At 39.9% G+C, this 144,179-nt stretch overlaps 1 protein-coding gene across 2 annotated transcripts; it reads right to left on the bottom strand.

Moving 5' to 3' along the window:
• Positions 1 to 54,897: 54,897 nt before the first annotated feature.
• PROS1 (protein S) lies at positions 54,898 to 139,728 on the bottom strand. 2 transcript variants are annotated; one of them, XM_035282834.3, is made up of 15 exons: positions 139,505 to 139,728; positions 109,575 to 109,732; positions 106,600 to 106,624; positions 94,651 to 94,737; positions 86,750 to 86,872; positions 86,515 to 86,646; positions 82,285 to 82,410; positions 78,959 to 79,080; positions 77,039 to 77,154; positions 73,440 to 73,629; positions 67,203 to 67,370; positions 65,398 to 65,566; positions 61,810 to 61,961; positions 59,277 to 59,502; positions 54,898 to 56,160 (listed from the first exon to the last, which is right to left on the bottom strand). In XM_035282834.3, the coding sequence occupies exons 1-15, from the start codon at positions 139,578 to 139,580 to the stop codon at positions 56,000 to 56,002; spliced, it is 2,031 nt and encodes a 676-aa protein (XP_035138725.3). In that variant the 5' UTR covers positions 139,581 to 139,728; the 3' UTR covers positions 54,898 to 55,999. The 2 variants fall into 2 exon arrangements, with proteins under 2 accessions (XP_035138725.3, XP_035138726.3); XM_035282835.3 differs by lacking the exon at positions 86,750 to 86,872.
• Between the last annotated feature and the right edge of the window lie 4,451 nt (positions 139,729 to 144,179).

The raw sequence follows: 144,179 nt of genomic DNA, 5'->3' as shown, positions 1-144,179 counted from the left end.
GTATAAAATTCCTCTGCTTACATACTTGTGTCTAAGCTGAAATTCAGCCACTCACTGTATAAAATTCCTCTGCCTTACATACTTGTGTCTAAGCTGAAATTCAGCCACTCACTGTATAAAATTCCTCTGCTTACATACTTGTGTCTAAGCTGAAATTCAGCCACTCACTGTATAAAATTCCTCTGCTTACATACTTGTGTCTAAGCTGAAATTCAGCCACTCACTGTATAAAATTCCTCTGCCTTACATACTTGTGTCTAAGCTGAAATTCAGCCACTCACTGTATAAAATTCCTCTGCCTTACATACTTGTGTCTAAGCTGAAATTCAGCCACTCACTGTATAAAATTCCTCTGCTTACATACTTGTGTCTTACTCTACTGTGTTTATCAGAAGGCATGAAATAAATCTTTGAAATGTGTTCTAATATACTATTGTACAATGACTAAAAATATAAAGCTAAATCCCTTTCTTCTACATCGTGGTGAATTGGCCACTATTCTGCTTTCACAAGCATTTTCTTTTAAGCCTCCATTTTATAAAAAGTTGATGGTAGTGTCTCCACAGGAAAAAAGAAACTTGTAAATAGAGTTGAAATTATAGTCAGAGTGGAAAGGCTACCCAGCGGGGATTAGAGGGTCAGAAAATGAAGGCGATGTGCTGCTCTGAGTATCACACAGAGGTGAGGACGCAAGAACTCATCATTTTAATATTTTGGGAGAACTATCAAAGACAAATATCCTGAAAACAGAAGAAAAATGCTGTTGTTAAATAGCAAAATATTAAATCATTTCATACAACATTTGTGTGTATATATATAAGGAACAATAAATTGTATCAGACTGTGTCCCAGAATTAGATTGATCGGCAAATAAATTCAATTTTGTGCAGGTAGATATAAGCTATAAATTTGATTTATAATAATGTTTATCTATATTTACTTATTTCTCCTTCACATTGAAATTGTGATTTTTAAAGTTTCTGTATTTACAGGATAAGCAGAATAATTCCATATCTAAAGTATGATTTATTTTCCTCCCCTCATTGAGGAAATGAACTAATTCCCATGAATTATTAAGCCTCATTTACAGTTTCATTATCTCTGTTTATTCAGATGCCATTCAATTGTCAACTTTATGGTGACTACAAGACACAAGCTAGCAAGAAAGTTTCTCATTTTGATACCAAGAGGTCATTAGGATTGGCAGGTTAATGTTTATCAAATTACTCTGAACACTCAATTGTATGGTTCTTCATTAGCACAAGGGATTATCTGGAAAGCCACGCTAACAGCAGTGAACAGCCTGGTAAAACAAGAATCATCTGCTCTTAGGAATTAAGTAATGATATATAATTAATGGAAAGGAATAATAATTAGTGAACACATAGTACTTACACAATAATCAGCTGACACTTTAAAAATAATTAACTTTCCTAATGACCATTTTCAACAAAATTAATGTAGTTTGCGTGAGTAGCTGTGACAACAAAAATAGTGACAGCTCCTCATTACATCACGGCCGGAGAGGGTGGAAAGGATTCATCGGGGGCAAACCTTCATGTTTTTCATGACGATTCTCTTCGTGGTTCTTTTGCTGAACAAGAATAATTCCCCTTCAGGAAATTTAGCTTTGGTTGAATTTCAGTAATAAAAAATATAGGCATTCATATTTATCATACATATATATGACATAAATACATACATATTTATGGTAACCATGTTTAAATGCCATTTATTACAGAGTAATTTTAAACTATTTTAGTATCATCTTTGATACTTTTTCTTTCCTTCTTACATTCAGTCACCAGTTTGTATGTTTTTTCCTCTCTATACCTGTTTTAACATTTCCACTGCACTTGCTCTCATCACTAAGTATTTCCTCTCCTCTAGGTATCTTGCTTCCATTTTTAACTTCTACATTTCATCTTAAACATAATTTAAAATATTTTTTCCCTAAAACCTGATTTTAGAACTAGGTCCAAGCCTACTCAAAAAATATCAAACTTTCCATCAGCTGAGAAATGAAGACCAAACACAACAGCCTGATACTCCATACGCTCAAAATCCAACCCAGCTTCTTTCTCAGATCTTACTTCACTCTTCTAGTCCTGTGTTTTAAATCGTCCTTGAATGAATGAAGGGCCCCCCCAATTTTCCCAAAGTTAGTAATTCAGAAATCCAGTGACAACACAATGACCAGATTCAAAATACCCTAAATCCAGCAACTGTAATAATCTTCCAATCTATGCTGACCTTCCTCATTAAGAAGAGTAGTCAGATAAATAACTAGTTACTAGTTAGTATCAGAAAGAGAATTAAGTCCTGGTCAGGAAAACAATGAGGTAAATCTTCTCCCTGCTGTGACTCCGCCTGCCTCTAAGTGGTCTACAGTGATTGCCCACTCTGTCTAGGACAGTGAGAACATGCTGTGTAAATTTTTCTCTCTTTCATCCTTGACTGTTAAACGTTTCCTCAGGGTCACGCCAGTTGGGTGGCCCTGGACTCGGCCATCTCAGACTCCTATATATTGTTCCTCGCAGAACATCTGTCGGGAGTCTTTTTGCAACAAGACATTTTGCTAGACTAAAATGGGAAAAAAAGATAATGTGAGAGACTAACTCAACCCACAACATTGTCCTAAAAGCTACTAGGGGGTTTTGTTGCAGTAAGAGAAGGATTACATTCAGAAGGGATGGGTCTCCTGAGAATGTAAGGACAAAGACAAGGAGTTCATCATCATGCAGCGTTTAAGAGATATTTAGTCCAAATGCCGTATCTTACAAACAAGTTCCAAAAGTATTGAGTAACTCAGATGATATTCTACAGAGAGCCAGTGTATGGTCTATAATTAGAAAAAAATGAGTATTCTCATTACTAGCTGGTCCACATTTTCCACTACTCCATGCTTTTAATCAGGGGTCTCCAAAATGGAGTGCATGCAACCCAGGATGTAAGTAAACCTAAGCTCTGTACTGAGTGTACAATACGTCAGCATTCCTAATTATCTGTAATTTTTATATTTAAAAAAGAAAAAGAATTAAGTAATTAAGTTTTATAAGATTTTAATAGATAGATTGACACTAGGGTATCCGTTAGGGCAGTATACGTGCCATATACTCATGTAACCCACAGTATTCAGGGCGTCCTGAGGGAAGAGGGAACATGCGCAGTTAGCAGAAGTGGGACAGAGGTCACCTCATTTGTGTATCTGCTTTCATCTTAGTGATGTCACAGTTAACCTTTGCACCAAAAAGTGGCTTCATGGTTTTACAGTTTTAACTAACAAGTGAATTTACAAGTTAAATTATACAGTTTCTTCTAAATCCCCCTAAAATAGGCAAGTGGCTTAGAGTAACTCTTCCAATTAAAGTAAGGACTGAAAATAACAAAAGCAGTGTAAGTACCAGTGAGCAAAAAGAACACCAGGGTTTACACTATTATTAATTCTAGCAGGAGAGCCTCCCTGGCCACCCTGATTATTTACACACTAGCTATGCTGGCCACACTTGATACAATCGATGAAAGTCTAATCAGATCTGAGGAGAAATTAACAAAAACTAAATAAAACTATCCTGAAGACTATTAAAACTATGAACAGCTATCCATTGCGAATAACAAAAAACCTCACTCTAAATGTATATTGTGCCTTGAGATACTGGTTTGTATAACAACAGGCAGAACAAAAAAACTGGAGACAAAATGAATATCTCATCAATAGAAGAATAGATAAGCAAATTCTGGCATTTTATATAATAGAATACTAGTCTGCAATTAAAAATGTATTATGAATGCAGTAAACATGAGTAAACCTCCAAAATACTACTTTGAGAGGATGAAGCTAAACTGAAAAAGAAAAAGAGACATGACTTCGTTAGTTTGAATTTCAAGTTGAAATGTTATCATAATGGAAGTTGGAATAATGGTTCCTAAAGGCAGGAAAACTGCAGGAAGGGACCCAAGAGGACTTCGGAGGATGATGAAAACATCCTATGTCCCGTTTTAGGTATTGGTTACACACGTGCCTGCATTTATCAAAATTTATTAAATGGTACATTTTAGGTCTATACATTTCAGTGTGTATAAAATTTACCTCAAGAAAAAAACTCCTGAAAACACATTTAAATAAATACCATGAGGTGGAATTTGTTGTAGTTTTATCAGAGGCCCCCATGTTCCAGCTCCTTTTATATGATATTATAATTTCCATTCATATCCTCCTCCCAAGTAGTAAGCTTCTTGGAGGTGGACACTGTGACTTATTCTGCCTCCCACAAACTACCCCTGGCACTGGCTCAAGGCAGGTGTTGTCGAACAAATCAAAGAGGCACTAAATTTTTATGTACTCGCTGTTTAATATCCTTTTAATTAGTGAGTGGTTCTCCGCAATAACTCCAGGAGGAAACTTCTCATTGTTCCTAGAACAACAGTAAATAAATTTTTCCAGGTCCCTGAAAGCACCTTAGATTTTAAATCAGTGGATTTTGCGTCCCAATTCCAGATGGATGGGCTTATTCCTACCTACAGGGCCTTAAGTAAATCAGTCAGTCTCTAGAGACCCATTTTCTCATCTATGTAAATGGAGATATTAAGACTCAACAGAAAAGATATTAAGGATTATAAGTGATACAAAAAAGTGCTATCTCCCAGTATGATGCATGTAATAAGCATACAATAAATGGTGGCCTTATTCCCACATCCTATACACGAGTGCATTTCTGCGGTCATCATCAGAATAATGCAGCTTACTGCTTTTCTCAAAATTTAAACTGTATGCAGGTGGCCAGAGAGGTTCAATAATTAACCTCCTGTTCTTGCATAATTTAGAGTTGCTGCGCCACCTCTCCCCAGGCCTCTGTTTTTAATTTGGTGTGACTAGGTAAGTGGGAATGTTAAGCCCCACACCTTCTGTGGCTTGTGTGTCAAAACCCCCTTTTAAACCTGCTAGAAACTTCCTCCCAGAGCATCCTGCAACGCTATCAGGATGTGACAACTGAATCAGACAGCTCTCTGTAGAATTTGGTTTTATGCGACTGCTGAAATACCTAAGAAGCTTCTCCCTTTCCACTTACTGTTTTACTGCTGATCTTACCCAAAAATGTAGTGTCAGTGTTTCCTGCTAACTGCCTCATAACATATTCCATTAAAACAGCAAAAATTGCTGGGAGGAAAGCCAACAGTTTACATTTGCTCTGTTCCCTATGAGTATCTTGTTAAAAAAAAATAGGCCATGTTTTTATTTATAGTAATAAAACTGAACTCTAAACTTGGAGAAGGTTTCTCTAGACACAATCCGTGAGCTATCATCTGAAATTCACAAGTCTCCGACAAGCCCTGGTTTGCAGACTTCAGGCATTTTGCAGCTAAAGCTGCAGATCGCAGATATAATGAGCCCTGAAACTTTAGCTTTTATGAAACAATACCTACCAATTCCTTTATGGACAATACACACACGTTTAACGTGTGTATGATTTCAAGAAAAAAAGGAATGAAATTGGAAACTAGTCTCTTGATAAGAAAATATTTCTGTTTTAGTTCCATTCCCACCATATTTTCTCACTAATTTAAATAAGAAAAGTAATTTAATTAACTGATCTAAGAAAGATTAAGAAAGATGACATTTACTTAAGGGAAAATGGTATTTTTATTGGAGACTAAAGGGAAATCCATGTAATCTCGGAAGGCTGCCAAACTCAGAGTATCCTTTGAAGGAAAGTGGCAGAGTGGCCCTTCCCTGTGTAGAGTGCTTGCAAATGTATATTGAGTGAAACCAACTTCAGTCCTTTGGCCACACCTGAATGCAGCAATTATCAGTGCACTAGTCAAAAACAGTCGCATTGGAGAAGGAGAAAAGAGAGGCCAGCCATCTCTGAAGGACTTGGGCCTGAAATTCTATCCAATAAAGTTGCTCCATCTTGAAAGATGATAAACTAAACCAATCAAATTATCTTACTATTAAAAAATATAAATGTTAAGTGAATATATGGCCTATTAGATACTACGTAATAGTTAATGGTTTCGAATCTCCAAAAGGGGTAGTGTAGCCCGATCTTGGAACTTTGAACCCTGTATTTCTGTATACACTTAATAAGCTCCCTTTCCACAGGTAATTCTTGTGCGTTTCTTTTCTGCATTATTAAAAAGCTTGACTAATATAATAATACCAGTGCTAGGGATACTGTATTTATTTTTGCATGTTTAAAATAGTAATATTTAAATATAAAACCTTATCATTGACATTATAGATCGTATTTCTTGCAAATTTCCTTACCACCGCTAAGATGTTTAAAGGGAATACAATTTGAAGGAACAAGAGGAATTAATTTAGCCAAGCAGTTGCCTGTGAACATTGTCTAATTGAGAGAAGAATCCTAATTGCAAATAAATAAATGACCTAGTTGACTACACTAAACTTCCATTTTCCTCAGGCTGTGCACAGGTGTAAAGCAGAGCCTTTAAAATAAAAGGTTGGCAAATGCCAAGTTGAAAACAAAATCATCCCCAATTCAAACCACAGATCAATTCCAGTTATTACTGATGTTCCACCAGCGAAAGCAGATAACCAGAAATAAGAAAAGTGCAAATGCTGTGCAGGCAAAATGTATAGCCAAGCCTTTAAATTAGACTTTCAGCTCCATACAGCTGTGTGAACGGTAGCGCACATCACTCCAAGACCTGAGGCAGGTGCAATCAGATACAGAGGGGTTCTTGTCTTGGCCTGGCTGATCTTTATTTCTCTCATAATTTTACTTTCTCAGTAATGTAAGCCCTGACACAGTTCACACAAATGTCTTATGCTTCCCTATAATATATACTACCCTTTTATAATGTGATTATAATTCTATCATGAAAAGATTCTATTCTTTACCTATAATTGGTTTTAGCGACAAGCCATGTTATCATTCTATTTCTGTGAGGGACACATGGCTTCACACATTCCGGTTATCAGTGAAACTCAGCATCTTCCTGTGTTTTGGTCTTGTCTTTCTGATATTAGGCCTCCTTTTCTTCAGTGATTTGGAGACATGGTTTTGCTATGCTATTCCATTCATTAGTACTTCACCTTCTGTACACCTGGCCTTTAAATGTTTAAGGAGTCTCTTTGTCCCTGTGTTAGCATATTCGAAACCGAATAAAAAGAGCTACCTGAGAGTGAGTAACTCATGAAAAGAGGTTTAACCAACTCACGGTTCCACAGGCTTAACAGGAAGCATGACTGGGAGGCCTGAGGAAACTTACAATGACTTGGCAGAAGGTGAAGGGGAGGGGAGGACCTTCTTCACATGGTGGCGGGAGAGACAGAAAGAGAGAAGGGGAGGTGCCACGAGGACCTTCTTCACATGGTGGCAGGAGAGAGAGAGAAGGGGAGGTGCCACGAGGACCTTCTTCACATGGTGGCAGGAGAAAGGGAGAAGGGGAGGTGCCATGAGGACCTTCTTCACATGGTGGCAGGAAAGAGAGAGAGAGGGAGAGAAGGGGAGGTGCCATGAGGACCTTCTTCACATGGTGGCAGGAGAGAGAGAGAGAGAGAGAAGGGGAGGTGCCATGAGGACCTTCTTCACATGGTGGCAGGAGAGAGAGAGAGAGAGAGAGAAGGGGAGGTGCCATGAGGACCTTCTTCACATGGTGGCAGGAAAGAGAGAGAGAGAGAGGAGAGAAGGGGAGGTGCCACGAGGACCTTCTTCACATGGTGGCAGGAGAGAGAGAGAGAGAGGGAGAGAAGGGGAGGTGCCACAAGGACCTTCTTCACATGGTGGCAGGAGAGAGAGAGAGAGAAGGGGAGGTGCCATGAGGACCTTCTTCACATGGTGGCAGGAGAGAGAGAGAAGGGGAGGTGCCACGAGGACCTTCTTCACATGGTGCCAGGAAAGAGAGAGAGAGAAGGGGAGGTGCCACGAGGACCTTCTTCACATGGTGGCAGGAGAGAGAGAGAGAGAAGGGGAGGTGCCATGAGGACCTTCTTCACATGGTGGCAGGAGAGAGAGAGAAGGGGAGGTGCCATGAGGACCTTCTTCACATGGTGGCAGGAAAGAGAGAGAGAGAGGGAGAGAAGGGGAGGTGCCACGAGGACCTTCTTCACATGGTGGCAGGAGGGAGAGAGAGAGAGAGAGAGAAGGGGAGGTGCCATGAGGACCTTCTTCACATGGTGGCAGGAAAGAGAGAGAGAGAGGGAGAGAAGGGGAGGTGCCACAAGGACCTTCTTCACATGGTGGCAGGAGGGAGAGAGAGAGAAGGGGAGGTGCCACGAGGACCTTCTTCACATGGTGGCAGGAGAGAGAGAGAGAGAGAAGGGGAGGTGCCACGAGGACCTTCTTCACATGGTGGCAGGAGAGAGAGAGAGAGAGGGAGAGAAGGGGAGGTGCCACAAGGACCTTCTTCACATGGTGGCAGGAGAGAGAGAGAGAGAGAAGGGGAGGTGCCATGAGGACCTTCTTCACATGGTGGCAGGAGAGAGAGAGAAGGGGAGGTGCCATGAGGACCTTCTTCACATGGTGGCAGAAAAGAGAGAGAGAGAGAAGGGGAGGTGCCACGAGGACCTTCTTCACATGGTGGCAGGAGAGAGAGAGAGAGAGACGGGGAGGTGCCTTTTAAACCATCAAGTCTCGTGAGAACAGCGTCAGAGAAATCCGCCCCCATGATTCAATCACCTCCCACCAAGCCCCTCCTCCAATTCGACAGGCAATTTGGATGGGGACACAAATCCAAACCATATCAGTCCCACATTTTTTTGCCTGGTGACTCCAAACCGGACTTCTCAGTTAACATGCAGCCTTCCCTTTGTCCTGCTCCCCTCCCTATCTTCAATCACCGCCAGTCTTTTTCTCCTTTTGATTATTCTAACCTCTGTGTCTATGTTTGCTACACTTTGATTGAAGCGGTTGATTTTGTGGTATTGGTCTATTCAAGTAACTAAGTAAACTTAGGTGTCAGAAAAGATTCAAATTTATCAGAGGAGTAGCAGAAGGCAAGGGTCGAAGTCTAATTGCGAAAGAGAATACTGTGTTTAAACAGTAATCAGCTTTTCTTGAGGTGAACATTATGAATTATTTAAAGGCACCAACATAGAATGTGGCCTACTGTTAGACTGCACATTTTAAAGCAAGCTCTAGAAAAGTCGGCTCACCTCTTCCCAAAATGGCAAACAAATTTTGAGTGAACATAATTATTCTTTGTCAACCCACCACTTTTTATCAGAAGGGAATTTAATTCAGTTTGACTCACTGGACATTTACCTGAGTTGTATGAGTGCTAGTCAGCTGTGCTAAATATTATGAGAGAGCAATGATTCCAATGTAAACAGGGTTCTTCCCTACACGAAAGGAGACAACTCGTGCAAGCCTGCAACTCGACTCCAGATACAAAGCATTCTAGTGACTCTGCAAATGTAAAGTACACGATCCTTTCATGAAGCAGCAGACACTGGATTTTAAGTCTAGATAATGAAAGGTTTTGTATAAATGCATCCTGAACGTTTCCTGAACTCCTTCGTGGCGAGAGACACAGTAAGAAGTCTAACTCCAGAGCAGTGTATACAGGAGGCACCTGGTAGTCCTTGTATCTCACACACATCATCTAAGGAAGAAGGTGTCTTTTCTAACACTTAGGCCATGAAATGAGATAAAACTAAACTTAAAAAGTTTGCTCCTGAAATTCAGAGTTAAAGATGCACTGGGCTGGGTGTGGTGTCTCACACCTATAATCCCAGCACCTTGGAAGGCCAAGGTGGGTGGATCACCTGAGGTCGGGAGCTTGACAGCAGCAGCCTGCCTAGCATGGTAAAACTCTGTTTATACAAAAAATACAAAAATTAGCCAGGTTTGAGGGTGCACACTTGTAATCCCAGCCACTCAGGAGGCTGAGATAGGAGACTCTCTTGAACCCAGAACTCTCTTGAACTCCAGCCTGGGCCACAGAGTAAGACTCCATCTCAGGGAAAAAAAAAAAAAGATGCCCTGGCATTTCCTGATCCAAATGCAACACTACAGCATCATCAAGAAGATTCCTTTTATTGAGTATACTTTAAATATACTAATATAATTTTTAAAAAGAAGAGGAAAAACTTCTGTCTACCTGAGAGTTTCACTTTCCTTGTATCGCTGAGTTCTTAGATCCTTTAAGTTTTAACCCTGCTTTACATAAAACTCTATGTCTCTGCAGAAGTGCAATTTTTCAGCATTTTCTGCTGTAATTGCTATTTGTCTAAGCAAAAGAATAAATCTAGTTTATCCCTTTGGCCTTGCATCTCATCAGAAAAATGTAACTTTTTCTAAAAAATGTAAAAAATGTAAAACTTCAGCCTAAATTATTCTCTTAAAATATATTTTTTATTTGAACAAAAATTACATTTCTTAAGCATGTTTCAAATAATTATTTCAAAGCTGTTTAACAACTCAAAATGCGAAAAGGAAACAATTTTCTGTTTGCTATAAGGACCCTTATCTAAAAAACTAAGGCCAACAACTCAGCAACATCTTATACCAACCTATTCTAAACAGTTTGGCAATACACTGGTACAATTTGAAACGGAATGCATAAAACTCTTCTTAATAAATTAATGATTTTATCTACATCACTGGCAAAAAAAAAAGTATATAGAAATTAGGACATTATGTCATTCTCAGGAATAACTCATTAAAATAGAACTAAGTATAAAAAAAGAGCCAATACAGAAAAAAAACAAAGGAAACATAACAAGGAAATTTAAGATTTGTGAGTTTTATTTCCATTTAGAAAAAAAAAGTGAATACAGACTTCAGGCATCCAGCTTCTTCAAATGAATTAAATTTGACTAAAGCATGAGAAGTGAACTAACCAAACATGAAAGGAAGAGATAGCAGGTGACAGAAATACTTCTGCCTAAAATTCTTATTTTCCCTTTGATACAAACCCTGCTCCTCCACTGCATGTCTGTTTAATTTTGTCATTCTTATCTATGAGTAAGGAGTCAAATGAAACAGGGAAAAAGTCTACCAAAAACCTTCTCCTTAGCCAAATTTAAGAAGGAAATGTACAGGATCTGGGAACTAGGGGGAGGAAGACATGAATGGAATGGTAGCTGGATTCAAAGAGACCCAGTCGGCCTTTTTGATCATCTCTAGTAATGACGAAAATCAGCCACTGCTGGGCCTGCAAAGCCTCTAGACCTGCTGGGTAGCCATCTGAGTATTGAACTAAATGACCCTCCATGATTTTCAAATGCTGTCATAGATCAATTGCGTCTTAGCATTTGCACAGCTGGTTATTTGGTTAAATGTGGGCAATTCCCCAAGTCCTCATTCTATTTTGGAATGTATCTGTTCATTTAAAACACACTGCAATGTGCTGCCTTGGGTAGTGTATTGGGACCAGGGGAATTAGATCAGCAATGCTGTGCTCCCACAATCAAAACATTCCCCCTGGAGAGATGGTTTCACTGGTCAAGCCATAAGTGCATACTATCTGATAACAGATTTTTTTTAAACTGAGAAGCTATTCAGATTAGTCAGAGAATAAAAAGCTTTTGAAAAAAGAAAAAGAAAAAAAAAGACCAGATGGCAAAAGTAACCCCCAAACGATGTATAATCCAAAATAAAATCTATCAATGTTGCCTGAGTTTTAATACAATTTAAAAACAGTTGAGTCACGAAATGCCAGAAAAATTGTCCACACATTCTGAAATCATTCAGCAGGCCAGATTATAAGGCTTGTTTGTTACCAGAGACTGTTCATTTGCGGCATTTCATGTCTGTCAGAGAGCTTTCACTTTCTTTATTTTAAAAATGTATATTCTTTATTGCTATTATGTGGGAATTTCTTCCTGCCATTCAGAGAAGAAAACAGAAAGCAATCTGCTCTTCCTCCCTTAGAAAGGAAAAGCAGTGAGGTTAAAGCTTTTCAATCCACTGAGCCCTCCATTGCTGCCCCTGACAATGGGCCTCAGGACTTTCCTGCTGGCGTTATTGAAGAGCTTCCTCCCTGGTCCCGGTTTATAATTTTTCTCCCAAGGTAATGGTTGTAAAGTCTTCTTCCTAACCTGCTTGAGCTTCAGAGCTTTTGTTTGAAGAAAAATGGCTAAATAGTGCATTTGTTTAGTTATTCTTAAAGAGACACTAGATGACATTAATACCCAATCTGTCAGTGTCGCCTTCTGTGAATGGGAGTCCTTTAAGTATCTAACTCAGAAGGTTTTTTAACAAGTAAGAGCTAGGCCAGGTGTGGTGGCTCAGGCCTCTAATCCTAGCATTTTGGGAGGCTGAGGAGGATGAATCACCTGAGGTCAGGAGTTCGAGACTAGCCTGGCCAACATGGTGAAATTAGTCTCTACTAATAACACAAAAAAATTAGCTGGGCATGGTGGTGCACACCTGTAATCTCAGCTATTTTGGAGGCTGAGGCAGGAGAATTGGTTGAACCCAGGAGGCAGAGGTTGCAGTAAGCCAAGATCGTGCCATTGCTCTCCAGCCTGGGTGACAAGGGCGAAACTGCACCTCAAAGAAGAGCTAATGCAGGTAAGGTACATGACAGCACGTGGCAGTTAGCACATGTTCCATGCCTGTTCTTATCTTTAGGGGGGCACCTTATTATCAGATGCCCTCCTAAAATACAAAGAGGCACTTGAAAAATCTTCAAAGAAATCTGTAGCTTGATATGTAAAGGCAGGAAGAGAAAAAAGAAGAGAGAAGATACAAAAACACCAAAGGTAAAAGACACTTTACTCTATTCTGCTTTAATTCGTGGCACCATGTCTGCCTCATGTTCTACCCAGGAGTTAAGAGAAATTGAGCTGCTTCTTCGTCACGTCTTGTATTTCCTTTGTAGAACATTTGATCTATTTTCAATACGGACTACAAAAATACTCAGTTTCTGAACGCAGTGGTTCACACCATGGTATTTTTATTCGTTTGTGTTTTGAAACAATAAATAGCAAGTACAAAGAAGGAATGGGAGGTGGTCATCGAGGGTAGGTCAAGTAATAAAAATGCTTACAGAATTGACAAGACTGCCCCTAAAATCACTCCAAAAAGCAATCCAAAATGGACAAACTATGTGCATACATGAGGCTGTTGTATTTTTAGGTGCTTCCAAATTTATTCTTTGAAAAGTGACTTAAAATGAAGATGTATGTGGTTGCATGATTATGAAGTTAAGAAAAATCTAAGTCAAAGAAACTCTCCCTAGAATCGTCTCATTATTATTGTTCTTCCAGGTTTCTAGGAAGGTCTCAAAATTAAAGTTGTGTTTCCTTTGCAAAAAAAGCAAGGAAGAAATAGACAGCAGAGAAGCTGGAACCAACCCCAAGGGGTTAATGAGGGTGTAAGAGGCGGAAGGTAGGCAGGGCTAGGTAGTGCTACAGCTGGGGATCATTAATAGCAATCAAGGGCCACTATAAACAAATCAGCAGGAAGTATAGAGGATCTACATTTTCCTGGCTTGGTAGCAGGAGCCATCTGGACAGAAGAAATTTGGCTTAAAATCCTCATCAGGGAACTTGGGTTTTTTGGTGTTTTGTGTTTTTTTTAAACCACTCCAGCATAGTAGGTCACTGAAGTAAACAAATGGAGCATGGTTATGCTCTAACGGATTAAAGGACTATCACAAGCATAAAACCCACAATGGATTATGACTAACTTAACACTAAACTATAAGAAAGATTTTACAGCGAGGGAAAAGTGGGCATAGTTTTAAGAGCAGCTGGGGAAAATTAAACAAAGAAAGGAGAGAAAACAGGGGAAAAGTTATTGGTTTATAATATATATATTATCTTCTCCAGAGTTTAAAAAAGACATCATTGGCTGTTTAATAGCATTTGAGTCGGCAGAACTGGTGACTGTGATGAAATGTGTTTGAAAAGAGCATGCCGGCAGTGCGGGGTGGGGAGCAGCTGATGACGATAAAGGAAAGGAGTCTGGGGAAGCAGAGGCTGAAAGGCCAAACGGTGGGTTTTTGCAAGACCTTTAATTCTGACTCTACACTCACAGCCCTCCACCGTTTCTACCCTGCTTCCAAACGTTTACCACTCACAGCAGACACCTAATCTTTTAGTCCTTTCCAGCTTGGCATTTGATTTACTGCGATATGACCCCCTCTGTTCCTATCCATAGCAGGTAACATCTTGCTGTCAAGGGGATGGATGGGCTGGTCTCCAGGATCCAAAGGGATTCTCCATCCCTGAATCAGCAGTCTCTCTGAACTTCCTGGTCTCTTTTCACATTGTCAATTCTTTAGAAAGGTGACTCTTTCTAACACTGAATCTAGTTAAAATATCGACTTCAGAATTTGATTAATTAATTCAAGAACTAATGCAAAGTCAGGAGCCTACCTTTACGATGACTTGAAGTTTTCTATTTCTGATGACTATGGAAGACTGGATGTTAAAAAGTTGCTATGAGATACCCTCACTATCAGTTTCAGTTGGCTAATTCAATCCTACAGGACTCCAGAGATGTTGGGATACCTCATGGAGTTGAGCTCAAACCGCCGAAAATGGCTACCAGATTTGGCATTCACGTTAAGGTCTCAACGCACAGCACTGTGTTGTGGAGTGAAGAGTGAGGCTTGGATGGAATAGAATCTCTGTCCTACCATTCAGCAGCTGCATAATTAGGCAAGACGCATAATCTCTATGAGATTCAGTTTTCTCATTTGCAAAACAGAAAAAATAGTAGCTACCTCACAGTTTGGAGGATTTAGTATGTTAACATGTGCAAAGTCCTTAGCCCGGTGCGCAGCTTAAAGAACGCGCTCAAAAAGCAGAATTCAGTTTGGGTCGGGCACGGTGGCTCACACCTGTAATCCCAGCGTTTTGGGAGGCCGAGGCAGGCAGATCTCCAGAGGTCGGGAGTTGGAGACCAGCCTGGTTAACATGGTGAAACCCCATCTCTACTAAAAATACAAAAGATTAGCCGGGCATGGTGGCACTCGTCTGTAATCCCAGCTACCAGGGAGGCTGAGGCAGGAGAAACGCTTGAAACTAGGAGGCAGAGGGTGCAGTGAGCCAGGATTGCACCACTGTACCCCAGTTTGGGTGACAGAGTGAGACTCTGTCTCAAAAAGAAAAAAAAAAGAAAAAGTCAATTTGTATTATTTCTAGTAATTTCTTTTGAAAAAGTGTTATGACTTCCCTTTATTTTAGCAGACTCACACGTGACTTGCACCCAGTTGTGAAATTATATTTTGCTGTGAATCTCTACTTTGTGATTATTGTTGTTCAAGTGCATTATGTGCCCACAGTTCCCGTCAAATCAAGGTAAAGCTAATTTCTGGGATTTTTCTGTCCTGGGCAGCAATTATAATTTGCTTGGAATATAGTTAATTATAAGTCATCAAATCCATTTCCCTATGGTGCTATTGCAGACCACCTACCTAAATATTGTGTCAGCTGATTTATTTATCTATTCCTCAGAATAAAAATAAAGAAAGCCAAAAAGAAAAGAAAGCCATATGACAAGAAATATTATTTTCTTATCCAAGGTGCTTACAGGCTAATGCATGTACATTTCTAATACACTGACACTCAATTTACAGTGACGATTTCAAATACCATAAAGGTTCTCACTAATTCTATGCCTTCCAGGAATTCTTAGTTTAGCCTTACACGGGAGAAATTTACATTCAGCATAGACTACACTCAAAGAAGGAAAAATGTAGCCATTTGTTCAGACATGACAATCTTTTTTTTTTAAATCGGTAAATTAGCCAACATTTATAGAATACTTAGATGTGCCAACACACTGTTAGGGAGTAAGAATACGATAGTGAACAAAATCCTTCGCTCTCATGGAGCTTAAATTATGGTGTGGAAGATAGAAAACTAATTAATCCATCATATATGTGATGTGTTAGATTGTAAACAGCTCTAAGGAGAAAAAGTAGGAGGGAGGACATGAAGTGTGGAGATGGAAGATTGAGATGTTAATGTTGGTTGGGGTGTCTCGATGTGAAACTGAGTTTTAGTAAAAAACCTGAAAACACAAAGGAGCTTACTCTGCTGAGAGCCAAGGACAAAGCCTTTCAGAGAGAAGGGGTAGCAAGAGCCAAGTCACTGAGTCAGCAGTATGTTTGAGGAAGAGCAAGGAGGAATATGACTTGCATGGAGAGGAGGAAGAGACTAACAGAAAGATGAGAGAAAAGAATTATGAGACAGAGCATTTAGAGCCTTTTCTTTGTATCTCCTTTGAATCAAAAATAAATATTGTCAAGAAAATAGTGCACAGTTTAATCGTCCTACAAAATATGGGCTCCAGATTAAGATACCCAAATAGGATGTTTCAAAGGAGGAAATAATCTATTGGCTAGTCACACCAGAACTCTGTATTTGCTAGACATTAAGTATAGTGGGTCTTCCGTATACATCATCTTTGACTTAATTTAACACCGAAGAAACATAGAGAAGAAAATATGATCATTGAATTCTTCTTTCCTTATCTCCTAAGACAAATCACAGTGTTAATCATTTGGTAATTCACCTTTAGTTTAAAATTATGGTAGAGGTCAAGACGATTCGTAACAAAGGGCTGGTCTCAAGCACTGCCCAGTTAAAAGAACAGTTTACACACCATCGTTAAAGAGTCTAAATCTGTAATGCTCAGTGAAGAAGATTCCTTCAGAAACTCCCTGAATTCGCTGTAGGTAAAAATCATTAACAGCAGGGAATAGACAGGTCTGGAAAAGAATCTAATTCTTTTACAGCTTTAAGACCCAAAAAAAAAAAAAACACTGTTCAACTGAGACAGAACTGTGAGTCAACCAAACTTATTTTATGTCTAAATGTATTTGTGCATAGATCATATACATGCCTATACATACATGATATCTATTCATATTCATACATTACATATATATTCTACTGACAAATTCTATGGTTTGTACATACACACTCTACCCCAGTAGCTGCTTTGTACGAAACTTCCTTTCACGACCAAACTACAGTTAACCCTTTCTCTTCTCCGCCTAATGACTCACTTGACTTTAGCTTTCTAAGTCTTAACATAGCTTTCCATAACATTTTTTATTAATAAAACCTATTTTAATGTATATTCCATTTGAATTCGTGATCTCTCCCTAGGTTTCAATGCCTGTTCCTCTTTTTTCACTCTTTTTTCCAAAAATTCTCCTCATCGGCCTACAATATCAACGTTCCCTGTCTTCCCCCTTCCTCCTTGAAGCTTTCCTTAGTCCCCTCTTCCCACCCCTCCCTCCCAACTGCAGCACGAAATCCCTTCTTTCCGCTTCTATCCTGTTCTCAAGATTATGAGCTAAATCCAGCCTTCCCCACATATTATCCATTTTAAGTGCTTTGCTAATTTATTATTTTTAAATAGAGTCAAAGCTTGCAGACTTTACAGTGTCAACTTATTTAATCTTCACAAACAGTCTATAAGGTAAGTATATTCCGAGTGCCATTTCTCAGGGAACGAAACTGAGGTGCACATTGGTTAATTGCTAAAGGTCACACATTAGTGACCGGAAGAGCTGGAATTTGAATAGAGACACGACAACCCCAGAATTCATGCTCTTAGCCAGTTCATTAAACTGCTCCTTTATGTTCAGTGTTTGTTATTTTGTTTACATTTTTAAGGCCCTCACATCTGTGTTGTCTGTTCTAGTATACTAAATATTCTATTGTTACAAAGGCAATGCCAGGTTAAATCAAACTATTTATGAATTTTTAAACTTTTATTAATCATTAGAAGTTGATACATTCAGGGGCTAACTAAATTGGACAGTGCCATACAAGCTGCTAATACATTAGGGAAAAAAGAGACGGGAGAGATGAGAGAAACATGATGAAGCCATATAAATAATATATTTGCTGAGATTTTTCTTCAAGAAATTAATCATCTCCTTTCAAAGTTGCCTACTGCTACATACCATTGCTGGAAGATTAATATTCTGGTACCTTCAAATGGATCTCTTGCTTTGTCAGAGGTATTTGTGGGTTTTGGGTGTTTTTAAAACATTAAAACAGTACCCCAAATTTTAAAAGTGTGTTGCTGTTTACAGTATGCTTATACATACATTATTTCACTAAACTATATCAGCAATGACTTCTTCCTTCTTCCTGACATAAAGTAAATAAAAGTGACATAAACATGAGACTGAATTTCTTAGAAAAACTTTTATTTTTAGAAAACGAAAGCAATTCCTCATGATATATACACATCTTCTTTTTAATAAGGACTGGAATTCTATCTTAACCAGTAAAATTCATGTTACCATTGCAGGAGCATTAATTTTGTGTCAGTTTCTACTAAACAGTAATCAAGACAGAGAAACAAAAAAGGTTTGAAAGCCAACATCCATCCCCACCCAGAATGGTAAGGGATGTGGTGTAGCTGTGTCCCCACCCAAATCTCACCTTGAATTGTAATAATCCCCATGTGTCAAGAGCAGGACCACGTAGAGATAATGGAATCACCGGGGCATTTTCCCCCATGCTGTTCTGGTGATGGTGAATGAGTTCTCACAAGATCTGATTATTATTTGTCAAACTTAAAAATTAAATTTGAAAAGAATCATTTTATTAATGTATAAAGTTCTTTTCAGTTAATTTATTATTAATAGCTAATGAAAATAAGTAGACGACCTCCTATCTGTTATTATTTGCTCCTATTTCAGAGAAAATATGTTTAACAAAATGATTGCAGATAAATTAATTGTGAAAATGAGTTTACTTTGTATATATTATACCTTCTTGGATTCCTATTATTTGGAGAAAAGTTTTATATTTTTGTCTTTATATTTGATACTTTAAAGACACTGTTACACTGAGTTTGGAACAAAAGCAATAACTTAGATTCCTGCTTGTCAGCAAATAAACAGCAGATGAAGTTAAGAGCTTGATTAAGGAAAAGATCATTAGTACTATTCTTTATTCTGCAACCAATGGTTTCACAATTAACAGGAAATAGGCCAGTCGTTTCTCCAATATAGACGTTTTTAGAGGAATTCTTACGATGTGATTGCCAAGAATAGATTTCTATGTCTGCCTAATGTACACTGAAGAAACAATACATTTTCAAAGTAAACCAATCAATTTCTTCAGAGGCTCTCCTTTAGAAGGATAAAACAAAATACTCAACCAAGGATTCTAAGACACTTAAAGAATGTTTCAAAGTGTAAGTTACAAAAACCCATAAAGAAAATAAGCACCAAGTGCCATCTCAAAACTGAAAAACAGTTATTGTTTTCTGAGTTTGAGACTAAGTCGTTAGATAGGATACATACCAAGCTTTATGTCTGAGAGTTTTCCTTTTACAGGACGGGAATTACTTAGGAAATTTTTAACACCCAACAATACAAATAGCTCACAATTATATGTAAGACAAATCCACACTGTGGAATCAATCACTGCTGTATAAAAAGCTCAGGTAAAGCTAAGATCATGTTAATTCACAATCTCAGTCAGATTGATGGTTGAGGTCTACAATGCCATCACTGTAGTTGTTTTTCAACTGTTTCTTTATTATTATTATTATTATTATTTTGCTTTCTTCCCCCCAAATCAGACCCTCATACTGGCTAGTTGAATTAAAAACTTGTCATAGAGACATCTGTAAATGATACTGTACCCAATGGCTATGACCAGACTCCAAATCTGATTATGTGTAAACTGATAAGTAAAACAGAAAAAGTGCCAAACTTAAATAACATGGTGAACAGTAAGTGGATTAAGTGGATATTATATTTTAAATGTACCAAAATTTAACAGGCACATAAAGCAAATGCAGTATTTTCCTTTGCATCTCACACTGGTCATTACCGACAGCATGCAACAATTGAGTTTAAACATTTCAAAACTGTGGGCATGTTTTTCTCCGCGTAAATTCATCATCGATGACACCACACGGCTCCATTAATGAAGGAGCTAGGCCCTGCCAGGATATTAACATGAATCGAGAAGACAGTTCCTCGTCACCAACCAGCGCCTGCTCATATTCTTGCTCCTCTGGGCTTAGCACAAAAACTTTTCTCATCATTCAGATTTTTTTCTAGTTGGAAACATTTTCCAGGATTCTATTTTTGCTCAAATGCTTGAGGAGTCGTGAGTTCTGTCCTGGCCTTTTGGTTAGCAGTCTCTTTCATGCCTGCATAGATCACTGACAGGAAATTAGCAAGGATTGCAAATGCCAGTATTCTTCAAGCTGTGTCTCAGCTGCAGGAAAAGCATGCACTCAACCACATCAACTAAGATTTGCAAGGTGGTGTTGGGTAATCGCAAAGAGCACAAACTCTGGAGCAGAGTGCCTGAGATCAAGTCAGTCCCTGTCTTGTCACTGTCACCTTGGCCAACTTAACCCTTCTGTCTCTATGTTGCCTCATTGCTAAAGGAGGATAAGTATAAGGTTATTCTTAAGATTAAATGAGTTAATATGTATAACCATTAAAAATATATGCTCATCATGATGATTATATTTCATAATTTATAGTTACTCAGAGGAAATTTTGATCGTATAACACTATAACTGTTTGCTCTATTCCCAACAGCAGACATACCTGATTTACCTATGCTCCTGGTTCTTAAAATTGGCTTCACATTGGCATCACCTGGGCAAATTTTAGAAATACTCATAACTGGTGTAGGCTGCAAAGCAGGCATGAGGTTTGTTATTTGAATGTGCAGCCAAGTTTAAGAACCACTGATCTATTTCCCTTCTTACCTAGATGAATTACCTCTAGAAAATATAGTCAGAGTGAAGTTGCAGATAGCTTATGCTAATTCCCGAAGTCCTCTGTGCCCTCTAATTGTTATCTCAGTTTATTCCTACTGCTGTAACAATGTACCACAGACTGGGTACTTCATAAACAACAGAAATTTGTTTCTCACAGTTCTCGAGTCTGGGAAGTCCAAGATCAAGACAGTAGCAAATTGGGTGTCTGGTGAAGGCTCGCTCTCTGCTTCCAAGATGGTGCCTTGTTCCTGGGTCCTCACATGGTGGAAGGCAGACAGGCAAAAGGAGGGCCTAGATAGTCTCCTTCAGCCCTTTTATCAGGGCATTAATCCCATTTATGAGGGTCGACCTCCTCATGACCTGAGCGCCACCAAAAACCCCCCTTGTGATATTATCACTTTGGGGTTTAAGTTCTAACACATGAATTTTGAAGAGACACATACAGTCAAACCATAGTAAGTGTTTTTAATCTTTACTGTGCTTAGGAATTATGGGGAGGACCTGTTAAAACAAGGATTGCAAGCCACAGCCACAGTTTCTGAATTAGTAGGTCTAGAATAAAACCCAAAGATTGCCATTTCTAACAAGTTCCCATGAAATATTCATATCACTGGTCCAGATGACCAAAAGTGGAGACAGATGGGCCCACAGTTACCACCATATTGTCCATATCTTTGGTATGACCTGTATTAGGGCACTCCAGAGAAACAGAGTCAACAGAATATATGTAGATTAGATAGATAGATAGATAGACAGATCTATAGTTAGGTATATCAATATAGTTCTGTATCTCTCTATAGATATATCAATTTAGAACTGTATCTGTATATATTCTGTGTCTATGTATATAATATATAGGTAGATCTATATAATAGGTGTATATATATGTGTGTGTACACATATGCGTGTGTATATATACATGTATATACACATGTATACTTTTATGTACACATGTATATACACATGTGTATATATATGTACATGTACACACACAGAGAGAGAGAGGGAGAGAGGAGAGAAATTTATTTTAAGATTTATTTTAAGAAATTGGCTCAAACGATTACAGTGGCTTGGTAAGTCTGAAGTTTTCAGGGTAGGCCACAGTCTGGAGACCCGGGAAGGACTGCAGCTCAAAGGCAATCTGCTGGCAGACTCCCTTCTTGCTTATGAGAGATCAATCTTTGTTCTATTAAGGTCTTCAGCTCATTGAATGACACCCACATGCATTATGGAGGGCAATCTGCCTTACTCAAAGTCTACCAATTTAAATGTTAATCCCTTCCCAAAAACATATTCACAGCAACATCCAGAATGTTTAACCAAATATCTGGGCATCATGGCCCAGCCAAATTAATACAATAAATTAGACATCACATGGCCTCATCTGTCTAATTTGAATCCAATTAGATTAGTGTTGAATCCAATATAAAAAAGAGATAACCTTTCTTCTTCAAATGTCTCTGTTACTATAAATTCATATTGAAAAAGTGAAGATGAATTGGTGTTGGTAGAAACAGTAAGAAAAACTGAATGCTTCAAAGTGATGGAGTTTGGCCATAATCAGTGACAAAGTTGTCAGTGTATTCAGTGACTCAACAGGAACACTTTTCTAAATAAAATTTTGAGATAGTTAGGAACAAATAGACACAAGATTAACTCTAGGTACAATTATGAAGCCGACATTTCTTCCTTTTTCCAGCGACTCATCTACATAGGTGATAGGGTGCCGGCACTGTCTCAAGCCCTTAAGCCTTCTGGGTTTTCCCATTGTCATTCTTCATCAAAACATATCTGTCTTGTGTCTGATTACAAAGGTTCTTCATCTCCGCTCTACATTTAATAACGAATCAGACTAAAGTGTTAATAGGTCAAGAGGTGCAGAGATAATTCGCTGACATTGACTGATGGTTATGGGACGTACCAAAGTCCTCCCAACATGATTTTTCCAAAGAGCTGCAAACGGACAGCACAACCGAGCACATGAAGAACTTATTTCCTCACACCGGGGTTGCTTGCAGTGCTTAGAACTGGTAGGAGAGCTTTTTCAAAACATATGCTGTGTCACTGTGCACACAGGATGCATTACTGTTCCCAGCGATGGGATTTTCCGGATAATTTAAATACAACCCCTTTCCCTCCTACCGGTGATTCTCAGTCCTGATTGCATATTAAAATTGCCTTCTGAGATTTTATTATGTACAGATGCCAAGGCTTCTCCTAATCCAATTAAGCAAGAACCTCTATGACAGCTGGGGAATCCATGTGTTTTAAATGTTCCCCAGGTCATTCTAATATGCAGCTGAGGTCAGGAACCACTGCCTCATATTGGGGGGGAAAAAAGCATAAATCATAAGGTCACTGAGTTTGTGAGGAAAATGGAACATACAATTTACCATAAAATAAATAGAACGTTTTACTGTATCAATTTTACAAAATGAAGTTAGAAACGTCACACTTTTAGCCAAATGAAGTTAGAAACAGCCTAAAGTAAGAGGAGGCTTTGAGAAAACACAAATCGGTAGATCCCACCAAGCACTTTCTAACTTTTCTCAACGTTATGACTGACATTCGCTGACATACGGCTTATTTCTTCAGGGGGACTACAAGTATGCAGCATAGCAAGTTCTTGGGCATAATAACACTGTTTTTAAACAAAATAATGATTAAAAATACAGTTCTTTCTTTTATTTGGCTTTTTGTTTGCTATTCTGAAAAGCTGGAAAGAAAAATGCCCTGCAGACATTCTGAAGTTTCCTTGCAACATTTGACCAGCTAGAGGAGGGACTACGTCCTAAAGTAATTGCAGAATCTGCACAGCTCCCGCCCAGAATGGAGCTTGGTATTTATTCATTGGCTGATGGAGGATGAATTGCTTTACATGTGTATTTCCATTTCTAAGGTATTTTAATTATATAATTTTTAAATACGTATATTGAAATAACGTACATATATATTTGAATACTTTGATTTTAGAAAAGCAACTTAAATCTTCAGAGAACATTTATTTACGATGGCAAATGTTTGTCAGTGTCAAAGAGGTAAATCTGAAAGAGAGCAATGAACTGATGCCATACAGAGTAAAAAACATTAGGGAACTGCTATTCCCCAAATAGTTTAGATTTTAGGTTTAAGAAAATTTTAGATATCTAGAAAAAAATTAGTTGTTATTCATTTCAAAAAAAAAAATCCTTATTCCAAAGAGGCGCTCTACTAATAAACAAAATAATGCGAGTTTGAAACTGTGAGTAGAGTAGGGATTTATCAACACGGTCGGGTTATAGAAGTAACTGCGAGAAAACCATATCCCTCAATCCCATCAGTTACCACTGAAGTGCCACTGGTGCTGCTAAGCGTGGCTCTAAGCCTTGATCACTTACAGCAAATACTCCTGGGAAAACTAGCAGTCCCGGGCAATTAAGGTATTTTAACAGGCTATGGCCTGAAAGCAGTTGTTATGAAGAACAAGACAGGAGACTTCAGGATGCATCAAAGTTTATCTTTGTCCACTTTTCCAAACTGAAATTGAAATTAGAGACTCATACCCTCTCAGAATCAGTCTGTCCATCTGAAAAGATGCAAATAACATTATGCATGCTGGAAAGTGAACTACTTACGAGTAAATCTAGTTAAACATAATTTTTAGAACTGAAAAGTGCATAATCAACCATATTTTTAACGCAACTTTAAATATAGAAACAGAAAAGCCAAAGTTTGACTTTTGTCAAACTTTGAAGTGTACGCAGTAGAATTTGAAAGAAGACATTGGGGTCATTAACCTGTTAACCAAAAAGAGAAACTTCTTAAAGACTTTACAGAATGCCATGGGCTAGTCTGTAGTAAATATGAGAATCACATTTAAAATATTTCAGTCCACGTTAACATAGATCTTTAACAGGTGACCTCTAAGTTGGTAATACTGATGATGTCTTTAATAGTGTATTTTCTTGTACTCATTTTAATTTATTTAACTTTTCAGTAATGTTTTATTTTGTTTGCGATTGTGCAATAGCTAACGTAATACGCAATGAGATTTCACACACTGGGATCTGTGGGGGGGGACTAGAGGAGGGAAAGTAGGGGTAGGGAGTTAGGGAGAGATAACATGGGGAGAAATGCCAGATATAGGCAATGAGGGGAAGGCAGCAAACCACACTGCCATGTGTGTACCTATGCAACAATCTTACATGTTCTTCACGTGTACCCCAAAACCTAAAATGCAATTAAAAAAAGATATTGTAAACACAGTATATTATATACATTATAAATATACCATTTATTATAAATATAATATATAAGTAATTACATGTAATAACATTCATATTATACATAATTAAAATGCAAAATATAAGTATGTAAATGCATAAAATTAAAGCATTTTTACTATATGTATGTATTATTGGTAGCAAGTTTTTATATTAATATTCTAATAACAATTCTACGCTGAACTTGTAATACAAGTTTTTTAATTTAAAAAGTGGTTAAGAAGTACTATATGCAAACATTAAGTTCACATAAATCTCTTTAGAAGTAAAATTAAATTTTAAATAGAATACTTTAATTCAGATTTTGTATTTTAGTGATATATACCAAAATGGCTTTTGTAGAATTTGTAAATTTATTTAAACACAATTAAACAGATAAATGAAACATAATTTATTATGAGTTTCATAAACACTTTCCATTTTTAATCTCTGCTACTCTATTCACAATCTCAGTCCGTGAAAACGCATCCAGCTCTCCTTTTGGAAGCCGCATATGAAATTGTTTCTCACTTGCTTAGTAGCCGTTAATATGCTGTTCATTTTCTGCATAGTGCGGCCTTGTTATCAACAAGTTTCTAAAATCTCAAAGATACCTGCGAAAAGATGAGAAATGCCATTAATCAGACCAATTTTAGAATATCAATATTATTACATTTCGGAAGCATAAAGGGGTAAGAGAAGCTGTTAAACTAATGTTTAATCTAAATGATTACTTTATATTAAAATAAATACTGATACCACAGAAATAAGAATAATTCCCCAGAATGTTCTTGGTTAAACAGGAACATCAAGCACATTTAATACAGCTGCTTCCGGCTATACTCCAGCCACCTAAGGTATATGTCCACTTTCCTCTGCTTCAAGGGGTACTTGAGGAGTGTGGCTGTGTTCCCTTTCCCTTGTTCATAGAACTGTCATTTATATCTCTTATCTTGCACTATACACCGAAAATGTGCTTCTCTGATTAAATTCGCCAAATGACAAGAACTTATTACAAACCCAGCGTTTTTAAACATGTACATTCAAAGGGATACTCAAGACACTGTCATCGCGAAAAGAAGGAAAACATAGTAATTTTTATAGTTTGTGGACTCAGTGTGCATATAGGACAGACGCACATGAAAATAATGCATTTTTTATAAACTTCACAATCATTCCCACAAGCAATAGAATAATTGCCAAGCATGTATGGGATGGGACAGAGGCTGGGCGCTTGAGTCAAGAGCAGCCTTAAGGAAAGAAACTAACTTTTGCTCTTAAAATAATTAGAGAGGAAAGGGACAGGTTTCTCTATTTGGAACACCGTGAGTAAAATCATATTGTTACTAATCTCAGACCCTGATGATTATAAGAGCAGAAATTATGGATCATCAAATATTGCACAAGAGTCAAGATGAAAACAAAAGATTATTTCTAAGTTCTAAAACTGAGAGAGCAGCAGACCAAAGACAAGAAAAGTTGGAGGGGAAATCTCAGGAGTTAAAAGCCTAAGTTTAGGTTTGAATATGCTGAATTTTCAGTTCCTTTTGGCAGCCAGTGGAAAATGAAGAATGGTATTATAACTTGATCAACATGAGAATGAGGACAGACGATCACTGCCACCGTTTCTGCTACTGGGAAAAACGCAGTAGCTAAAATACGTAATTGTTTTGACCGTAGCCTCTCTTCTTCAATACGAAACACAGAGCAATGGGTGGTCTCAATGAAAGTTTTGGTAGAGTACCCTCCTCAATTTGAGCATCTTCAGGGAATGGAGTTGAACTCGGGGGCACTGAACAAGCCTCCTTCCAGTATTTTTTTTTATAGGCTCATTTTCCCTCACTCACCACAATGTCTTTTCTTTCAAGAGTTTTGTAATTCGAGAACATAAACTTTACTCCAAAGATGAGAGGCCTAAAACTTCGAAAGGAAGAGGCACACGATCACACTTCTGTCTTTGCACCGCCTGAAAAAATGGCCTGATCCAAGCTCCCTACCAAGACAGAAGCAAAATCATAAGAGTTTCCTACACTTGGCCACCTCGTATCTTTCAGAAAGGTAGAGTATTGTGGGTAAAAACCATGCCCATGTGATTCAGGCTCAGCTCACACTTGTGTGGTCAGAGAAACCCAAAGAGGAACCAGAAGTAATGAAAAGACATTCACATCATTTAAACATGTTCTTCTCCAAATGGCAACAGGATGGAAAAATACTTCAAAAACCACAGACCACCTTACATTCTCTGTCTCCACCTGTCTTCATTCTTTTTGTGCCGCTGTAATACAGTGCCACAGACTGGATAATTTATAAACAAAAATTCACTGGCTCGTCGTTCTGAAAGCTGAGAAACCTAAGTTCAAGTCAATGGCAGGTTCCATGTCTGGTGAGGTCATTCTCTTCTTCCAAGGTGGCATCTTTCATGCTGCATCCTCCAGAGGGAAAAAAGAATGAATCTTCACAAGGCAAAAGTGGGAAGAATCTAGAGCATGAGAGAGAGCAAGATGGGGCCAAACTCACGCTTTTATAATGGCACCAATGCAACCCATGAGGAGGCCTCACACCCTAATCCCTTTTACAAATTTCCACCCTTTAATTCTGTTACAATGGAAATTAAATTTGAACATGAGTTTTAAATGATAGTTTCTCTCTGTAACTCATTCTTCCCCACATGAGTAGCAGCGGCTCCTCTCTGATACTCTTAAGTCCCAACCAAGCCCTCTGCTCAGCCCAAACGGCTCATGAGGGCTTTGCCTTTTCTTTCTCTCTTATTTTCCTTCAATCCATTATTTTTTTCTCTTCTCAAAGTAAATACCCTATTTTTTCCTTTTCAAGTTGTTTTTATTCATTGGCCCAAATTAGCATGAATGTATTACAGGAATGGAAAGAATTCTCTTAGCAGTTAGAGGTAAGTAGAAGAGAAGGGACAAGCATGTACACATTAATTTTTTGTTCCCATCACATGTAAATGTTTAGTTTCAAAACAATTTATTGTCATGATGTTTCATTTCTCAAGCTCCAAGCTTTTTAAAAGACAATTCGAATTCGGATGATGTCTCAGGATCGTTTTCTTTTAGGATCCCTTGGACTCTTAGAATCAGTGGGAAACTGAGTAAAACTCTCCACCGTTATGTGAAACCACAGAGATCTCAAGAGTTCTCTAAGGTTGGACATGCCGAATCCTTTGATGCTTCTCCGGCCCCTCAGAAGAAATGCTGGGACACAGTGCAATGCCAGGTGCTCAGGGGTCTATGGCCCCTGCGTTGCCACTCACCAGAAGGCAAGCATGAAATTCCTGTCTGCTTCGAGAACTCATAAGCTGACATCTCCAGGTTGCCTCTTTTTCGCATGAAAACTTCATTTTTATACTTTTGCTTTTAACGGATAAGGAAAAGTTTAATTTCAGGATTAATCAAAATTTATAAAAATTTGTGAAGTGTTAGAACACTACCAAAAAAGGGTAACCCTATAAAAATATAGATTACACTCCTTTTTTTGTAGAATGTTTGAGAAATTTTAGATTATTGGTAATTGAACATCAAGATAACCATAATCATATTATTTTATTATTTACTAGTTTCCGTTACATGAAGTTTAATAATATGAAAATGACAATGTGTTAAAAAAAATTCAAGATACCCTTTGGTACATAATGGAACCTTAAGAAATGTACATAAATGAAACATTCTTCAAGAAACTATGTTATTGAAAGAGGTTGCAGACAATATTCCCTTTACTGGAAAACTAAAACACTGTATTTTTGAAAAACAAAGACTTGCTTTTAAGACAGTCCAGTTTCAGGTAGTTTATTTGGATAATGTTCCCTATGACAATAGTCGTGCACATTTTAATAACTGCTACACATATATTAGGGAGTGCTCCCCAGGATACTGAATTCAGAGGACTGGGGATTGTAACTGCAGTAGAATATATGCTTTCTGTTCAACCATCAACCTGTCTAGCACTATTTCAATTGTGTGATGTGCCACTATTCATTATACCTACTTAACTGTTTATTCCGCTAAGTAAAGAGAGATCAACCTAAGAAGCACAAAGTGGCTTCGAATTTTGCCCAAGTGCTAGATAGCGTTAAAGACATGATTGAATTCTAACTACACAGTGGATAACATTTTCATGAAATAAGTGAAAATTACTAGAAATGAATGATTCCCATTTAAAGCATATTATATGCCACTTATGAGAAATGCTGCATACTTGAACTGGGATGAGAGAAATTTTGAAATGAAGTTTCTTATTTCTAGGTAGCTGTTTTGTGTGTGCATATGTTTAACAGCACCATAAAATATCACTTCTAAGTCACCCCATTATATTTGCAGACAGCATGTTCTTCGGTCACAAAGTTATGATTCATATATATCAAGTCACTTAGCATTGCTGGCAAGTGTTGCCAGCCTGAAATATAAAACAGAGAGGATAATAAAACTTTAACAAGAAGCAATAAAACTAATGAAATATAATCTCAAATATACTGCTCTAATTCATCCCAAGAGGAAACACAATCACCCAATCCTAAGGATGAGGAAATGGAGCCAGCTCCATAAAAACACATATTCATCATAGTAACATGGATCGTTTTAGAATTAGAACTAAAAGAAAATTCAAGCCGGTTATAGTAGTGTAATTATCATGGCCAAATAGAAGAGGATGACAGGATGAAGCGACAGTCCACATATGCTTATTTTGGCTCCATAGTTAAAGCTATTGAAAAGAAAATGTTGATATTATTTTTAACGAGGATAATCTTTCATGCTGAGGATAGAGGAATTTCACGAGAGTACTCAGCAGCATTTAAGAAGTGAGGGCTGACCTCCAAGACCAGTATGTAAGTGCTCACAAGTTTATTTACATACAGTTTACATGTGCCTGTAATAACCGTGCAATCTATTCCCAAATAACTTCAGATTGACGTTTATTACTGTGTCCCTTGAGGTTGTAATTTGATAATTGTGCATTTCCCCCTTATTTCCTATAATTCTCATCTGTCTTTGAGAAATTAGAATTTCAAATTTAAGAAACAGGCAGCAGAGAGGAGAGAGAAAAGGAAATGAAAGAAAGAAATGAAAGGGGGTGAGAGGAGAGGTACAACTTGTTGTGAGTCCTTTCTCTGTAGTTTTGATTTTTTGCACACACAGGTGATTTAATCCAAACAAAAGAGAACAGACTTACCCAAAGATAAAATTAGAATCAACAAGATTTCCTTTTCTTAATAGACCATCTCTGTGATTCTGCATATGGTATAGTTTATGCATACAGTAAAGAGAAGCAGATCGATAGTTGTCCATTCTCAGAAGCATCCACAGGACAAGTAGGAGTTCTGTGCTCAGTTTTCCACTGCCAGAAGATTTTTTTTTTTTAATTACAGGAATTTGTATCAATAACTCATTTTCCCAAAAATGCTCAGGAAACACATAATGTCAAATAGGGTCAGACAATGAAGACAGGGTATGCAACTTTGCTTAGGTATTTTAAGATAAGCAGAAGTAACATAGGAGAGAATGATGGCGTACCAAGATTATATGGACATTTAAAATTTCTATTATTCAAAGGGCAACCTCAAAAGACTGGTAGAAATACTTTCCCCATAGAATGAATTCTTGGACAGTATGATGACCTGCCCCAGGCAGAATTAACTGAAGCATCGTTAAAAACTTGAACAAGCTGCTTAAAAACACAAGAATGGGGCCTGGCGCGGTGGCTCACGCCTATAATCCCAGCACTTTGGGAGTCCGAGGCGGGTGGATCACGAAGTCAAGAGATCGAGAACCTCCTGGTCAAAATGCTGAAACCCCATCGCTACTAAAAAAAAAAAAAATACAAAAATTAGCTGGGCATGGTGGCGCGTGCCTGTAATCCCAGCTACTCGGGAGGCTGAGGCAGGAGAATTGCCTGAACCCAGGAGGTTGTGGTGAGCCGAGATCGCGCCATTGCACTCCAGCCTGGGTAACAAGAGCAAAACTCCGTCTCAAAAAAATTAAAACAAGAATGGAAAGACACGAGGTGTCATGGAAAATGTATGAATAATAAGAATACATGTTTTCCATCCCTACATTTTATGAGTACAATATGGACTGCAAGATTCAACTCTTTTTGTAAATAATCAAATATATTTTATTTACTTTCTGTTGCCTCATTTCTCCTTTAAAATATGTGTACTCCTACCTATTGGTTTTATTTCACTTTGGTTAATAGGAGTACAAGCATTGACCTGAAAATTGTCCCCTTCTAAAAGATAATTCCCATTCTTTTCCACTTGTCTTGAATGCTAGGTTAAATTTTTTTAGCATTAAAATAGTTATTTAGTTTATTACTAACCTCTGAAGGATGTCTTGGGAATAATAGAGTGGAAAAACACTTTATAGAAATTATTATTTTTGTAAGAGCTATGTAAGTTAGTGGGAGGTTAATGCTACTTTTCCCTACTGATTTTAATATATGCCTGGCTATTCTTTCAAATAAAATAAAACCAAAGCAATATCTTTAACATATACCTGCTTTCACTGAATGGTAACAGTTCTATCAGTCTGTGGTGAAAGGGAAAGTCTCAATAACCAGGCCATAAATCGACGATGTTTTCAACAGGAAAGATGGTCCGTGGAATAGGAGAACTGAGTTTGGACACATTAGTGAGCTTGTCTGTCTGTCTGTTTGTTTTTTCCAAGACAGAGTCTTGCTCTGTCATCCAGGCTGGAGTGCAGTGGTGCTGTCTCGGCTCACTGCAACCTCCACCTCCCAAGTTCAAGCAATTCTCTTGCCTCAGCCTACCAAGTAGCTGGGATTACAGGCACCCACCATCACACCCGGCTAAGTTTTGTATTTTTAGAAGAGACAGGGTTTCACTATGTTGGCCAGGCTGGTCTTGAACTCCGGACTTCAGCTGATCCACCCGCTTCAGCGGGGACTACAGGAGTGAGCCGCCGCGCCCGACCACACATTAAGTGGGTACTTTGGGTCATTGCGCAGTCTGAAGATTGATTTCTTTGCTTTCATTTATAAGACATTCATGTACTGCCATCGTGTGGTCAAGCAGCTTATTTGAAATGGTATGAAAAATAAAAAAAGGCTGTGCTATTTGTTTTGGTTCATACTGATAGCCTTAATCTGTCAAAACTGCTTGGCCAAAGAGTTAGCCGGAATATACCACACATGTAAACCCAAGCACTTTTATTTACCAGAGGACCCAGGCAGTGTGTATTTCAGGTCAGAACAAAAAGTCAACCTGGCTGATAAAAGCACAGGAGCAAATATTTCTTATTTCCTGTTTAATATTCTGGATATCTCACATAGCAGATCTACCAAAAGTTCAAAGTTGTGTTATTTTTATAACTCTTTTCAAAATCATGCCTTACAGTTAAAATGATCTTTTATAACTGTAGTGCTTTTTAATGCAACTACAAAAGGCTGTGTACATAGATGGACAAATAGAAGTGCTCCTACAGGGGAAGCCAAAGCAATTTAAACGGGACGTGTTGAACACGCAGCGCAAGATCGTGCTTTTCCCATTTAGATCATCTCACCTGCTTTCAAGAGCACAAAATCAGCTCCATTCTACTTAAATTTTAGTATCATCTCCAATACTGAGGGTGGGTGTAATCATTCAAATCATGATCATGATGAAATTATTTAATGGATTCATATCTTATAAATTAAGATTTTTCTTCCAGTCAGAACATGAAAACTAAAAGCTCAATTTGATAAAAGAGTGATTCCGGATTTAAACACAGAAGTTCTTATATTGTAAAGCCCTTGAATTTGTTTCTAGAAATAAAACCTTTCCATCATTTAAATAGAGTGAAAACTGCAGGTAAGCATAATCTATTAACGACTTCTTTCACCTTCGAAACTATCAGATGAGCTGATGAATTTTTTTGCTTTCAACTGACAGTATTAGAGAGACAAACACCATCGTTTCAACTCTTGTGTCTTTATTTACTGTTTCAAGAAATGCCAAGTGCTTTTCAAAATATCTCAGAATGTAAGATTTAAATACACCAATAAACTTCATGAGACAAAATCCTACTTTACTTTCCTTCTTTCCGTTTTTTATTAAACACTCTCCACACATTTCTTATTAGATGAAAGATAAAACATTAACAAATATAAAATCAGCCTAAACATAACTATTAATCTAAATTTTGGTCTTAAACTATCACTAATTTTGTAAGTTTCTTCCACTTCCTGCTTGTTCATGGTTTTATAATACTCATATAAAATAATTTTTCTCTCACGACCTTTAGAAGGAAACAAAGATATTTGTATATGAGAGAAAAGAAAAAGAAATGAGCTAAGAAGTAAATATCTTAATTAAGAAAGAAAAAATATACTGAATAGAGGTGAGGATTACCCAATCTAAAGATTAGGTATGCACTTTTTACAGAGTCATGAGTTTCTCTTATGAGAAAAAAGAACAAACTCAGTAAATAGACATAATAAAACAGGTAGAGGTAGAAGCTTAGCCAAATGTTGACACTCTTGAAAGACTTAATATAAGAGAGATCGGGCCACGGTTAAGACCAGTTTACACATTATTTAATTGCCTGCCAATCCCAGAAGATTTGGTTCAACAGGAGTGTCTTAGAAGCTGCCTATGGGAGGGCTACAAAGGAAAGTGTCCTAAATCCTTAACCCTCATGAAGAGAGGACAGACAACCAGAAGACCCAGCTACGGGCAGCATCAAAGAAGGGACACTAATCAGATTCATAAATACAAATCTGTTTTCCAGGGAGAAGGAAGAGAGGAGGTATCTTAGTCAATATTCTTTTGACTGCAAGTACAGAAATTCATTTGAGAAAGTTTATGCAAAAAAGGGTATTTGTTCTATAGAAATAAGTGTATAGTGCTACTCAGAAAATAATCTAGTGCTCGCCTTGGCAATACATACGCTAACATTGGAATGATACAGATTATATGACCCCTGTGCAAGGATGACACATTCTAAAAATCTATTAATGTTCAAAAAGATCTAAAGATCATGATGGAATTTGGTATAGAAGCTGAGATGAAGCATTTAGAAAGCTGTGTGTACCTTGAGAAAGCAGTTTTTTGCCTGCTGATTATTTCATAAAAAGGCATGGTCGCTGTGTGGTTCCTATGGCGACTGTAACACATGAGCACAAACTTCCCTGCATAAGAGAAATTTATTCTGCTACAGTTCTAGATGCCACTCCAGCCATCCTCTTTGAAGGAGGGCCTTGAGCTAGCGAAGGATCTTTGGCAGCTTAAGCAGACAACAGGAAATGCGTGGAATTTGCGACCACCATGCCTCCCAAGATGGTCACAAGCTAATGACTCATCGGTGTGGAAGTACTGAAGCACTGAAGCTCAGTTCCTTTGCCTTCACTCAGAACAAACAGTGCACGGTAATTGACATTCCAAAACTCCCTGCTGAATCAGACTGGCATCTCGTGCTTGAAGTGGTATCCTTGCTTCTTATTTTCTCCCCGCCTTCCCTCGCTCCCTTGTCAACTTCACCCGGAGCACTTCTTTAATAAATTACTTGCATATGAATCCCTTGCCTGACATCTTATTTTGAAGAAACTTACCTAACACAAAGCGTATCTTTCAGATGCCTTGTTTAATGTGTCCTTAGATTGGAGAACCCAACCTAAGACAAAGACTGTCGTGTAAACAAAGAGCAGTATGAGCAGCCAATACCCCTTAAAGACCTGGAACCAAATCAACCCACTCTCTCTCCAGGCCACTGGAGCCTTATGGCTGCCCTGTTTATTCCTATTTTATTTTTGTCTGTGCACACGTCCATCTCTGCTTTATGGCAGCTAACCATAGGTTTAAATCTAACTCTTCTGTTTCAATTCATGACTTCCTTTCTTGGAATAAAGTAACTTTTCACAACCTTTTTAAGAATTTGAAAATAGTTTTCTAGAAATGTATTTCAATAAATTTTAAAAGAAAAGAAAGAACACCATAGCTCTAAAGATTACAAAACTCTTTACAGTGATAAGTCAGATTATTTCTAGTCCCATTTGTGTGGAACAAAAGTAAATATGGTTGACTCATTTTATTGACAGAAAGTGTAATGATACTGATAAAAAATCAGTAGAATTAAACGGTATACAAATGACTGCCAAGCTCCACCACTTCCAGAAGCTTCCTTCTCCTTTAAGAGAAAAGGTGCATGGTTTGGCACATGGTTATGGTACCTGGTATTGCACATAACCACCCAAGTTCAAGCTACAGGGAATAGCTGCAAAAAGATGTAGATAACCTTATTATTAAACCCTGGAGAAGAAAGTGAGAAAAACCCTAGCCAACAAAGAGGCATATCCTGAGCCAAGAATGTATTTGCCTTTGAGAATAGAACGAGTTTAAACTGAATGTGACATTTTTAAAAATCATTAACTAGTACACCATTTATTGAGGAGTACAATTTTAACTTGGCCACTGGGAGTTTTATCAGCTTAAATAATTTAAGATAACATTTTTACTATTATGATTAAATATTGTATTGTAATTACTCTTTAAAAGGTAACTATTTTGTACTGAATACCTATTATATATCAAGCACTGTATTTAAATCTCTACATGCCATAGTTCACTTACATGGCCCATTGATACTGTGATGTGGATATTATTCCTATTTTAAATATTCAAAACTGAAACTTAAAGAATAATAGCTCACTCACAGTTGATCATCTGGGAAGGGAACCTGGATCTTTGTCACCAGAGAGCAAGTCATTTCCACACTGCTATGCCATCTTAACCTGTCTTATGTGTGTGTCAATGAACAATTCTGTCTCTAAGCTAGTGCTCATTCTACTGCATCAGCTGCCTCAGCTTTACTACTTTCTCTCTCAGAGGTCCCTCCCCATCAAGCTCCTGGTGCTAATGAGAGAGACTCATAAAGAGTGATGGGCATATCACACGTGCACTTTGTCCCATGTCATGCCCTGTCCAGTTTCTCAGAATGTGCACACACGTTCTCTGCAGGAAGTTACGAACCTTCACCTGGGTCCATGTGATAAGTTTCAAACAAGCTTAAGCATTCTTGTCTCTAGAATGAATTAAATGCAATTCGGCAACACACAGCAGAATATACCAAATTACCTGTCACTCCATCGTAATTATTTTATTTAAAAATAATGCTACCTGGTTATAACTTAAGCCACTGATAGAAAGTTGAGAATAGTTCTCGATTGTCAGAAATTAAAATGACTTTGTCTCATTGAAGCTTTGAATCAGAGGTGATGACTTAAGAATAACTAATAAAAAACTACTACCTTACGGAAAATCTCAAAAAATATACATTTAAAACTATTAAAATGAATTAAGACTCCATGGAGATTTGGTGAAAATAATACAAAGTTTAATTATGCTCCATATTACAAAGTTATTATTTCTACTTTAGTTGGTGAATTCGGACCATATGCACAAACTCCTAAACACCACGCGTCTGTCACTGACTCCATGCATGCGATCATATTCCCTAATTAAAATCGAATTCAGTTGAGTATGCCCGAGTTCGAGGTTTTATTGCAACTCAGGAACTGTGTTAGGTTCTGAGGATATCAGTATGAGAGATCCGTGGGCCCTGATCCCAAGGAGAGCACTTACAATCTTGCTATAACTTAATATATTTAGTTCTATTCATTCAATATATATTTAGTGAGCGCAATCTTCCAGGACCTGGAATCCAAGGTACAAAAAAAAGCTGCTTTAATTTTGTAGAGCAGAGAGATATTTATAAAAGGATCATACAAATAATCATGAAAACGAGTAAGGCTGTGAAGGACAGGAATGTGTTATGTGAGTGGGTAATAGAAGCGATCACTCTGTCATGGAGGGCGGCAAAGCCCTCCCTAACAAATGATTCGGCTAAGGTTTGACGACAGAGGCAGAGTGAGGTAAATAAAACAAAAAGGGGACTGGTGGATTTCTAGAGTGAGAAATCAGCATCTATTCAAGTCCTGTGAACAGCCGTTTGAGAAACCGAATGACATCCAGAGTGAATGGAGAGGAAAGTATAGGGAAGGGAAAAGCATAAGATTAGGCTGCAAATGTAGGCCAGGCCAGGGAGAGAGGAGGATGCTAAATTCAGAATGCTAATCCTCCTCTAAGAGCCAGGAAAGCCCCTGAAGAGATTTTGCTGGACAGCGGTGACTAGATCGCTCTGGCTGCCGAGGAGAGTGGATAGAGAGAAGCAAACGCGGATAGAGAACAACCAGGTAGAAAAAGACAGCAGCAGTAAAGGTGGAAGGTGTTGTCTTTGCCAAGAATAGCGGTGTTGAAGATGGTCAGAATAAGTATTTTTGTGAAATATATAGGAGCTAATACCAACAAGCATGTACAAGAGCATACAAATATTTGGCTAGAATATAGGTAGAGTAATTCATTCTTCTTAAAGTAAAAAAAAAGACTTCACAGCAGTATTCAATGTGGACTTAAACAACAAATACAAGTTTGTCAGGGCAAAAGTGAGAGAATTATATTTTATGCAGAGAAAACGGCACAACTGTATTTGTTTGTTTTCTGTTACTTATAACAAAATACCTGAAACCAGGAACTCTATTTTTTAAAAGGAATTTATATCTTGCAGTTATGGAGGCTGAGAAGTACAAGGTTGAGGCCACCAAAAGTTCGTCATTAAATTCGAAAGCTGGAGAATAACCTCCCATGACTCCATATCCAGCATTCTGGGCATACTGACAGGGATATGGGCCCCCGAGTCCTCAGGCTTCCGTGACTTTCCACGGCTTGGCTCACATTGCAGCTCTTCCAGGCTAGTGTTGCACCGGAGGAGCTCTGCAGTTCCAAGATCTCAGTGGCGATCCCTCTCCTACGGCTCCCCAAGGCAATGCCTAGTATGGGGTTCTCTGTGGTGGCTCCTCCCCTGCAGCAAGTCTCTGCCTGTTTGAGACACTCTCTGAAACCAGGTGGAAGCTGTCATGCCTCCACAGCTCTTGCACTCTATGAACCTGAAGAACTAACATCATGTGGTTGCCTCTGAGGATTACGGTGTGTACCTTTGAAGTGGTGCCTAGTGAAGCCACATCTCGGGCCAATTGAGCCACAGGACTACTCAATTAAGGGTGGCCAAGGAGTGCTGTACTGAAAAAGAGAGAGCACATACCTGAGGGATCTCTGCTCAGGAGCCTGTGGAGAGCACTGCAGGCGTGTACCCAAAAACCATTCTGCCTTCCTAGACCTCTTGTCCTGTTATAAAAGCAGTGGTTTCAAACATATCTGAAATGCCTTTGAGGTCTTTCTTCCAGTGTCTTGTGGAATAGCATCTGACTCCCTTATAGCCATACTAATCTCTTTAGCAAATGATCCCTGAGCTACATTTCTGGTCTTTTGATCCGAACACACTTTCAGACTCTTTATGTAGCGGCTAAATTTTCTAAGTCTTGCCACTCTGTTTTTCTTTTGATTATGAATCGTATCGTTAAATCATTCCTCTACTCCTGACTGTCAGTGTAAGCAGCCAAAAGTAGCCATGTGGCTCCTTCTATACTTGGCTTAGAAATTTATCGTGTCAGGTATGCTAGTGAATGACTCTCAAGTTTGGTCTTCCACAAAGCCCTCAGGCATGAACCTGGTTCAGCCGAGTTATTTGACAATTTACAACAAGTATGGCTTTTACCCCAGTTTCCAACACCTTGTTCCTCAATTTCACCTGAAACCTCATCAGAATGGCCTTTTGTGTTCATAATTCTAATTCTTTAAGGGGTGATCGTGTCATGCGGGTTTTGCCCTCATGAATGGACTAATCCATTCATGGATCAATGATTAATGGGTCATCAAGGGAGTGGGACTGATGGCTTTGTAAGGGAGGAAGAGAGGCCTGAGTTAGCACATTGGCATGCTCAGCCCTCTGCCATGTGATGCCCTGCACTGTCTTGAGAGAATGCATGGAGCCCATGCATTTTTTTTTTTTTTGCAACCAAAGGAATTTTACTTTATTTTTTATATTTTTCCATATTACTTAAGTCTTCAGTAATGGGTATTTAGTATCTTTATATACTAAGACAAAATTGACATTACAGTCTATTCTGCTACAGTAGATATTTCTTAATGTAAATTAGCTCATATGCAGGAAAATGACATGTTATGTGAAAGCTATGTCGGTTCATATACAGTTTTCCCCAGTACATGAAGGTTTTGATCCAACCAAGAGCAAGTGTTCTCCCAATGAAAGCAAAAGTCTCATTTGGTGGCTTCAAGACTTTCCACTGTTAAAGGCAGCTGAGAGTATGAACAAAGAAATGCAAAGATATTTTCCCCTGTGTTTAAAATAACATAAAATCAACAGGTCGATACCTGGAGCAGATTTTCAACTTTGATGAAATTGGTCTGCATTAGAAGTAGAGGACTTTAAGGACCCTTTCTCCCGCTCTTCCTCGGTGAGAAGGGGTAAGTGGTTATTTTGTGCCCTCACCCAATTTGGCCAAAACCCTTCCAGCCTCACAGCCCCCCACCTGTCGCCGAGAAACAAGACTCGCATCAGGTAAGTGTGGCTCCTTGACCTTGGACTTTCAGCCTTCAAAACTGTAAGAAATAAATTCCTTTTTAAAAAAATCAATTACACAGTTTCAAGTAATCTGTTATAAGCAACAGAAAACGAACTCAACACAGAATTGGAACTGATAACGTTGGGTGTTGCTGATAATGAATAGCTGAAAAATGTGGAAGCAGCTTTGGAATTGGGTAATGGGGCGAGCTGGAAGAATCTGGTGGAACCTGGATTCCGGGGAGAGCCTAGAAGATCAGGGAATGTTTGGAACTCCTTAGAAATTGACTAAGTAGTGGTGAACAGAATGCTTATAGAATTATGAACACAAAAGTAACAGAAAACAAACAAATACAGTTGTGCCGTTTTCTCTGCATAAAATATAATTCTCTCACTTTTGCCCTGACAAACTTGTATTTGTTGTTTAAGTCCACATTGAATACTGCTGTGAAGTCTTTTTTTTTACTTTAAGAAGAATGAATTACTCTACCTATATTCTAGCCAAATATTTGTATGCTCTTGTACATGCTTGTTGGTATTAGCTCCTATATATTTCACAAAAATACTTATTCTGACCATCTTCAACACCGCTATTCTTGGCAAAGACAACACCTTCCACCTTTACTGCTGCTGTCCTTCACTTGAGTAGGTATCTGGAAAGAAATAAGAAGACCTTACCAAAGGCTGTTTTCAGAATGGAAAAGTCTTGCATTAATTTGTAGATCAGGCAAAATAGGCAGAAGAAAAAAACTCATCAGGAGTGAAAGGAAGGTGCCAACAAAATTAGAAAATGAAGCAGGAGAAGAAAGGAAAGGTTGCTCTGGACAGGAGAAAAATTGCTTTTTTCTTTAATGCTTTAAGTTCTGGGTACAAGGGCAGGTCGTGCAGGATTGTTACATAGGTACACACATGCCATGGTGGTTTGCTGCATCCATCCCCCCGTCACCTACATTAGATATTTCTCCTAATGTTATCCCTCCCCAATGCCCCCACCCCCACTTTCCCTCCCCTATCCCCCCACCACACAACAGGCCCCTGTGTGTGATGTTCCCCTCCCTGTGTCCATGTGTTCTCACTTTTTTTCTTCAATAAAGAAGGGGCCGGGAATGGTTGCTCATGCCTATAATCCCAGCACTTTGGGGGACCGAGGCAGGCAGATCACCTGAGGTCAGGAATTTGAGACCAGCCTCGCCAACATGGTGAAACCCTGTCTCTACTAAAAATACAAAAATTAACCGGGTATGGTGGGGCACACGTGTAATCCTAGCTACTCAGGAGTCTGGGGCACAAGAATTGCTTGAACCTGGGAGGAAGAGGCTGCATTGAGCCAATATCACATCACTGTACTGTAGCACTGATGACAGAGCAAGACCCTGTCTCAAAAAAAAAAAAAAAAAAAAAAAAAGAGAGAGAGAAAGAAGAAGAGGTGAAAGAGAGCGAAAAGCTAGGTACAGGGAGGCAGGGAGAGATTGTGAGGCCTTGGTTTTCTCAGGGAATTTAGACATCAGGTGGTGTGGTGAGGTGGTGAGTTCTGAAGACACAGGATTGAGCTCAGGCATAAAGAAACACTAAACGTTTGCTAAATTTACAGGAAAAGAAGTGTGATTAGTCTCCTGTGTCAATTTGACTGGGCTAAGTGGTGCCCAGATAGCTGGTAAAACATGATTCCTGCATGTGTCTGAGAGAAAATGTTGCAGGAAGAGAGAAACATCTGCATCAGCAGACTCAGCAAACACGATGAGCCCTCAGCAGATGGGTTGGCCTCATCCAGTCCACTGCGAACCTGAATAGAACAGAAAAGCAAAGGAAGATCAGACTCTCTCCTGGAGCTGAGAAATCCATCATCTCCTGCCCTTGGACATCAGGTCAGGACCTCAGGCACTCTGGACTTCAAGCTTCAGGACTTACACCAGTGCCCTGTGTACTCAGAGTGGGAGTCACTACACCAGGGTTGCCCCTGTTCTCGGGCGGTCAGACATCAACTCAGTTACACCACAGCCTTCCTCGTTTTCCACTTTGCAAACAGCATGTCGTGAGAATTCTCAGTCTCCACAATCCTGTGAACCGATTTTCCAAATAAGTTCCCTCTTACATATCTCTCTAAATATCCTGTTGGTTCTGTTTCTAATATAAGGAATCAACCGGAGAGAAGTAAAATAATCAGTGAGCACGTGTAAACACACTAAGTGCTACCAGAGGACTTTAAAATGACCATTATATACTCTAAGAACTTCACCTCCATTGAAAAAAGGTAGTGAGCCAAACTGAGAAACCAAAAAGCTTGCAGTCAAGGTTCAGGTAGGAAATGGGAACGAAGAAAAGCCGGGTGCTTAAGGCCATTTCCCGTTCGTCAGATGTGCTATGGCTCTGTTACGACATTAATGACCTAAACAAAATTACGACTGAAATACGCATGTATCTTCAAAGCAGACTGAGAGAAAAAACAGTATTGGAGACAAACATATAAAATGCGCAAAAGGAAAAAATGTAGTTTGATATTAGACTTTTAGCACTATTCACAATTGCAAAAACATCAGTCAACCCCGCTGCCCATCAACGGTGAGCTGAATAAAGAAACTGTGTACAACACACCATGGAATACTATAAACCCATGAAAAAGAGTGAAATCACGTCCTCTGCAGCAACATGGATGCAGCTGGAAGCCATTATCCTAAATTAACTAATGAAAGAACAGCAAACCAAAAACCATATGTGCCCCCTTATAAATGGGAGCTAAACACTGGGTACACATGGACACAAAGATAGGAACTATAGACACTGGGGCCTACGGGAGCAGGGAAAGGAGAGGGACTGTGGGCTGAAAAACTACCTGGTGGGTGCTACACTCACTACCTTGGTGACAAGATCATTTGTACCGAAAACCTCAGCATCACGCGACATGCCCATACAACAAACCTGCACATGCGCCCCAATCTAAAATAAACCGAAAAGCTAAAATCATTTTTTACAGATATTAGGCTTTTCAGTCTAGAGGAAATTGAACAGTGTCGATTTGAGTTATTCTCAAGGATATCAGTAATGATGAAGCGCTCCTTTTGTAAGAGTATTTGAAAAATAACGACATGTCCAGATTGATCTAAAAGTTGAGGATTTCCTTTGGGACAGTTCTGGCATGATTTGTGGGTGTGGGATGTTCTACAGTAATAGGAGTCATCTGTTCTGCCTGGGACATGAAATTCCAATAAGGGGAAAAAAACAGGATGCCTGTTTGCATGTTAATACCTGCGTTGCAGGATAATATCTCTTTAGGGTACAATCTCTTTCACCCTAAATCATTCTGCTGTGGTCTGGAGTAGGGGCAGTTCATTCCGGTTTCTTTATAGATGAAACACAAACAAATAAGACTTTTATATTTCCTTTTATCTTCAGTTAATGCTCCGCTATAAACACTCAGCTCTGAAAAATTTCACTGTTGAAATTTTCTGCCTTTTAGAGGACACGATAGCGAAGTATATTATGGTTCATCTCATCTAAAAAAGTGCTAACAAACTCACGATTCATTCTTTTTTACTGTATTCCTGTTCTCCCTCTGGCCATCACTGTTACCTCATGATTTTAATAAATCATGACTTTTTCAGTATCCACGAAGCCAGTGGCATTTCATGAGGCAGTGATATTGTCCAGGGGCAGCTATACTTAAATGCTCACAGCCTAGTTAGCAAGCAAGTAAAGCAAGTACTTATAGACAATAGAAATTATGCATTTATTCAGCAAATACGTTATTGCTTACTAAGCGCTGGGCACTGGGGTCCAAACAATGCCTGTCATTTCATAAAAATTAAAATCTATGGAGGGAGACACATTATAAATAAACAGTATCCATGAAATTATATACAAATATGCTAAAAGGAGACTGGATGAATCTAATTGGAAAAATCTGAATGGAATTTGGGGAAGGCTGTCTTAGTGGAATAAAAACCATAATAAGTAAAAGCTAAATGATGAAGACGAATGGAGTAAATGGTACCTGTGAAGAACCAAAGAACTGTGACCTGATGAAGGCGATGGGTGGGGACAGTGGTGGGAAAAAGATCATGAAGGACCTTGGAATCCCTCCAGAGAGCTTGAATATAAAGCAAAGGATTAGTGGCCAAGGACGCAGCCTGCTATTAAAATGGGCTTGAATCCCGGACCAGCCCCTTTTGTCTGTAATAAGGATTTACTCTTAGTGTTTTAACTGAAGAGTTTTGCAGATGAAGAAAAATATTGGAGTGAAGGAAAACAACTGAGGAAATGTAGCAACATCTCACATTTGTCTCTAATTATCGGTTCCACTGATGTGGTAAACTAAAAGCATATGTGGAGAGATGGTGGATGCCAAATGCTACTTTTATACGCCAAATGCTACTTTCAACCTAAGGTGCTTTGTAATCAGGCTTCCCTGGGGAGATAGAGCCTCTCTCGCTCTCTCTCTCTCTCTCTCTCACTCTCTCTCTCTATATATATATATATGTATGTATATATATATATATATATATATATACACGCTCTCTATATATATATGTAGATTTTATATATATATATAAACTCTACGCTCCCCCGCAGCCCACCCCGGAAGTCCCTCTAACACAGTCCCTCAATAGGAAGTATCTTGAGCCTCTGTCCTCAGTGTAAGATGCACTGTACACATTTTTCATACAATTATGAACTAAATACTTTTTAAACGCGAAGTATTACTAAGTAGTCCCTGGATAGAGGAGAATATAAAGCCCCAGAATAATTTAAATGAAACTTTTCCTGACTTGACTTCAACACGGTCATGGCACTGCTGTTTCAGGTCTAACAGCCTGATACCGTCTGGTTTCTACTCAGCCGAATTAAGTGTAAATAATAGTGAAGGTGATATAAGCTACTCAGCCGAATTAAGTGTAAATAATAGTGAAGGTGATATAAGCTACTCAGCCGAATTAAACGTAAATAATAGTGAAGGTGATACAAGCTACTCAGCCGAATTAAATGTAAATAATAGTGAAGGTGATATAAGCTACTTTCAGAAACACAGCTTCATTCATTAAAACTATTTTTTTCTTACTTAACATTTGAGTTATTTACTGTCTCCCATTCTGCCCACTCCAAAGAAGCCTAATATTTGTTTTTAATAAAAGAGATTTAAAAAAAAATTAAAGCATTCTATAATAACTACCATAAAATGACTAGATCATGAAATTGAATTTTTATTTGTATGAATCTATAGCCTACAAATCAAGGCCAAATTAAATACGAGATTCTAGTTTTTTTTAACTTTCTAAACCACACAATCAGCTCTCTGAAAATCATATAAAGGAACCATAATATATCACTGCTTTAAAGTAATTCTTTCAGGAAGCAACAAGGACATTTTCATGCTTTCGGAGGAAATACATCTGAATGAATTATGCTAGTTCATTATTTCCTAGGTTCCTTACCTTCCTCCTCACATAATTTACAAGCAACTCAGAATCTCTTTCCTTTGTTAAATGGCCATTAACACGAGTGCTTAGTGGGTTAGCATTTCTGTCTGAACGTATGTGCCAATGGTGCTGGTGAAAAATGTGACGCTGAAACATACAGCGTAAAACCACATTTTAAGATTTTAAAATATTAGTCTTTTCTTAAATCCGGCACTGTTAAAGGGACAGATTTGAGCCACTTTGGTTGGTACAGTGGAAGGTACAGTCTTTCTTCTTCAGCACAAAATTGAAATGAAGCCAATAAAGCAGCTCGATACCGTTTTCAAGACTGGCTCAGGACAAGGTTTGTGACGTGGGCATATTTCATGATACTGAGGTCTGGGTGTCTAATGCTCGCATTGCACAGTTAGTAAGCACACTACTCAAAAGGTGGCTTTTCGGCAGTTGGCCCCTTCCTCTGTCCCCACTTTTAAAATCTCCGGTATTTATTGTTTTCATATTTGTGTCTGTGTGTGCCCAATGTTTAGCTCCCATTTCTAAGTGAGAACATTTGGCATTTGCTTTCTGTTTCTGCATTAATTCTCTTAGGATAATGGTCTCCAGCTGTATCCGTGTTGCTGCAGAGAACATGATTTCATTATTTTTATGGCTAGTTAGGATTCCATGACATACATGTACATTTTTCATTTTCACTTTACTTTTAAATTTATTCTTGGAGCCTATAAGTTGTAAATTACAATAGCAATAGTACTCATAGTAGCAATACAGAGTGTTGAGCAATATTTTAATATTCCTTTTTACTCAACAGTTCTCCTTTGTGTTTTACTTTCCATAAACAAATACACTGGATTAAAGCAACAATACTCTTAACTCCAAGTTCAATGCCTGAGTTTCTTGAACATGTGCTTTCCATTCAGGGTTTAGTAATTACTTAACTTCACATTATTCTGTCGCAAATGATACTCAAGTGCCTGCCTAAGCAGCAAAAATTCTAAAACTATTAAAGCCAAGTTAATGGAATCTATAAAGTTAATATATAAAAGAACTACACCAATACACATGTCCATTTGGGCCCAAATAAAAGTATGCTGAAATAAGCTTTATTTCAAGAATGAGGTCTTTGGGCAGAGAAGGAAGAGGAGTCCTTATCATAAAAAATTCTTAGGAAGACGAGATAAAAACAAATTAGCCAACTGTTTTACTAAATGAAGGAAGAAAGGGGAGTACATCATCACAGTCCATGACAGTTGAGGAAAATTCAATTATAATTCTGTCACAAACTGGTTCACCTCTTCAGGGACTCAAAATCAGGCTCTTCAAGCATACTGTTACTCTTGCAGTAAGTGTCCTTACATGGGACATAAACCTACATTTATGATAACAATAGAATATTATAATGCTACTTAATCTGACAGCAAACAATAGGGAAAAAACCAGTGGAATTACATCATCTCAGTAATTCTGAAATGAGTCATTAAAAAACAGTACTCAGGCCGAGGCGGGTGGATAGCGAGGTCAAGAGATCGAGACCATCCTGGTCAACATGGTGAAACCCCGTCTCTACTAAAAATACAAAAAATTAGCTGGGCATGGTGGCGTGTGCCTGTAGTCCCAGCTACTCAGGAGGCTGAGGCAGGAGAATTGCCTGAGCCCAGGAGGCGGAGGTTGCGGGGAGCTGAGATCGCGCCATTGCACTCCAGCCTGGGTAACAAGAGCGAAACTCCGTCTCAAAAAGTATTCAAAGAACGCACACTGCCTAATGTGATTTATAAAATAAGCAGAATTTAGCAATCTTCGATGGAACAGTTCACAGTATTGAAAATTAGAAATGTTTTGCTGCCGATTTTTATCAAAGTGGTACTCTAAGCCATTAAGTTGGAAAAAATTCTAAACTCACAATTCCTAGCATCACCTCAGTTTAATAATTCAGTAAAATGACAAGAAGCAAAGAAAACAGCATGACATAGCACAGCAGCTTTGGCTCCTTCCGGATAATTCTTCCATTTTCCTTAAGTTTTACCTGGAAATACAGATGTAGAATCAAATCGTGAATCCATTTCAGCTAAACCTTTATTCTGATTTTTAACTTCTTATTCCATTTCCATGGAAAGATTTTTATAGCAGTTGCTTTGCTTTTCAGCTTACAGTGAGTCTCTCCTTTTCTTCTTCCCAGGCGCTATGGGAATTACGGCTGGCATAGGCCCATAATTATGGCTGGCATTAGCCCAGCCATAACTCCCAAAGTTGCCAAGGGGCACTTCTTCACTCAGGCCTGTATGCCTCATCCTGCCAGAAGAGAGAGGGAAAAGGTGGGCATGGGGGATACGGGCTAGGTGGATAGGAAAGAGCTAGGGGTCACCTGGACCGTGTCTTTTGTACCAGGGGCCCACAGAACACCTACGTCTTCCCCCAAAGCTCCACGTCAGCGGAATCTTACACCACATTTCTTTCATCTGATCCACCGTTGATGGAATTCATTAACTCCATGTCTTTGCTATTGTAAATTATGTACTAAAATCTTATTGTCAAGTTTCTGATTAATTGTTTTTTAATCACAGAAATTTGCACAACATAGCCCTATCCATTCAGAAATTCATGTAGAGACTGGGAGCAATAGCTCACATCTATAATCCCAGCACTTTGGGAGGCTAGGGCAGAAAGATTGCTTGAGGCTGTGCCCCTGAGAAACATAGCAAGATTCTGTCACTACAAAAAAAGTTAAAAATTAGCCAGGTATGGTGGTACATGCCTGTAGTCCTTGCCACTTCACAAGGCTGAGGTGGGAGGATTACTTGAGCCCAGGACATTAAGGCTGCAGTGAACCTTGATCACACCACTGCACCTCAGACTAGAGGACAGATGACACAGTGATCTCAGAAAAGAAAAAAAAAATTGAAAGAAGAAAAAATTCATGTAGATATATCTAAGCAGTATTACAGAGTGTTTGCTTATCTTCCAAACTTCTGATATAACCAAAGAGAACAAAATAAAATCAGAAAGTGTAATATTTATGCCAAAAATAATCTTTTTAGCAAGTTTTCCCAAGACTCTCTGAATAAATATAAAGTTAAATTCAAGAGAAAATTTGATACATCAATGAAACATTTGTTAAAAATCCGTAATGGGCACAGCAGAAAACTTGTAGAAGAGTTTGATTCAGCAGATTCTGAAGGCAAAGCAGTATTTCCTAAACAATCCAATTTGATTCAGAAAAAGAGTTCCTTGCCAGAGGAAGTTTTATGCCAAAATATTGATTTTGGAAACATTCATATGTTCAAACTTTTACTGTTTGTATGAAAGTATATTTAAAGTGAGTTTTGTGTTCTATACAACCATTTAAAATTGTTTTTTTTTTTTTTTAATAACTTTTTTTGTTGTTGTTGAAACCAAGTTTTGCTCTTGCTGCCCAGGCTGGAGTGCAATGGTGCGGTCTCAGCTCACCGCCACCTCCACCTCCAAGGTTCAAGCAATTCTCCTGCCTCAGCCTCCAGAGTAGCTGGGATTACAGGCACACACCACCATGCCTGAGTAATTTCGTATATTTAGTAGAGACAGGGTTTCTCTGTGTTGGTCAGTCTGGTTTCACACTCCCGACCTCAGGTGATCTGCCCACCTCAGCCTTTTTTGATACCTTTATTGAGGTATGATTTATGTGTTTAAAACTATACATAGTTAATGTATGCAACTTGATGAGTTTGAGGATAAATATGCATCTGTGAAATTATCACCACCATCAAGGCCAAAAGTTTATCCACCACCTACCAAAGCTTCCTCTCTCCCCATTTATTATATTGTTGTTACTATTATTTTGTGTGTGTGGGGGGGGTAAGATGTACCACATAAGATAACATAAGATCTACACTCATAGCACATTTCAGGTATATAATACAGTATTGTCTGTATAGGCACTGTGCTGTATAATGGATCTCAAAACTTATTTAAAATGTATAAAAAATAATAGATAAGTTCTGGATTTATACTTAATAAGTTACCATTTTTTAAGTAAGGTATGTATCTTATATATATTTTCCTATGATAGAAGAGAAAATTTGAAATATGTATTTTAAATAAACCGTCTACCCAAAACAGAGCAAAATAAAACATGCTTTAAAAATGGGTTGTACAGCATGCATGGTGGCTCACGCCTGTAATCCCAGCACTTTGGGAGGCTGAGGTGGAGGATCACTTGAGCCTAAGAAGCCAAGGACACAGTGAGCCATGATCAAGCCACTGCGCTCCAGCCTAGATGACAGAACAAGACTGTCTCAACAACAGCAAAGGCTGGGGGCTAGCAGCTGCAAAAATACTGGCTTTACTGAATTAAAGACACAAAAGAAAAAGCTGTATTTCGTAAGGCGCCTACAGGTGCTTGCCGGGACCCCGTCTTTGGAGTTGCTGTTTCCCCCACCCACATCCCATCACCCTGCTTCCTGGAAGGTGCATTTAAATCATTTGCCCAGGCTGCATACCAAACCGTTAAATTAGGATCCCGGGCTGACACTGGGAGGTGAGTAGGGAGCAAAGAACAGTATTTTGAAAGGTCCGCAGGTGCTTTCACTGTCCGGCCAAGTTTGAGAAACCTGGTCTAAGGAAGCCTGACTTGTCCTTACACTACTGGGTATTGCTTGTTTGTTTGTTTGTTTGTTTGTTTTGAGATAGAGGCTCGCCCTGTCACCCAGGCTGGAGTACAACAGTGTGATCTCAGCTCACTGCAGCCTCCCAGATTCAGGTAATTCTCCTGCCTCAGCCTCCTGAGTAGCTGGGATTACGGGCATGTGCCACTACACAGGGCTAATTTTTGTATTTATAGTAGAGAGCGAGTTTCACCATGCTGGCCAGGCAGGTCTCGAAATTCTGGCCTCCCTAAGTGCTGGGATTACAGGCGTGAGCCATCGTGCCCCACCGTGTATTGTTTCAGTATTCAACACTTGACCCGAGCTGCGCTGATCAGATCTTCCCTCGGAATTCTGGAACTGGGACTGAAACACAGAAATGATTACTACTCTGCCGTATCTGAACTGTATCTAACATGAACGCAGAAATGGTTGGCAGCCACGCCCCACAATGTTTACAAACTGAAGAGCTGAGGAAACGAGCGTGTACTGAGAGAGAAATGTGTAGTTGCTCGGACAGAAACAGCAGTGAGAAACGAAGTGAAGGAACTTCCTTAGTTCAGTGCAGCAGATTCAGGCCCCGGGAAGAGTTTCCAGCCCTGGAATTCCATAAGGTAACTGAATACGTTTTCTAAAATTCTCCTGTTGCTGAAGCTGATTCAAATTGAGTTTCTATTACTGGCAACCAAGGGAGTTGCAAGCTCATTGACTGTCAGTGACAAAGGAGGATTTCGTTTTGAATATATAGAGTCTGCTTTGGGTTTCATAAAAAGGATTGCTTTTGTTTGTTTGTTTTAAATACTTATTTATTCATTAATTTTTAAATATATTTTATCGCACTTTAGGTTCTGGGGTACATGTGCAGAACATGCAGGATTGTTGCATAGGTACATACATGGCAATGTGGTTTGCTGCCTCCATCCCCATCACCTATATCTGGCATTTCTCCCCATGTTATCCCTCCCCAAATCCCCACCCCGCCACTGTCCCTCCCCTATTTCCCACCCCCACAACAGACCCGTGTGTGATGCTCCCCTCCCTGTGTCCATGTGTTCTCATTGTTCAACACCCTCCTATGACTGAGAACATGTGGTGTTTGATTTTCTGTTCTTGTGTCAGTTTGTTGAGAATGATGGTTTCCAGGTTCATCTATGTCCCTACAAAGGACACGAACTCATCTTTTTTTTATGACTGCATAGTATCATGGCTGCACATATTGTGTATATGTGCCACGTTTTCCTTCTCTAGTCTATCATCAATAGGCATTGGGGTTGGTTCCAGGTCTTTGCTATTGTAAACAGTGCCACAGTGAACATATGTGTGCATGTGTCTTTATAATAGAATGACTTATAATCCTTTGGGTATATACCCAGAAATGGGATTGCTGGGTCAAACGGAATTTCTATTTCTAGGTCCTTGAGGAACTGCCACACTGGTTGAACTAATTTACACTCCCACCAACAGTGTCAAAGTGTTCCTATTTTTCCACATCCTCTCTAGCATCTGTTGTCTCCAGATTTTTTAATGATCGCCATTCTAACTGGCATGAGATGGTATCTCAATGTGGTTTTGATTTGCATTTCTCGAATGACCAGTGATGATGAGCATTTTTTTATACATTTGTTGGCTTCATATATGTTTTCTTTTGAAAAGTGTCTATTCATTTCTTTCACCCACTTTTGAATGGGTTTGTTTTTTTTCTTGTAAATCTGTTTTTGTTCTTTGTAGATTCTGGATATTAGCACTTTGTCAGATGGGTAGATTGCAAAAATTTTTTCCCATTCTGTTGGTTCCTGGTTCACTCTAATGATTGTTTCTTTTGCTGTGCAGAAGCTCTGGAGTTTAATTAGATCCCATTTGTCTATTTTGGCTTTTATTGCCAATGCTTTTGGTGTTTTAGTCATAAAGTCCTTGCCTATGCCTATGCCCTGAATGGTTTTGCCTAGGTTGTCTTCTAGGGTTTTTATGGTGTTAGGTCTCATGTTTAAGTCTTTAATCCATCTGGAGTTAATTTTAGTGTAAGGTGTCAGGAAGGGGTCCAGTTTCTTCTTTCTGCACATGGCTAGTCAGTTTTTCCATCGCCATTTATTAAACTGAGAATCCTTTCCTCATTGATTGTTTTTGACAGGTTTGACAAAGATCAGATGGTTGCAGATGTGTTGTGTTGCCTCCAAGGCCTCTATTCTGTTCATTGGTCTATATCTCTGTTTTGGTACCAGTACAATGCTGTTTTGATTACTGTAGCCTTGTAGTATAGGTTGAAGTCAGGTACTGTGATGCCTCCAGCTTTGTTCTTTTTGCTTAGAATTGACTTGGCTATGTGGGCTCTCATTTGGTTCCTGGTTTCCATGAGAATCTTCTGATCAAGTTGTCTGCAAAGGGGCCAATGAACCTAATAAAAAGCCTGAGTTTAGATTTACCCGTTAAACGACAAAACCCCTTGAAAGGTTAATTATTTTCACCTCATGCAATAATCAGTAGGAAAAGAAAAGAGTTTTTTGAGGACTACAGTAAAATCAGGTATCTGTGTGAGAGGGAGAATCTGCACGCCCTGTGGGGGGTGATCACCAAGACAGGGCTTGGATGCAGGGAATAGAACAGAAATTCACGTCCGTCTTTTCGGGCCTCGTTTAAATAGCACCTCCCTGAGCTCCTGTTTAGAATCCACTTCTTCCCCAGAACCCCCTGCAAATGTTTATTTCTGCATTTTGGTCTTTACCAAACTCAGGCTCATTTTGTAACTACCTGTCCGTGTGTCCGCTGCCCCCTGGACTGAGTACGTTGTCAGCAGTGCCAAGATATTTGCTCCGTGGTTTTCTCGGGATTGTTTCTAGCCCACACTTCTAATCATTGGTCTCTATCTCTGTTTTGGTGTGTTCAGAGTCAGTGTCAGCATTTGCTTAACTCAAGTAAATAATATCCTTTCTAATCTTCAAAATGTTAAAGTGATAATATTAACAACTGAGACTTAATGACATAGCCAGTTATATGTACAGCTGGAGGTAGAATTGTTTCTATCCAATCAATTGTTAGATTTTTTGGAATTGTTCATTCCAATTATACACCATTTACTAAGTGCTGGGATAACTACTAAGAATATGGGAATAGTGTAGTTTCAGAATTGGACATGGATTTTTGACCCGGACATGCTGGCTCTTTGCAACTTGCTAGCTACATGTTCAAGGCAGACTAAGACCATGCGTATTTTTCACATCACCCAGTTGTTAGCCCCCTGTGGCCACTCTGTACATGCTGAGTTGGCTCAGGAAGATGCTCGTCTTCAGAAGCTCCAGTATCAGCCCGAGGGTTCAATTTGGCTTTATTTAAATTAATTTTTTAGTATTTATTATTTGGAACCTTCAGATAATGCCTGATTCTTCCTGTATCAGTTAAAAAAAGCCCACTCTTCTCTTCAAATCAACTTGAGGAAGAATTTGATGTATCAAGTGGTTCTTCCCAGTTATAGAATGAGAAACCAGATCTCACAGTTTGAAACTTGAGCAGGAAAGAGAATCGATCACTAGCAAATTGCAGATATTCCTTTACAATTTCTTTCTCATGAAAGTAGGATACTCTTTGGGGAGGGCTTGTTATGGCAAATAGGTTAGCATAAATCAATCTGTAAATTCATGAAATGCCATTCTTATCCACAAGTAAGACAGCATAGTGAAACCCCGTCTTTACTAAAAATACAAAAAAATTAGCTGGGTGTGATGGTGCGCACCTGTAGTTCCAGCTACTCGGGAGGCTGAGGCAGGAGAATTGCTTGAACCCAGGAGGTGGAGGTTGCAGTGAGCTGAGATTGTGCCACTGCACTCCAGCCTGGCACCTGGCGACAGAGCAAGACTCTGTCAAAAAAAAAAAAAAAAAGACAACTGCTATACCACTGCATGTCCAAAGCATGACAGAGTGATGGATCAGAAAATACCCCCCAACCTCCCTGGTTTGCTACTTGTTCCAAACCTCTCCATACTCAGTTCACCTCTATTTCCGACACTCTTAGCTTCATATCTTGGTTCAATCTTTTCCCATTGTCAGTTTGACCTTGTAATCTGGCCTTGCGCTGTTTATATTATTAAGAATATGCACCCCAAACCCATGTATGCTGGCCCAGATAACTGCCCCTCACGTTCACACTCTGCAAACACAAATACAAGCTAGCCAGAGGTTATCTTGTACAGCACTAGATGAACCCCTAAGCAATGTCTCTACCATAGAAGATCCAATTTTCTTATGTAAGTTCTCTGAAAACTCAAAGCTTGCTATAGCAAGAAACCCATGTCCAAGACCACTGTCAAAACAATCTTGTTCATAAGGAGAAAACTACTCTGACATAGGAGGAATGTCCAAAAGTTTTATCACTTCAATTTCTTAGGATGACCGGAAAAGAGCTGCTCTATAGCTCCAAGGAACAGGACCCTGAGCACTACCAAGGGCCAGCTGGAGTACTGTGACTTCCTATTCCATTGGGTTCAGCCCTCGGACATTCTACTGCTTTTGACTCCACATGCACAGAGTAGAGTAGGTGCTTGATAAATATTTGTTGCTGAATGAGTAAATTAGAAATTGATCATACTTATCTTTTGAGTCTCGAGTGACTCTGTCACCTCCCCAGTCAATATTAATAGCAACATGATAAAATCTGAAATAGAATTGTTTCGGATCAGATTTCCCACTGATGACAGTAAGTAAAGGTCTAGGGAAATGCAAAAATATATAGGCAATCATTTCGGGAAAAAATATTTTTTCACATGAAGAAGTCCTCTTTCTAGTAATCCCATGAGTTCCTTAATTCTAGAATGAAAACAAAATTGGAAATAATTAATTGTACTGACATATAGGGACTGAGACTGGAATTATACTTTCAGACAGAAGAAACGAGGTGAATAGTCCTGTTCTTACCGATTAACCGCTGCTTTTACTGATCCATCACTGGCCACTGCAAATGGTAAGTTCTATTAGCATGTCAAATAACATGTTCAAAAAGTAAAAAGAAAAAAGATAACTTTTTCAAACGGTGAGTTCTAAGGGACTCTGTAATGGCTCTGTTATTTGGATTTTTATCACTATACAGAGCTGAAATGACACCAAATATCCACTTTGCCTTCATAAAACTACTGTACTCCCCCAACTCTTTAAAAGTAGGAATCTATATTCCTTGGCAACGTTGAAAATTAAACATCAATCAAAGGTTCTTAGCTGTAGGTCTAGACTCTCTCCGAGCCATATGTGAGCATCCCCCACAGTACCTGGTGGCAACTGGGAGAAAAATTACATCCAGCAAGACCATTTCTAGGATGTGTCAAAACACACACGTTACTTTTGCTTCTCTTCACCTTCTGAATTCCAGTCTACCACCCAACCCATAACTACTATTCAAATATTTGAGCTTGATCTGTCTTTTAACTGAAGAACTACTTTGTCATATGAAGAGTTAAATGTCTATTATGTGATTTTATGTTTTGTTCAAATAGTTGATATAATAAAGACATTTACATGCATTTTTAAATTATATACCAATTTATTATAAGTGATATAAAATATAGTGAAAGGAATTTATTTTTGAAAACGGTCAGTGAAACATCTGATGTACACCCAGCTGCGAAGAGTAGATTCGAGTGCGATGAAACTACCACGTGAAGAGCGTCGCAGCACCAGCAGGTGGCAGTCTTACCTCCTTACTGCTCTCATTACAAAGACACAATATTCACCATACCCCTCTGGGGTTTATTCAGCTGTTAAAATTTCTTCTGGGTTCATACTTCCTTTTGTACTTCAACAGTCACATTTTGGCAACGTACTCTGGCAATTAAAAGTTGGATTCGAGGAGAACCACAAACTCCCACGTATGCTCATTCTCCTTTCCATCCCTAAATTCTGCCTTTTCTAATGTAGTTCTCATGTGACCCACACAGCCAAATTTAAGAAATGTACCCATGTCAGGTTTCCACACCTGTCCAACATAATGTGATGTCTCATCCTGACAGACTGCAGTTCCTGTGCTGCTCTCAGGAAAATGTACCCCACTTGTTTTCTAATTCAGTAAAGATGCTGGTTTAAATGTGAAGCCACCCAAGAGAAAGATGAAGCCAAAGCTAGCCCCTGAGAAACTGTTTTGAAATAAGGCATTAAGACCCTCCATCCAATTCATATTTAATAGGGCACCATCTCTTCTGCCTTCATCATCAAAAACAAAAGAACCCAAACAGCATCTACCTATCATCAATAATATTTAATTACATGTGCTTTTGTTTGAGTTTACTTCTTTGCCTTCTGAAGAAAATAGATATTTAGACACTAGTTCATGATGATAAAATTAAAATTTAGTTTTACAAACAAAAATTGAAACTGTCATTTGTAGGAAAAAATTCAAGTTTAAAAGTGTTGTTTCACTATTTCTAGACAGCGAGAAGAATTTTTTTTTAACTGTGATTTATATCACAACAGAATCTTTTTCCTTGACAAAGGACTTTTCAAAAATCCCAGGAAAGAACCACAAAATAATCAAAAACTGCACATTGTAGATTAAACCCTTCAGCTGTTATTGAAACATACACATAATTACACACAAGAAAAAGGTATTATCAGAAGAGAAAAGATGCCTTAAGAACTCTTTGTCTTTCTCCAAACTGATGGACATGAGTGAGCTCTGATGTCATTATGTTTAGAAATGGCTTCATCCAGATCCAAGAGAACACCATTCATATTGACCTCCATGCAGCCATTATAAAAGGCATTCGCTGGTGTGGCACTGAATGAAACATCTGTAAAAGCAGAAGATTACACTATTAGTCCAAGACTTTCAGCATCTTATTTGTTTACAATGAGAGGAGTCATTCAGACTTCCTCTTTCCAACCGAATTCTAAACCTACAGAAAAAGTTAATAATGAAATTCTATTCAGTAAATAGACCTTGACTCCAATATCCATGTGCTTCACTGAAAGCAGCATGTCATGAGTTCCTCTGATTTCATAAACACAATTAGTTTCATTTAAACACATCTGGGGAAGAGTAGAAACAAGCATCCTGTTGTGATATCTATTTTTATTATACAAATAACATATTTTCTCTTTAAACTTGAGCAACAGTTTAAGAATGTTAATCATTTCTTTTTTAAATGCCATGATCGATATGTCTCTTCTATTATTGTTGGAATAAAAGCAGATTTCTGTATTTTTCCAAATAAATAGTTTTTGGTTGAACATACAATAGATCATGATAGAGGATACACTTTGATGTAATATTTGGAATTCTTAAAAAAAACTTTTATTAACTCCTCAGCGAATACTATAGGGTCATTTTAGGGCCTCTGGACCTTTCTGCCCTTTGTTTATCAAACTTAATATTTAGTAGCACCCTCTGACGCCTCAGAACTGTGACTCCTTTTAAAACCACCCATCGGCTGGTCCGAGTGCAGTGCTGTTTACAAGTTGATCACAACCAGTTACAGATTTCTTTGTTCCTTCCCCGCTCCACGGCTGCACTTGGTTAGCCTTTAAAAGAGAGAGAGAGAGAAAACTGACCCATTAAGCTACTGGCTTCCTCTTTTTTTGGCCTCTCCTCTCCGTTAATCGTAACTCACAATGGATATTCTTCATCCTCGGTACTTCATGCTCCTCCCGCGAAAAAAACCTTTACATTTTTGACCTCTAACTCGCCAAGACAGAGACTAAAGCACGCTTTACTGTGAGCTCACAGCATTTGATAAGAATCCTTTTCAAGTTGGGCTAAACCACATAGATCATGCCACTTTTCATTTTCTAAGGAAAAAAATTACTCAAAATCAGCAGTTTCTCTTGAGTTTTAATTCTTCACATGCAATTTAACACGCATATTTTGCATACAATTAATAATTTACCCATCCCGCAGTTCATACTCTTGATATCTCGATATTTATCTACTCTCAAATATTTCCCACTTTTTCTCTCAAGACATTTTGCCTGAATTAGTCCTCAGTGCTGTTGCCAAAGACCTGAACCACTGAAATTTTGACAGTTCGACTTCTTTTAAACTGTTGGTTTGATTTCCTAAATTACATTCAACTAACTTGTGGATGAGGTAATAGGCAGATTTCAATATAGAATTTATTCATTTGAACTATAATTTTGCTCCCTAATAATTAGGCACCTCACTACTTAACTCTGTCTTTCTATCTATCTATCTATCTATCTATCTATCTATCTATCTATCTATCTACCTACCTGTCTACCTACCTACCTACCTACCTACCTACCTACTTACCTATAGTTTTTAGAGCCTTTTTACTTCTATTTCCCAAAATCCCAGATACAATTTCCATATATGGGAAATCAAGACCATGAGCAGTTTAAGAAATAAATTGAGGGTTACCAGAGGTCCAGACATCAAACTCGAATTCTCCCCATGTGAATAAACCAGTGGCATTTGAAAATGCTTTTAAAGAACTTTCTGCCTCTGTTTCCATTTAAAGTGAAATATTGGTGCCAATTTCATATTTTCCAATATTCAGTTAAATATAAATCTGCTTTTCCTCCAGTTTTCTCCATCTTGGTAAATGAAATCTCCACCCATGCAACTGCTCATTCCAGATACCTCAGAGTCTCCTTGTACCTGTCTTTCAGTCATTCAATCTTATTAATTTTGTTTCTAACACATGTCTCCAGTCTATTCACCGTGCATCATCTTCACTGCTATCACCCTAGTCCTGCGGCTTCCTCAGTTTCCTCATCTGTAAAATGGGGATATTAATAGCACTTACCATACAGGACTGTTTTGAAAATTAAACAAGTGGGTATATTCCAAGCACTTTGAACAGTGTCCAGACTGTTTGTTTTGCAACAGTTGAAGGCAGTTTACACACTGCAACTCTCGTCCCCGCCTTTTCATCGGGATTACTGAATAGCCTCTCAGATCACCTCAGTTGCACCCACTTTTGTCTCCCACCTGTCCTTCTCCATCCATCACGCAGAATGGATCTTTAAAATTGGAATATGGCTATACTTCTTTCTTGTCTAAACTTTTTAATAGTTCCATGTCTCTCATTGTAAGATTTAGGACCCTGAACTAGGTCTACAAGTGATCCATCCACCCAGCCAGTTCACAGCCTCATTCTACCCTACCATGTCCCTTGCTCACCATGCTTTCACCATACCGATCTCCTACAGATTCCTCCAGCATGTCATACCCTTCCACTTGGCCCACACATGGACCATTTCACTTGCACAATAATTCCAATCCCCACTCCCACACCTGGTTGAATTTATTTAACCTTTTCAACATCAGATTTACAGTTTAGTCTGTTATCCAGACTGGTTGTTTCTGGACCCCACACCCAGGTGAAAAGTCCACATTTTTGGGTTCTGAAAGCAACCCACACATTTCTCTCATAAAAGCGATCACAATTTTAATTATTCTGATATTTTCCTAATTAGCTGCTTAATGTCATTCTCTGCCACTAGATAATAAAAGCCTTAACATCAGGGACCATATTTATTGTTTATTACTGTGTCATGAGCACCTGGGACATAAGATCTTAATAAAATTTGGATAAATGATACATGAACCAAATAATAGATGCATACATATTAAATAAATAATGGATAAATTGAAGAATAAATATTAAACTTATAAGACTATTGTAACGGGAAAATAAAATAACATGTCCTTCTGGCTGGGATAGCCAAATGCCGCAAAACTTGGTCAGTCTTAGTTCAACATTTTTAAACTAAAGGAAACAAGAATGTGCCAATAAAGTGTCAGCACTGGCCCTTAGAGAAAGAATATTGAATACTGGATTTTATGGTCCCTTCTGGCGCTTTTTTACTAAAATTGTATACTTAAAATATTATCAATTTGATTTAAAATATACTTTTTAAAACTGAAGAAAAAGTAAGCGGATACCTGGAAGGCCACCCAGGTAAGTGACCACTTCTCCTTGCATTGCTTTGTCCAAGATGGCAAGTTCCTTCTGAATGTCTTCGTGGGAGACGGTTTCCATTTTAAGTGGCGTTGACACCTCCAGACTGTGTCTGTTGACTTTAAGTTCCAGATGAGACTGTTGATCGGAACACAGACTTAGGGCCTCTATCCGATATATGACAGTCTTTTCAACAGACAGCAGAATATCCTGAAGAGTGGAGCAAAGATTCAGTGTAAAGTAACGAGTAAGAGGAATGCTGCTGAAGAGTTACTTTTGAGTTTTTGAAAGTCAAAAACTAAATTTGAATAAGGAAAGAAAATGTATGATAGAGCCTCAAAGTTTAAGTGAAAAATTACTAATTATCATAAGACTAACTTATAATAAGACTAAATGTTAAAATACACACTAGTTTTACAAACTCTGAGTTTAGGTAACATAGACATGTATGTTGTTTCTGAAGATTCAAACAACAAAGTTGTGTTACCAACAGTAGTGTCTTAGGCAATATCTTTCTGTTTATAAGCCTTCCTAATTTCCAAGTTTACATATGAAAAAGGAGGGAGTTGAATCACTCATTGTTGAAGAGGGACTTGTAAAATCAAAAATGCTTTAGGAAGCATATGCCAGCAGGACTAAAATGTTTCTTTGTGCCGCACAAGCAATCCTGTAGACGTGGGACAAAATAAGTGAAGAGGCCCTGAGAAAGAAAAACCAGGGATTGCCAGCAGTTAAGTTAGAGACTATTTGCCAGAAGATTCTCAAGCAAGAAAACGTTTTCATTCCGCTGAACTTTTCAAACTGCTTTACACCTAAATTATTCAACTTCTTGAGTTATTTCTTCATACAGCTTATATGGCATAGAGGAAATGTAAAGAGCAAGAAAGAGAAAATAAAATCAAAACTAGGGAGACAGGAGTTATGACGAGTCCCAGATGACAAAACATAGCCGGAAATGCTGATTTAGGTATCCAACAGATCTATTTTAACTGAAAGACAACGCTTTGCAAATAGAGGTTACTTGGGAAAATCGGTTACTGTGTTGTACACGTCCATATCCTTAAACGCATGAGAGGAGCTGGTCAATAAAGGACATGCTCCAGCATGATCAACGGTCTGGAATGATGTGACGAAATATCGCATATGGACCTTGAGAAGGAAATCTGACATGCAGAGGAAGAACCGTGGAGGCAAACACTGAAAGGATAAAACAAGTATCAAAGACATGGCACGTGTTAACCTCTTCCCTGCATGAATGTGGTGTTGAAGACAGGAATTCCATTGTGTTTAAAAAGAAAAACAGGCCTGGAGCGGTGCTCACGCTTGTAATCCCAGCACCTTGGGAGGCTGAGGTGGGTGGATCACGAGCTCAGAAGTTCAAGACCAGCCTGGCCAACATGGTGACACCCAGTCTCTACCAAAAATACAAAAATTAGCTGGGTGTGGTGGTGTGCCCCTGCAGTCCCAGCTACCCAGAGGCGGAGGCACAAGAGCGGCTGGAACCTGGGAGGCGGAGGTTGCAGTGAGCTGAGATCACGCCACTGCACTCCAGCCTCAGTGACAGAGCAAGACTCCATCTCAAAATAAAAAACAAGCAAACAAAAAAACCTCTGAAATCCAAATGTAGAAGGCTCCTTAAGCTCCTTATAGAAAGGAGATTAAAAACAAACAAACAAAAAAAACCCTCATCAGATAGTGTTAGGTCACTTAAGGTTAACCACCAGAAACCTCCCATCCTCCTCCCTGAATCAACAGCATCACTTATTACTACAATAGACATTATTTAACCGCGGGTCTCTTGCTAAAATCTACTGACACCATGCAAGACAGCCTTGGCATAAACACCAGTTTCTTGCTGTAACTCGTTGGAATCCGCGCTGATGGCACATAGACAGAACTATTACCCTCTAATAGAAGTCTGAAGACTACAGATCTTCTGATAACCCTCATATTTCCTTTCATCTAAGGCTTTTTCCTGTTCTTCCTCCTAATTTCAAATAACATTTGCCAGTAAGAATCCAAGCAGACCGGTTTTAACTTTTTCTTTTTTTCCTAACTTACTCATGGGAGAAAAGATTAAGAGTGCAAGAAAGAACAAAACATTATAATTAAGCACTGAATAACTGAAGCACTGTAATTAGACAACTTCTATGTTGACAGTACAGACTAATTCCCACGATGATTCAAAGATTCTGAATAAGGGTGGATCTCTACGTACTCGGACGGCTCCAAGCAGCCTGTGTGAGAATCTGCCTAATCTCAGGCATAGATGCAGTAGGTTTTTCAGTTCTCCCTCTTCTTACTTCATTCAGACCTTGGAAACATGCCAGCAAAAAAAGTAACAACAATCGACATTTTTTTGAGTCCTTCATGGTGTGCTGGAGGTGGTGGCAAATGCTTTACATAAGTTACTTTATTTAATCTTCAGAGTAGTACTTTGAGGTAAATACTGCTATTATATCCATTTTTCAAAATGAAAAGAAAAGCAAGGCTTATATAGGTTTACAGTAAAGTTACCTGTAGTTTTTCAGAGGTGGAGTCCACCAAGGACACGGCAAAGGGCACCGTGTTGTTACGAGAAACCAAGGCAAGCATGACACCAGTCCCCATGGATGGACGAATGTTCAAAGACACATTTACATGCCAACCCTCGGCACTGGAGACATTATCTAAATAAAAGAATGAAACAGAGCATAATCCTTGCGTTCCTGAAGCGCAGCGGAAGGAATTATTAGTAGTAGAACCCTGGTAATATTCAAAACCATCTTGTGTAATACTAAACATTGTCGTTCCCTTTCTCAATGATCTATATAACCTAAGCAGCACAAAACAAAAGCTTTTTTTTTTTAGGCAGGCAAAAAGTACTGGAGTCCCATCTTCCCGTTCTTCCTAGAAGAGAATTCGGGACTGGTGTTTCAGAAGGATGAGCGATTTTCCTTCTTTGCTCTGTAACAGCACTTCCTTCTCCCTTGCACATTCACCAACGCTCAAATCGCAGAGTGGTTATATTTGAAAGCACACATTTGAAAGTTTAACAAATTTACTGTAATAATTTTTGGAGACTCTGGCTACAGTTGCCATCTTCACTCCAAAGGATAAATAGGATCTATGTACGTAGGAGAGTCAGATAGTTTGATACTAGAGAAATACACTGACATTAGCATTTGGTTTTGACATCAGAATGGGAACCCCTGTTTTGTGATTCTCTTGGCGTAATCCTTCACATTCTCTTTCTTAATTACTAGGTTCATTGTCTAACCCACTGAAGCACAGATCCAGGAGATATATGTCTCTATCATCGCTTTGTTTCCCACAGTAGTCACTCAATAGATATTTGCTAAATTAATGTTTCCAGAGTAGATGGTTTCATAAAAATATTAGTTCATAATCTGAATGAAGTCTTCCTCATTTAATATGATATAACATATAGCAAAGGCCAAATACCATTTGGAGCCTTTAAAAGGGTAAATGTGAGTGAGGAAAATCATTTTCCTTTGACAATATGTGCTTCCATTTAGCCACATATAATGTCACTAAGTTTTTCATTATAATCCTGTAATTCCCACCAGGAAGAAAAAAATATACAGACCGGGTGCAGTGGCACATGCCTGTAACCATAGCACTTTGAGATTCCCTGAGTTCAGGAGGTCAAGACCAGTCTAGCCAACATGGCAAAACATCTCTACTGAAAAAAAAAAAAATTAGCTGAGCATGGTGGTGTGCACCTGCAGTCCCAGCTACTCGGGAGGCTGAGGCAGGAGAATCGCTTGAACTTGGAAGGCAGAGGTTGCAGTGAGCTGAGATCATTCCACTGCATTCTAGCCTGGGAAAAAGAGCGAGACTCTGTCTCAAAAAAAAAAAAAAAGTATATATGTAATAATTGTGAAATAAGTAATTTTTAATTGATATATCATAATTGTACACATATTGGGATACATATGTTATTTGATTTTATATGCATAATAATGTGTAATGCTCAAATTAAGGTAATTGGAATTTCTATCACCTAAACATTTATCTTGAAATAAGTAAATTTAACAGAGAATATTAACAAACTCAAACTGAAATTAACATGCAAATGTATAGAAGTTAAAACGTAACATTAAATATGAATTACAAATTATCCATGAAATGGTTAATTACTTTTTAGGTAATTTTTTAGGTACAATATAACTCTAATTTCATTACCTTTTTAGAATTTTTTTCCTTTGGCCAAATCATTGTGGGTTTAGTTTTATCCTAATTTAATCCTCATTTATAACTTTAAAAAAAAAATCCTTCATATGCAAAACAGAGCTAGGAATTGTATTAATTTATGTTAGAAAAATAAAAATCATTAGTGTAAAATTTGTCCTTAAAAATGTAGTAGAAAGGCTGAGCACAGTGGCTCATGCCCATAATACCAGCACTTTGGGACGCTGAGGCAGGAGGATCACTTGAGGCCAGTAGTCTGAAAACTGACCTGGGCAACATAACCTTTGAGAGAGATAATCTAACCCTCAAATATTCTTCCATATAATTAATCACATAAAGGCAGAAGGATGCACGTTTTAGGATGTTCACAGAAGTATTATTTAGAAGGTTAGAAACCTAGGGTCAGAGTGGCAAGATTCCCTGCTGCACTTAGGCTGCAGAAAACTGGAAAGAGCACTACCCTATCCTTACAACAACAGCAAAAGCCAAATTACCTGCATAATCACAACTTCTCTTGGAACTGTCAAAGAGCTGAGGTTGCAGAGCAACCAACTAACCAGAAACCTAAAGAAGGACAGGTGTTTGCAAGGAGAGCCAGAATGAGAACCCTTTCTAACTCAGGGTACACAGGAGATGCCATGCTATTTGGTAAAAATAATTTAGGTAAAGATTTAAACAATTTTCTGAAGTCCATGTGGGGGCCGATGTAAGAGTTTAGAAACCCTGGAAACTGGCCGGGCACGGTGGCTCATGCCTGTAATCCCAGCACTTCGGGAGGCCGAGGCGGACGGATCATGAGGTCCGTAGATCGAGACCATCTTGACCAATGTGGTGAAACCCGTCTCTACTAAAAATACAAAAATTAGCTGGGTGTGGTGGCATGCACCTGTAGTCCCAGGGGAGGTTAAGGCAGTTGAATTGCTTGAACCTGGGAGGCGGAGGTTGCAGTGAGCTGAGATCGTGCCACTGCACTCCAACCTGAGTGACAGAATGAGACTCTGTCCCAAAAAAGAAGGAAGGAAGGAAGGAAGGAAGGAAGGAAGGAAGGGAGGGAGGGAGGGAGGGAGGGAGGGAGGGAGGGAGGGAGGGAGGGAGGGAGGGAAGGAGGGAGGAAAAAAAACTTGCTAGCAAACCATTCCCTTATTCTATGCAGAAGGTAATATTTAAAAAATTTGAAACCTATGGTGCATTAGGGGCAATCCTGGCAACAAAAAAAAACAAGCAGCTCAACTCCTCACTAGATTGATTCAATCCCATCACTAAGAACCTAGCAAAAGAGGTGTGCTCATTTCCAGACACAAATATTCTTTATCTCAGTCTCTACTGTTATGCATAAGATGCCCACCTCTAAACCAAAAATTGTTTGACACACAAAGATGCAAGAGAAACAACACTTGGTCAAGGGACTAAGCAGACAAAATGAGCAGACCCAGATATAACACAGTTGGAACTGTCAGACAAGGAATTTAAAATAATGATGATGAATATGTTGAAAGCTTAGTACGTAACCTAGACAAATGTGAACAGTAGGGAATTTCAACAGAGACGTAAAATGTTCAGAAAGCATCAAATGGAAATGCTAGAAATGAAGATGCATCTTTTCGATGCATTCATTGGTAGACGCCAGACAAGTGAGAAATCAGTGAACTTTAAAGTAAGTCAACTGAATTTACCCAAAGGGAATCAGGCTGATTCCCAACAAATAAACTGAAATAACAACATAAGCACATTGCCTTTATGTTTTTCTCAATACACTGAAAAATTTTTGTAGAAGATATATAATAGTATGAATAAGCATAAGACTACAGTGGGCACACAGATAATAACGTTCACCAAAGAAATTATTACTGTTTGTTGATGAATAAATTTACTCATTAATGAGAAAGTAAAAATAAATGGAAAGTCACTTACTATAATCTATGATAAATTTAGCAATTCCAGAACCAGGATAGTAGGACCCCTTCTCCACAGTAACCAGGCAATGCTTATTTTGTTTTTCCTGAATAATTTCCTTGACTCCTGAAGCTCCTTGCTTCATCAAATTCCAGCCTCGTATACATCCATCTAGACGAGGGTTAATCTAACAAATTAAAATACAGGTCAAGGAGTGCATTTTAAACCTAAACAAGTGGCTCAATTATGAGTATAGACTTTCATTTAGAGAAAAAAAATCTTTTCTTTGATAATAGTTTAAAATAGTTTGTATTTTATTTAGGTTTTTCTTTTCAAAGTATTCTTCAGACGGACAGTCTTCTTCAGTACAAGCAAGCTTATACCATCACAAGCCCTCAGTGGGAGCTTAACGATTTTTACCACTTCAAGCTCCACCTGCCTCTCCTACGTCATCCAGTGTTAAGTTTTCTGCTCTCAAGTTCTACATTTGCTTCTAGCTGCGACCCTGGGCTCTAAGCCATCTTGTTTTTCTTTTCTTTTCTTTCTTTTTTTGTTTTTTGAAATGGAGTCTCGCTCTTGTTGCCCAGGCTGAAGTGCAGTGGTGTGATTCCAGCTCACTGCAACCTCTGCCAACCAGGTTCAAGCGATTCTCCTGCCTCAGCCTCTTGACTAGCTGAGATTACAGGCCCACCACCACACCCAGCTAATTTTTGTACTTTCAGAAGAGACGGGGTTTTGCCATGTTGGCCAGGCAGGTCTCGAACTCCTGACCTCAGGTTATCTGCCCGCCTTGGCCTCCCAAGGTGCTGGGATTATAGGCATGAGCCACCACCCCCAGCCTTGTTTTTCTTTAGTGGCATTTACAATATGGGTTAGTCTTGCCAAGCAGACTCTAAGTCTCTTCAGCCACAAAAGTGTTTGCATTCTTTAGCCTCCATCAAGCAACCTGCCAGGCTCAAGACATGTGAAAGCCATTTAATAAATGACTGATACTTCTTGAATAATTTATTTTACTTTTAATGTGTCTTAATTTCTAAGTTTCAAACAACAGGTCTATTCATGTCGACATGGGTTAATTCATTCAAGTTTAATATATAATAGAAATCTTTTAAAAGTGAAAGTAACTACAAATTGCCTGGAGTGAAAGGTGGATATAAGACAGTAAATATTTAAATGAAATCAGCAAGTGTATCTGGCAGGTCTGTGATGTCAAATAAAATTTTTTAAACTCTTTGAAGACAGTGGTCAGTCTCTGTCGTAAAACCTATTCCATATTTGTTAAACAAATATCATATTTAGAAAAATAGCTGCTACATCTGATTTCAGTTTATGACATGCTATAGTTGTACCCTCAGTAAAGACGTATGTTTTTAATAACTTCCATAGCATATGTGCTATGCTTTAGCTCTCGAATATAAGTCCTAAAAATAAACTTGAGAAAGTCCTTTGACTGGCTTCTAAAAACTAGCATAATTTTGCACTTAAATATGTGCATGTATATGTTTAAAGACTGAGTGCGGATGATCATGATGTTACTGGACTGCAGGGTTAACATTCTCAGGGGTTAACTTGAGAATTTTACAAGTCCACTTTATGATTTATGCTGGGGATTTAAATGAACACAAAACTACCACATCGTTTTCTTGTTTCATTAATATAATTTCGAGGGTCACTAATGTTATTTTTCCATGATCATTTCAAGTTGTCACAGTTAGTATGCTTAACAAAACAACTTCTGTTGACTCTCAGAAAAACACGTCTTCAAATATTTTACAGACAAAAGGCATTCATCCATGATGAGTGAGAGAAGCTTGCATCATTACCGGTTTAATGAACTGACTTTCCACCTGCCGAGGGAATCCTGCAAAGTATACTTTCGTTTCCAGAAATCCATGTTCAGGCTTGAAAAGGGGTCCAAGTTTATTTATATTCATCACAGCCTCTTTAGCTATTTTAAGGCTAACACTATGTTCTAATTCTTCCACAGACACCTACAATTAAAAAAGAAAAATTACGAAATAACCAAGCATTACTACATGTCATTTGAAACACTGAAATCTGAAAATTCTGTTATTATTCTAATAAAATACTTTTGTAATCATTTTAATGTAATTATTGATTTGTTACGACTTATTTGGAATATAATAAATGTGATAAAAAGCATTTAGGGTGAAAGCACTTGATCAAAAATTAAAAGCAAAGCATACCATATTTTAAAGTTAAAAAAAAAAAAAACTATTCTGTTAAACTTAAACATCTAATTATATATCTTTCAATCCCAGGCTGCTAGAAAATTAACAGTTAAGTGAGCCATTCTATCTTAGGAAAATTTTAAGTGGTCTTATTTTGCAATCGTCTGATAATACACATATGGAGTCAATCATGTAAATAAGTTCTTAATATAAAGGAAGAACAATCAGTATGTCCAGTATTCTGTTAATTGCCCACAAATTATTTTTCCTTTAAAATTAAAAAGTGATTGAGGTAGTAAGAAAAAACGGCATAAAATTAAATTGGAGTTCTCCAATTTTGAGAGTAGTCTGGGTTTCTTAGAACGGTTTCAAATAAGGGTAAACAACCGTCAAAACTCCTCCCACAAAAGCAATCTGAAGAACCACTGCTGCATCGCTTCATGTAAAACCACAGCACTCAAAGTGCAAACTCTTCACTTACTAACCAGTAATAGGAGCCAGCCAATAAGCACATTAAAACATCGTTATAGGAGGGGGAAACTATCCTCCAACATAAAATAAACTTAGTGACACAGATTTAAAGCTTGTCAACACTCTTTTTTTTTTTTTTTTTTGAGATGGAGTTTCGCTCTTGTTACCCAGGCTGGAGTGCAATGGCGCAATCTTGGCTCACCGCAACCTCCGCCTACTGGGTTCAGGCAATTCTCCTGCCTCAGCCTCCTGAGTAGCTGGGATTACAGGCGCGCACCACCGTGCCCAGCTAATTTTTTGTATTTTTAGTAGAGATGGGGTTTCACCATGTTGACCAGGATGGTCTCGATCTCTTGACCTCGTGATCCCCCCCGCCTCAGCCTCCCAAAGTGCTGGGATTACAGGCATGAGCCACCGCTCCCAGCCTACTCCTGGCTTCTCCTTTTTTAATATAGCCAATTAGCAGTATTTGAACAATGATTCTCTTCTTCACAGACTTTCTTAACTTTGCCCCCAAGACCTGACCCGGCTTGCTTCTCTTTCTGCGCTCTAACCACCACTTCTCATTCTCGTTTGCTAGGTCCTCCCCTCCCCACGGCTCAGGACGCAGACCTTTTTCCTGCAGCCATGCAGGAATTTTAAGGGGGACACCATGACTCCACTCCGGGGCATCTGGAAAGTTTGGAGGTGCACAGCACTTTAATTTGTCACAATGAGTAGGGGCCAGGCTGGCATTGCAGGATGATAGACAATTGGCATCATGTACACGGGCTTGTCATGCACAATCAATAATAATATATCGAGTATTCTTAAAATCTTCTGCACATCCCTGCTAGGGACTCATGTAGGGACTATTCGTGCTCACCATTATCTGAGTTTGTATATACGTACACACAAGATGCTTGCCTCACTACTTCAGCATTCCTTAAGTTTTCCAAGAATGTAATAATCTGGAAAACTAAAGATAGACTGATACTGATTTTGTTCATATCTTCACCAGGAACACTTTGGAAAATTAATATTACCAATGGCAACACCATTTATGCACTTAATGGTATTTCAGTTGCTCATATCACACCCCAGTGTTGATCTTCATTTGTAGCTTTTTTAGTCTATGTATAGAAGCAAGCTGTGGCAAGTATTGTAGTTATAGTTGAGTACTTACATACCAAAATACGTATTATTTTCTTATAAATTCCTTTTATTTATTGATATGAATGTAATAATGAGAGCATTATGTTGGTTTCAACTGGGTACACGTGAAGGTGGTTTATATTACTGATATATTTCCTTACAGAACAGTAAAGGAGCATTATATGTTTTCAGACATTGGATGAGAGAGTATTTGAAACCACTGGTCAGCACCACCAGTTTCATGGCCTGAAAACCCTTTTTTATGCTGAGTATTCAAAAATTTGAATTGAAGGTTTAACTGTAGAAATATATCCAGAATCTGACCACTTCTCACCACCCTTACCACCAGCACACTAGTCAGAGCTGCCATCTTCTCTCCACCGGGTTATTGCAATGGCCTCCTAACTCCGTATCCTGCTCTCCTCTCATTCTCCACTCTCTGGTTTCCACAAAGCCATCAGCTTCTGATCGTGATTATATTTTAAAATGTGAATTAGATCATGTCCCATCTCAAAATCATCCAGGGCCTTTCCATTTAGCATAAAATCCACACCCTCTTCATGGCCCCCAAGGTCCTAGATGATCTCATTCCAGACCACGTTTCTAACTTCATTTTCTTTTCTTTTTTTTTTTTTTTTGAGACAGTCTTGCACTGTCCCCCGGGATGGAGTGCAGTGATGCAATGGCTCACTGCAACCTCCACCTCCCGGATTCAAGAAATTCTCCTGTCTCAACCTCCTGAGTAGCTGGGACTACAGGCGTCCACCACCACACCCAGCTAATTTTTTTGTGTGTATTTTTTCAGTAGAAATGGGGTTTTAGCATGTTGGCCAGGCTGGTCTCGAACTCCTGACCTCGTGATTAGCCGGCCTTGGCCTTCCAGAGTGCTGGGATTACAGGCGTGAGCCACTGTGTCCGACCTCTAACCTCATTTTCTAACGACTCCCCTGCTGCTGCTACACTACACTTCGTGCTATTCCTCAAATACCAAACACATCCTCTTCCAGGAAATTCTGTTTTTGCTGTTCACATGGTGCAGAATCATTTTATACTCCCGCATGTATTTCTCATGACACGTGCTCTCGAGTCTCAGTTCAGATCTAATCTCATCAGAGATGGCTTTCTTGATTCGATATGCATGCGATCATCACTTGCTACGTCCTTGCCCGGCTTTTCTTTTTTCTTATCACATGAATAACTCTCTGGCATATTCATTTGTTATGCATTTGTTGTTCGCATCTCACCACTAGAATGCAAGCTCTGTAAGCGCACTGACTTCATTTTACTTGCTGTTACATCTTTACCACCAAGAATAAGGATTAGCACACAGAAGTGCTCAGTAAATATTTTGCTAAACAAATTATGATACGTTTACAATTTAAATTCCTATTAATGTTAGACCCGTAATCAAAGATAAGAAGTAATAATCTGGCCAGTGCGGTGGCTCATGCCTGTAATCCCAGCACTTTGGGAGGCCGAGGCGGGTGGATCACGAGGTCAAGAGATCGAGACCATCCTGTTCAACAAGGTGAAACCCCGTCTCTTCTAAAAATACAAAAAATTAGCTGGGCATGGTGGCGCGTGCCTGTAATCCCAGCTACTCAGGCTGAGGCAGGAGAATTGCCTGAACCCAGGAGGCGGAGGTTGTGGTGAGCCGAGATCGTGCCATCGCACTCCAGCCTGGGTAACAAGAGTGAAACTCCAACTCAAAAAAAAAAAAAAAAAAAAGAAGAAGTATTAATTTGTAAAGTCGCCACATCTTTGCCCAAGTGTGTTTTGTTCATACCTCTACTGTTACATATTTCATGTTACAGTATATTATTTCCCAAAGACGCATCTGTGAGGTGCTAAGCTCTAGAGCAAGGAAAATCTCTTGCTATAGTTCTAATGCCTTGAACTCAGGAACTTAGCAGCAAAAGCACTCACTAAAAGCTTATTGAATAAATAAGTGCATGTCTGAATAAATGAAGGACTAAAATAATTTAGTGGTGACCTCACATGGTTTCTCAACACAAACTTCTTGGCTGGGTGCAGTGGCTCACACTTGTAATCCCTGCACTTTGGGAGGCTGAGAAGGGCAGATCACCTGAGGACAGAAGTTCAGGACCAGCCTGGCCAAAATGGTGAAACCCATTCTCCACTAAAAACACAAAAACTAGCCAGGCATGGCATCAGCACCTATAGTCCCAGCTACCTGAGAGGCTGAAACAGGAGAATCACTTGAACCCAGGAGATGGAGGTTGCAGTGAGCTGAGAATGTGCCACTGTACTCTAGCCTGGGTGACAGAGGAAGACTCTGTCTCAAAATAATAATAATAATAACAATAATGATAAATAGATAAATAACATAAATAAATCAAGATCAACACAAACTTCTTGCCAGCTCCTCTGGGCATAAAAGATGTCTTTTGTGCACCACATTCTAAGGTGAAGCTAGTCTTCTCCCACCTATCCTCTGCTGAAGACAGCAAAGACTCTATACTTCAGAAAAGACTTCTCCCCACTGTCAACTAGCAGTAATCCCTCCAGGGAAGTCCTTTTTAATTCAGTGGATTAAAGTACTGTCCTTGATCACTAGAATAAAGGCTATACGTAGGATTAATTTGAAATGCTAATTTATTTTTTCTTTTTTTTTGAGTCTTGCTCTGTTGCCCAGGCTGGAGTGCAGTGGTACGACCTCAGCTCACTGCAACCTGTGCCTCCAGGGTTCAAGTGATTCTCCTGCTTCAGCCTCCCAAGTAGCTGAGATTACAGGAGTGCACCACCACTCCTGGCTAATTTTTGTATTTTTAGTAGAGATGGGGTTTTGCTATGTTGGCCAGGCTGCTCTTGAACTGCTGACCTCAGGTGATCCTCCTGACTCAGCCACCCAAAGTGCTGAGATTATAGGCGTAAGCCACTGCACCTGGCCTAAAATGCTAATTTCTTTCTTTCTTTTTTTTTTTTTTTTTTTTTTGAGACGGAGTTTCGTGCTTGTTACCCAGGCTGGAGTGCAATGGCGCGACCTCGGCTCACCGCAACCTCCGCCTCCTGGGTTCAAGCAATTTTCCTGCCTCAGCCTCCCGAGTAGCTGGGACTACAGGTGTGCACCACCATGCCCAGCTAATTTTTGTATTTTTAGTAGAGATGGGGTTTCACCTTGTTGACCAGGATGGTCTCGATCTCTTGACCTCATGATCCACCCACCTCGGCCTCCCAAAGTGCTGGGATTATAGGTGTGAGCCACCGCGCCCGGCCCTAAAATGCTAATTTCTAAGCACACTGGTACCTGCTACTGTATATCGTTTGCACAAAAACTGATTACTAAGTCTGGCATAATGGCTCATGCCTGCAATCCCAGCACTTTGGGAAGCCAAGGTAGGAGGAGGATTCCTTGAGTTCAAGATCAGCTTGGACAACATAGCAAGCCACTGTGTCTAGCTTTTTTTAAAAAAGGATTACTTATCTATACACTTATATTTGAATTTGAGTTACCTTTTTGAATTTGCTACTATATTTATTTCTCCTTAATTTAAAAAATATTAATGGCAATTGAGGAGAGTTTTCCTTGATCAGTGGTGTCTTTATATAAATTTCTATGGCAGCCAGGTGCGGTGGCTCACGCTTGTAATCCCAGCACTTTGGGAGGTCAAAGTGGGTGGATAGCTTGAGGCCAGGAGTTCGAGACCAGCCTGGCCAACATGGTAAAATCCTGTCTATACTAAAATTATAAAAATAAGCCAGGTGTGCTATACACATGTAATCCCAGCAACTCAGAAGGCTGAAGCACAAGAATCACTTGAACCCAGGACGCGGAGGTTGCAGTGAGCCAGGATCATGCCACCACACTCCAGCCTAAGTGACAGAGTGAGACTGTGTCCAAAAAAAAAAAAAAACAAAAAACAAAAAACCCAACAACAACAAAAAAAAACTGTTAGTTCGCCTAATAATCCCTAACACCAGAGTTCACCAAACAGCCACTAAACAAGGTAAAAAGTTAAATAAGGTAAAAAAGGTAATATCGTTTAAAAGGTAAAAGGTTAAAGACAGGGTAGTTCAAGCAAATAGCTAAAAACAACTATTTTAGTTATGATAAATTCTAATGTATTAAGTGAGAATCTTATTTCTCAGGCTGTTTCAGGAAATTACAGTGAACAGAATACACTTCGTAGAGCATCAGATAACTCCAAACCCAGTTTGGTTTGGTATCACTATAAAAACAAATTATGATTTTGTACGAACCGCATCACAGCGGAAAGATACTGATGAAATCTGCAAACGTACCGTGTGCCACACACCATTATTAACAACGCCGCCTCCAGTTGTGATTCTTGATGTCTGTTCGTTCTGAAGCTGAACTTCAAACTTTCCGTCACGAACTGCGATCAGGATCCAGGCTGAGTGATCGAGAGATTCTGCATACAGCACCACGCCTTCTGAATCATATGTCCGGAAATCAAATTCCGCTGTAAATCTAAACAGTGTGAGGAATACAGAAAGCTCAGTGCATTATTCTTTTTTTCTTGTACTGGCAAACAGCAATATGGACAAAGAGTCAAATATTTTTTCGTTTTCTGGAATTAAAAGAGAAGGGCAGCATTAGACTGCTCATGTATTATCTCTGGCTCCATGTTGTTTAAAATTAAGTTGTTATATATTTTCTTGCTTATTCTTGGAACCTTTTCCCCAGGGAACAAATGCTTTGGTAATTCATCATCTTTCTTTGGCATGTTTTGAACGTGCCTTTCAAATGCTGGAATTAACACACATGTATAGACATCAGGTATACTGTACCTCACCTGGCCCCGTTTATACACCACATAATCTGACATTAACATGGGGTGGCTTTTTGGTTGTATTTTTGTTTTTGCTGTATCAGTAAGTGGTCAGTAAAATGCTTCAATTTCATGATTGGTTTATTCATCAAAAGGCATATTTTCCCTATAATTTCACATGTCAGGAATCACTCATGGAGATCTATAAGATAATATATGGGTGACTCCAGCCATCAGTGAGCCTTCATGTGTGGTAAGAAAGAAAAAATTAAAACTTAAAATATATCTATTAGCTTTTCTAAAACTCTAATTGCATAAGTCACTGTAGTAGAATACACAGACGGAAATTTTAAAAGATACAGTCTACCCATGTGTTTGAGGGTATCTGAGTGCTGGCAACAGCTGTTGCTATTAAGACTCTAGACACATATGTACCTATTACAGGGAGGAAAATCTTAGGGATGCTGAAATTAAAAGAACACGTGCTGATTCGGTATCCTTAAAACACTTTAGTGAGAATCGGCATTGACATTTCCGAGGGACTAGCAAATCCCAAAGGTTGATGAATGACAAACAGGAAAATGAAATATAGGTGCATCACTATAAGGCACCTGAGTTAAAATAAAGGCAATTTGAGTCAAAGAGTCTGCACTTCAGATCATTGCTAAACTAGGCAGGACAGAGCCCCACACTCTCATCGCAAGGTGTAATAGTGACAGTAACAGAGGGAGCATTTGCAGTGGCACACAAATCTCTCTCAAACGGAGCAAAAAAAAGGTGACGAAATAAACTTTCTCATCTTTAGAATTCCAAAGAAGTATTAAAAAGAGGTAAAATGTGAGTAAAGTATGTTGATGGAGAACAATTTAGTAGGAATTTACTGAACTCAGATTATATAAAAAAGAACAATTTGGCTTGGAACAAGGACTTCTGTCCCCTTTCATAACTATCTGAGCATTTTACTGATACGAAACAATACCATCTGGCCAAAACTCAAATCTGTGTATGCTCCAGATCTTCCAGTAATTGATCCTATTGTGGAGATAGTTCCCTTTTCTTTCTAAAACCAGGCTAAAGTCCTATTTCAAGGAGTCACGTTCTGCATATTTTGTTTCTGGCATACATCATCAGCAAACTGATTCATCACAATGGGAACAATTCATTCTTTCTCCCAAGCACGGTAAGCTGGAAAAAAGAGTGAATTTGTTAGCATTTGTGGAGCTAAAGTATTTGATCATGAAAAACAGATGTAAAGGAATTTGCAAAAAATAAAAATAAAAGCACTAGCTATTCTTGTGTTGATTACACAGGTGGCAGTTATAAAAATTCATCAAGCTGTACATTTAATCTAATGTGTACATTTCTCTACATACATTACATATCAATGAAAAGTTTAAAATAAATAAATAATAAATTCTGGGAAAAATAATTTGACCAACTCCAATCCAATGTTAGAGATGAAACGACTGTGAACTGTGAGTGAGAAACGAACACGCTCTTCCCTAGGTAGCCATGGGATATTGGCTCCAGGATCCCTGCGTGGTATCAGTATCCACAGATGCTCAAGTCCCTCATGTAAATGGCACAGTATTTGCATAATTTATGCAGCTCATCTCTAGACTGCGTATAATATCCAACACAAGTAAATGTTATGTAAAGAGCTGTCATGCTGCACCGTGTTTTATTTGTATTATTTTGTATTGTGTTGTCGGTATTTATGTGGTTTTCTTCTGAACACTATCTACCTGAGGTTGGTTAAATCCACAGATGAGAAACTCAAGAATATGGAAATCAATTGTATTCCTAAAAGTGTTATTTACTAAAACTACTGTTTTTCTCTCATTCTCATTCTTCTCACAGCAGGTTAGACTTGTCCCCAATCTGCATCATTAGAAGATATTACTTGCTCTGTGACGTTAAAGGGAAAAAACAAAAATTGGGAGAAAAAAAAGTGTGGACGGAGCACAGTCACTTAAGTGTTCATGTAAGTTATTAATCTTAGAATAACTTTCGGTGTTCTTTGATTCTATGAATTTGGTAGAATTATTTAATGAATAATTATTCACATATCTAACAAAATTAAATCCTAAACATACATGCTTACTTAATTAAAATATTTTCAAATTTGAACTGTATAATCTGTCTCAAATACTTTTTCTTTCCATTATTCCAAAAAAATTCCAATTTCTTTCTTCTACTTGCAGCAAGGTATGCTTCTGGGAAAATCTTATAACTAAAGCAGAATGATGGCAGATCCCCTGAGGTGGCCACCTGAGGTCAGGAAGTCGAGACCAGCCTGGGCAACAGAGTAAAACTCCATCTCTACTAAAAACACAAAAATTAGCTGTGTGTGGTGGCGGCACATGCCTGTAGTCCCACCTACTCAGGAGGCTAAGGGAGGAGAATCACTCGACCTAGGAGGCAGAGATTGCAGTGAGCTGAGATTGAACCACTGCACTCCTGCTTGAACAAAAGAGCAAGACTCTGTCTCAAAAATAAATAAATTCATTAAAATAAAATAAAATGAAAATTGGATCATAAACATTGCTATAAAAATAAAGTGAAATTATGACTCAAAACATAAGCAGTTACTTCATTTCTGAACTCAATCTAACTACAAAAAATAATGGATACAGTATTTAGACAGCCAACTAAAATTATGTAATTTTATATCTTTAAAATGCCACTTGCAAGTTTAAAATTTTTCCTTAAGAATTTTGAATATAATGATATTCTAAAAGCAATAATGAGTATTTTTATTAGTTTTCATAACATGTATAAAGAATAATGGAAATTTCACAAGTACATTAAATCTACTTGCCCAGCTTCTTAGTAAACATGCATTTTCTACAAAAGGAACAATACGGAATAAGGTAAAATGTTCATTGGGGAAGGTCAGTTTAGAATGACTCAAAAAGGTTTTAGCCTGAAAATTACATGTGTGAAGGAGGAAATTAACTTCAGGGTTTCCCAAATCATCTGATTGATAATATGACTACATTATCTGATTGGTAATTCAATTTCACACATTTCAAACCTTCTCAGCCGCTTTTCTTCGGCCCTTATCTGCTTAACCTCTAGAAATTATCACTGGTATTGGTTCCTCACCTGGAGATTTCTGGCAAACGAAATTTTAAATATAAAACGACCCCTGCGAACTGCTCCGCCAAGTAAAGTAATTCAGACTTGGTGTCAAGGTTCAAGGGAAGGCACACCGGAACTGCCTAGGACAAAAGAAACCAAATAAACAACAGGAAAACCAAAATGCACACGTGTTGCTTGACGTTGCTGTGAAGCCATGCGTTTTTGTCTGGGTACTAATGTATCCTCTGTGATACGCTGAAATAATTAAGAATAGTTTTGGTGATAATGAAGATAAAAAATGCCTAAATCATGATTTAACTGTGTGTACACCCATACCTCTATATCTGTTGCCAAAACAAGGCTGTATATGCCCAGGAAAATGTCACATTCATTTCCTTGTACAGTCTATCTATCAGTATAACCTCCAAGAATACGTGTGTTTTAAGGTCTCATTCAATGTGCCTGGCTTTAGATCTCTGTCTTTAATACTTCCTTTGCCAATTTTAGTCCTAAACACAAACTCTTTCTTCACCAACCAATATATATTTCTTTAATTAACTGTCAGGTATAATATCTTCCATGAATTATGTCTGAAAATTATTTTTATTTGAAGTCAGAAATAGGTGTAAGTATTAATGTACCGATAAACGGCACCTCATTCATTCACTGATTCATTTATTAAGCAAAAGTTTCCTGAGCAAGAATGTGCTATTCGGAAAGCATAAAGGAAATAAATGTAAGTTAAGCTCTCATAGTCTCCAAGGAATTTACAAGAAGATTATTTAAAGTCACCACATATGGAATCAAGTATTTTTTTTCTAAGAGTGAAAACAAACATCACAATGAAAAGCTTTTAAGGTATAAATCATTGAGCACATACGAGGATATTTTGAGAATTACATACATAGCACTGTATTAAATATAGGCCCAGAAATAACATTTTATTTCCTCTTAGAACTTTAATATTTCTGTTTCAAGGCAGACGGTGGTATGTAACTACACCACATGCAGAAATAATAAAGGACTAAATTACAAAATAAATGTTCACTCAGCCTGGCATTTCATTTAAGTAGTACCATACCAAAATTGCTATACATGCCAACAAGCTTATTACCAAGTGGGCTGCATAATATTGAATGTGACATTTTCCTGGGCATATACAGCCTTGTTTTGGCAACAGATATAGAGGTATGTGTGTACACACAGTTAAATCATGATTTAGGCATTTTTTATGGTCGGCCTCATAATCATATATAATTTTACCTTCACTTGTTAAGAAAAGATGCAAGAAAAAAAATGAGCTCAGATGGTGACATTTATTTCGATGAAGTAAAAATGAGGACCTACCCACAATATTCAATTCCTAGGTCAATTATGCATTAAATCTGAGTAACTAAAAGCCAGCTGGAGAGACACAGATTAAAAATTAACCTCTCTGAATTCTGACGAACTTAAATCCCACTAAATCCTAAAAACGGTAGGGTACGTTGAAACTGCACTTGTACCCTCTGAAACGTTCTGAGCACTTTTACAAGTACCAACTTGCCTAAGGTGTGATCGAACATGTCAGAGTGGAATACAGAAAAGGAGACAATGGAAAACGTTTTCAGAAAAGTTTCTATGGGAGATTATTTCTCACGATGAGGGGTATTAACCACAGCTTTTCTTGCATACACTTTGTACTTTATAAATGTAAAGGCTGAGATAAGTACTCTCTAAACTGTGACTCCAGCCTCTGATTTTTTAAACCCAGCCACTCATTATCCCCAATGTTTGTGACTTAACCACCATATTTAGTAAATAATCATGACTCATAACGTGCTCAAAGCTACAGCAATTATTGTAGAATATCTGTACTTTCCTGACTTAGCTATGTCAAAATAAGTACTTAGAATCTCTCATTTTAGAAAAGAAGTGAGAAGTTAAGCATTTTGAAATGTTTACCTCACAACTCTTCTGATCTTGGGCAAGTTTGAATCCTTTTTTCCCATCACAGTAGCAAGAGTAGCCTCCAGGGTAATTGACACAAAGCTGAGCACACATGTTCTCAGAGCATTCATCTATATCTGAGGAAGAAAAAAAACATTATATATATATGTGTGTGTGTGTGTGTGTGTGTATGTATAATTTTACCTTCACTTGTTAAAAAATGCAGAAAAAAGAGTTAATATGGTGACATTTATTTCAATGAAGTAACAATGAGGACCTACCCTCCAGTATTCCATTCCTGGATCAATTATGCATTAAAGCTGAGTGACTAGAAGCAAGTTTCCTAAATGCTCAATCTGACAGGCGCAGGAGTATTCTCACTGCATATGACATAATGGATGAGAACAGATCCTTAGGGAAAGAATCCTATGACATCAAACTACATATAAATATAATACTTAATACGGAGATATAAATTAGTTACAAGTATAACTTTTGTTTAAATATTTGAAATGAAAATTAATTTATAACTTTCAGTGATTAAGTATTCTATCAAATTGCTCATTTTGAATTTGAAGAAAAAAAAGATTAAGAATTTCATCTTAACTGTCATTTCTGGTTATTAGAATTCCATGGAGATTACTTCACAATTCATTGCTTTGAAGAAAAGAAAAAAGAAATGGGAAGGGGAAGAGAAAGGGAGAGGACGACGAGCAAGTAAAAGAAAGGAAAGGCAGGAAAGGGAAGGGAAGAAAAGACTCCTTTAATTGAAGGTTGATACAATCAGGAATTAACTCACAATGTCAAGAACACTGAACTTCTCATAATGCAATAATTAATGGTGGCAATTAATTTAGGGAAATATCTTTCTTTCTTATCATTTTAAAGAAAAAACTTCATTGCATTGTAATCTCCTGTATTATGAAATCTTCTATATGGTCCCTGTCCCTACTCAATATTTGGGAAAAATCATTCTTGGAAATGTACAATATTATCTTGAAGCAAACGTCTACTTCAGAGATATATAAGATCATTGACATTTTCATTGGATATGCCCTATGACTTTTAAAACTCCACAAAGTCATAAATGTTATTATTGAATATGTCCTCATGATTTAAAATATATTAAAAGTCTATTTAATGATTTAAAATAGATTCCCAAAATAATCCTTCAATAGCATTAAAATTGCATAATATATTATTAAAGTTACAGAGAGATAGATAATTGAGTCATATATAAATCTTTTAAAAAAATATGTCATTCGTTAATTAAAACAACAATACAGGTAATGAAGTTGGCTAACAATAATTCTACGTGTCTAGAGTTTTCCATGGTAATTTCTACCTGCAATGGTGGAAAAAGAGAAATGTGGGTGTGGTTGGCAGGGGGGTCATTTTGGTGTGCACGAAGAGGTAGGCCATCAAAATCTCAGAAGCAGCATATGTTGCTAAGAAATCTACTGTAAAATTAGTATTGATTTAGGCAACTTCATGGAGACAGAAAACGAGATTAGAGGTTACCTCTAGTAAGGAAACAAAAGAATGGAAACTCACTTGCTGCTTAAGAGTTTCTGTTGGGGCTGATGAAGTTTTGGAAATAGAAGTGACAGCTGCACAATAGAGTGACTGTAATTAATGCCACTGAATTTTATATATATATATTTTTTGAGACGTAGTTTCGCTCTTGTTACCCAGGCTGGAGTGCAATGGCGCGATCTCGGCTCACCGCAACCTCCGCCTCCTGGGTTCAGGCAATTCTCCTGCCTCAGCCTCCTGAGTAGCTGGGATTACAGGCACGCGCCACCATGCCCAGCTAATTTTTTGTATCTTTAGTAGAGACGGGGTTTCACCATGTTGACCAGGATGGTCTCGATCTCTTGACCTCGTGATCCACCCACCTCGGCCTCCCCAAGTGCTGGGATTACAGGCTTGAGCCACCGCGCCCGGCCCACGCCACTAAATTTTATATTTAAAAATAGTTAAAAGGGCACATTAAAACTGTACTTGTACCCCTTGTCTATTTTTTAAAAGGTACATTATACATGGGTGTGAATACATATATATTCACACACACACATTTTATTGTGGCTATGTGTGTGTGCATATATACACACACATAATATATATATTATATACACACATATATACACACACATAATATATATATTATATACACACATATATACACACACATTATATATTATATACACACATATACACACACACATAATATATATATTATATACATACACACACACACACACATAGCCACAATAAAAAAATTAGTATTAATTAGTTCCAGCCATGGCATTAAATCTGTTTTTAAAACTTTTTAAAATCTGGAGCCAGGCGCGGTGGCTCATGCCTGTAATCCCAGCACGTTGAGAGGCCAAGGCAGGCAGATCATGAGGTAGAGAGATCAAGGTCATCCTGGCCAACATGGCGAAACCTTATCTCTCCTAAAAATACGAAAATCAGCTGGGCATGGTGGCGCACACCTGTAGTCCCAGCTACTCAGGAGGCTGAGGCAGGAGAATCACTTGAACCCGGGAGGAGGAAGTTGCAGTGAGCCGAGATTGCATCACTGCAGTCTAGCCTGGCAACAGAGAGAGACTCTTGTCTTAAAAAAAAAAAAGAATTAAATCCAAAGGAAGGTATGAGAGAATCTGTGTTTCATAACAAACAACTCTAATATGTTGAAGCTTCCTGAGACACAAATGGCAGCGTCACTGCAGTCACATGAAGTGACAGCACCTCCAAGAGGTTCCCCAGACCCACAGGCTCCGACATTGCTGATCAACATTTCTTAAATGTTTTTTTTATCATTTTTTAGGGTTTTGTCATCATTTCTTTATCATGAGATAACAGAACTGTGTCATTTCTTATTTTGCAATAAATGACTTATATATACACAAAAAGTCACTGAAAAGCTTGGAATAAAAATTAAGGTTTTTACACGCTCATTGTTTCATTCAGATGATTTTTAAGCTTGTGTCTTTCTTTTCTTTGTATTGTTTTTCCTTCCAAAGTGAAATTCTCTTTATCTTTGAATATGATGTAAATGATGTGAAAATAGGTTTATCTTGCTTTTACCACACATGGAGGTCTCCAACTCACAGCAGCTCAAAGGTCTAATTGGAGTGCATTACACTAAACTTAAAGACCACGTACCCTACATACTTTCGCTCTGGAAGGAAGCCAATGCTAACCCAATGGTACAAGCTATATTAGGAATTAGAAAACATGATTGTCGATGTCAAACAAAACCAATGCTTTTCAATACCAGTTCAGGGTTCCAACCCACCCGCTCCACCATCAGCAATGGCACCACCATCATCTACCTTCACAACACTTTGACTTGAGGCTGTATCTGTAGCCTTCAGGGCATTCACATTCATAGTCTCCTGGGACGTTCTTGCACACAGCTATGCCACAGATGCCTGGCTTTAAAGAGCATTCATCCACATCTATAAATAAAGTCACTATATTAAAAAATAGTTATCCCATAGCAGCAGAGCCTAGCAATGAACCCTTGATTTGTGTTTCCTGGAACCAGCTTAATATATGTAATGAGGTAACAGATTGGCCTTCGGACAAAAAAAACATTAAATCTATCATCATATGTTAGTTTACTGAATGTGATTTCTTTCTGCAAATGCACAGGGAATTTGACTGATATTTGTCATGTTCCTTTCAGTTACGTTAAGAAGGAGAAAGCTACAGAAATGTTCTTATCTGCCAGGCTAGAGTATGAAAATAAACGGAGGTCTTGAAAACAGATTCACTCCACAGCATCACAACTAATTTTGTACAGGGGATGGCTCATCTATTCTACCTCGTTTCTTTGGAAATGAACAAACAGCTAATTTGTGCACTACTATTGTTGCCTAAAGTAGACATCATGAGTCAAATTTAAGATAAGATTAAGGTATCTAAGCACTTATCAATCTGTAGTTAATCCAATATGAATTCGGTGCCGAATTAACATCCCACCAATTTCAGATGCACATATCGTATTGCAAATGAAGGAGGAGACAACGTATTGGTAGCACCTAGTCACTAGGTGAGCACCGGTGAAGAAAGCAAAACAAGGGACAGAAATAGTGCAATGCAGATTTAATTATTAGTGAACGCTTCTCTGTATTCTCTGGAGAAAGACAAACTCAGAACAGAAAATATGGTAAAAGATGATGGCTTTTTTTTCCAGATGAATGATTAAAATTTAGGATACAATTTAAAATAACTTGCACAAAGATAATTCCTTATAGGAATTTTTCTATATTTTGGCTGTACCATTGTCAACATCCTGAGTGTGAAACTGTACTATCGTTTTGTAAAATGTTACCTTTAAGGGAAACTGGGCAATGGGTATATTAGCATCACTCTGTATTACTTCTTAGAACTTCATGTGAATCTTCAATTAATTCAAAATAAAACATTCAGCTTTTATAAAAGAGCTACTTTATTTTTGAAATAAACTAAGCCTAAGCAACTGTCTCCACAAAGATTTTTTTCTTAAATTAGCCAGGAGTGGCTGGGCCTGGCGGTAGTGCTATAATCCTTGCACTTTGGGAGATCAAAGCATTCGAGACCAGCCAGTGCAACATGGTGAAACTCCACTTCTTTATATCAGAAAAAAAAGAGAAGAGAAAAAAATTGGTCAGGAGTGGCAGCATGTGTTTTAGTTACTAAGGAGGATAAGGCGGAGGATCACTCAATCCCAGAGGTTGGGGGATGCAGTGAACTATGATTGCACCGCTCCACTCCATCCTGGGTGACAGAGGGAGACCCTGTCACTAAATAATTCAGAAAATAAACTCAGTAAAAACATGTCACTAAGTGTATTTGGTTTGAGTCGTATTGCAGGGAATTATTTAGATCATACAAGTTTAGGTTACAGTGCATTGATTTTATGACTCTACACTGACATCTAATGTCCGTTTGAAAAGCTTTATTTTTTTCAGCTGGGTGCAGTGGCTCATTTCTGTAATCCCAGCAATTTGGAAGACCCAGACGGGCAGATCACATGAGCTCAGGAGTTCAAGACCAGCCTGACAAAATGGCAAAACCCTATCTCTACCGAAAAATACAAAAATTAACCAGGTGTGGTGGCATGTGCCTGTAGTCCCAGCTACTCGGGAGGCTGGGGCAGGAGAATCACTTGAACCTAGGAGGCAGAGGTTGCAGTGAGCTGAGCTCACATTACATTCCAGCCTGTGCATCATAACAAGATTCTGTGTCCAAAAAAAAAAAAAAAAGAATAAGAAGAAGAAAAGAAAAGTTTTATTCTTTCATTTTTACAATTACTGGCAAATGGATCCTATGCATTTCTACATATTGGCAAAGGTCCCCTTGTAATAGTTTTTAAAATATATTTTTCTATCTATTTTCTACTCTATTACTTACAGATCATAGGTAAACAATAATGCAAATGAAGAATATAAGAACAAATGTGCTCATCAAGAACATTCCTATTAATAAGAGCACTTTTGTAATCATTTACACGTATATATGTGTATTAATTGAGTGGATAAGAATCAAATACTTTTTAGTTTTTAAAAAGTCACAAATTTGGCCAGGTGTGATGGCTCATGCCTGTAATCCCATGACCTTGCAAGGCTGAAGTGGACAGATCAATTGAGCCCAAGAATTTGAGACCACCCTGGACGATGTGGCAAAACTCCATCTGTACAAAAGCTATAAACATTAGCCAGGCATGGTGGTGCACGCTTGTAGTCCCAGCTATTTGGGAGGCTGAGGTGAGAAGATCACTTAATCCCAGGAGGTCGCTCCATTGCACTCCAGCCTAGGTGACAGAGCAAAACCCTATCTACCTTAAAAAGCAAACAAACATGAGGCCGGGCGCGTGGCTCACGCCTGTAATCCCAGCACTTTGGGAGGCTGAGGCGAGCGGATCACGAGGTCAAGAGATCGAGACCATCCTGGCCAACATGGTGAAAACCCATCTCTACAAAAAATAAAATAAAAATAAAAATAAAAGACATAAAAAAAAAACAAACAAAAAACAAAAAAGAAACCACAAATTGTTTAGAAAGAGACTACGAAAGTATTTAAGTGTAGAAGTATGAGTGGGTACTATTTGTTTATAAAATGCATATTTACGATAGTTTTTCTATAATTCATGTTCTAATGACAGACTTATTCTAAATAGTCTCAAAATCTACACTCAAACAGACCTTCAAATAGGCAGATAAGAAAGATACATGGTCACAAATTTGATAACTGTTTAGAAGAATTTGTTGTTAACGTATTTCACTTTAGTCATTTAACTGCAGTTTAAATAATATGATAAATTATATCACACTGAACACTACTATTCAGTAAGAGGGAGACGATTTGAATATGAATCCAATTTAGGGCTTTACCAAAACATTTGTAAGATAAAAACTTGAACAAGAAATATACATTTTTAATTTTTCTTTTTTTACATTTTAGCAAAACAAAAAAAGTAGTGGAGGAAAGAACCTGGGTGTTAATTATATCCCATTTCTAAAGGCAAAAATTCAACTCCAGGTGGGAATTTTGTTTTCAGTTATCCACACACCTGGTGCGCATGTTTGAAGATTGAGTTCCAGCATTAACACAGTGAAACTAAAAAGTACACAGAGAGAGAGAAGTCAACGTTTAGGGATACGAAACAATTAAAAGCGAAATAAATACACGAGTAAAATGACTTGTTAGAAAGCTATACTAACAGGGAATATCTTAGCCTGAAAAAGAAGTTACGACCCATGACATGATCTCAAAGGTATAAAGAGAAAGAAAACTAGATCTTTTCTTTTCCAAAACCACAACAGGAAATGAGGTGTCAGATGAAGGGTTTATGTTGGAAATCAGAAGAGTACTTCTGAAAAGAAAAATAAAATACAATGGAAGAGGTTATTGTAATGGATTTCTTTCTATGGCTATCTTACCAGAAGAAAAAAATAATAATATAATGTCTTAAAACGAAAAATAAACAATGACTTTGCTAAGTTTGTAGCATGCAAAGACTTGCATTGAAACGTCACATTATAATGAAATTCTTTATTGAACATGCACACAGGTGTGTACACGCACATACAGTAAGAAAATAACAAAATATGTGTGTTATCAGTAGTATAAACTAAAATGCAGGCTGGGCACAGAGCTCACACATGTAAACCCAACACTTCGGGAGGCTGAGGCAGGAGGCTCACTTGAGTTTGAGATAAGTCTGGGCAACATGATGAAATGCCGACTCTACGAAAAATACAAAACAAAATTAGCTGGGCATGGTGGCATGCACCTGCAGTCCCATCGACTTGGGAGGCTGAAATGACAGGATCAATGAAGCCTGGGAGATTGAGGCTAACAGTGAGCTGTGATGGAGCCACTCCACTTCAGCCTGGGAGACAGAGTGAGCCCTATCTCTCAAAAGCAAACAAAAACTATCACAGGCTTCAATGTGGATAAAATGTGTTAGTATAAGCACTCACAATCAGTTTTCCAAAAACTTCCTAGTAAAATTCCTCTACCTGGAATTATTCTCACACAGTAGATGTGTTTTAATTCTGCCGTCTTGCTCTTACCTTTACAGTCTTTTTTATTTGAAAGCATAACAAAACCACTTTTACAAGAACAGTGGTAACTTCCAGGTGTATTATCACAAATTTGGCTGCAACCTCCATTTAGATTTGAGGGATCTTTGCATTCATTTATATCTAAAAAAGGAAAAAAAGTAAATTATCTTGAAAGTAATATAAGCTGCAGAGAACTTTTCAGGAGACCAATGCTGATGAGCTGGGCAGGGGTTACTGTACATACCAAATTCACACTTTTCTCCTTGCCAACCTGGTTTACAAATGCAAGTAAAAGTAGCTTTTCCATCTTTGCAGCTCATATATCCATCTTCATTGCATGGCAGAGGACTACACTGGTCTGGAATGGCTGAAGGAAATAGACATCTATTTATCTGTTTACATCATTCATGGAAAAATAAAATTGTGGGCTCTTTAATAAAAATCCTGTTCATGAAGCCTAGAACCAGTGGAAAAAAAATGCAACTCCTTCCTTTAAATAATATTTTTTTTAAATTAAAAAGTTAGTCCACTAGGCAAACCTTTATAATTATTTTGTAAAAAGAAACTACGGATGGCGGCAGTGGCCCGTCTAGAGTGGCTGCTGCAGCGGGGAGCCACAGAGCAGGCAGGAGCCCCACACTCCCCGGGCGCTGCTGCAGCTTCCATGTCATGACTCTGGACCTGGGTGTCTCTGTGCTCATGGGGAACTGCTCCTGCTGCCTGGCTTCTCCCCACAGCAGGCACCCACTCTGATCTCAGAGGCATGGCCATGGCTGCAGGCTCCATGGAGCTGGTGAAAGCCAAGGACAAGCAGGAGCCCCGTCCCTTCCAAGCTGGCAGGACAGGAGTCCCCTGAGTGCAGCTGCAGCTGCCCAAGCCCAGCTGGAAACCTGGGCATCTTTGTGCTATTGGGTGCCTGGGAAGGCCCCTCTGCCCACCACAGGCACAGAAGGGCCTGCTCCTGCTTCCTGGTCTCTTTCCACTCCTGGAACCCACTCTGATCATGGAGCAGGGGTGGGACTGAAACTGGCTGTTGTTGCAGCCTGGCTGGGTGGGCACAGGCTCAGGGCAGTGCTAATGTGCCAGCCCCCTGCCCCCTTCAGTCTTTGGGCTCCAACAAGCATGGGAGGGGAGGGGGGGGTACTGAGGGAAGCTCAGTGCTGGCCTGCAGGCACCCCTTGTCACAAACAGCTGGGTGCCATGAACAGTGGCAGGAGGTAGACAGGTTCCTGGGCAGAAAAGAGTGAGTTCCCTGTGAAGTCTCACCTTCAGGATGGGGAAGGCCTGAAGACTGTGGGTTGGGCTGCCAGTCCTCCTGACACAAGGGGGACCTCCTGGAGCTTTTTCCTGGGCCCATCTATGGCTGCCCATGGACCAATCAGCATGCACTTCCCCACGCTAAAGACCGTAAATACCCCAGACTCAGCCAGAGCAGAAGAGATGTCCAGACAACCAGCTGCAGAAAGAAGCTACCATCTCCAGGGCCTCCTCTCTACTGAGAGCTGCAGACTTCTGAATGACAAGACTGCAGAGAAGAACCATCTCCAGGCCCTCCTCTGCTGAGAGCTGCAGATGACAGGACAATCAGCTGCAGAGAGGAGCCACCCACTCTAGGCCTCCTCTCTGCCAAAAGCTGCAGAGATCATGGGATGACCTGGCTATGGAGAGGAGCCACCTGCTTCAAGGCCTCCTCTCTGCTGACAGCTGAACGCCAGATGGGATGACCTGCCTACAGAAAAGAGCAACCCACTGAGGGTCTCATCTGAGCTATTCTAATGCTAAGTAAAGCTCCTGTTCATCTTGCTCACCCTCCACTTTTCCGCATACCTCATTCTTCATGGATGCAGGACAAGAACTCAGGCAAAGACACTACCAGCCACAGGGATTTCCACTCAGAAAAGCAATGCCCCAAAGATCCCACAACACTACTTTTACATTGCAAATATATACAGTATTTCATAACTGTAATTTAGATATTTTTCCAAATCAATTACCTTATTTGAGCCTTAGAACAACTCCATGGGGTAGACAGAACAATACTGTTCTCAATATTAATAGAAAAAAGAGACCAGGTGTGATGGCTCTTGCCTGTAATCCCAGCACTTTGGGAGGCCAAGGCAGACAGATCACTTGAGGTCAGGAGTTCAAGACCAGCCTGGGCAACATGGTGAAACCCCATCTCTACTAAAAATCTCTACTAAAAATACAAAACTTGGCTGGGAATGGTGGCTTACACCTGTAGTTCCAGCTACTTGGGAGGCTGAAGTACAAGAATCACTTGAACCTGAGAGGCAGAGGCTGCAGTGAGCCAAGATCATGCCACTACACTCCAGCCTGGGTGATGGAGCAAGACCCTGTCTCAAAAAAAAAAAAAAAAAGAAAAGAAAGAAAGAAAGAAAGAAAGAAAGAAAGAAAGAAAGAAAGAAAGAAAGAAAGAAAGAAAGAAAGAAAAAGAAAAAAGAACTTAAAACATTCAACCTGGGCTAAGATGATGTAATAGGAACCAGGCTTATCTTCCTGCCTTAAGTAAGTAGAACTTCAGTCTATGTAAAATAATTGTTTTTCAAACATGGGTGAATAGGAAGGAGAACACTGTGATTCCTAAGGAAAATGAAAGCAACAAGCTGAGACCTACAATTGCACCACATGACTGCCTGGAGAAAGCTACTATGCAACATGCAGAAACACAAACAGGGCCCAGTGTCTCCCTGGGTTGAGAAAACAAATATTGGAGTTTGGGGAGATGACACTAGACTTTTGCTCATCAGAGTACTATAAAGGCAAAGAGAGAAAAAAATGTGGGTGTGTGGAAAGAGAGGGAGAGAGAAAAACAGAAAGACTCCAGAGATCTGTAAAAAGATCCCCTGTGGTCTTTGGCTGAATGACGATTTGCACAGGAAAATTTCCAGGGCTCATGGAGAGATAGGGATAGTTTGAGACTGCCCAGACCTTAAAGATTTCATAGTAAATAGGACATCAGGTAGAATCCTCACAAGGATATAGGCTTATTATTGAGGCTAAGTAGTTTTAAACTAATGGCTACTCTAGATTGCCTTAATAGAGCTTAAAAATCAAACCTCAAAAGATTTGTTTTTAGTGTATTCCATTTAAGTTAGCTAAGTGCTACAACAAAATCAAACACTATTTGGAAGAAGACAAGAAAATCCAAAACCCAGCAACATAAGCGTAAGCATATTTGCTTTTCCTTAGGAGTCACAGTGTTCTGCTTCTTGTTCTTCAATGTTCAAAACTGTTTTTTATATACTTAGACCAAAGTTCTACTTATTTAAGGCAGAAGGATAAACCCTGTTACATCATCTTAGCCCAGATTGAAAATTCTAAGTTCTTTTTTCTTTTTATACTGAGAATAGTATTGTTTGTTTTGTCCCGTAAACAATTAAAAATAAGTAGATCGGGGTCAGATGCAGTGGTTCACACCCATAATATCAGCACTTTGGGAGGCAGAAGATGGAGGATAACTTGAGGTTAGAAGTTTAAGACCAGCCTGGGCAACACAGTGAGATGTAATCTTTACAAGTAATTTAAAAAATAAATTCTCCAGCTGTGGTAGTCCATGCCTGTTGTCCCAGCTTTTTGAGAGGCTAAGGCAGGAGGATAGCTTGAGCCCAGGGGTTCGAGTTTACTGTGAGCTATAATTGTACCACTGGACTCCAGCCTGGGTAACAGTGAGACCTTATATCCAAATAAAATAAAATAAATAGGCATTTAAAGAAACAGGAAAAAATAATTTATAACCAAGAGAAAAATCAATTGATGAAAATACATCAAAAATGAAAGAGATGACAGAAAAGGCAGAAAAATAAGTAAATACAACTATTTTAAATGCACTCCATATGTTCCAGTAAATACAGGCATGATGAAAAAAATAAAATAAAAAGGAGATGTGGAACAGACCAAATGTGACTTACTGAAATGAAAAATAAACTGTATAAAATGAAAAATACACTAAATGGGATTAGAAGAAAATTATATATGGGAGAAGAAAAGAAGGGTGAACTTGAAAACATCAGAACTATCCAAAATTAAGTAAGGACAGATAAGAAGTATAAAGACAATAAATACATAAATAAATTAATAAGTAACCAGAGCATGGATGACTTGTTAAACAACATCAAATGACCTAATATATGTTATTGACATTCCAAGAGAAGAGGAAATGTAGCAGGGGAAAAGAAAAAAGAAATTTGAATAAATAATAGTAAATAGTTTTCTAAATTTGATGAAAAGTGTAAACTCACAAATCCAAGAAGCCCACTATACATCAATCAGGATAAACCTCAAAATACTATTTCAAAGTAGAGAAAACCAGAAAAAAAGAGAAATCTCAAACACAGTGCATACATGTAGAAAAATGCTAAGAATGACAGGATATTTCTCATCAGCATCTATTCAAGTGAATGGATAATGGAGACACATCTTTTTTTTTTTTTTTTTTTTTTAGATGGAATCTCTCTCTGTATCCCAGGGTGAAGTGCAGGGGTATAATCTCAGCTCACTGCAACCTCCGCCTCCAGGATCCCAGTTCAAGCAATTCTCTTGCCTCAGCCTCCTGAGTAGCTGGGATTACAGGCATGCACCACCATGCCCAGCTAATTTTTGTATTTTTAGTGGAGATGGGGTTTCAGCATGTTGGCCAGGCTGGCCTTGAACTCCTGATCTTGTGATCCACCCGTCTTGGCCTCCCAACGTGCTGGGATTACAGGTGTGAGCCACCGTACCTGGCTGACATCTTTGACATGCTGAAAGAATACTATCAACATGGAAGTCTTTAGCCAATAAAAATATCTCCCCAAAATAAGGACAATACAGTATTTTTTTGAATTAAAAATATGAAAAAAATCCATCTTCATCAGATATACAGTATAAGAAATATTAAAGGAATTTCTTCAGGCAGAAGAAATATGTTGCCAGGTGGAAATGTGGATCCACACAAAAGAACATGGAATGCCAGAAATGGTAAACATATGAGAAAATACAGAACAATATTTTCTGGGTCAGGTGCCAGTGGCTCGTGCCTGTAATCCCAGCACTTTGGAGGCCAAGGTGGGTGAATCACTTCAGGTCAGGAATTCGAGACCAGCCTAAGCAACGTAACAAAACCCTGTCTCTACTAAAAATACCAAAACATTAGCCAGGCCTGTAATCCCAGCTACACGCGATGCTGAGGCACAAGAATCATCTGAATCCAGCAGGCAGAGGTTGCAGTGAGCTGAGATTGCACCACTGCAGACCAGCTTGGGTGATCTGCCTCAAAAATAAATAAAACAATAAAACTATTTTCTCATTTGATTATTTATAAATTAACATATATAGTTTATAATGTATAATATTAAAATGTAAGGCAGAAACAGTACAAAAATACAGTAGAAATGAGGTCTGGCACAGTGGCTCATGCCTGTAATCCCAGCACTTTGGAAGGCCAAGGCAAAAAAGATCACTTGAAGCCAGGAGTTCAAAACCAGCTGGGCAACAAAGTGAGACCCTATCTCAACAGACAAATTTAAAAATTAGCCAGACATGGTGCTGCATGCCTGTAATCATAGCTACTCAGGAGGCTGAGGCAAGAAGGGAAGGATCATTGAGTCCAGGAGTTCAAGGTTGCAGTGAGCTATGATCACAGCACCACACTCCAGCCTGGGCTAGAGAGGGAGATCCTGATTGAAGAAAGAGAGGGAGAGAGAGAGAGAGAGAGGGGGAGAGAGAGAGAGAGAGAGAGAGAGAGAGAGAGAGAGAGAGAGAGAGAGAGAGAGAAAAAGAAAAAGAAAAAGAAAGAGAGAAAGAGGAAGGAAGGAGGGAGGGAGGGAAGGAAGGAAGGAAAGAGAGAGAGAGAGGAAGGAAGGAAGGAAGGAAGGAAGGAAGGAAGGAAGGAAGGAAGGAAGGAAGGAAGGAAAAGAATAAAAGAAGTTTAAGAAGCATAATTAATAATAGCAGAGCCAAATGGAATCAACTCCTTCAAAAAAACCTCAATCAATACAACTGCAGTAGGAAAAGAAAAAGCAAAGAACAGATGGGATTAACAGACTTTAGCCATCATCAGTGGTATCATTAGGTGTAAATATCTATAGTCTAACATTCCAATTAAAGGAGATTGCCAGACTGGAGAGAAGAGCAAGACCCTAAAGAAACTCACTTGAAATATAAACACACCAGTATGTTCAAAGATAATGGATGAAAAAATAAACCCTGAAAACACTCATCAAAAGAAAGCCAGAGTGACTATACTACTATAACATAGATTTTAGAATAAGGGACATCACCAGAAAAAAACAGTAATATTTAAAGTACAAAGTAGGACCTAGAATGGTGTTTCATGCCTGTAATCCTAGTACTTTGGGAGGCCCAGGTAGGAGGATTGCTTGAGGCCAAGAGTCTAAGGCCAGCATAGACAACACACCCAAGAACCCATCTCTATAAAAAATAAAGTAGCCAGGAGTGATGGTATGTGCCTATAGTCCCAGCTACTCTGGATGCTGAGGCAGGAAGAATGCTTGAACCTAGGATGCTGAGGCGGCAGTGAGCCATGATTGCACCACTGCACTCCACCCTAGGCAACAGAGTGAGAGCTTGTCTCAAAAAACAAAAAAGGTACAAAGTGAAGCTCAATTATAGTGCCTTGCTTATTTTCCTCCTAAAATATCACAGCACTTTATCAATATGGATAATGACAGGCCATTGTTTTATTGCTTGTTTACAATCTCTGTTAGACACTGCAAATAGTCCCTTGGTTTCTGCACATTTCCACACCAGCTTCTCAATCTTCCTGGTCAACTGTACGCGTTCTTCCCATCCTTCCAGTACTTCAATACTCCGATACTTTCGATACTCTCAATACTTTCAATACTCCCAATACTTCAATACTCCCAATACTTTCAATACTCCCAGTACTTTCAATATGTCTATCTCTTTGCTTATGTTAGCCAGAGAAAAATTCTGTTCCTTGATAAATAAATGAATAAATAAATAAATAACCAACCTAGCTAATGCCTAAATAATTCTACAATTTTTTTAAAAAGTGTTCATAGAATCAAGTTTCTTAAAAAGTGGCAATACGTTAGGTACTAGCTAAAAATCATAGAAAACAAACAAATAGAAAATTATTATCAAAATTATTATTCTTCTGTTCTTTGGTAAATTTTAAGAAAAGATAAATATGAATTAAATAATTAAATATATATGTTCAAACTTTTCTGCCTGTATAATAACAAGCACTTTAAAGAGAAAAACATAGAAAAATGAATATCTAGAGAATGTCAATGCTGTATATAAAATATTCTCTGAACAAAAATCACAATTTATATCTTGCAGTTGTACCATTTGCTTTTACTAATTTCCCAATTTCCCAACAAAGAGTCAAAAATAGCCGGGCGTGGTGGCTCACGCCTGTAATCCCAGCACTTTGGGAGGCTGAGGCGGGTGGATCACGAAGTCAAGATTGAGACCATCCTCTCCAACGTGGTGAAACTCCGTCTCTACTAAAAATACAAAAATTAGCTGGGCATGGTTGCACGTGCCTGTAATCCCAGCTACTCAGGAGGCTGAGGCAGGAGAATTGCCTGAACCCAGGAGGCGGAGGTTGCAGTGAGCCGAGATCGCACCATTGCACTCCAGCCTGGGTAACAAGAGCGGAACTCCATCTCAAAAAAAAAAAAAATTCTACCAGAATTATCATTAGGCCCCTTGAGAACTTCACAGCAAGGAATCTAATTTGTTCATATAACATTTTCCGTGTTTATATTATCAATGCCAAAAAGTTAGAACAAACACGGCTCTACTTTGACCTGTTAATCTACCGCAGCATTTAGTCACACGGCATGATTAGGCAACAACAGCCAAGATAAAGCTGCCGGGAGCGAAAATTCTGGAGTCAATGACCGTTGCTTACTAAACAAAGAAAATTTCAGTTTAAATATTACGCAAAAAAAGTCATTTCAAGTAATACAGCAGCATTTATAATTATAAACAAGTATTTTAAACACCATTTGAAAATACTTCCTTGCCGGGCATACAACCCACAAAGGCTCATTTCCTGATTTTTAATTTACATCAGTTTATATTAGCACGGGCATACTTTATTTACAGAGCTTTTGTTTGTTTTGTTTTTAAATTGATGGCAGAAATGCTTACCATTGACACAGCTTCTTAGGTCAGGATAAGCGTTAGTTGACTGACGTGCAGCAGTGAACGTACCACTTCGAAAAGAGCGAAGACAAACTGGAAATTAAACACAATCTTCTTAGAGTAGACACACATACTTTAGCTGAAATCATGGTAGGAACTGTCCCAAGAGGTAGGATAGTTATGCTCCTGTGGATTCACAAGATTCAGTCTTCAAAATGCAACACTGAATCTTTCCATCTACTTGTCTGAAAAATTAAAAATCTACAAGCAAGGTGGCAACAGATACAGAATTATAAAAAGTAGGTCTGTGACAGCATCTTCTCTCTGGAGAAGAACCTTAAAGTCAGAAGTGAAAGATACCCTGGTTTAGCACAGAAATGTATTGTCATATAAGTCCATGTTTTTAATTCCATACCATAAATGAGATGTTACCCTCAAATCTATTGAGCAGACTCTGAGTTGTAAAGTATATAATTAAGTCAATAGAACCAGTTAGTGTTTCTACTTATGGGCTACTTCCAATTCTTCTAATGCTGCCCTGAGATTAATACAATAGTATTTGTATAATGCTTCTGTACCACAAAACAGGTTTCCTTCATTCCTTTCATTCTTCATTACGACCTTGTGAAATCAGATACGGCACCTGGTAGATACAGCTAGCAATCTAAAATCACAGCTGAAATTGCAAAGATGAAATACTTTGGAACTTTAAAGTAACCAGGAGTTATATGTTGGCAAAAATATACTTCTTCATAGGCACTAAAGACACTATATGTATTACTTCACAGTTCAGAGTCATCAGCTTACGTTAAAAAAGATGGTGTTTTACTTAGTTTTTGCCGAGTTGACAACACCCCGCGCCCCCAAATTAGTAGATTGAATAATCGTTAGATTTTTCTCATGATTTATGGGTCAAATATTTGCAAAGAGTTTGGTTGGGTTGTTTGTCTCTGCTGCCGGTGGAGTCAGCCAGGATGGCTGGGGCAGGGGTCTGCTTCCAAGATGCGCTAGTGTTCTTTGGCATCTCTCTTTCCATGTGATAGATCATGCTTCACAGTTCTACGTGTGAGTGTTTCTCTTAACATGCTGGTCTTGAAGTGGCATTTCCTTCATGGCAGCGAGCTTCTGAGAGAGAGAGTGAAAGCTGCCATGGCAGTTATGGGACATTGTTATCACTTCTATCGTAGTCTATTGATCAAAGGGATCTTAGGATCCACCCAGATTCGAAAGGATAGGGCATGGGTGGGGATTTATTCTACCTCTTGATGAGGATGTGGCAAAATGACACTGTGGAAGGGAATGTGGAATGGGAGATGTTTTTGAGCCATCTTTAGAAAGATACAATTTATCACAGATAGATTGAAAGATTCATTTAAAGTCAGTGTTTAAGTCACCTGTGGCTGCTATGACAGATTACCACAAATTAAGTAGCTTCAAATTGAAAAAATGTATCATTTTACAGTCCTGAGATGAGAGTCTAAAACCAAAGGGTTAGCAGGGATCCATTCCTTCTGGAGACTTCAAGGAAGAACTCCTTTACTTACCTTTTTTTTAGCTTCTAGAAGCTATCTGCATCCCTTGGCTCCTGGCCTCATCCTTGTACATCTACCAATTCTTCCTTTGTCATCCAATATCCTGCTACTGACTCTGATCTCCTGCCATCCTGTGATGAGGATCCTTATGGTTTTATTGGGCCCACTCAGATATCCCAGGATAATACCCTCATGGAAAGATTTTCTGTCACATCTGCAAAATCCCCATTTGCCATATAAGGTAACAGTCACAGGTTCTGAGGATTAGGACATAGATACATTTCGTGGTGGGGGTGGGGCAGAGGGAGGAAGGAAATAATTATTCAGCCTACCACGGTGAGTCAGAATATTTTCCCAAATAAGTTTTACCTTACACATCATGGAGGTTTCTGGAACCCCCATCTTAGTCCACTTTGTGTTGCCATAACAAAATAACCACAGACCGGCTATTTATAAAGGAAAGAAATTTACTTCTCCCAGTTCTGGAGGCTGGGAAGTCTGAAATCAAGGTGCTTCAGCATCTCATAAAAGCCCTCTTCCTCCGCCACCCCACAGCAGATGGCAAGAGTCAGACAGGGTGAAAGAGCAAGAGGCTGAATTTGCAGGCTCAAGCCCTTTCATGATTGGTGTTAGGCCATTCATGAGGGTGGAGCCCTGATGACCTAAACACCTCCCCTTAGGCCCAACCTCCCAACGGTGTTGCATTGAGAATTAGGTTTCCACACATGCTTTTTGAGGGTCACATTCAAAGCATGGTATTTGCTCCAGCCCCCCAAATTCATCTTTCTCATGTGCAAAATATATTAATTCCATCTCAATAGCCCTGATATGGTTTGGCTGTGTCCCCATGCAAAATCTCATCTTGAATTCTAATCCCTATAATCCCCATGTGTCAAGGGACAGACCAGGTGGAGGTGACTGAATCAGGGGGCAATTTTCCCCAAGGTATTATGATGATTGTGAGCTCTCATGAGATCTGAGGATTCCCTAAGTGTTTGGTCGTTCCTACTGTATTCATGCTTCTTGCTGCTGCCTAGTTAAGAAGGCGCCTTGCTTCCTTATATAGTCTGGCTGTGTCCCCACCCAAATCTCACAATGAATTATAATGATCCCCATGTGTCAAGGTCAGGGTCAGATGGAGATAACTGAATCACACAGGGGCACTTTTCCCGTACTGTTCTCATGGAAGTGATTAAATGAGAGGTCCCCTACACACGCACCCTTGCCTGCCACCCTGTAAGATGTGACTTTGTTCCCCATTCACCTTCTGCCATGGTGAGGCCTTTCCAGCCATGTGGAACTGTAAGTCAATTAAACTTCTTTTATTTTATGAATTACCCAGTCTCAGGTATGTCTTTATTAGCAGTATGAAAATGAACTAATATGCTTTCTCTCTGCCTTCCCCCATGATTGTAAGTTTCCTGAGACCTCCCCAGCCATGCTGAGCTGTAAGTCAATTAAACCTCTTTTATTCATAAATTACCCAGTCTTGGGTATGTCTTTATAACAGTATGAAAACAGACTAATATAAACCCTAATGTCTTAAATCCTGCTAGCGCCAACTCCAAAGTCTCATCTAAAGCAGATATGAGTGAGACTCAAGGCATGATTCACCCTGAGGCAAATTCCCTCCATTATTTGAGTTTCCAAAACACAATGGGATAAGCATGACAGACATTTCCATTACAAAAGGGAAACACAGGTAAGAACAGTAACTGGTCCTAAGGAAGCCCAAAACCCATTAGGAAAAAAAGTCCTTGGCTCTGTGTCCTGACTTCTGAGCACACAGGGGTAGGGGTTGAGCCCTTGAGGCCTTGGGCAGCCCATTCCTAGGGCTCTGCTGAGTGCAGGCCATGCTGCGGCTCCCACCAGTTGGAGTCTGTGTGTGCAGCTCTCCCAAACAGAAGCTGCGTACTGGTGGCCCTATAGTCCTGGGCTCTCGGAGCTTCCCAAACCCCACGCTGATAGGCATTGCCCTAGTGAAGGCTCACCACAGTGGTTCTGCTGCTGTGACAAGTCTCTGCCTGGGCACCCCCAGACTGTCCATAATAACCTTTCAAATCTAGGTGGAGGTCACCATGACCCCACAGCTCTTGCATTCTGTGCACGTGCAAAATTAACACACCAGGTGAACGCCACCAAGGCTTCTGAGGTATGTACATTCCAGAGTTGTGTGTTGAGATGCACCTAGGCCCACGTGAGCCATGGCTGGGGTGGCCAAGGGGCACTGTGCTGAAATTCAAGCCGCAGAGTCCCTAGGTTGTGCAGAGCAGCGGTGGTCCTGCAGATACCCCTCTGGAAACTAAATCGAGGTCCTGCTCTGGGCCAGGGTTGGGAGAGGCAGCCTCAAAAATCTTTCAAATGTCTTCGAGGTCTTTTGCCTACTGTTTTGAAAGACAGCATCAGCCTCCTTTATGTATTTAAATTTCAATCGGGTTTGGGGGGGGATAGATCGTGTTTGGTTACTTGTATAAGCTCTTTAATAGTGATTTCTGAGATTCTGTTGTATCTCTACTACCTGAGCAGCGTCCACTGTACCCAGTGCAGTCTTCTATCTTTCACCCTGCTTCCACCAGTGCCCCCGAGGCCCCAGAGTCTACTGTATAATTCTTATGCCTTTGCATCCTCATAGCTGAGCTCCCACTTATGACTGTGAGTGTAATGTTTGGTTTTCCACTCCTGAGTTACGTCACTCGGAATAATGAGCCCCAGCCTCCTTTCTATTCATGGCATTCTCTTTAGCAAACGGTAGCTGGACACGTCCTTGGTTTGCTCTCCTAAAGACCTTTTTACTCTTTACATGACCAGGCTGTGAATTTCCCAAATATCTTTGCCCGGATTCTTTTTAAATTATAAATTCCATCTTTAAATCATTTCTCTTTTTCTCATATATTACTGTATGCAGTTAAAAGTAGCCACAAAGGCTGGGCACGGTGGCTCACACCTGTAATCCCAGTTCTTTGGGAGGCTGAGGTAGGCGGATCACTTAAGGTCAGAAGTTCGAGGCCAGCCTGCAAATGTGGCAAAAAACTATCTCCACTAAATATATAAAAATTAGCCAAGCGTGGTGGCACACACCTGTAATCCTAGCTACTCATGAGGCTGAGGTACAAGAACTGCTTGAATCTGGGAGGGAGAGGCTGCAGTGAGCCAAGATCACACCACTGCACTCCAGCCTGAGCGACAAAGTGAGACTCTGTCTCTAAACAAATAGAGAGGTAAATAAATGTACCCACACAACTCCTTCAATATTTTGCTTAGAAATCTCTGCTATCCTAGTATATCTCTTAAATTCAGCCTTCCCTAAAGCCCTCAGACATGGAGATAATTCAGCCGAATTCTTTCCTACCTTGTAACAGTGATGTGGTACTGATAAGAGTGCACATCTTGTTTAAAGTGGAGAGTTCTATAAATGTTTATTAAGTTTACTTGTTCCGGATCTGAGTTCAAGTCCTGGCTATCCTTGTTAATTTTCTATCTCGCTGATCTATCTAATATTGATGTTGAAATCTCCCACTACTACTGTGTGGGAGTCCAAGTCTCTTTACAAGTCTTATGTATCCTGTATTGGGTGCGTACACATCCAGATGCGTCAGCTCTTCTTGTTGCGTTGATCCTTTTACCATTATGTCCTCTTTTGATCTTTGTTGCTTTAAAATCCATTCCACAGGGGCGAGAATTGCAACCTCTGCTTATTTATTTATTTATTTATTTATTTTTGCTCTCCATTTGGTTGACAAATCTTTCTCCATCCCTTTGTTTTGACTCTTTATGTATCCTTGCATGTGAGATGGGTCTGGATGCAGCATACCGATGGGCTTTAGCTGTATCTTTTGATCGCGGGATTTAGTTGATTTAAATTTAGGGTTACTGCCATTTGATGTTAGCTGGCTATTTTGCCCATTAGTTGATATAAGTTCTTCATTATGTTGATGCTCTTTACTTTTTGGTATATTTTTAGAAAGGCTGATACTGGGTGTTCCTTTCTATGTGTAATGCTTCTTTCAGAAGCTCTCGTAAAGCTCTTGTAAAGTCATCTTATCTTTGGTTCTTTTGTCCTTCCTCTTGAATCATCTACTCTAAGACTTCATTTATTCTAGTGTCAAAACTTCATTAGAATCCTCAGTTTTGAGAAAGCTTTATATTGCATCTCCGGAGAAAGTTTAGAGTTAATAACAGCTATAATTCGAAAGCCCTGAGGCTTTCAAATGTTTCATATGGGTTTAGGACCCAGGCCAGACTACAACTTAGCTTGAACACATAAGGCACCTTATATAGAAGCCTGCGCTAATATTCATGGTAATACTCTCACGGAAAAGTGCGTTCAGTATGACAGTGAGGAGAGCCAGCTGTTTTGCTGCTCCAAAGCTGTACAGCACAGAGCCCTCACATTCCCACTCTCTTTCTTCCCACACAACAGGATAGAAAAAATTGAGGAGGGTAAATGGGAAGGCGAAAGCAGGAGGGAGATTGTCTCTGCTTCTGTGACCTGATGAAGAAGCTCCCACAAGAAAAGGGATTAAAAACAGAAATTGGGACCATAAGGAGGGAAAGGCTAAGAAACAGACCCTTTCTGGGCCGGGCACGTCATGCCTGTAATCCCAGCACTTTGGGAGGCCAAGGCAGGAGGATAACCTGAGGTCAGGAGTTCAAGACCAGCCTGACCAATATGATGAAACCCCATCTCTACTAAAAATACAAAAATCAGCGAGACATGGTGGCATATGCCTGTAGTCCCAGCTACTCAGGAGGCTGAGACAGGAGAATCGCTTGAACCTGCGAGGCAGAGTTTGCAGTGAGCCAAGATAGCGCCATTGCACTCCAGCCTGGGCAACATGAGCGAAACTTTGTCCCCCCCCAAAAAAAAAACAAAGAAAGAAATGGACCCTTTCAAGTCCTGGTGGTCAAGGCAGAACATCTTAGGGAAACATCCTGCTACATATACCTTTACTTATACTTATCACCTTTAGTTTTATTAACAATCTAACTGGTTTCCTTTTGCCGCTTGCTATAGATACCACTTCCTAGCTATCTTGATTTAGCAATTCTAAACAATAGCTCGAACAGCCACTGACACCTAGACAAAGGTTGTATTGTACTTACAGTGGAGCAAGAGTCAGGTAAATGTTTTATTTCTCCAAGAAACTACTTTATATCCCTCTGCCTTTAAGTCATAGAAGAGGCACCACAGAAAAGGCTGAATGTCTGCTGGCTCTGACTGAGGAGCACAAGGCTGAGTTATTCATACTGCGCCCCTCTCACAGTACACCATGACTGCTGGTCTTTGAGAAGCCCGTCATTTGCTTTTAGAAGATATACATATATTCCTTTCTATCTCCATCTCCTCCATTTCTACTTTCATTCACCCTTTAAGCAATCATTCTAAAGGGTTATTTTGTTTTGTTGGATTTTTTTTTTTTTTTTGAGAAAGACTCTCTATCTTCCAGACTGGGGTGCAGTATCAGGAGCATGGCTCACTGCAACCTCCACCTCCTGGGTTCAAGCTATTTTCGTGCCTCAGCCTCACGAGTAGCTAGGATTACAGGCCTCGCCACAACTCCTGGCTAATTTTTATATTTTCACAAGAGACAGCGTTTCATCATATTGGTCAGGCTGGTCTCGAACTTCTGACCTCAAATGATCTGCTCTCCTCAGATCATTTGAGGTCAGAAGTTCGACCTTCTGCTCTCCTCTCTTGATATTTATATTTTTGACATTTATTTGACAGAGACAAATCTGTCATTTGTCTCTTAATCTTACCATTCATGTCTCTCTTGTAGGATAAATTCTTAATTTTGTTATAATCAAATGTATTATTTCACATTACAGTTTGTGAATTTAAAATTTCCTCCCATGCCATCAGTCACAAAGATATTCCCTCATATTGTTTAATTTCATAGTTTTATTTTAACATTTTTGTCCTTATTCCACCTAGAATTCACCTTACATTTGGTGGTCATTAGACACCCACATTTATGTTTCTGCTAATACCTGGCCACTCTTTGCAATACCATGTTTAAATAATCCACAGTGACTTACAGTATCATCTTTATCAAATATTGGGTTGTCATATATACATGAGTCATTCTCTGAACTCTGTTCAGTTTCATTAGTCTACATGTTCTGAAAATACCATATGGTTTTATTTCTTTAGCTTTGTATTATTAATATTTGATGAGGTGTTTCTCTCTTTTTTATTTTAGACATGTGTAGATTTTTATTCCCTCACTTAAATTTTCAAATGAGTTTGCTAAGTTTCTCAAAAATATTTTTTGAAAGAAGATTGCTCCGAACATATAAATTTGAGGATGGATAGTGGCTCACACCTATAATCCTAGCACTTTGAGATGCCCTGGCAGGAGGATTGCTTGAGCCCAGGAATTTGAGACCAGCCTGGGCAACATCATGAGACTCCATCTCTAAATATATATATATATATATATAATATGATAAAATAAAATCAGTTTGAGGAGAACTGATCACTTTATAGCATCACTCAATTCAAGATCATGAAATATCTTTCCATCAATTCACTTTCTATGTCTTGAGTATTAAAATTTTCTCTGTAGGGTTTTTATGTGTTCTTAAGATATTTCTAGATATTTTGTGGGATTTGCTGCTATTGTGAATGATATCATCTTTTTATTTTCTACTAGACTATTGCCTACATAAAGAACTACTGTGGATTTTGTAGGAGAGTCATAGAATTATCTAAATATCTTATGTGTTCTAATATTTTGTCTATGGATTCTACTTTTTCCAGTATTATATCAATTAAAAATAATGACAGGTACATATTCTAGTTTATGATGTACAAAATCCCTATTTTTCTTTCCTTATTACACTGCATGTAACCTCCAGTACTTTTCTTTTTGATCTCTACCATAAAGAAACTATATCTAAAGTTTATCCGTTAGGTATAATGTTTACTATAGATTTTGTTCACTTTCTTTCTTTTTCTGTTTTTTTTTCTCTCTCTCTTCTTCCTTCCCTCCTTCTTTCCCTCCCTCCTTTCTCATGCCAACTTCCCCGAAAGAATCCTATTTTATTCTGGTTGTGGCCGGCATTTACCTTCTGCAGTATTAATCCTGAACTGAAGTGTGAAAATTTGGAAGATAAATTATATGGTTATTCTACCTTTTCTTATAATCTTAGCTTGACAAAAGCTTTTATCATAACTAAGGAGTGACCTCTATCCACTGCCTTTTCTGTATGAACTGAGGTGATAATACACTTTTAGAGGTGGGGTCCTACTATGTTATCCAGGCTGCTGTCAAACTCCTGGCCTCAAGTGATCCTCCCACTTCAGCCTCTTGAGTAGCTGGGATAACAGACGTAAGCCACCATTCCCAGCTGATCTTCTGATGTTAAATCAACTTTAAATTTCTGGAATCATTCTACTTTATCATGATACTATTTTTAGCACACTTAAGATTGGACTGAATATCATTTTATTTATAATTAATTCAGAAATCAAAAGGAATTATATTTTTCTTTTCTTTTATTCCCTCACTGAAATTTTAAAATGAGTTTATTAAACGTTGTCCTTATTTGGTTTTGGAGTCAAGACTGCACCAGCGTCTTAGAATAAGCTCACTTTTTAGGACAGTTTCTTAATAAGAGAAATATTAACAATTTATTAAAATTTGGAAGAGTTCATTTGTAAAACCATCTGGATCTGGGTTTTGGGAGAAATAGGGAGAAGATGGGTTTGGCTGCAGTTTTAACTTGTTTCATACGTGCTTGTATAACTAAGTTCTCTATTGCTTCCTGTGAAATTACAGATATTTGACGTTTTTCTATGAACACGTCCATTTGATCTAGGTTTCCGAATACATTTGACATAGCTCTTTGGAATGTTTATGCTAATCTTTCAGTCTGTGTGGAGTCGAGGACAGTTTCCCTTTCTATCTCGTGCTCCGTGTATTGGCATTTCCTCTTTCTCCTTTTGCTTTTCCTTCATTATCCTTGCCGGACGTCAGCCTGATATACTAACTAACGTTTTCAAAGAATGAGAATCTGCTTTGTGAATGCTCACTTTTGTTTTTCTGTTTCACTTATTTCTACCTCTGTTTTCGTTATTCCAAAACGTCTCATTACTCGGGGTTTGCTCTAGTGTACGTTTGGTGTTTGTTTTCTCCGTGGGAAAGTTCAGGTCATTTTTCAAATCGGTCCATTTGTTCTATCACTCCTGCCTTGTCGGTTAGAACCTGACTCCCCCACCGCACACACCAGCAGGTCTGGCAGCTTTTCCTCTACCCAGGCGTTTCCCACACTTCTTGTTGTTCATTTTATTTTGTTATTATCAGTGCTTGGAATCTTCTTGTTTCTTTAGAGAAGATTTGAAGGAAGGAAGTGAGCACTCTGGGCTAATTCACCAACTCGGCAGGAATTAGAATTGAATAATAAATAAAAGTAATTTATTTATTTATTTTTTAATTTTTTTCTTATTTTTTGCCAACTCATGTCAAAAAATGACTCCTAATGTTTATATTTAGGTTCAGAGTTTACCATTCTTCCCAGGAAGTTTCTCTCTCATTAATAGAAACACCCACTCTATTAGATGATACTAGCCCTATGGAAATGGTAATTATTTATTGTATTTCCTAAAAAAGAGAAGAACACAATTTAAAAGCTATAATGAAACCCACAGTACTTATTTCCAAATCGCATGTTTTCAAGATAGTACATGCAATATGTAGACCCACTGAAGTGCTTTAGCCCCTGAAAACTGAGTCTAAATATTGCCCCAAACGTGTGGATTACGGTTCTTTAATTTCGTTGGTGACCTTGTCTCACTACAAGGATCCACCTGTATGAGCTGCTGTAGTTAGTAAAAGTACTGTTCCATTTACCAGAGAAAGAATTGTTTTGCTTTTCAAATCAGAGCCATCGGCCTATAGAATATACACATCAAATAACAACAGCTTAACTTAGGAAATTTTTAAAAATGGTTTTTAACAGTGGAATTCACCACACGTGCCTTTATACAAATAAAAACCAAAATATGAAATTTAAATAAAAACAAATCATAATGAAAAGTCCATTTTTGTTTCATATGATGGGTTGATTAAACAAGAATACATCTGAGGAAATTTTGACACAGCGAGTTATGTCTGCACAAATACTTACTTGATGGTTTAAAAGCTCTGGAGTTGGAAAACACAGTGCACACCTAAATTACAGAACCTGGAAAGCTATCGACTTGCTTACCCTGACACAGCTAAATGTTTTAGGTCTAAGCCTAGAGCCCGTATCTTGTGTTTTTGTTTTAATTTGTTTCATTTTAAACTTTTTGTTTTTAAGCATGTTTCCAAATGAGATAGGCAAAGAGAAGAAAAAGTTGAGTGGGGCCAAAAACGTGGAACTTAAGAGAAAGACAAGGAGAAAAGCAAAATATTTTCTCTAAGGAACTTCCCCAGAACACACAATGCTGCATTAAAATGGCGTTTATCTTTATGCAAATGTACTCTGATCAGAGGAATGTATCCTCCAGAGTGCCTGAGAAAACACAGCCTCAGTCCACGGCCTCACCAAAAGCAAGAGGTAACACTGTGTTTTTTCATGCACACATAATTATTAATAGCCAAATACTGTCTATTTTTATTATAAAATATCTATGTTTCTATTTAAAATTAAAAAGCTGAAATCGTTTTGATAGACTATATTTTCTACACTTTAATAGTACAAATTTTTGTTTTTTGTTTTGAAAAGTGAGGGGTAACATGTAACTTCACAAAAGAAAACATCTTATTCATGGATGTATACCTATATCCCACTGCCCTTTTAAAATACGCAGCTAAGGCTAGGCAGGGTGGGTCCTGCCTGTAATCCCAGCACTTTGGGAGGCTGAGGAGGGTGGATACTTGAGGCCAGGAGTTCAAGACTAGCCTGGCCAACAGGGCGAAACTGGTCTCTATTAAAAATACAAAAATTAGCTGGGTGTGGTGGCATATGCTTACAATCCCAGCTACTTGGGAGACTGAGGCACGAGAATCACTTGAACCCAGGGAGGCAGAGGTTGCAGTGAGCCAAGAGCAGGCCACTGCACTCCAGCCTGAGCAACACAGCAAGACCCTGTCCGTCCCACAAAAAAAAAAAAAAAAAAAAAGGTTAACCCCTGAAAACTCATATGCTCAGAGACTACGTCTAGCACCTCAATATAACTGAGCATCAGCCCAAGGGCTTCATGAGAAAGTAAAACATTAAAATTTAAAATGTCATGTGGTAATTAAAGAACCATTCCAAATTGATCAACATGTCTTACATAAAAAGGTCAACAAAATTGCATCTAAAGTGAAATCTCACCCCTAAGGATAATGAAATTATATTGGATAGAATGAATGGGTGGAGGGTTAGACAAGAGCATATCTAAGTTCCCTTCCATTTCTAAGATTGGATAATTGAGATGTTTTGAACTTACCTAAGTATTTTGGATAAAAATAATCCTAGAATGAAGAAAAAGAAAGCATATATCTTAGCAAACACAAATTTCATTATATAGTTAAAACTTGATTTTATAATGTTTTTATATTACAGATGCAAATAAATTATATATAACAATCGTTTCATATTATAATTTTTTATAGAGTAAAATATACCAAAAGAAAACAATAAAATTAAACAAATAAGGTACTTAGGCTTAAAGCAATATGGATCAATTAATCATGTTTCAAAGGCTTCTATCGGAGAACAGGCTATTTAAGATGGTAAATATAATCATCCACACCCTCTTTCTTACATCCTTTAGTTTTTCCATAATGATTAGATAACATTTGAAACGTTATATGTCATAATGATCAACACACCAGATTCCACGTTGAATCACAGCAACATACTGTTTTTTTCTTTCTGAGACAAGGTTTCTCTGTGTCACTCAGGCTAGAGGGTAGTGGCGTGACCATGGCTTACGGCAGCCTCAACCTCCTGGGCTCAAGCAATCCTCCCACCTCAGTCCCCCAAGTAGCTGGAACCACAGGTACATGCAATCATGCACAGTTAACTGTTTGTTGTTGTGAATTATTTTTTTGGAGAAATTAGGTCTCACTATGTTGCCTAGGCTGGTCTCAAACTCCTGGTCTCAAGCGATCCTCCGAACTTAGCCTTCCAAAGTGCTGGGATAACAGATGTGAGCCAATGTGCCCAGCTAACAGTGACATACTTTGAAGTGAATTAAAGTAGACATTTATCTTGTACATCTATGTATATGTTATACCTTACTTACAAATTGGTTGTGTACCAAAAGTTTATCTGTAAATCAGCCATTTGGAGTAAAGAATGTGCTTTCTTAAAGGGAGAAAAATGTTTAAAATTTCTGATAGTAAGGGTCTGGTCCACAAAAGCATTCTTAAACCATAATATATCTCCTGTGTACCATTAACAGCACAAGAATAGCTCACAACAAACTGGGATTTCTAAACAAAGACATACACAATGTCACCACTTAGTAAGTACCAAACATAAGGTCATCCAGAACTGAGTCAAAGGCCTCATTCTTTCCTTCTCTCACATGTAAACCTACACAATGGATAACAGGATTCAAAGGTGAAGTTGTGACTGTCAGAGGACTATATTAGAGATGTGGAGGCATAGGCAGTGGCGTGGGGACTGGAAATGTGGGCTGCGGTATTCGGGACGTGGATGGTGAGCGGTTGGGTAGGGTTGAAAATGATCACACCTATAATCACAAGAATCCTAACACAGTAACACATGTTTGGCGGGGGTGGGCCAGGGCACTGTGGTCACACAGGTAATCCTAGCACTTTGGGAAACTAGTGTCTTACACACCTGTAGTCTCAGTGACTTATGAGGCTGACACGGGAGCACCACCTGAGCCAGGAGGGTCAGGGCTGCCACTGCACTCCAGCCTGGGGGACAGAGCAGGACCCTGTCTCAAAAGAAAAGTAACTTTTTTTTTTCATTTCTTCCCTTTCTGTCTTGCTCTTTCTATCATTTTTTTGTCTTCTGTCTATGGGACCAATGTTAGAATTCGTGGAAGGGAGGAAGCACAGAAATGAGTTTTCCTTCCTCTCTATCTTTCCGCCTCTGCATTGAGGCCTTCTCCCTCACTCTGCTTTTGCTGCTTAGAGGCTAAGGTGCAAGAATATATCTACGATGTTAGAAATACATTCTCAGTATTAATGAGTGAGGTACCAATATGGTATCTTGGGCAGACAGGCATGCCTTACAGTATTCCAGAATAACAAAACAAAAATTAGAATAGACGGGGTAGAAAACAGGTAAAACAAGAAGGGCAGAGTGTTGCTCATTACTGAAGGGTGGAGCAGTTTGCATACTGAAATTTATTACACTGCTCTCTCTACTGTGATATCTATTTAAAATCTATTTAAAATTTCAATAACATTAGAAGGGGCCGGGCGCGGTGGTTCATGCCTGTAATTCCAGCACTTTGGAAGGCCAAGGTGAGCAGATCACGAGGTTAGGGGTTCGAGACCAGCCTGACCAACATGGTGAAACCCTGTGTCTACTAAAAATACAAGAATTAGCCGGGCATGGTGGCGTGTACTCAGGAGGCTGAGGCAGAAGAATCGCTCGAACCCAGGAGGCCCAAGATGCAGTGAGCCGATCGTGCCACTGCACTCCAGCCTGGGTGACAGAGCAAGACTCTGTCTCAAATAATAATAACAGATGATATCTACAAATGTGACTTAAAATCTTTCATGTAAGGTAGCAGTAGGCCAGGCGCAGTGGCTCACGCCTGTAATCTCAGCATTTTGGGAGGCCGAGGCAGACAGATCTTTTAAGCCCAGGAGTTTGAGACCAGCCTGGCCAACATGGCAAAAGCCCAACTCTATTAAAAACACAAAAATTAACCAGGCATGGTGGCACATGCCTCTAATCCCACCTACTCAGGTGGCTGAGGCACAAGAATCTCTTGAACCCAGGAGGTGGAGGCTGCAGTGAGCCGAGATCCTGCCACTGCACTCCAGGCTGGGGAACAGAAAGACTGTCTCAAGAAATAAAAATAAAAATAAAATGCCAATGGAGAAATTTACTGAAGCACTGTGATAAGAGTCCAAACCAACACACACACCCACGCTAATACTTCAGTCTTCCTCTCCCCTCCCCCAACACTATCAAATTCTGGTTAGGAGAAAATATTTACAAACCATGAGATCAATACTGTTTGCTGATAATGAGGTGTGACTGAACTATAATTAAGTCAGAACAAGCTGCTATCAGTGATCGTGTGTGCCAAACAACCCCACTTGCCTTTGAAGGTACTTCCTCCTGAAATGGAAGGGGTTATGTGTGGAAGGTGATACACGAAATGATTGACTTTAAAACGGAACACAAGGGAGCTCAGGCTGGAAACGTGTAGTCGGCACTAGCGGTGTGTCTAAATGTGTGGACTTGATAGTTTCCATAGATGCTTACCGTTTCCGGGTCATTTTCAAAGACCTCCCTGGCTTCCTCTTTATTGCATAGTTCTTCAATGCATTCTCTTTCAAGATTACCCTGTTTGGTTTCTTCAAGCATAGAATTTGCACGACGCTTCCTGATCAGGACTTGTGAAGCCTGTTGCTTCGACAAAACTGAAGGAAAAAATAAGTTTCTATGAATTAAGCATTTCCCCATTTACAATATACTGTTTTATTAAACAATAAGAGTTAGAATCATTTTCTGCCTATGAATTGTGTGACATTTAAAATCAGTATGATCGAACTAAGAAAAAATGCAGATACAGAAGCACTTTGGTTAACAGTTCAGAGAGCAGGTCTGCAGCGCAGCTGCAGCACTCGTGTAACGGTCTACACAAATTATCCACGTTTATACCCGAGGTTAAACACACCAGATAATAGTCAACGTTTCCTTCATTATGACTACATTGGAGAAAACATGCTGAGGCCAGGCGTGAAGGCTCATCTTTGTAATTCCAGCAATTTTGGAGGCTGAGGCCGAAGGACCACCTGAACCCAGGAGTTCAAACCCAGCCTGGGCAATAGAGTGAGACCCCGTTTCTACAAAAAATTATATGCATATAATTTTTTATATATAGATAATATATAATTTACATATAGATAACATATAAAAATTATATATTATATATTATAAATTATATATAATTTTCATAAATTATATGTATATAATATATAAATATATGTATTTGATATATATACATATATTTTTTTTTTCTTTTTCCTGAGACAGTGTCTTGCTCTGTCACTCAGGCTGGAGTGCCGTGTGTGATCTCAGCTCACTGCAACCTCCGTCTCCCAGATGCAAGTGATTCTCCTGCTTCAGCCTCCTGACTAGCTGGGATTACAGGAGTGCACCACCACATAAAAAAAAATATTAATTGGACATGGTGGTGTGCACCTGTAGTCTTTGCTACCTGGGAGGCTAAGGCGGTAGTGCCACTTGAGCTGAGGAGTCCAAGGTTACAGTGAGCTGTGATCATACCACCTCACTCCAGCCAGTAAGATCCTCACTCTAAAAAATATAAAATACAGAAAAAAAAAATGATGAAATGCCTGTGTCAAAAGCCACAGTCCTAGCCAGGCCTGGTGGCACGTGCCTAGAATCCCACTATTCAGGAAACTGAGGCACAAGAATCATTTGAACCAGGAATCCAGAGGTTGCAGTGAGCTGAGATTGTGTCACCACACTGCAGCCTGGGCGATAGAACAAGACTCTATTAATAAAAAAAAAAAGAAGAAGAAGCCATACCATCTTTAAAGCAAAAGTAGTAAACTTTCTCGTTTTAAATGAAAAAGCTTTGTGATCTCTGTGGAGATGGAGAAATACAGGAGTACAGCCCAATCAGCTGTGAGAGATACTCGATAGGCCAATGCATCTGGTTATTCACAGAAACAGGAAAATAAAAATCCATAGAAAAAGAAAATTTTATGCAAAGCACAAAATACAGAAGGCAGAGAGAAAAAATTGATGACTTTGACTTCCTAAAAATGTTTATACAGTTGAACAGCAACAACAAAAATAACACAGTTCAATATCAAGCAACAGGCTGGAAGAAAATACTTAACAGCGTATAGAATAGAAAAAACAGCATCCAGGTAAGCTGACCAATCCAGAAATGCCTGTGTGTATGGTTGTAAAATATAAACAAAACACACTGTAAAGAGACAATCATACAAACCATCGCTACAGAGAAAAAAAGGGCATAAATGTAATTAAATGTTCAAATCAAACTATTTTAAAAATTGTATTTTTGTATATTAGACTGGCAAAACTTTGAAACACTGATAATATCAATTATTGGTGAAAGTAAGGGAAAACATGTGTTCTTGTCCACTGGTAGTGGGGCATAGACTGGTAGGTTTTATTTGAAGGTAATTTGGTAAAATTTAAAGCACACATGCTCTTCAACTCAACAACTCTGCTTCTAAGTATGTCCTACATATAAGCCCATGTGCTAGAAAAAATAGAATTATTTACTGAAACACTATGAGATCAAAAAATTTTAAATGACTTCAATATCTATCAAGAAGAGCACAGGAGCAGGCCTGGTGGCTCATGCCTGTAATCCCAGCAGTTTGCGAGGCCGAGGCAGGAGAATCACTTGAGCCTATGTGGGGTCAAAGGCTACAGCTGGCTATGATCACACGACTGGACTCCAGCCTGTGTGACAGAGCAAGACCTGACTTAAAAAAAAAAAAAAAAAAGGAATTACTGACTTGCCGAAGCAGAAGTTTAAATGTAATGTCTAAACAAATTAATTGAGTTAGATTTATAACCCTATCTCTTGTTATCTTAATCATGTTCATTAACATAGAAATTAAATAAAGGACGTATGTACATAAAATATGGCACTTTGTGATCGTGCTATCTGCCAAGAGTGTTACTGACTGATCGGCAGTCCTGTCAACAATGAAAGAGGGTACTTGGGCAATTACCTCATTTATCTGAAGTACTTTTATGCATGCTACTTTGTAACAAATAGCATGGGGATTTTTGAACTTCACAGGGAATATGTGATTCCTTCTGGGGAAAACAACACTTTCACTGAAGGGTGAATACAATTGATTGAATTTTTTTAAAGAAGGCTAAATGCACTTAGGAAAAAAAGCACCTTAAACATTCACTTCTTGGTCTTTCTTCCTTACAGAATACGAACTTTTGGAATTGGGAGTTCGATAGTGATTTTTAAGAACATCTCCTTCTCCACATGGGCCTCCACTACAGGATACAGACCAAGTGTAATAACACATACTGTATCATGCTTGTGAAAGCAAAGGTCTAAATCACCCAGGGACGGGCAAGGTTTTCGAGTTCTTAGCAATGTTCACTTAAGTTTATAAAAGTAAACAGAGCAAACTTTATTATTTAAGAGAGGACAAAACTCAGATAAAGAGCATGCAACATATTTTCTCATAATTGTAAATAAACAACAGAACTACAGCTAGATCATAGGCATCCCAACTCTCAGACCTGCAATCCATTAATTATCGTTTGCAGCTTTTCAAAAATCAGCAAGTTTTATTGTCTCTATTGTTGAGAGGAATGTCAGAAAATAAAAACTGTTAGGCTGGGCACAGCGGCTCACACCTGTAATCCCAGAACTTTGGGATCTCTTGATCATGAGGTCAAGAGATTGAGACCATTCTGGAAAACATGGTAAAGCCCCATCTCTACTAAAATTACAAAAATTAGCTGGATGTGGTGGCTCACGCTTGTAGTCCCAGCTACTCAGGAGGCTGAGGAAGGAGAATCGCTTGAACCCAGTAAGCAGAGGTTGCAATGAGCCCAGATCGCAGCACTGCACTCCAGCCTGGTGACAGAGCGACACTCCATCTCAAAATAAATAAATAAATAATAAAAAAGAATAAATAAAAACTGTTAGACCTCTGTCCTAAGGGGAAATTAAGCTAACACAAAATTTTGTCTAAATATATTTGCACCAAATTTGGATTTCATCTAGTTCAGCCCAACAATGCTTTAAATTGGTGTGATACATAATTATGTTCAAAGCGTGAATTAATTCTTTCACTTGATATTCACACAATGAAATAAACTATAAGACAGAATTATCATCCCTATTTTCCTACTGAAGAAATTGAAGTTGAGAGTGACATGATTTGCTACAAGTTGTGCTAATGGGATTGAAATATACCCATCCTCTCAGCCCTGTGCTCTTTTCTTCTGTGTATTCTGCTACTCAAATGTCCATGATGGACCTGATTTAATTATTTTCATTTTACACATTTTTATTTGGAAGTGTATTTATCAGTACAGTGAAACTAAATTATAGAGACACTGATGGCATTAGATATAATTACTTTATTATAAAAGAAAGACATGGTAATGAATGTACGATGTAAGATTTTAAATCTTCAGTGGAATGCGCAGCTTCAGGTTGATGCCATTTCCACAGTGAATTATTTCTGTCTGCCTACTCTCCAGGGTCGGCAGCTCTAGAACTGCTTTGGCGCCTCCGTATTCCGAGAGAAGAACTTCATCTCCAACTTCCACGCGGACTTCCTGAGTCCCTTTCCTTGACGGCCCAATCCAACAGCAACTACCGTTGCTTTCGACACTTTTCCCGAGAGGTTTCTGGAAGCATGATGCCTTCTTTGGTTACGGTTTTGCCTGCACTACTTTCAACCACACAATACTCGGTCAAAGAACAGAAGAAACTTTCTACGTGTTTGTTCTCCCGCGACTCCCGCTGCCACAGCTCGTACTCTGCTCTTGCACAACTGCCAAGAGCTGATTGTAATTTTTGTAAAAGAAATTATGTGGCCGTGCAGTGGATAAGGTTGCTGTCTTAAATAATCAGCTGTCCTTTACAAAATAAACCCATCCATCTAAGAGAATGGCTTTCCAAACAGTCTACTGCTTCTTGCCGGAAAGATACAAACAGGACTTCATGACCCAACTTAAAACTGCAGGACTGTGGGATGAACAAGCATGGGGTTTGAAGTGCTTTCACCAGTTGGCTCAAAGTCCTTCTGCCCAAAAATATTCACCCCACTGACACGCAGGGAATATCTAAAAAGTTCCACTATTTACCGTATTAACCATGACATATAAGCACATAAATGTTGTCTTACATTTGTCCTTTAATCCTAATCATAACTGTTCTAAGTAGATTAAAATTTTCCATCTTATATACATGAATAAGCTTAAACTTAGAGCTGAGTTAATTTTACCAAGTTCCCACAGCTGAGAACAGCGACAACCAGCATCCACAGCCTGCTCTGTTTTGTGTTAGCACACTGTCCCTTAATCATTTGTTTCCCTTGTTTGTATTAAGAAGCGTCTCAAGAAAGTCCTTGTTAAAAGCCCAACTATGTTGCTTGAAAAGTGTTACATTCAGATTCAAGATTTTAGGTTATACAGTGGAGTTTATGAGTCTTTCAAGATAAGAAATACAACTGAGTCAGCTTGATTTTTTTTTAACTTACCTGAGTCACTCCTCCTTCAAAATCATGACCAAAACACATGGAACAATTGTGACAATAATGAAACCAGTGTGCAAAGACGAGGTGGGATTGTCTTTGAAACTGTATTCACAGCCTTCAAATATTCTCTTCATGTCAGAGGTAAATCTTTCTTTTTTGAGTGTAAATTTGATTGACTTATCTTCAAAAGTAATTTATTGTTACTGGTTTCATAAAAGCACCTGTAATGATAGTGACGCTGGCACTGCCTCTGCTAACAAGCAGACTTCCCACCGTCGATAGAGCCCCATCTTGTCAAGGGGAAGTCCCTTCCTCAGGTCCCCTTCGCCCTGCAGGTGTCCAGACATGCCACCCTCTGTTCAGGGAGGGCAGGACCAAAGACCTCCAGGTTGTCCAAAACTGATGGGTCAGGTGAGGATGAGACGGCAGATGGAGGGAGGTCCAGTCTTTGGGATAGCTTAGCCTCTGAAGCTCTTCCACTTGGCTCCCTTGTGTTTTTGCAAAGACGGTCCTCACTTTCTTCCTGCCAGAAGCTCATCTCTCTTCTAGTTCTTTCTGTCTCTCTCTTCCCCAGGCTCTCCTTATTTGGCATCCCAAAAACAAAAAATTGCCCTTGAAAGAACGTCTCTGAGAAGAGAGTCTGTGGCTAGCATTAGGGTCGGCCGAGTATTTTTTTCTTTGTTTGGGCTTCAGTGTTGGATGAGATGAGGGAAGCCGGCTTTCACTTTGGAAACACAGAGAACCACCAGATAATACTTTGAGATATAACCAGGCTTCACACGTCTCACTTGTTGAAATAGCATATTTTATTTAAACCAAGACTGAGGCTGGGGGCTACGGCTCACAGATGTAATCCCAACACTTTCAGAGGCTCAGGCGGGAGGCTCCCTTGAGCCCAGGAGTTTGAAATCAGCCTGGGCATCACAGGGAGACACCATCTCTACAAAAAAACTTAAAAAGTAGCTGGGCATGGTGGTGCCTATCTGGAGTCCCAGCTACCTGAGAGGCTGAAGCTGAAGAATTGCTTAAACCCAAAAGGTTGAGGTACAGGGAGCCCTGACTGTGTCACTGCGCTCCAGCCTGGGTGACAGCACAAGACCCTGTCTCAAAAAACAAAACAAAACAAAAGTCTGAGAAAAAAGAATTGCATATATTATTTTTAAAGTTAGTTAATAAATGGGCCAGGCATGGTGGCTCACACCTGTAATCCCAGCAGTTTGGGAGGCCGAGGTGGAGTGATCACTTGAAGTCAGGAGTTCGAGACCAGCCTGGCTAACATGGTAAAATGCCATCTCTACTAAAATACAAAAATTAGCCAAGAATGTTGGTGGGCACCTGTAATCCTAGCTACTCGGGAGGCTGAGGCAGAAGAATTTCTTGACTCTGGGAGGTGGAGGCTGCAGTGAGCTGAGATTGTGCCACTGCACTCCAGCCTGGGCAACAGAGCAAGACTCCATCTCAAAAAAATAAAAATGCTGGTTAATAATGGTAAAAAATAGCTGTATATTCAAAAATGTATTTAAAATAATTACATTAACTGTAAAATACTTCAGTTATTTTTCATAAAGATTTCTACCACAGAAAATATCCAGTTGGGGGAAGGAAGCAATTTAAAAAATGTGAAGGTTGCCAGGATTAAGGAAAACCCAAAGACAAATTTTTATGTAGGAATTCCCCAACTATGATCCTTACTTTTCTCCATATTTTACACTTTGTATCCCACTCAGCATTACGCTGCTGAGCGACAGTTCCTTCTCACATTGTGTGAAGGGTGGGAATGGGTTAAAGAACATTCTGTAATGATGAACTACATCTAGGTCTTTTTGAAGGACTGAGCAAATACTGACTGATGAGGAATACTTTAAGAGAATCACAGATCATAAGAGATAAGTCTGGGTAGGAATTTAAATCCAGGGGAAGAAAGAGGAAGTAAGCTGTGAATGAAATGTTGCACATATAAGGGTGAGTTCTAAAACAGTCCGGAGAGAGAAGTGTGGGCGGGCATTTATTTCGAAGTAGAAAAGCTACTGGTGGAATTTAACAAAAAATGTGACTATTGACCCTCCGTTCTGGAACAGATCACTGCATGAGTGCAGAAACAATGCCTCAACTGTTTAGCGACCACAGAGCGAAAGGGCTCTCTCCTCACTCCAAGGTTTAACTATCACTTCAATTTACAGCCCCTATTCTAGGAACAACAAAGTCACTCTGTCATTGTTTCCACAGATGAAAACCTTTGATCTAACTAGACAGAGAAAGCAGCACACCTTACTTATTCCCCCCAAACAGACAGTATCTCTACTCAAATGACAGAATAGGCAGCTTTCTTACCCACAACAAAGTTACACCGGCCATTTCTTTTACTTGATCTGTTCTCTGTGAGTGACGAATGAAGATACTTCGTTGAAGGGATTCAAGGGCTCAGATGTTGGCAAGGTATAAAGAAGGAATTTCCTGCAACTCCAAGTTTTCTCCTGACTACTAGATTGCAAACTGGTTATGCTCCCAAATGCGACAATAGGAGGTCTCTCTCATGATGCGCAAGATATTCCCATACAACTTTCATTATCTCTTTTATCTCCTCCCTGCTAGGACCCCAAAACATCTGATTTTGACATCATGCATCAAGAAGTCACTGCACAGAAAATGTTTTCTTTTTGTTCTGTTCGACCTGTATTTTTACAGTGACTTCAATATTCTTAGTTCTCTGGCCTGGGTCTGTATGTTTGGAAAAGCAACAAGCAAAATGTTCTCTTTTTTTTTTTTTTTTGAGACAGAGTCTCACTTCATCACCAGGTGCCAGGCTGGGGTGCAATGGCCCAGTCTCGGCTCACCGCAATGTCCACCTCCCAGGTTCAAGCGATTCTCCTTCCTCATCCTCCGGAGCAGCTGGGGATTACAGGTGCCTGCCACCACGCCTGGCTAATTTTTTGTATTTTTAGTAGAGACAGGGTGTCACCATGTTGGCCAGACTGGTCTCGAACTCCTGATATTGTGATCCACCCACCTCGGCCTCCCAAAGCAATGGGATTACAGGTGTGAGCCACCAGCCGACCATTCCTGGATGTTTTTAAAGGGAACAGTAAAAGAATTCTCCTAATTTTGCAGTATCCCACTTCTTGCAATAGCCCCTGGATCTCAGAAATAAGCAAGTGTGAAAGTGTGCTTAGAGGCTTAGGAAGGACTCCAGATCTCCATGCCTTTCCTTTGCCTCTTAAGATATAATTTATTTTTTAAAGTGCTTATTTGCAAGTGAGATAATGTGGAATATTGGTATATCATCAAGTGTTTCTAATTCAATGGTTTCTACCAGCATCTCAGAACTCTCTGTCGAATCAACAAAAGGCTTTAAGACACAATCTAAATAATCGTGAAATAAAACAGTAACTCATTAAGGACAAACGAGAACATCATTGGATGAGGAATTGAGGAAAAAAATAAAAATAAAACAAGTAACAAGGAAAGGGACAGTTAACAGAGAAACTCAGGTCCACATTTAAAAAATGAGCTGCAGGGGGAAAAGGGGAGGGCCAGTGGGAGGGGGAGGCGGGGAGGGATAGCCTGGGGAGAAATGCCAAATGTGGGTGAAGGGGAGAAGAAAAGCAAAGCACACTGTCATGTGTGTACCTACGCAACTTTCTTGCATGCTCTGCTCATGTACCCCAAAACCTATAATCCAATAAAAAATTAAAAAAAAAAAAAAAAATGAGCTGCAGACAAAATGAAAAAACTACCTGGCTTTTACACCACATATTTTTCAAGAGATGCAGAAAAGGAATTTGGCAAAAAAAAAAAAAAAACTACCTGGCTTTTTTCCATGGTAAGTAAGATGATAAAATAAGCATTTTTGTTGTTCTTGGCAAGGCATTATGGACTGAATGTGTGTGTCCCCGCCCCGGGCAAATTCATATGCTGAAGCCCTAACACCCAGAGTGGCTGTATTAGACAGGTCCTTTAAGGAAGCAATTAAGACTAAATGGGGTCATAATGTGACTCCCCGTAAGATTAGTGTCCCGTAAAGATGGCAACAATAGACACAAAGGACTATTAAATGGGGAGGAGAGGGAAGGGGAAAGAGCTGAAAAACTAACTGTTGTGTGCTATGCTCACTATTTGGGTGACAGGATCATTTTGCCCCAAATCTGAACACCATGTAATATACCCATGTAACAAACCTGCATATGTATCCCACGAATCTAAAAGTTGAAATTATATAAATAAATAAATATTAAAAAATAAATACAAAAGCAAAAATAATAATAAAAAAGATGAGTGTCAGGCCAGGTGCGGTGGCTCGTGCAGTCCCAGCACTTTGGGAGGCCAAGGTGGGCAGATCACGAGGTCAGGAGATCAAGAGCATCCTGGCTAACACAGTGAAACCCTGTCTCTACTAAAAATACAGGAAAAAAAAAAAATCAGTTGGGTGTGGTGGCTGTAGTCCCAGCTACTCAGCAGGCTGAGGCAGGAGAATCACTTGAACCTGGGAGGCAGAGGTTGCAGTGAGCCAAGATCATGCCACTTCCAGCCCGGGCAACAGAGCGAAACTTGGTCTCAACAACAACAAAAAGATGAGTGTCCTCATAAGAAAGGACTCGAGAGTTCTCTGTAGCTCTCCTGGGTGTTCTCTATCTCCTGTGCACACATTAAGGAAAGGCCATCTGAGAACTCGGCAAGAGAGCAGTCCTCTGCCAGCCAGAAAAATGCCTGCACCAGAAACAGTTAACCGAGCTTAATGTTGGACTTTGTAGACTTCAGAACTGCGAGAAAACACATTTCTATAGTCTAAGCCACAAAGTCTGGGTTGTTTTGTCATAGCAACCTGAGCAGACTGGTCCACAAGGCAAGTAAGTCATGGACTATTTCTAGCTGCTCTGCAAAGGCACAGAAAGTGATGCTTACCGTTAATGGTGGCAGAGAGTATTGATGTCTTCTCCCTCTGAGACCACATGAAAATGATATTAAGATAAATGTTTGCAAACATTTTAAGGATTAAGATTATTTTCCAATTAAAAATAAAATGCAATAAAATAAAAAAGTAATAGAACCCCAGGAAACGTTTGCATTTAATTTATTTTTTTAAAGTTTTTTAGAGATGGAGAGGGTCTCACTATGTTACCCAGGCTGGTCTCAAACTCCTGAGCTGGAGCGATCCTCCCACCTCAGCCTCTCAAAGTGCCTGAATTACAGGTGTAAGTCACTGCACTCAGTGGGAAAAATTAGCATTTAAGAGAAAGATCATTAAACCACATAAACATAATTAGTAACATGTTCAGAACCTAGGAGAGTAATTATAGACATAAAACGAAGTGAATTTCCAAAAGATGAGACTTTATAGCACCAAATGTGGCAAAGTCATCAGTAACAATTACTACTATGTAGGATGAGAGTTAATATGTAAGCAGCTGGTTAACAGTAAGATGAGCATTAACAGTCTCAGTTACCAGCAGCGGTGGGAGAGTGAGAAGAGCGGAAATGGAGACTTCCAGAGTAAACCATTTCTTCAAGAAGTTCAAATGAGAACAGAGAGAGGGAGGGAGGTAGACAGACGCAGGGGAAAGTTAACATTTTCGTAAAGCTGGGCAAGTGCGTCACAGAATAGCTGTGCAACTCGTTGAGGAATGCCAAATGTGCCATTTGAAAGATTAAAAGTATCGCGTCAATGCCAGAAGTCACAATCTTACCATTTTCATGAAGAGGTAAAAGTCATTGTTACTGAATGTGCATTTTTAAAGTTCATTTCAAAAAAATGAGCGAGAGGACTAAGAAGAATTATACTAACGGCCTAGAGGCAGTGAGAGCTGGATCCTACTGCTGCTACTCATCTGTGGAAATGCCCACAATTTACCCACGTAAATCATCGCTTGTCTTCCCCTCAGGTTTGGAGGATTCTGTTACTACATTTAGAACAAACCTTTAGGTTTTCCATGGGCAAAGGACATGAACAGACACTTCGCAAAAGAAGACATTCATGTGGCCAACGAACATATGAAAAAAGCTCAACATCACGGAGCATTAAAGAAATGCAAATCAAAACCGCAATGACATGCGATCATCTCACGCCAGTCAGATGGCAATTATTAAAAAGTCAGGAAACAACAGATGCTGGCAAGGCTGTGTAGAAATCGGAATGCGTTTACACTGTCTGTGGGAATGTAGATTAGTTCAACCATCGGGGAAGACAGTGTGGAGATTTCTCAAAGAAGGAAAAATACTATTTGATCCAGCAATCTCATTACTGGGTCTACGCCCAAATGAATATAAATCATTCTGTTATAAAGACACATGCACATGTATGTTCACTGCAGCACTGCTCACAATAGCACAGAAATGGAATCAACCAAAATGCCCATCAACGATAGACTGGATAAAGAAAACGTGGTAATATATATACCAGGGAACATTCTGCAGCCGTAAAAAGAAATGAGATCATGTCTTTTGCAGGGACAGGAATGGAGCTGGAAGCCATCATCCTTAGCACACTAATGCAGGAACAGAAAACCAAACACCGCATGTTCTGACTTACACATCGAAGCTGAACAAGGTGAACACATAGATACAGGGAGGGAAACAACACACACTGGGGCCTGTTGTCGGGAGGAGGATTCAGGGAGAAGGTTCGGGAAGGGCAGGTGATGCACGCTGGGGCTCACACCCAGGTGACGGGATGATCTGTGCAGCAAAGCACCACGGCACACTTTTACCTGTGTAATAAACCTGCACATTCTGCGCATGTACCCAGGAACTTAAAATAGAAGTTGAAGAAAGAACATAGTTTCCTTCATAATAGAGTCAATAATAATTATATGTAGAAAAAAACAAAAAAAGGGATGATAAAAAGTATCATAATCCTATTTCCCAAAGACATCCGTGTCCTTCCAATGCTTTTTGTTATAAAATTTTTTGTTTAAAAATACTGAATTATCACCCAACCCCCAAAATTATTGTTTTTACTTCTACGTATTTGTCAAATAAAACCTAATAAAACAGGAATATTTAGGTAAAAAGAATGTGTACCATCTAATAGAACAAGGATCAAAACTTTTTTTCATCACAAAGATTGTTTTCTCTTTCAGATTAATGCACTGTTAATCTCAATCAAAGCTTAACAATTTGAGATAGTTTAGGTCTTGCTAATGTCAGACATCATCCTGCCCTTTTTGATTCACGAAATAATGAAACTCAATCCTACATGTGGTAAAGTTCTAACATCTTATAGATGGTCACTGTAGGTTTTGTAGTTTAGCTTTCACTAACCTCTTCCTCACTTGCATCTTACGAAACTCCTTTCTTTGTGCTTGATACAGTTTGGCTCTGTGGCACCAACCAAATCCCATCCTGAATTGAACTCCCATAATTGGCACGTGCTATGGGAGGCTCTTGGTGGTAGAGAGCTAAACCACGGTGGCTGCTTGCCGCATACTGTACTCGTGGTAGTGAATAAGTCTTGGGAGATCTGATGTCTTTATCAGGGGTTTCTGCTTTTGTGTCTTCCTCATTCTCTCTTTGCCTGCTGCCATACATGTAAGACGGACCTGGTCCTCCTTGCCTTCCACCATAACTGTGAAGCTTCCCCAGCCACATGGAATCGTAAGTCCAATTACACTTCTTTCTTTTGTAAATTGCCCAGTTTGGGGTGCTTCTTCATCAGCAGCATGAAAACCGATTAAGAGAGTACTTAATCAATTTAGAGGTGAACATTGACATGTTTTGAAAAAACATTGGAGGCAGAGGAATTGGGGGTTTGGTTGTTTAAGCAACTTCTGTAATTTAAAGTTGAAACTTGGAAATGCCACTTGTAGCTGGGTGCGGTGGCTCACACCTGTAATCTCTGTACTTTGGGAGACTAAGGTGGGAACATCTGTTGAGCTCAGGAGCTGGAGACCAGCCTAGGCAATATGGCCAAAATTAGCCAGGCATGGTGACTCATGCCTGTAGTCACAGCTATTCAGGAAGCTGAGGCAGGAGGACAGCTTGAGCCCAGGAGGTTGAGGCCACAATGAGCTCTGATCATACCACTGCACTCCAGCCTGGGGGACAGTGAGAGACTTTTTCTCAAAATAACAACAACCAAAAAAAAGGAATTTAAAAATAAAAAAAGGAAAAAGAAATGCCGGTTCCTAAAAGTCTTTATCCATCTCACATCTAGTCATTTCTCACTGGAGACCTTCTCCACAAGCTGCAGTCTCTTGCCATCGTGCTCAGCTTGCTTTCTCCCTTCTCCGACATCTCTTCTCTTGCCCTCATTGCCCCCTCTAGACATTCTGCAAAGATTTCTTCACTTCTCCATCTCCTTAAAAACTAGACTGTGGGCCGGGCACGGTGGCTCACGCCTGTAATCCCGGCACTTTGGGAGGCCAAGGTGGGCGGATCATGAGGTCAAGAGATCAAGACCATGGTGAAACCCTGTCTCTACTAAAAAATACAAAAATTAGCTGGGCGTGGTGGCACGCACCTGTGGTCCCAACTATTTGGGAGACTGAGGCAGGAGAATTGCTTGAACCCGGGAGGCGGAGGTTGCAGTGAACTGAGATTGTGCCACTGCACTCCAGTCTGGTGCCTGGCAACATAGCAAGACTGTGTCTCAAAAAAAAAAAAAAAAAAAAAAAAATCAACTGGACTGTCTCAAACTCTAAATGTGGATAGAAATTACCTGAAAGTCTTGTTAAAATGCATATTCTGGATGAGTACACCTAGGGTAAGGCTTGATATATTTCATTTTTAATAAGTCCCCAGGTAAAGCTGATGCTGGGGTTCCATGAACCACACTGGAATAGCAAAGTTACAGACCATGTTTTTAGGACTTCACTTTCCAAAACTCAGGCTTCTTTTCAAGGTAATTTCTAACATAATAGCAGTTCCCACCATAGGAGTAACTTCAATATCAGCTGTTACCATATATTTTCACTCTGCTGCATTAACAGCTAACTCAATGTAACAATACTAAGCCCAGTGGTGTGTTAGTAGGCATAGTTAATTATACCCTCTCTCTATTATAAATGTTATTCAGATAATTAAAACCTCACACTTTGTAATATATATTACCAAAGGTTAAATAGGCAATTAGTATTTACACTTCTCTTAGAGGAAGAAACATTAATTTCAACCTTAGAGGGAAAATGTTTCTAACATTTCACCAATGCTGAAGAAATATTTCATGTGCTTCACTGAGCTGTAGCTATTGGAACTATAAGGAGAAGGGTGTTCCTCACTTTTATGCTAAGGCCCTTGAAAACAAGTACACCATCTCCATTGCTCTCCCCCCCTTTTTTTTTTTTGCGTGAACACTGGACACCATGTGTTCCGGATGGTGTAACTAAAGATGGAAGAGATTTACACAAACCACATTGGACTTCACATGATTAAGAAGTAAACTCTTATTTTTCTAGGCCATCGAGATTTAGAAGTTTGAAGATCAATCTGGAGATTTGAGGATTAATGTGTTATCACTTCATAGACTATCGTAACTAATATAAGGGTATGAAACATCTAAACTAATACCTGTAAGAGAGATTATTCAATAACCTGCTAATTTGTTTCTTTGTTAATAAAACTCAGAGAGCGCTAATGAAAGCAGAAACACATAGACAAAATGGAGTTGTGGACTTCCACCAGGATGGCCAAATAGAAATAGCTCAGGTCTAAAACGATAAAGGGGAAATCAGCACAGATTCCACAGAAATTAAAACAAAATGGAATAGCTCAGGTCTGCAGTTCCCGCGAGAGCAACGCAGAAGGCGAGTGATTTCCACGTTTCCAACCCAGGTACCAGGTTCATCTCACCGGGACCAAGACAGTGGGTGTAGCCCAAGGGGGGCAAACCGCAGCCGGGTGGGGGCCACCAACCAGGAAGCGCAAAGGGCCGGAAAACTCCCTCTCTTGTCGCCGAAGGAAGCCATTAGGGACTTGGACACCCCAGCTCTCCGGCTCAGATAGTGCGCTTTTCCCACGGTCTGCACAGCCCACAGACGAGGACATTCCCTGGCGCCTCCGACAGCAGCGCGCGGTTCCAGCACAGAACTGGGCGCGGCTGGGCCGCAGCAGTGCCTTTGCTTCTCATTCCCAGTGGCGCCTGCAATGCCAGCGAGACAGAACCGCTCATTTCCCCGAAAATAACGGGGCTGAAGCCAGGGAGCCCAGGGATCTGGCCTGGGGAGTCCCACCCCATGAAGACCAGCAAGGTGTTGGAGCTCGGTGGGGGGAAGGGCGTCCGCCATTACTGAGGGGAGGAGTATCCGCCATTACTGAGGGGAGGGGCGTCCGCCATTACTGAGGGGAGGGGCGTCCGCCATTACTGGGGGGAGGAGTGTCCGCCATTACTGAAGGGAGGGGTATCCGCCATTACTGGGGGGAGGGGCATCCGCCATTACTGAGGGGAGGGGCGTCCGCCATTACTGAGGGGAGGAGTATCCGCCATTACTGAGGGGAGGGGTGTGCGCCATTACTGAGGGGAGGGGTATCCGCCATTACTGAGGGGAGGGGCGTCCGCCATTACTGGAGGGAAGGGCGTCCGCCATTACTGGGGGGAGGGGCGTCCGCCATTACTGAAGGGAGGGGTATCCGCCATTACTGGGGGGAGGAGTATCTGCCATTACTGAGGGGAGGGGCATCCGCCATTACTGAGGGGAGGGACGTCCGCCATTACTGGAGGGAGGAGTGTCCGCCATTACTGAGGGGAGGGGCGTCCGCCATTAGTGGGGGGAGGGGCGTCCGCCATTACTGAGGGGAGGGAAGGGCGTCCGCCATTATTGAGGGGAGGGAGGGGCGTCCGCCATTATTGAGGGGAGGGAGGGGCATCCACCATTACTGGGGGTCCTGGCATCCGCCGTCACTGAGGCTCCGCTAGGCGGTTGTACACCGGGCTGTGTAAACAATGTCACCCAGAAGTTTACAGGGCAGCGGGGCGGAGCCTCCACAGGCCGACCATGACTAGACTCCCTCCTTGCTCGGCAGGGCGTCCCTGAAAAAACGCAGCAGCTCCTCAGGGACTTAGAAATAAAGCCCCCACCTTCCTGGGACGGAGCCCCTGGGAAAAGGCGCCGTAGCGGGTTCCCCACAGCGGACTTCAGCGTCCCTGCCCAGCGGCTCTAACGGGAGCAGGGAGCCCCCAGCACAGCACTTGGGCTCTGAGAAGGGGCGGACTGCTTGCTCCAGCGGCTCCCGACCCCCGTGTCTCCTAAGACACCTCCTACAGGAGAGCCCTGGCTGACATGTGGCAGGTACCCTTCCGCGCTGCAGCGACCACGGGAAGGAGCAGGCAGCAGTCTTTGCCGTTGTGCAGCCCCCATGCTGAGCTGCAGGCACGCGGGGCCTGACTGCTAGAAGGAAAACAAACCAAAAAAAATCAAGTAGCTTCAGCATCCGCAGAAAGGACATCCACTCAGAGACCCCATCCAAAAGCCACCAGCTTCAAAGACCAAAGGTGGATAAATCCACAAAGATGGGAAGGAACCAGCACAAAACAGCTGAAGTCACCAAAAACCAGGCGGCCTCTTCTCCTCCAAGGATCACAACTCCTCACCAGCAAGGGGACAAAAGTGGATGGCGAATGACTGATGAATTGACAGAAGCAGGCTTCAGATGGTGGGCAATAAAAAACTTCCCCAAGTTACAGGGGCATATTCTAACCCAATGCAAGGAAACTAAGCCCTGAAAAAACGTCAGAAGAAATGCTAACTAGAATAACCAGCATCTGGAAGAACATAAACGGCTTGATGGAGCTGAAAAACAGCACAAGAACTTCATGAAGCATACACAAGTTTCAATAGCCAAATTGATCAAGCAGAAGAAAGAATATCAGAGACAGAAGATCAACTCAATGAAATAAATCAATAAAGCAAAATTAGAAAAAAAAGAGTGAAAAGGAATGAACAAAGCCTCCAAGAAATATGGAATTATGTGAAAAGACCAAATCTACATTTCATCTGTGTACCTGAATGTGATGGGGAGAATGAAACCAAATTGGAAAACACTCTTCAGGATATTATTCAGGAGAACTTTCCCAACCTAGCAAGGCAGGCCAAAATTCAAAGCCAGGAAATACAGAGAACACCTCAAAGATATTCCTCAAGAAGAGCAACCCCAAGGCACTTAACCGTATGACCTAACATCATAAAAACCCTAGAATAAAACCTAGACAAAACCATTCAGGAGATAGGCACAGGCAAGGACTTCATGACTAAAACACCAAAAGCATTGGCAACAAAAGCCCAAATAGACAAATGGGATCTAATTAAACTTAAGAGCTTCTGCACAGCAAAAGAAACAGTCATTAGAGTGAACCAGCAACCAACAGAATGGGAAAAAAATTTCTGCAATCTACCCATCTGACAAAGGGCTAATATCCAGAATGTACAAAGAACTTAAATAAATGTGTAAGAAAAAAAAAACCCCCATCAAAAAGTGGGCAAAGGATATGCACAGATGCTTTTCAAAAGAAGACATTTATGCAGCCAACAAACATGAAAAAAAGCTCTTAATCACTGGCCATTAGAGAAATGCAACTCAAAGCCACATTGAGATACCATCTCACACCAGTTAGAATGGCGATCATTAAAAAATCTGGAGACAACAGATGCTGGAGTGGATGTGGAGAAATTGAAACGCTTTTTGGTGAGAGTGTAATTTAGTTCACCCATTGTGGAAGACAATGTGAAGATTCCTCAAGGATGTAGAAATAGAAATACCATTTGACCCAGAAATCCCATTACTGGGTATATATCCAAAGAATTATAAAATATTCTATTATAAAGACACATGCACATGTATGTTTATTGCAGCACTGTTTACAGTAGCAAAGACTTGGAACCAACTCAAATGCCCATCAATAATAGACGACAAGGAAAATGTGTCACATCTACACCATGAAATACTATGCAGCCATAAAAAAGGATGAGTTTGTGTCCTTTGCAGGGACATGTATGAAATTGGAAACGATCATTCTCAGCAAAACTGACACAAAAATAGAAAACCTAACACTGCATGTTCTCACTCATAAGTGGGTGTTAAATAATGAGAACACACGGACATAGGGAAGGGAACAATACACACCAGGGCCTGTTGGGGGTTGGGGCTAGGGGAGGGATAGCAGGGAGTGAGGGGATTGGGGGGGATAACAGGAGAAACACCTAATGTAGAAGACAGGAGATGGATACAGCAAACCACCAAGGCATGTGTATAACTATGTAACCATACCTGCACATTCTGCACATATACCCCAGAACTTAAAATATAATTAAAAAAATGAAGTTGTTTAGGTTTGTTCCTTGAATAAAATAACCAATAAAACAAAAGAGAGGCCAGGCGCGGTGGCTCAAGCCTATAATCCCAGCGCTTTGGGAAGCCGAGGCGGGTGGATCACGAGGTCAAGAGATCGAGACCATCCTGGTCAACATGGTGAAACCTCATCTCTTCTAAAAATACAAAAATTTAGCTGGGCATGGTGGTGTGTGCCTGTAATCCCAGCTACTCAGGAAGCTGACGCAGGAGAATTGGCTGAGCCCAGGAGGCGGAGGTTGCGGTGAGCCGAGATCGCGCCATTGCACTCCAGCCTGGGTAACAAGAGCGAAACTCCATCTCAAAAAAAAAAAAAAAAAAAGCAAAGAAAGTTTTTAAAATATTAGAGATTAGCTATTGAGAAAACACTTTTCTAAATTATCCTTTACTATAAATGGAAAAATTAAGATCCTACAAAGTTTTATCATAGTTCAATTCATGATTCTAAGGGAAACAAAATCATCAAGTATATTAGAACTAGAGTGGTCTTTGGACAGATCACCTGGAATGTCTGGGAGGATGACAAAGAGGAATTATCTTTTGAACAGAAGGGTCAGCATGTGAGGCCACAGGGAAGAAAAGACAGAGAATGATCCATTTCAAGAGGAGAAGCAGGGAAAGGTCAGCTGAAGGAAGAGATAAGGCTGAAAACCCCTAGACTTTGAGCTTTTTATGCCAAATTCAGATTTCAGAAATAGAGATAGGAGACAAAAAGCAGCAGCTGATGCTTTTTAAACCGATTTTATAGTAGCAAATTGCCATGTTATGTTGAGGGCCACATGGTGAGAGGCCTCGGCAGCTTAGGGCCTTAATCCTACACTTGCAAGAAACTGAATTCTCCCAACAACGAGGGAACCCGGAAGAGGACTTCAAGCTTCAAATGAGATCTCAGCCATGATCAATGCATTGATTTCTTTAGCCTTGTGAGATTCTGAGCAGCTTCTTTGGATTTCTGCCTGGACTTCCGACCTATACAACTCTGAGATAATAAATTGTGTTTTTGTAAGCTGTTAAGTTTGTGCTAATGTGTTACAAAGCAATAGAAAATGAATCCAAAAAGAGATAGCATAATTTTAAATCAGGCTGAGTGTGGTAATATTGCTGCGTTCATTCCATTTGCTAGCTAGGGCTGCCAGCTTCAGTTCTAAGAGTTGGCTTGATTGTCTAATGCCATCCTAGACCAATCTTGGCAAACACTAAATAACACTGAAAAACCAGACATTCCTCGGGATAATGTAACAGAAATAATTCACAAAGACTAGGAGACAGAAATTCTGGCTTGAATTTCTCATGTCATTCCTACCTATTCTCTCTCCTCAATCATTCCCCATCCCTCAATATAGAAGAGAAGACTATATTTTCACTGATCCTATGAAAACAGACTATTGGAGAAACCATTCGAATTTTTAATAAGCATTTTACTGGCAGTTCTCCCTAGATAAAAAATGCTGGTGGGAGAGACAGCAATGGAAATGAGCGCCCAGATTTCAAGTGGAATGGGAAGAAACAGGGGTGGCTGAGCTTACGCAGCAGCCCTTACTCACCTGAACAAAAACTGGGGTGTGTGTAGTGATCACATCTTGCAGAAAGGATTAACGAGCAGAGTTCCCGTGAGATTGAGATAAATAGGCAACCCACTGATTTCTTCACTGTTTCACACACAAACTCCCGGTGTTAGCAAAGAAAGGCTCACTTCAGTCACAGTGGGAAGAAGTCACTACATCTCTCCTTAATCACCAATTTTGAGTTACTTGACTGAATCAGAACCTCTTGAGTAAAGGAGAGGAGAGATGCCTTTGAGGAAGGCAGTTTCCACATGATAAGCCTTTCTCCCAGTTTCTCCAAACTAAAGTAAACTATCTGACCTGAATAACTACACTAATGAAAAAAATTCCAAAACCTTTAGTGATTATTAGCTAGTGGCCTTTAAGGAAGCAAAACGCCTGAGACCTAAGGTATGCTGGTTAAGGGATGCTGGTTAAGGGATGCTGGTTGAAATTGAGGCCTGTGCAAGTCAGCTGATAAGCAGAACTCTGTCCTGAAACCGTCTAACTATAGGCCCAGTTAGACTCAAACCCCAAACTGTGATTCCTTCCCAAGGACTGAGAGCAGCGGACTATTTTCAGCAAGAGTGTGGTCGTCCTGGAATATTCCTGCACAAGTGAGAGAAGCTGTTATGACCGAGTGTCCATCACTAAGGCAGAAGAATACATTTTGGTAGATACCTTGTTTTTGAGGCGTATTCCATTTTCATGGTGTTCTACCATGATGTATTTACCATAGAAGTCGAAAGGCCGCCAAATGCAGATGGGAACCACAATAAGAGAATGCCCTCTAGCTAGTTCAAGTTCAATTCAAGCAGTCTGTCACTTGGCCTTCCCAATGGGCCATCAGATCCAAGTGTGCTCAAATTTTCCATAAAAAAGCAAGATCCTCGGTCGGGCGTGGGGTTAACGCCTGTAATCCAAGCACTTTGGAGGCCAAGGTGGGCGGATCACCTGAGGTCGGGAGTTCAAGACCAGCCTGACCAACATGGTGAAACCCCATCTTTAAAAAAAAAAAAAAAAAGCAAGATCCTCTTCAGAAGCTACAGCAAGTTCCAGAAGAGAAATTTCACTAGAGAGCCCCATGATTTGTGAGCAAGTCTCATTTTCTTCAGCAAGTAATTCATTTTCTTTTGAGAAACCGCTCTTGGGTTTTTTGGGGGGGTGGAGAATTAAGCAGAGTCTGAAGACCTGACCATAGGACACCTGGCGACCAAGAGATTTAAACAGCTCATGATAAACCGGATGCTGTCTTTTCCACTGAGCTATAAACACAGTTGTGATAGCACAATCCATGCTCAAGAGGTATAAATAGGATGCGTCTAAAGGCCTAACTAAGTTGCCTACACGGGCTGCTCGCTCTCTTGACTTCCTCCTCACCCTCAAACCCCCTCATTGGTCTCATAAGAAGGTATCTATGACCAGCTGGTGAAACTCTCTGGCTTACAGATGTGCGAATCTGTCTGCATCGCTGTAAAGGAATACTTGAGGCTGGATAATTTAAAAAGAAAAGGAGTTTAATGGGATCGTGGTTCTTCAGGCTGTACAGGAAGCATGGTGTCTACTTCTGGTGAGGGCCTCAGGAAGCTTCCAATCATGATAGAAGGCAAAGGGGGAGAGGGTGTATCACATGGCGAGAACAAGAGCAAGAGAGAGAAGGGGAAGTCCCAGACTCTTAAACAACCAGATCTCACATGAAGTGAGTGAGAACTCCCTCATCACCAAGGGACTGGTGCTAAGTCATTCATAAGGGTCCCACCTCCATGACCCAAACACCTCCTATAGGTACCACCTTCAACACTGGAGGTCAGTTTTCTTTCTTTCTTTCTTTTTTTAGATAGAGTCTCACTCTGTCACCCAGGCTGGGGTGCAGTGGCGCAGTCTCGGCTCACTGCAGGGTCCACCCCCCAGGTCCCAGAGAGTCTGCTGCCTCAGCCTCCCGAGCAGCTGGAATTACAGGCATGCACTACCACTCCCAGCTAATTTTTGTATGTTTAGTAAAGACAAGGTTTCATCATGTTGGCCAAGCTGGTCCTAAACTCCTGGCCGCAAGTGATCCGCCTGCCTTGGCTTCCCAAAGTGCTAAAGTGCTGGGATTACAGGCATGAGCCTGGCCAGAGGTCACTTTTCAACATGAGATATGGAGGGGACAAAACATCCCAACCCTATCAAGAGATGCCTCTCTGTGGTATAAAAACATGAGCCAGATGTAGACCTGCTGTAAAGCTATAGCCAAAAACTGACGAGCTACAGCCTCTCAGGAGCGGTCCTGAGAGGCACTGGAGAAACAGAACCCTCACAACGGGCAGACATGTAAGTGGCTCCTCTATTGTCCACTTTGCCTAGAATGAGAAATTGCCTGTGATGGTTGCAGATCGTCTTTCCAGAGGTTCAGTGACTTAGGCTTAGGGACGAAGTTTGGGCAAGAATTGTCCCAGAGATGACAATATTTGTGTTCCAGGTAAATGTTCACAAGACAGCCTCACCCCAGAGAAGTCCTTAATAATAATGAGGACAGAATGGCCTGCTTAATGGCCATCAGTTATGTTTCCTCTCAACGCTATCTAGTGCAGCTGGGCACAGTCACTCACGCTTGTAATCCCAGCGTGACTTTGGGAGCCCGAGGCGGGCAGATCATGAGGTCAGTTCAAGAGCAGCCTGGCCAACATAGTGAAACCCCATCTCTATTAAAAATACAAAAAGTTAGCTAGACGTGGTGGCAAGCACCTGTAGTCTCAGCTACTAAGGAGGCCGAGGCAGGAGAATTGCTTGAACCTCGGAAGTGGACGTTTCAGTGAGCCGAGATTGCACCATTGCACTCCAGCCTTGGCGACAGCGCAAGACTCTGTCTCAAAAAGAAGACTCTCTCGTGCAAAGACCACAAACTAAAAAATCTAAATGTCTAGTAGGCAGCATAAACAAGGAAAGATAATTTAGTTAAAGACAATGGAGATGCTCAGCAGTGTGGCAAACGAGAGAGGGTGCATTCGATCTAAAGAAGGCAGCTCACAATCAGCTCAAGCTGAATCTTACTATGTTGGGATGAGTCAGTGTTGTCAGATGTTCTTTTATTGTTTTTCAAGAGAAGCCATAAAACCAAATGTTTACATGAAATGTTCCAATTTTTGAAATGTATGAAGGCCAAACACGCAAGTTTAGAGGCCACACGCGGCCTTTGGGTTGCCTCGGGTCTAACATTTACCCAATATTTATAAAAAAGCCAGCCACAGTGACAAGGATGGAGGGTACACACTGGCCGCATCGGCTCTGCAACATGACCTTTCCTCCACTGCGCCCGCCCAGACTCTCACTATCGAAGTAAAAACGCATTTGCCTGCAGAATTGCTATTCCTCAGGCTGCTGAAAGTTGAACGTATCAGCAAGTTCAGTCAGATATCTGGTGGATTGCTGATCAAGTGTGGCTCCTCTATCATGGAGCAGCGGCACAGCAGAGACGCTTATCGGGATTTAATTTTTCTGTCAGCACGACTATTGGTAGACTTATTCGTTGCTTCATGCTAAGCCCCACAACACTACCTCTAAGGCATTAACATCACACTTATCACTGGAATGACTGTAGTTTTCATTGGGCTTATTGTATAGCTGATATCTGGAAGGACTGAGCCTTATGGAATGATGAACCGATCCATTATTGAGGGCTCACTCGCTATAAGACATAAGACTATCTTTCAAAATATGTGAAAGATTTTAAGACATAAGACTATCTTTCAAAATATGTGAAATTTTAAAAATGTGGTATGTTCTCCCTACCAGTAATCAGTAAAATATAGTGCTATTTGGGCACAATGGCTGGTGCCTGTAATCCCAGCACTCTGGGAAGCTGAGGCGAGAGGATCCCTTGAGTCCAAGAGTTTGAGACCAGCCTGGGCAACATAGCAAGATCTCATCTCTACTACAAATCAAAAGGAACATTAGCTGGGCGTAATGGCATGCACCTATAGTCCCAGCTACTTGGAGGCTGAGGTGGCAGGATAGGTTAAACCTGGGAGGTCAAGACTGCAGTTAGCCATGACTGTGCCACTGCACTCCTCCAGCCCATGCAACAGAATGAGACCCTGTCTCAAAAAAAGGATCATAGGCTTGTCCAATAGTAGCAGGTTATCAGAACTTGTCAACATTAGCGTCACTAAGTTGATATACAATCCCCGACTGCTAAATTTGACAGGCTTAAAATAAAATAAAATATAGTGATATTTTACTGAAGTCCAAATATGCAGATCAGGAATAAAGGGAAAAAGGAAAGAAGTACTTGTCATGATCTGAGGTTTAATGACTGTCATGGGGTGACGTCAAAAGATGCTGAAGTCCTAATTCCCCAGTCCCTGTAAACACGACCTTAGTTGAAGATAGGGTGTTGCAGATGATCAGGTTAAGATGACGTCATTAGGGCAGGTCTTCACCCAGTAAGGCTGGTGTCCGTACAAAAAGGGGAAATTTGGACACAGAGACAGTCATGTGCAGAGGAAAAGCAATGTGAAGACACAGGAAGAATGCCATCCCCAAGCCAAGGAACCTCTGAGGTTACAGGAGCTAGGAGAAAGGCAGGAAACGCATTCTCCCCTCACAGACCTCAGAAGAAACCAAGCTTGCTGATGTCTTGATTTTGGACTTAACTTCTGCTAAGACAATAACTTTCTGTTATTTAAATCACCTACTTTGTGGTACTTTATTATGGCAGTCCTAGAGGAATAATACAGTTACCTATTCTCAATTTTTTTTTTTTTTTTGCATTCTATCCTCATAACTGCATTCTGCTCACCTAGAAATTTGGAAACCAAGAACAATTTCCAAGGACTGCATTCACTAGGGGACCTAATATATTTTCCACTGAATTACAAGCTGAGACTAATGTGTTGCTATTTGAAGCTCTTTACCTGCTGGGGAAAAAAAAAAAATAAGAGGATTATGTTAGAAGGAAGACAATAGCCCAGGCAAAATAGCGTTGTTGCCACATACTAATCAGGGTTAGGCGTGAAGCCCCCCCAGGATGACCACTGTCCACAGAGAAGCAGGAAAAGAAACAATGGCTGCACCATCCACAGGTGGGACGATAAGGGCTCAGATTCTTCCTGATTAGGCTATGGTCCATCTGGCTGAGCAAACACAAACATGAGGCACTTGCATCTTGAGGGCAAGAGAGCTATGAAAGGGGTAGGGAAAGAGTCACAAATACCAGCTCATGTTTGTAACCAAGGGAGAGACAGACGAGCCCTAAACCATCACCTGTATTCCCTTGCTTTTGTGACTGTTCTTCCTTTTGCTTTCTTCCTTCCTTCCTTCCTTCCTTCCTTCCTTCCTTCCTTCCTTCCTTCCTTCCTTCCTTCCTTCCGTTCTTTTTTCTTAGTATATAAGATGTATTGCTACACTATAAACTATCATTTTATCCGGAAAACAGCACAGAAATACAGGAACCACGGCCAGCACTTGATGATACCTAGGAAATGGGAGCCTTAAGCCTTCCTCTCTGAATGTGGTGCCTGGAACCTGTTGAGGAGAGGGTTCTTTCTCTCTGCAGTAATTATCTGCATTCTTTTAGAGAAATATCTTCAAATGGTGAGTATGGAAAGAACAGCAAGCGTATATGTTAGACAGCCAATAATTAGAACATGCAGTTTCTTATTTCTGCGTCCTTCCCAGCATCCATTCTTTTGTGGGAACCGTTCCGGCACCGTGTGAAATTCTAGTGAGCTCTCAATCACAGGACTCCAGAGCCAGGCTAAGCCAAAATGATCAGGGTCTCCTAGGAATTTGAGCTGTTCACAGAGACACGCAGGACTGGAAGACAGAATTAAGTCACCTGATTGGCAGCTCCTAAAGTACTGTCACGTGAGTTCCCACTGTACAGGTCACCTAAATGTTTACATTCCTGGCTTCCGTAGGCTTGGTTGCTCAGCTAGCCATTCCGTAACCTTCCAATAAATTATTCAACTGTTCCTTCCTTTCTTCCTCTCTTTTTACTTTTCCCTTTTCTTTCCTTTAGCAAGAGTTCATTACTGTCGCGTATAGGCAAAGAATACTGTATTATCAGGCATAATATTGAAGGTTGAAGTATGTATCTAGATCACTCAAGCCACAAACATATAAACTTGGTGAACGGAAAAGGTCCACTGTTTCCTAGCGTAGAATGAACAGTAAGAGAATATGGCGTAGGGTTTGATGTTACATTGCTGTACACTAGAAACTGTTTCTAGCTCTTCCAGCACAAACTCCTACTGTAACCTAAGCTTGATAACGTCTCTCCATCTGTGCAAAAGTTTGGACTTTTAAGTAAAGATAATTTAAGAAAAGACAAGGATTCACAAATAGTAAAAGGAATAGTTAGAGAAGGAAAAAAGAGGGTACAAAAGAAAAGGAAAATATGAGTCACTAGTGAAGAGAGTAGCCTGCACCCCCCAGGGTGCCAGTCTAGATAAGGCCAAATTAGCACAGCCAAAAGGAAAGGACATCCTCTTTCTCCTATTTCCCCTCACCACATGCGTTAAGAGGAAAATGATTACAATATGTAGACAGCATCTATTTTATTTTTATTATTTTCGGAGACAGGATCTCACTCTGTCACCCAGGCTGGAGTGTAGTGGTAAAATCATGCTCGCTGAAGCCTCAACTTCCTGGGCTCAGGTGTTCCTCCCATCTTAGACTCCTGAGTAGCTGGGCCTGCAAGTGTGTACCAATACGCTGGGCTACATTTTGTTTTATAATTATTTTGTAGAGACAGGGTCTCACTATGTTGCCCAAGCTGGTCTTGAACTCCTGGCTTCACGCAATCCTCCTTCCTCAGCCTCCCAAAGTGCTGGGGCTACAGGTGTGAGCCGCCATGCCCAGGTGACAGTATATATGCTAAATATAGAGATTGTCATCTCTCTCTCTCTCTCGTATGTATATAATATGTATTCTGGAAAATTAATCTCTGGACAATGTCTTTTTTTTATTTTTAAAACAAATGAGTAGTACTACATTTTTTCTAATTACTCTTCCTAAAATCAGACTATGATTTGTAAATGTTTTTCTTTAAATAACAACTATAAACCAGCCATGGTAGGGCATGCCGATAGTCCCAGACACTCAGGAGGCTGAGATGAGAGGGTTGCTTGGGGCGAGCTCACAGCTGTAATAGCCACTGCGCTCCAGTCTGGGCAAGATAGCAAGACACCATCTCTAAATTTATGCTTTTTTAATCACAAAAATATTTTTTTGGCTGGGCCCGGTGGCTCACGCCTGTAATTCCAGTGCTTTGGGAGGCCGAGGCGGGCAGATCACAAGGTCAAGAGATCCTGGCCACCATGATGAAACCCTGTCTCTACTAAAAATACAAAAATTAGCCGGGTGTGGTGGTGCATGCCTGTAGTCTCAGCTACTCTAGAGGCTGAGGCAGGAGAATTACCTGAACCCGGGAGGCGGAGGTTGCAGTGAGCCAATGTCGCACCACTGCACTCCAGCCTGGCCACAGAGTAAGACTCCACCTCAAAAAAAATGTATATATACATTTTAATCGTGCATAGCTTTCTATAGACTAAACAATGAATTATAGGCTGGATGTGGGGGCTCACACCTGTAATCCCTGCACTTTTGGGAGGCCAAGGAGGGCAGATCACTGGAGGTCAGGAGTTCAAGATGAGTCTGGCCAACATGCTGAAGTCCTGTCTCTATTAAAAATACAAAAAATTAGCCAGGCATGGTGGAGCATGCCTGTAATACCAGCTACTTAGGAGGCTGAGGTGGGAGGGCCACTTGAAGCCAGGAGGCGGAGGTTGCAGTGAGCTCAGATCATGCCACTGCACTCCTGCACTCCAGCCTGGGCAACAGAGCAAGACTCCATCTCAAAATGAAAGAAAGAAACAAAGAAAAGAAAAGAAAAAAGAGAAAACAAAGCAAGACAGAGAGAGAAAGAAAGAAACAAAGAAAAATATAGGACTACACAGTGAATTATAAATAAATAATTTACAACTCTAATTATATCTCAAATTTAAAATCATCTGGAGTCTGGGCACGGTGGCTCATGTTTGTAATCCCAACACTTTCAGCAGCCAAAGTAGGCAGGCCGCCTGAACACAGGAGTTCAAGACCAGCCTAGGCAATATGGCAAAACAGCAACTCTACCAAACACACACACACACACACACACACACACACACATTAGCTGGGCATGGTGGTGGACACCTGTTGTCCCAGCTACTCAGGAGGCGGAGTGGGGAGGCTCCCCTGAGCCAGGGAGGGGGAGGTGCAGTTAGCTGTGATTGTGCCTGAGTGACAGAGCCAGATCCTGTCTCAAAAAAATAAATAAAACAAAATAAAATCATATGGGTTAAAAGCATCACATCTGTATCTAAATTTCCTCATCAGTAAACCACAGATGACTTTTAATCCAATTAAGCAATCAAAAACTTTTAAGCCAAGGCATTATGGGGCTAACTATTCCTTATGTGATATACAGGAAGAATTATTTATCTGTTCTATCAGCGTTTGTACATAACAAGTGTAATTCTCCATATGTTTGTATATAATAAACCTACACAAACCCATATAATTTTTACCTCTGCCTAGATCCAGTCAAAATGTAACAATCTCTACAAAAAGAAAAGGCCTAGCAAATTTCTATGATGACAAGGAGTTAAGTGTGGCAAGATAGTTTGCCTTTCTCCAAAACCCCAGCTATGAAGCAAATATGTACTTGTCCTAATGAACTATATAGGTAATGAGCACGTGTAGTTACAAATCAGCTTAACGATATCGGTTTGAAAGGTGAAGTTTGGCAATTGTAGCTCTTTAATGTAGGATCAAAAAGTAATGTTTCAGTCCCAAGTTAGGTTTTTAAAGTACCACATTCATCGTGATAACTAAGAGAAACTAGTGGAATGTTAGTAAACTGATATATAATTCTCCTGAAATTTCCATCTCTGAAAAGTTTACTTTGGAGCTCTAGGCTCCTAAATGTTATTTGCAATTCAGAGTGCTCTCTTCAGTTCCAATACCTACAAATAAAACGCCCGGCGCGGTGGCTCACGCCTGTAAATCCCAGCACTTTGGGAGGCCGAGGCGGGTGGATCACGAGGTCAAGAGATCGAGACCATCCTGGCCAACATGGTGAAAGCCCATCTCTAGTAAAAATACAAGACAATTAGCCGGTGTCGTGGGGGCACCTGCAATCCCAGCTGCTCGGGAGGCTGGGGCATAATCACTTGAACCTAGGAAGGGGAGGCTGCAGTTAGCGGAGATCGCGTCACACTGCACTCCAGCCTGGGCAGCAGAGCGAAACTCCATCTCAAAAAGGGGGGGGGGGGCATTTTTATTCAATAAACACACGACTTTAGAAAACAAATTGACCCCTAAAATGTACTAAATGCCTTGCTATTCCTTATATATTTTTCAGAGAAAACTCAATATCCTTTCTTGAATCCAGGCATAAGGACATAAAGAACCGGAGAAGAAAGATAAAGTATAAAGAATTCATGCCACCACCCCAGATCACTGGCACACAGTGTCAAACAACATCCTCAGTACAAAACGACCTGAGAAGTAGAATAGAGTTTTTAACAGTCCTCTTGCTTTCAGGGTTAGAAAGTGACATATTTCTACTGCTATCCAAACCCTCAGTCACTTTAAAACAGTTCGTTAATGCGAGACAAGCAAATCAAGCTCAAAGTCCAGACATTGCAAAAGGGAGGTAGGTTTCAGGAGACGGTCGCAGGTTGGGGGCAGGCGCTGGGACAAAGGGAAGACACAGTGTGCCACCTTTTCTCCCCTACTCGCATCCTGGACATGCTCCTCTTGTTCTCCGACTGGGACCGTCGGCTTTGAAGGGAAATGCGCAGGTGTTGTCATCGGTTCATTGATACTCAGCGTCAGCCGGGTTCTGGCATCTGTCCCGCCGGCAGTGCATTCTCGCGACCGTGCAGAGCGACCCTGCCCCAGCAGCCCCAGCAGCCCCAGCCGCCCCCCATTGCTCTGCCCGCTCTGTCCACGGCGGCTTCCCTCCGCCGGGTGTCTGTCGGCACTTACTGGAAACTTTCTAGGAGGCTGCAGCTCCAAGGAAGAAAATCCTGCTAAGCAGGGCGCGCAGTTCGGAGGACAACGCTGCTGGGGAGAAGGGACGTTATTGATTACTCACAGTTTGCCTCCGAGACGGGAAGCGCCAGGAGGAGGCACGCTAGCAGCGCCCCGCAGCGCCCACCCAGGACCCTCATCTCGCGGCGCGCGGAGGCGCGGGCGGGGACGGCGGCGCGTCACGGCGGGGCCCGAGCGCTCGGCCCGCGGAGCTCCAGCCCGTGCGCCTGGGTCTGAGCAGTGCTGCGCGGCGGCGCCTGCGAGCCAGCGAGCCCCGGCGGAACAGCCGCGGGCGGAGGGGACCGCCCGCTCCCAGCCCCCAGCCCGGGAGGGGAGGTGATAACAGGGACATTTCCAGGAAGCTTTTCGGAGCTGGGGGATGGGCCCGGGAGAGCGCTGCCGGCCTAGTAAACACGGCGGAGACTGCCCTCCCCAGCTCCCAGGTCACCGCCTCTCCGTCCTTCCCTCCACAGCGTGAGGTTTCCAAAGGGGGAGACAGGGGAACGCAGTTCTCACACTGCTCAAGAGAACTTCCAGGGTTCCAGAGGAAGGATCTCCAGGTTCGAAAGGAGAAGTGGTGAGAGACTGACTCGTCCGTGAAGATATTAACCAATACCTGGAAGTCAGTGAGGACTTTAGGAAGAACTACGGTGAAAGGAAAAGCAAATGGGGTCATTCTGATCAGCCACGTGTTTGTTTTTTTTTGGGGGGGGGGTCTTGTATTTATGATGGAAAAAGAAAAACCTATAGCAAAACATGTTTTAGAAAAAATAGAGAATGTGTCAAATTCCAGTACCTTCAAACAGCTCATTTTACTTCTTGCATATTACCTCTAGATTTCCTCCTTAGACATACGTACACATTTGAAATATGTTTAAGGCTGTCTCTGAAGCTGAACTGCCTGAATTCAAATGGCAATATTATGCTACTTACTAGCTGTGTAGCTAAGCACATTGCTTAACCTCTGTAAAACCTCAGTCGTGTCATCCCTAAAACAGGCATAATAGGTTTCATAGTGCTGATGTAAGGATTCCAGCAGATAACATATGAAGCAGTTAGTGTGCGTCAGCAGCGCTTGAAGCCATGCACAGAGGGTTAACAAGAAATCTGGACAGAAATACATCTATAATTAAAGATTAATCAAGTTGCACTTTTGCATCCCCATTTTTCTGTTATTCTAGTATTTCTGCCCAATGAAATATCAATTGATTTCCTGTGAGTGTAAGTGAAATTAGATTAAAGATCTCTTCCAGTTCTAGATTTTTATTGTTCTGTGATCCAGCTCGATGGAAACTGTTGAATATTAGAGTCCTTTTTCTTTTTGTTCGATGGGATTTTTTTGGTTTTTGGTTTTCAGTTTTTTTTTTTTTTAGATGAAGTTTTGCTCTGTCACCCAGGCTGGAGTGCAATGGCACAGTCTCGGCTAACTGCAACCTCGGCCTCCCAGGTTCAAGCGATTCTCCTGCCTCAGCCTCCCGAGTAGCTGGGATTACAGGCACACGCTGCTACGCTCGGCTAATTTTTGTATTTTTTTTTTTTTTTTTTTTTTTTTGAGACACAGTTTTGCTGTTGTTACCCAGACTGGAGTGCAATGGCAGGATCTCGGCTCACAGCAACCTCCACCTCCTGGGTTCAAGCAATTCTCCTGCCTCAGCCTCCCGAGTAGCCGGGACTACAGGCGCACACCACCATGCCCAGCTAATTTTTGTATTTTTAGTAGAGATGGGGTTTAACCTTATTGACCAGGATGGTCTCTATCTCTTGACCTTGTGATCCACCCGCCTCGGCCTCCCAAAGTGCTGGGATTATAGGCGTGAGCCACCGCACCCGGCCTAATTTTTGTATTTTTAGTAGAGACAGGGTTTCGCCATGCTGGCCAGGCTGGTCTCGAACTCCTGATCTTGTGATCCACCCGCCTCGATCTCCCAAAGTTGGGATTACAGGCGTGAACCACTGCACACGACCTACTTTTTCTAATAAGAACATGGGCTGAGGAATTCACATTCACTCAGTAGGGGAAGAAAGATGCTTCCCACTATCCTTGCAGGTTCTGTGGCTGGTATAAGAATTAAATGGGCATAGAGAAAGAGGAGAAAACAATATTTAATTACACATGTATGCATGGGAATTTCACAAAAATGAGACTCCAGGAGGTATCCAGATGATTAAGACATATATCATCCGGAGCTATGGAAAGGAATAGGGGTTTGAGGCCTCTTGGGGTAGACAAGGCAAATAAAGAGAAGGGAAGGAAAGGAAATGTATGGTTGATAAACGTTGCTTGTAATGCGGGTCTCTCCGGTAATAAAAGGTGTCTCTGGGAGTAGGATGGCTTCTTGGCACAGATAGATACATTTACTAATGAAAATTTCTTTTGTAATTGTAGATTTTCTTTATAAGGGAAAATTTATTTTACAGGTGAAGGGGTGGTAAAAAGCTTTTTCTACTTCTGCTGATTCTTAATTGCCTTGAGCACAAAATAACCCATATATCTAAATGGCATATTTTTGGGTAGCATGTCCTGAACCTCTTGATCTTATTCAAGAAAGAATTACTGAGTGTATTTATGACCTTTCCCTCTTTTAAATTCTCTTCTTTCTTGGTTTGTCTGACTTCAACAGGTTGGTCTATATACCACTTTTTTCTCAGTCCCAACCTACTTAAATACAAATATAATTTTAATATCTATAGAATTGTTTCAATTATGTTGAACAAAATCACCTTTAATTACCATATTTAATTAAATATGTAAATTTATTTAGGCCAGAAGACTTCCAAGTAAAAGCCCCATTTGGGAATCTCCTCATCTTGTGAGAAGGAAATAAGAGAAGAATATCATTTTTGAGATCTCAAAAATGTTTAAGGAGGAAAAACTTCTAAAAATCATGAATCAGCAACATTCATAACAAATCATACAAGCATACAAAAATATAAAGAATATGAAGAAAATAGGGAATATTAAAATAAGCTATCTTAAAAAAAAAAGCTTGCTCCTCTAAAGACTTCAGTTGAAAGTGAGTATCGGCCGTGCGTGGTGGCTCAAGCCTGTAATCCCAGCACTTTGGGAGGCCGAGCGGGTGGATCACGAGGTGAAGAGATCGAGACCATCCTGGTCAACATAGTGAATCCTGTCTCTACTAAAAATACAAAAAATTAGCTGGGCATGGTGGTGTGTGCCTGTAATCCCAGCTACTCAGGAGACTGAGGCAGGAGAACTGCCTGAGCCCAGAAGGCGGAGGTTGCGGTGAGCCGAGATCGCGCCATTGCACTCCAGCCTGGGTAACAAGAGTGAAACTCCGTCTCAAAAAAAAAAAAAAAAAGAAAAAGAAAAAGAAAAGAAAAGAAAGTGAATATCTATCTATACACCTATTTTTAATTAAAAAAATTTGTTTTGAAACAGTCTTATTCTGTCGCCCACGCTGTAGTGCAGTGGTGTGATCTCAGCTCACTGCAACCTCAGCATCCCAGGTTCAAGCGATTCTCCTGTCTCAGCCTCCTGAGTAGCTGGGATTACAGGCGCCTGCCACCATGCCTGGCTAATTTTTTTGTGTATTTTTAGTAGAGACATGGTTTCACCAAGTTGGCCAGGCTGGTTTTGAACTACTGACCTCAACGGATCTGTCCACCTCTGTCTCCCAAAGTGCTGAGATTACAGGTGTGAGCCACAGCACCCAGCCTTATTTATTTATTTATCTGAGACAGGGTCTCACTAGGTTGCCCAGGCTGGAGTGTGTGGTGCAACCGTAGCTCACTGCAGCCTCAAATTTCTGGACTCAAGCATTCTCCTCTCAGTCTCTCAAGTACCTAGGACAACAGTCACACATCTGTAGGCCAGGATAATTTTTACTTTGTTTTTATTTTATTTTATTTTATTTTTTTGGTAGAGATGGTCTGGAACTCCTGACCTCAAGTGATTCTCTTGTCTTGGCCTCCCAAAGCTTTGGGATTACAGGTGTGAGCCACTTCTCTTGGCCTGAATATCTTTTTGACACCACAGATTTGCATCACACTGTCAGTAATAATTGTCAGCACTGAAAATGTATGCATCCTACACCATAATATCAAACTTTCTTTCTTTTTTTTTTTTTTTTTTTAAATGGGGTTTCATCATGTTGGCCAGGCTGGTCTCGAAGTCTTGATCTCAAGCAATCCACCCCCTTGGCCTCTCAAAGTGCTGGGATTATAGGCGTGAGCCACTGCGCCCGGCCTCATAATGTCAAACTTTGTAAAACCATCTGGAATCTATTAATATACAGTTTGACAATCCATCATTGGATACAATTCCGGGTTTTTAATCTCAGACATTTACTCTGTGATGGTGGTATCTGGCTTTAGCTCAGTGTTGACTGATGCTTGGTAATGTCAGAGCCAAAGTTTGGTTTTAACACAGTTCTTAACACACAATAAAATCTGTCCAAAATTGGACTCTTAATGTAACCTCATTCCGAATCTTAATCCCATTCTTTTATCTAGTTTTACATTTCTTCCCATCATTTTCTACTAACATAGTGTCTAATTTACTTATTGTTTATGTTTATCATCCACTCCATCTGTCTTCACCAGTAGAATGTAAGATTCACGAGGTCAGGAATTTTTAAAGGTTTTGTTCACAATATTCCAAGCGCTTAGAACAGTTACTGGTCTGTAAACATTTCTTTCAGTTTAATTCAACAATGTGTGCCTGGGAATATTTATGCCACAATATTAATAATGATCCTGAAATGACAGTGTCAACTAGA

This window comes from Callithrix jacchus, chromosome 21, assembly GCF_049354715.1.
Source record: "Callithrix jacchus isolate 240 chromosome 21, calJac240_pri, whole genome shotgun sequence".
Classification (NCBI taxonomy): Eukaryota; Metazoa; Chordata; class Mammalia; order Primates; family Cebidae; genus Callithrix; species Callithrix jacchus.
Note: the sequence above shows the minus strand (reverse complement) of the source record. Positions and strands in the feature narration are given on the sequence as shown.

What these genes read in the sequence shown, in the direction of transcription:
- PROS1 (XM_035282834.3), bottom strand. Translation starts at nt 139,580, where the DNA reads ATGAGGGTCCTGGGTGGGCGCTGCGGGGCGCTGCTAGCGTGCCTCCTC. An exon ending in TTGAAAATGACCCGGAAACG is followed by an intron (nt 106,625 to 109,574) that starts GTAAGCATCTAT and finishes TCTTCATTCTAG; the next exon opens with GATTATTTTTATCCAAAATA. An exon ending in CGTTTGCCAGAAATCTCCAG is followed by an intron (nt 73,630 to 77,038) that starts GTGAGGAACCAA and finishes CACACTGTTTAG; the next exon opens with ATTTACAGCGGAATTTGATT.